This window comes from Amblyomma mixtum, chromosome 8 (genome assembly GCF_055824585.1).
Source record: "Amblyomma mixtum isolate Tamu chromosome 8, ASM5582458v1, whole genome shotgun sequence".
Classification (NCBI taxonomy): Eukaryota; Metazoa; Arthropoda; class Arachnida; order Ixodida; family Ixodidae; genus Amblyomma; species Amblyomma mixtum.
Genome location: NC_143019.1, coordinates 8,785,747 through 8,929,925, shown reverse-complemented (window position 1 = coordinate 8,929,925; position 144,179 = coordinate 8,785,747). Strand labels below are relative to the sequence as shown.

General features: G+C 45.9%; 5 protein-coding genes across 5 annotated transcripts; 4 read left to right on the top strand and 1 right to left on the bottom strand.

Annotated features, from left to right (window-relative positions):
- Positions 1 to 5,555: 5,555 nt before the first annotated feature.
- On the bottom strand, positions 5,556 to 11,208 carry LOC149331284 (uncharacterized). Its single transcript, XM_089555446.1, has 3 exons — positions 11,200 to 11,208; positions 9,071 to 9,127; positions 5,556 to 5,861 (listed from the first exon to the last, which is right to left on the bottom strand). The coding sequence occupies exons 1-3, from the start codon at positions 11,206 to 11,208 to the stop codon at positions 5,556 to 5,558; spliced, it is 372 nt and encodes a 123-aa protein (XP_089411572.1).
- A 4,979-nt stretch (positions 11,209 to 16,187) lies between these two features.
- LOC149331283 (uncharacterized) lies at positions 16,188 to 24,300 on the top strand. The gene is made up of 3 exons (XM_089555940.1): positions 16,188 to 16,269; positions 19,815 to 19,915; positions 24,064 to 24,300. The coding sequence occupies exons 1-3, from the start codon at positions 16,188 to 16,190 to the stop codon at positions 24,298 to 24,300; spliced, it is 420 nt and encodes a 139-aa protein (XP_089412066.1).
- Positions 24,301 to 43,468: 19,168 nt separating this feature from the next.
- On the top strand, positions 43,469 to 48,877 carry LOC149331282 (uncharacterized). The gene is made up of 4 exons (XM_089556188.1): positions 43,469 to 43,505; positions 44,005 to 44,087; positions 46,171 to 46,224; positions 48,554 to 48,877. The coding sequence occupies exons 1-4, from the start codon at positions 43,469 to 43,471 to the stop codon at positions 48,875 to 48,877; spliced, it is 498 nt and encodes a 165-aa protein (XP_089412314.1).
- A 16,160-nt stretch (positions 48,878 to 65,037) lies between these two features.
- On the top strand, positions 65,038 to 71,076 carry LOC149331281 (uncharacterized). Its single transcript, XM_089555939.1, has 4 exons — positions 65,038 to 65,071; positions 67,172 to 67,254; positions 69,101 to 69,151; positions 70,756 to 71,076. Exons 1-4 carry the CDS (start codon positions 65,038 to 65,040, stop codon positions 71,074 to 71,076), a joined length of 489 nt encoding a protein of 162 aa, XP_089412065.1.
- Positions 71,077 to 82,077: 11,001 nt separating this feature from the next.
- LOC149331280 (arylsulfatase B-like) lies at positions 82,078 to 138,010 on the top strand. The gene is made up of 10 exons (XM_089555445.1): positions 82,078 to 82,182; positions 100,206 to 100,365; positions 107,218 to 107,327; positions 115,964 to 116,074; positions 119,343 to 119,468; positions 122,336 to 122,462; positions 123,646 to 123,939; positions 127,877 to 128,067; positions 135,317 to 135,571; positions 137,058 to 138,010. Exons 1-10 carry the CDS (start codon positions 82,078 to 82,080, stop codon positions 137,184 to 137,186), a joined length of 1,608 nt encoding a protein of 535 aa, XP_089411571.1. The 3' UTR covers positions 137,187 to 138,010.
- Positions 138,011 to 144,179: the final 6,169 nt, after the last annotated feature.

The following is a 144,179-nucleotide window of genomic DNA, read 5'->3' as shown; positions in this document are numbered from 1 at the left end:
GTCGAGGCCGCGGGAGGCACTTTGGTGTCGCCGGATACCTGCCGGTAAAATAGGTCCGAGGGTGCTCCCGACCAGGTGCTCGGCTATCAGATACCTTAACCGTCGGAATGATGACCCAGCTGGTTCTGGGAAATTGCCCTGTTGGCGGGGGTGACATCTTTAACCGATGCGGTATCCTTGTGGTAGATCATTCGCCTCGCAACACGAAGGTGTCGGCTTTGATATGCAGTGCAGCAGGGTACCGACCGGTTTCTGATGTGTACGAGATTTCCCCCCGCCTGGTGCTCGGCTTGTCTATGGTGAACTGCTTGGCAAAGGTCTTATCCAAATCGTTCCGTTGACGGGCCAGTCATTCGTTTGACCATCAAACAACCCCAAATCACCTTCATGCTGTGAAAGACCACTTGTGCTCGTCTTTTATATGACATCTGCTGATGCCGCTGTGTGCCCCTGGATAAGGGCTCGAGTTGTGCCTTCTGTCGAAAGAACTGCAGGCGACGGTGTGTGCGTCTCGCGAGAGGGGAGACGTCTTTGTCATTTTCTCCACGTAGGGCAGCGAAAGAATTCAACAGCAGTAATAGCCATTTTATATAAGATGAAGGTTATAAGTTTATGTTGTAGGCTATAAGGTAGATAGGAGTATTTCCAGAGCGCAATCCGCAGGCGCTTTTGTGCAATGGTCTTCATTAAGTGTCCGGCGCTTTCATGGCACGCAAAATTTCTTTGCCGCAGTTGCCAAATACAAAGGTTTGTTTCAATAAATCTCAGTTAGATGCACTAAATTGTCAACTGTATCTTCGATATCTTAACTTATTATTGTACGTACACGTATTCAATATAGGCTCATGTTCAGCAGTTGAAACATTTATTGATTCAAAAATATTGTAAGAGGTTCCAGGATTTTGAAGGCTGTCGAAAGTTTGTTCCTTGCAAAAATTTCCAAGAAATTACCCAACGAGTGCCGTTTTACGAAGTTCTCCCTGCATGGCAACATGAAGGCGCCCGAATAGAAACACGGGTGTCACAAATCTTACATTCCGCGCTTAGAAGTGCAAAAGATCAAATTTAATGATACAGACTTCCTTCTGCATTTTCGCATCAGATCGAAGGACGAAGCTGAAAGCTCACCTTGCAGTCCGCCATATGGAAGAAGTCTATATGGCACATGCTGTTCGGCACTATAACCTAGAGAGATAGGCAAGGTTCATTTTGATGAAGATCATTTAAACAAGCTGGCGCCCTTTTCGCAGCACTTTATTCTATGAATCACTAACAGCTCTGAAACTGTGTCCTTTAATCTTTCTTGCGCCCCTCATAGAACAAAAACTTCCAAGGCTTGCTTTACACCCTGACGTCAAGGCTTTTCTTCAAAGGCACTTATGACATGCAAAGTTAAGAGCACCATGAGATAAGTGCGAGCTGATCAGAACGTGCATATTAGACGCAATGAATTTCGGCCATAAATATACATTTATTGTGAAGTGGAACCCGCACTCTTGCCCGGTACGTAAATGCAACTTTTTGGATCAACGCAGGTTTGCTATTGCTTATATCTGTCTTTTTAAACACAATTTCAAAAAATGCTCTCAGCCATAAACATTTTGTTGTTAAAAGCTTTTAACTCGCAGAAACTTCGAATGAAATGGTACAAACATAACATTACTTCATTTATTGGGTTGAAAGAAAAGCGATGAACAAACTTAAAATTACTTGCAAAGACGAGTCAGATGCAGAATCATATTATAGATGCTGTAAAGTAGCCTCGGGAGAATATGGTTTAAAACAACTTAAACATGCTGATTTCATGTATTGAGAGCACAAATCCTATGATCACAAAAAAAAAAGTGCGCCGTTTAGTCGAGTGTAACGGTACATCACATCCTGCAATGCATTATGATCGTGACTGTCGTCCAGCTACGATTTCGAAACGGAGATGGTATTGTCTCTGTGTGTTCCACAGGAGGGCGCCGAGAACAAAATAACGCTTTTTTCCAATAGGTTTACGAAAAAAAATGCACGTCTTCATGCCCTCACGGCAGTTGTACGCAAATTTTTAATACTCCTTTAAATCTAGGGAAATACGGCGCTGTCATATAAGTGTGCAAAGGAAAGAACCACACCTGTGCGTTTTAAGTGGTACGTTTTCTTTCAGTGTTTGTGAGTTATCTCTGTTCCATGGAAGCTGGTACTCGTGTAATTAGAATATGTGGCCCAAGTCGTAGTTAACAGAAGAGCACTTCGCTTTGATGTGAAAGGCTGTCGAACAAATATCTATTCCTGGCACTACTCCGTTTTTGAGGCCTTTTATTTATGCTCCACTTGTAACAAGGCAATAGTGGGGCCTGGATGGTGCCACATATTGGACACTCTTCGTCTTTCTGCCGCTCTGGGCACGTTTGGAATTTTCTGTATAAACTAAGCGCAACATGCAGAATTCTTTACTTTGTCAAGGAAACAATAAAACGAAGACCTAACGAGGCGCAGAGAGGACAAAATAAGACCCCCAAAATTATGCCTTTTGACCAGCAACAATTGCGAAGAAGCTTCTTACCCCGAGCGACGTGGCTTCACCTCTGATTAAAAGAGCTGAAAAAGCAATCACAAAAATATCTCTGGATTCCTTTGACAGAAGAATAATTCATGAAAATACTGTAGCCGCATTTTTTTCATAAATGGTTGCTACAGTATTCATAGTTTGAGGCATCTAGCTCCTCAAACACACATTATGTTTATTCATACCCGGGAATAATTGACAAAAACATTTTTAACAGGAAAGAACTCAAGAACACAATTTTCTTATACACTGTAAGATATCACTACAGCAATCAATATATCCACAGATCTCCACTCTGCATGTTTGCATTTTTTTGTCATTAATGTTTCTGATATCGTCAAGAGCTTTCCATAATGGTTTTTTATGGCAGGCGTAACTGCTCGATGCCAGCGGTGGAAAAAATTTGAAATATTTTGCAACACACAGGAATGAACCATTGCCTTCAATACTTCCATAACAGTACCTTAAATTTACCACTATTCAGAATTCTTGCCCAAGAAATTTTAACATGTCGATTGTCGCATTCTGTGTTCGCACCATGAAGCAAACTAGTATTATTTCTTTTCGGCCTATCAAATGTTTCACCTTAAATTGTATATTACAATGAGGAATATCATGCTCAGCGCACGTTGTGCGCCTGAATATTTTAGTAATACATACACATTTTAATTTCTTTCCAATGCAGATTTTTGTTTATTGCTCAAGAGAGAATTATTCCATCAGAATTCAATTTGTGGCCCACAAGTCGATGAAATATTCACGCACAAAATTAGCAAGCGTTCTGTATCCCAATGATATGGAAGGCAGATGTGCGCTGCAAAATGGTGTGGTGGTTGCTGCAAGCTTTATTCTAAAACCTATAGGACACATACCGTGCGGGGATAAAAATACTGTATTGCCAGATTTGTCACGCATGCTGCAGAGTGCCTTTACAATTTTTCAAGAGTTTTACCCTCTCCGAATCCGAGCCATAATTTGTAGTAGTAGGTTCTGTATACATTTATTTTGATGTGATATAGAATTATATGCTGTTAACATGACGCTGGTTATGGCTTCAGGAATTCCAGTTCACTGTTGTCTTTCGCTTAGTCTCTCTCTCTCTCTCTCTCTCTCTCACACACACACACACACACACACACAGCTTACTTACAGTACTAGTCAAGAAATTACACTGAAAACAGTTGTATACATAATTGTATAGTGAAAAAAATGAGCTTCAAAATGAACACGGAAACTGTCCGGCAATACAATATGCATAGTCTGCTATTACTGCCAGTTGACAGACCTCCAAACAAAACCTTCTCACCGCTAAACAAAACGTGCTTGCAGTATAAGTACTTATCCGTCAATTGCTGTTCAAAACTTGCAAGTTGCGGTTATTGTGACTTCGTGCACCAGCACTATACCTCAATAGTCGGCGATACTGGAAAATATATAGCCACTGCATAGTATCGAGAAATATATTGGATAGAGCATCTTATTTGCTAGGTGCCATATTGGCCATCGCGAAAATTAGATTAAATGTATGCGCTAACTCACGCTTAAGAACTCAATAAAAGAAATCAAACAATGCAGTGATCGAAATAAAACCTCGCCTTTCTTGTTGAAACATTTTTTTTTTCGAAAACATGCAGAAAAGAGAAGCTATGGCAGCGCTCACCTCCGAAAAGTGGAAACAAAATTCTTGGGATCGGCATTGCTTCTCGTTGCAGTAGCTGTCTCCTGTGTCTCCGTCTCGAATCGTTAAGGCCGAATACTTCATGAACAACGGAATTTTACAGTCATGTGCGCAAGATCACCTTCGTCGCAATATGAACGAACCTCTGAAACACGCTTTTACCAGTAAGCTATGAAGTTGTTTAGCATTGTGCCGTCGGAAATGTGCCTCGATAAATAAAACTTAGCTTTATGGTTCTATATGAGGGACGTAGTAATAAAGAACTAAAAGCAAGAAATAGGCGAAAGTTGGCGGAGGGTACTCAAGGCGTTTAGAAGCGATTTGAAGGCACCAAACATATGTCTGTTTTTGAAGAGGTGCCTTTCAGGCAAACGAATAGCCTTTTTGAGTTCTCTTTTTAAAAGAGCTGCAGAGAAAAAATACGGGAAATGCGGTTTTTATGGTACTGCATTTCAGCCGAGTAGCATCTGCGTTGCTTATCCGAATTCCAGTAAAATGATGGCTGATGTGAGGTAAAGGATGGCTGATGTGTCCGACGCTTCGAACAGGCGAATAGCCCAGGTGGTACCGCCTTTGCTACCGCCAATGAGGTGTTGTGCTGCTCGGATGACGTGGTCCAAGTGGGCCAGGAGGGCCTTTTCAGTAGGGATCCAGGTAAAGCTGTGGTAGATCGTGAAACGGGGGCACTTCACCTGGAGTTTCGATGGTACATGTGTGCCATCGAGTTTGAGAGTAGCGTTTTCGGCCATGGGTCTTCCCCTCAAATATACCAGTAGTGCTCCAACTTTGTGGCAGAGAGGGTCAGGCCAATGGGTGCCAGGAACTGCGTTACTGCATTTAGTCCGAGCCTCGAGGAGGCATATCACCTTTACCGGGCAGGTCTTCCAGCGTGCTTTAAATGCAGGACCTGCGTTACTGCATTTAAAGCACGCTGGAAGACCTGCCCGGTAAAGGTGATATGCCTCCTCGAGGCTCGGACCCACAGTGCCAGGTCCTCCGTGTACACGGAAGAGGAAACCTTGTGGCGACGGCCATGCTGAATGGAGCCGGGGATGCACCACATGACAAAGTTGAACATGCAAGGTCTGAGGACCCAGCCGTGAGGTACACCAGTGGGGATTGAGCGAGGGGAGCTCAGTATGCCGCCTACCCGAACCTGCATTTAGCGGTTAGAAAGGAAGGAAGTGACGAAACGTCCCAGGCTTAAGGTTGTTCGGCAATGTTGAACGGTTTTAGAAGAGAGTATTTGCTTTGGTCTTCGTCTGTCCTCATTTTATTGTTGACATGACTGCCTGAAAATCATGTTTTTGCCAAAGTGGGACATCAGTGGTGATAACGTACGCGACAGTGGGCTTTGCATCTATGCCAGCACTTGCTCTTGCATGTTTTATGATCTTGATCCTTGTGGCAAGGAGGCGCTTTGCAGGCATTCTTGCACTTGTGCAAGCAGTGGTTCAAGTCCATTGTTTTGGCGTGGTGAGTATCCCTCTTGGCCCTTAACCCAAGGTAGGCAGGTTCCACTGCTGCTCTGCTGCCCATGATGCACGGGTTTGGATAGCTTGTGCAGACGCAAGACCCTCTGCAGCAGAGGCCTCTCTGTTCAGGGCACATTGGGGCGTAGGGCGATACCTGCGCGGAAAACAGAATTTACTTTAAGCGTACTCTTCAGTGAAGGACGACCGTAGCGACAGCGAGGAAGGTGTGAAATAAGTATGCCACTTGGAGAGTTTCCTAACTCTTGCCAGAGGTGCATGCGGCTGCAAACGCTATGGTAGCAGCTTGCAGCCACTAAAGGGACAGGTGGTGAGGGTGCAAGAGCGGCGGGGTTGTAGGTTAGGCATGCATCGCTCACAACTGTGCCTCACGCTGAAACCGTGAGTCGCACGTGTTTGCTTTGCCAGGCACTCATCCATATCTATCCATTTAAGGCGAAAACGCGTCATTATAAACGAAGCGAGGGAGAGTGATGCAAACAACTGAGGCATTAACTCGTAACCTTATGATTGCAGACGTTCAACTCGAATTTGCACTTCTGCCTATCAACTGACAGGGCCGCACTGATGACACATTGCCTGAGACGCTCGGCTGCAGACCCGAAAGACACGGTCCATGTACTGTGCGATGTCAGCGCACGTTAAAGAACCCAAGATAGTCGAAATTTTCTGAGCCCTCCACTGTAGCAGTCCTCATAGCCTGGGTCGTTTTGGGCATTAAGCTCACATAAAGCGAACCATCAGCTGACATGTTACCGACACAACTTCACTGCCATCACTTTCTTTTGAGCTGTCACCGTGACCCGTTTTTGAGTTCAGGGGTGACGCCATCTTGTGTTTTAGTACCATGACGCAGAGCTAAATATTTTAAGTCATTCTGATTGCAGGCCTTATTCTGCTTGATAACTGTTTTTTGGTCTGGTATTTGCTTTTTTCGCCAGGTTCTGATTGACCAGTAATTGTAAAATTCAGGTAATATGGGAAATAACACTGCATGATTTTGCCGATACCTTAGCGACGTTTAATCGTTTTCTATGATCGGTGAGGGAAAAGACGTACAAGTTAAAGTTCGTGGAAGCGAAAATAGAGAAAAAAACGCGTCGTATATTCCTACTACCGGACTACAGTGCTGCTTCAAACGTCGCGCTTAATGCCCGATGAATGCTGAAGGCGACTGGCAGCAGCTGTTTTTTTTTTTGTTTTTTTTAGCGCGAAGAGATGCCCGGGACGTAGTCCGGGTGATTGTCACCCGAAAACGGTCCCCTGCGTTCAATTTGCGGTCACACTGTCGAGTCCAGAGTTCTCAAAATGAGAGCCCGCCAGAACGCGAACAAGCTGCAGACGTTGATTCTTGCACTGTTCACCGCGCGGCTGATGAGGAAACATGCGGATTAAGAGACGCAAACTATCATATTTCGAAGCAGAAATGCAATACTAGCCGCGCAGCAGATCCGCCGCCGAACTTTTCCCGTTCCACGGCCGCTGCGCATCGCTTTGGCCCATATCTAAATGCGATAAACTTGTGGAAACTTGTGCCGCTGCCTTTCTTGAACATTGCGGTTCAACCACCCGCACCACAGCTCGCCGGAATATTGCAAAATGCGTTCAGAAATGCTCAAGCATATGGCATACCCAAGGCACACGGTACCGACTTTTGCCTACACAGCGAAAGTCACAGCTGACTCCAGCGCCGCCGCATCTCTGTGACATCACGGCCTGACGCTTGTCTATAGGATGAATCTTTTGCAGATTTCAGCGCACATACTTCACCACGAGCGCTCAAATGAATTTACTGAAAATCTTGCTCGCCTGGTTACATATAAAATCTTTCGGAATAAATAAAATCTTTCTGAATAAGGCAGAGAAACCATTCAATACCGGTAATCATTTATTGTCAGGTGAAGGTTCAATTTTGGTTACTTGCTCGTGCTCTGCGGCTCTTTCGAAGCCCGCAGATGTGAGCATTTTCAGAGCGCAATGAACAGAACTCTTTTTGTAGAATGGTCTTCAATAAACGTTAAGCGCCTTTATGGCACGCACAATTTCTTTGTTGCATTTAGGAAAACAAATCTTTAAGTCAATAAATCTGAGATGCAGTAAATTGTCAAGTGTCTCTTCGATACCTTCAAAAAATTGTCATTGTTCCCACACGTACGCAACAGAAGCTCATAAGGAGGAGCTCAAATTTGTTTTATTCAAAAACAATGCGCGAGGTGCGAGGATTTTCATGGTTGACGAAATTCCCTGTCGTGTAAAAATCTTCCAATAAATTGCCGAACGAGTGACGTCTTACTCGCTTACCGTGCATAGCAGCGTGGTCACACACCAATGAAATGGACACAATAAAAGGAGCACATCAGTAACGTCTGCAGGAAACTAAGCCATGCATGTTTGGTACTTTTTCAAGCCCGACAATACTTTCCCCTAAAAACGCTCAGAGCAATATAGTTCGCAATTTTTCACTCTCATCTCACATGCTGCGTTGAATCATGGGGCTGTACCTATCCTTCATATCTAGAGCCACTCATCATTCTGCAGAAACGTGCTCTGCGCATTCTAACCTTTTCATGTTACAGAGAACACACTGCAGCACTATTTCCCGAACTGCAGCCATTCACAGTCGCACGGGATTACAAAACACCTTGTGCTGTGCATAAAATTCTGTCAAGCAATAACCCGTTTCCCTCCCCCATCTTTATAACCCCAAAAAGGCAGACACGAAGTGTGGATAATTATAATTTTAACTTACCCGCCGTTTACAACACATACAGCAGGCGATTATTAACATATACTGGTACAAAAATCTGGAACGCTCTTCCAGTAATGGTTAAAAGAAGTCCAAATTTCTCTCGCTTGGTAAAGGACATTATCTATAAAAATAACTTTCAATCTCTAGCAGAAATGTAGTCTATTAAAAAGTGTATTACTTGGTTTGTATAGAATGAGCTAATACTCTTTAATCTGCATTTATGTATCATTCAATACTTGTAACGATCGTCCTCTGTTGTCTTTTCTTTCATTCATTGGTTGCATATGCTTGCTTCAGTTGATTGTATTTTTGTGTAACATCTTCTATTCTTATAAAATGTACATTTTTTTCTTATGTTGACGCCTGGGTACGCTATTTTGTGCACTTATTGCATGGGCCCGAACTAGCAGCTTGCTAAGGGCCTAGATGCTTTTATTACCCTGTTTGTATAACCTTCATTCAAAGTGAATAAACTGAAACTGAAACTGAGACTGTTAGTTATCCTATCTACCAAGCTGAGAAATGAAAAAAAAACACTAATATAAGAGAATTCATTCTGTATTTGTCCAGCGGATACAAAGAAGCTGAAAGCTCACCGTGCAGGGAACCATATCGTTGACGTTGACTTGGCACATGGTGTACGGTACTGGCATCTAGAGAGATAAAAGGGATTTTTTTTATGGGGAACTTTTAAACAGTCGGTTATCTAATACGTAGCGCTAAAGTTTGTGAATAGTTCCGAAGCTGGAAACTATGTCCTTCCATCTCTCTTGCCCACCTCATAGAACAAATCGCGTCATAGTGTTTCTACCTTGGCGACTAGTTTTTTATGAAAAGCCAGTAATGAGGTGCAGCATTTAGCGTGCCCGGGAGATACGTGCACACTTTCTAGATATGTGCATATTAGATGGAGTGCGTTGGGGACGTAAAAATAAGTTTAATGGAAAGGGCAGTATGTACCTACTTGTGTTCACTGCTCAAATGCGACGTTTCGGTACATTGGACCTTTGTTGTTGATTATTTATTTCCCTTTATCCTTCACACACAATTTCAAAACTGGTTTGACTCACACCCACTGTGTTGTAAATTGTTTTAACTCTGAAATTTCGAACCCAAAAGGTAGGAACAGAAGATTTCTTAGGCGGGTAAGACGCCGTCCCCGAAGAGTGGAGAAAGCGATAGTGAGGCACCAATTAAAAGTAAACAGCGACTGCACGTCAGATGTGGCGTAAGATATTACAGCGTAGTTAAGCAGGTTCCTCGAAATATGGGGAGAAAAATCAACCAGAAAATGCAGATTTCTTGTACCGACCACACCGAACTAACGACAAAGAAAAAAAAATAGCACCTTTAGTCTAGCGAAAACGTACCACCAGATGCAGTGATTTCACAGGGTAAGAAGCTTACAGGTAGCGGTGATAATTTCACAACATAGAAGATATTACGCTTTTTTGCAGCAACTTGCAAAAAAACATGGGGTGCAATAATTGGCTCCACCTTAAGGGTATGACGCGATAGGGTTAATGGATTAATGGGCGAATATGCGGAATTGGTCATTCTCGACTCTACATTCATCGATCCACGGGAGTCCTCGTAACACTCCTGGTGCTGAGGGCAGCACTTCAGCAAATCGCCTCTTACCTACGATGGCAGGTGCTGCATAGTTGCTCTTCCCGAGCAAACTCTTGTAACCAATCACAATGTGTGGAGTTTGCTCAAAATCAAGTAGGCAGGTTGTGACGAAACCGCAAGGTTATGTGACATAGGACCTGAGTCCTAGGTTGCTTGTCTGGGTATTTTAACGCGCTAGTATTATTGGAGTCTCCTTCTCAAGAAAATCGGGCGCCGGTGTTGTGAGCGAAGAATCACACGCATGGCTCTGGCAGGTGGTCCCCGGAGAGCCACCTAGGAGGTAGGTGGGTCACATAAGTCATGTGACCTTGCGATGTCATGACAACCTGCCCACTGTAGCAGGTGGCAGTTAAAATAACTATTGGTAGCTTGGGAAAAAGCAACCTCGGCCACACAAGGTGCCCCGCTGGGAGCACCTGCCATCACAGGACGGTGGTGCATCGCTTAACCGCTGCACCACTGCTGCAGGAGGGGCACGAGGATTCACAGGAATCTGTGAATGTAATGTAAAGAATAACCTTCCGCACATATGAGAATTAACCCATGACGCCACCGCGTCATACCCTTGAGGAGAAGCCTAAGTGTCCCATGGAATATTTCCTACATTTTTCGCTCAAATCACCAACGCTGACGACGGCGCCGATTTTTGGGCGACCCGAGTTCCTTAACGCTCTCGCGTTAAAAACTGTGCGTTTTCACGACTGTATGTTAACTACACGAAACATTTTACTAGTATTTTAGTTGAAAGGAATACGGGGCTGTCATGTGGCCTCCCAAAGAAAAGAACCACAGACGTGCTTTTGGAGTGGTACTTTTTTGTATATATGTGTTATCTGTGTTCGAGGCTAACTGTTGCTTGTGTAATAACGAGTTGGAATCTTTGGCGAAGACGCTAGCTGTGAAGTTAGAGAGCGCGAAAGAAACCTCTATTCCTGCGATCTATTCGGTTTGGCTGTCTTTTCATCTGTTTTGTCCACTTCGGCGAGGCAACTTCTTCAGGCACCGAGAAATCCTGAACCAAGGTCTACTGAGGTACTCAGAGAACAAAATACGACCCCACAGCTAGCAACGATTGTGCGAAGCGGCTTCTTACCACCTGCATTGGAATTACTTCAGGCCCAACCACTTGGGACGCGGCCTCGTCCCTTAGAAACAGACCTGAAAAAGCAAACGCAATGATATTTATAAGGATTCTTGCGTCAGAAAAACAATTGATGTAGAAACCGCAACTGCATTTCTGCAAGACGCCAAATTCTATGCGCCCCTTCCCCCAATGGCTGCTGTCTTTAAAGTCGGAGATATTTAGCTGCTTCAGCTAAACACGGTTAATGCGTCAACAACATTCACTCAACCGCAAGTAACTTCTACTGCCGCATTTGGTGTAGGAACCGCACAGCAAACTCCTATTACCTAAATGCCTGTACCAATTTGGCCTGCGGAATATTTCATGTGAAATTCCACGCGAAACACAAAAATAGCATGCGCCGCGCCTAACTATTGTAACTGATGGACGGACATTTTAATTTCTTTGTCTAGTGATTATTTTCGCATTGTACCAAAGAGAAAGATGGCATCCGAGTCGACTTTGTGGCCAAGAAATTGTCCAAATCTTCACTCATAAAATAAGCGTGCATTGTTTATTACAACAGTATTTACGGTAGGTGTGTGCTGCCAAATGACGAGGGATTTCAACCAAAGTTTTTTATTATAGCTATTAGGCAGAGACCACGCAGAGATCAATGTATTTAAATTTTACTGCCAAACTCTTTACGGGTACCACCGAGTACCTGCAGAATATTTTCTCTTTTTTATTATTTCCTAATTTCAGCCATAATTACAGAACAAGCATTAGTAGGAATAAGTGTGCAACTGTATAGATGCTTGACAAAATTCCATACTGCTCCTATGAGACTGAATATAGTTCAGAAATCCCATTTCATCAAAATATTTCTTCATCAAGGATTTCTTAAGTACCTCTAAATGTCTTTTACCCACTGGTCTGTTTTAATTCTAATGCACCTCAGCCACTTTCTCACTCCTGAGAAGACGGCTGAGGTCCCTATTCCATCGGTTGGGGACCTCGAGATCCTTGCACAGCCAAGGATGGCTGCTGAGGTTACCGACCCTCTTTAAAGCTTTTACCATAAGTCACTTCTAAAATTTTGTCTTATACTTTTCTAGGTTCCATGAATTAACTTTTTAGGCCCTTTACACCACCGTTCATTTAGTATTTTGCATAACATCCTATATAAAACAATTTTCTAGACCCTGAGCTTGGTGCATGATAGCCTTAGTCGCTTATGCGCCATTAAACACAACACACAACCATTTCATCAAAATATTTACCGTAATTAACCGTACAATCTTAATCAGAGACCTCAACAATTTAGCCGGAAAACCCATGTATATACTTAATTCTCTGGCGAAAAAAATGCGAGAAAAAATGCTCAGTTGACGCGCCTGTCGATGCAACATCCTTGGTCTGTTGACGCTTCTTGTTGGCAGCACCCTGAAGAAAACATGCTGTTCGCTAAAGCAAGCGTGCTCACATTATAGTCATAGCAATTCGCGTACATATCACTCATTAACTGTTTGCAACTTGCAAGATGATGTTATTGTCCCTCCTTGGCGCTATACCCCATTCGTCACAAATACTGGAAATTCATACCCATTAGATAGTATTGAGGAATAAATTTCAGAGCGCATTTCAGTTTGTTTGCTTTACTGCAGCCATCCTGAAAACTGGATTAAATGTTCGCGCTAACTAAAGGGTGAGAATCGTAATTGAAGCAAGAAGTGATAGCAGCATTCGAAACAATTGCGCTTCCTTGGCATTACACTTTTTTCAGACAACGTGCGGAAGAGATAATTTTTGGCTGCCCTTACCAAAGAGAAGTGGGAACAAAATTGCTGGGGTCGCCATTTCTTCTCGTTGTAGTAGCAGTGGCTACGACGTCTCCTTCAGAATCCTCCAATCCCAAGATTTCACCAAGGGCGCATTTTTACAAGTACGTGGGCTCAATCAGTTTCCTCGCCACACGGACGAGCGTAAGAACACGCTTTCCGCAGTGTGCTGTGAAGTCGCTTAGCCTCGTGCTGTCGGAAACGTATCTCGATGAATAAACCTTGGCTTTATCTCTCGTGAGGCGGGCCAGAATAATAATAAAGAAAACAAACTGAATAAATGAAGGAAAGTGAGAGAAGGTTACTCAGGATGTTTAGAAGCGATTTCAAAGCACTGAACATGTGTTAAGCTTTTTAAGAGGTGCCTTTCAAGCGTTTGGACAGCCCTTTCGAGGTCTCTTTAAAAGGGGTGTACGGACAGAGATACGCGAAAAGCGCAGTTTTTCACGTAGTGCATGTCAGCCGAGTAACATCTGCGTTTCTCGTGTCCTTTCCAGTGAAATACGCTTGCGGTCAGCCCTCGGAGTAGAAAAAACAAAAACAAAACAAAAATACACAATTTTCCTAGCACCATGCCAACGTTGGTAAAAGGGAAGGTGAGAATCGGCAATTACTGCGCGCAATGAAAATAGCTGCAGGACGGTACATTTACGCATTTATGGCGTTGCGACTTGAGAGGAAAAGAAATTACCGCCTGATATTATCGTGGATGCGCTTTGAACGTTCAGCACTTGCTGTTTGTGCAATGCGTTATTATGAGACGCATTCAACACGAATTTTCGTGCCCTCTAGAATACAAGGTCAGGACCTCCGCCCATGTATTCGTCTACTTCAGAGCGCACCAAGAGTTCCAAGCATTGCTATCACCAAGGGCTACCTGCTTTCGACGTGTACAGCCCTCGGCACACTGCGGATTCACCTATGTCATCTAACAAGGATTGCTTTGCAACACTTGGCGTCAGTGCCGATACAGAGACCGCACGCTGCGTTCCCATAGGCTGTAGCCGCACACCAGTCATCCATCCCATCACAGTTAACCTTGGCAGCACGACCTTCCTCTGCGCTGTGGTGCCGGCGGGAGCCATGTGCATGCCTAAAATTCCTGAGATAGCGAAAAAAATCGGGCTGATATCGACGCCGATCCTACCACAGTGGACACTGTCCTTTCTCCATGACGAATATAGTGGCCGCTCTCTTGACTGCACGGATGGATGGCTCGGACTCGTCTACTAGGTCAGCTTGTGCCTTGGTCATTCTTGCGACGCAGGCCGGTATTAACCAACTAATCTCCAGCCCGAATGCCCCAATCAGTACAGAATTGGCCGCTCTTCGTCTAACTTCAACGCCACAAGCATGATATACGGCATCACAGACATAGGTAGACCGTGCCAAATGTTTCTATTATACCTGTGAAAAATCAACAGCAAATATTGGAAAATGTTTGTCACGTTTTGCCCCTTTTTTCAACTTTTCCCACTTTTATACCTACTGTTTACGGTAGCCCGGCGGCTGAATATATGAGGGCTTAAAAAATTATAAGGATAATTACGATGCAAAAATTCAGCTCTGCTCTGTAACGGGAAACCAACTGCCTCACATAAAGGCGCTCTAGGTCCCGTCCTCGTGCACAAAAGGCCTGAAAAGGTTATCGCGCCGCATGGGCTCAAATTTGGAAGACCAAATAAACGTCGCAAATATACGAGTGAAGGATCTGGATTACGTAATAAATTCTTGCTGCCAGAAAGGTGTTGCAAGCTTGGGTTCGACCAAAAATTGAAAGCCGATGCGGTACAAACGTCTGAGCATAACGCTCAACGGCCGGAACTCGCTCTTTCTAGTAATGCGCACTTGATTTGTAGGCATCAAGTTGAACACCAAGATATTTAGGAGGCATGCAAGACCATTCTATTCCAGCGTACTGAAGCGGAGTTGTGCCCCATGAACCAAACCATAGGCCAGAACATTTGCAGCGATTCATTTGAGCACCAGAAACGATGCCAAATCGATCTATCGTGGAAAACACATCATAAATGCTGGGCTTGTCAATGCAGAAAAATGCAAGATCGCTAGCATATGCTAGCAATTTTACGTCATTACCCAAAACAGGGAACACATGGATGCTACTGTTGCGCAAAACACTCAAACAAAGCGATTCGGGGTAAAGAGCAAATGCAGAGGAGACATCGGACAACCTTGCTTCACGGAAGAGCGGATTGGCACAGGGTTCGAGAGCTGGCCATTAATGATTAACCGTGTTGAACTGTTGCTGTAGGAAGGTTGCACCCCCTTGAGTACAGTAGATTTCAGGTTTGCTCGCTCTAGAAGTGAAAACAGGAATGAATGGCGAACGCGGTCAAATGTTTTCGCAAGGTCGATCTGAAGCAGAACAAGCTGCTTATGACAGCTGGAGGAATATTCAAGAATTGCACGCGCAGTGTAAACATTACTTTGCATGGAGCGGCCTCTAAAACCGCATGTCTGGTGAGATCCAATGAGTAGCGACTTTGCGAATTGCCGGCAATTTGCATGACTTTAGCAAACATTTTGTAATCCCCATTTGCCAAAGTAGTGGGCCTATAACCTTCTACGGAGCCCAGTTTTCCTTCATCAGTAGTTTTTGGAATTAGCACTGTGTGGCGTTTTGTAAAAGACTGAGGAAGGGCTCCTATATCGAGCCCCACCGTGAAGACCCGCAGCAGGACAGGAGTGAGAATAGGAATAGAGAATAGATGCCAGCTCGATGGTTTGAAATGAACAAAGGCGTGTCTAGTTAATACGGTGTCTTCGTTCCGTCCCATCTTCTTCCCTTCCCTGATGGAAAAATTTAAAAATCAAGAAAAAATGGAAAATAAAAACAAGAAAACAATACAAGAAATTAAAAACTAAGAAATTAAGACAAATAAAAACAAATAAATCACAAACAAATCAATGCAAACTAGTGTGCAAGGAAAGGCATCCGCCTCGCAGCACTTTAGGGAGCCAAAGTGCGCCCTGAATTTTTGCGCCACTTCTAGCACCACGTTGCCCACGTGGACGGAGCGCACGCTGTTGAAAAAAAAATACTGTAACACAAAATAGCCCGGCAGATTGCCTTGTTAAATTTTTACGATGGAACCTGCTTTAGCGCAGATGTTAGACAGAGCTCGGTCCTCGTGGCTAACAGTTGTTCGTGGCGTAATGAACATTGCGAAAGTGATTGGAGGACGTTACTGGAAAATAGCAATGGAGTCGTTTACGGTCATTTTCATCCTGTTCTTCGGTAAGAAGTTCTAAGATATTCAATCTCTACAGTGCGCTTTGGGTATACAAGGAATGTCATTGATAGAAAGACTATAAGGATCGTCGTTAGTGCAACTCACTGGCGTCAAATACGAGGCAATTTTTTTAAATTCTACTGACGCTCACTTCAAGACATAAACAGTATGCTTACGTGTCTCGCAAACGTTCTACGCTAGCTTTACAATATGGGCCGCATTCTTTACTTTATGGAAAATCAATAATTGTGTACAGAATGGAAGGCGCCATGAAGAAAGCGACAGTAAAAGTAAATCGATTTTGATTGCTCTATCTAAAAGAGCACATAAATAACTGTTTAAATGGTTCTATCCACGAAGACGACTAGCATTTATGGCATAAAGGCAGAGCTTGCGTCTCGTGCAGCCTCTGCCAATGCTACAAAGCTACAATGCTACAAACGCAGCCCGACAACAAATGGAATGTTATTAAACTGAGGAAATTTAAAGGACAGGCCGGGATAGTTCATAGGTTACAGCAGATATGCATGCTCTTAAAAGTGATTTGAAGAGAACGCAAGCCCTGGTTAAGAATTCTTGTGATTAAGGCATCAACTTGGATCAAAGATGAATCTGTTCAGTTTAAACGAGAGTGTTGCAGATGTAACTAACCTGAAGAAAGCATTTTGTATATATTCACTTATCTTTACTCATCTGTCCTATTACCTGCATGGCACATTGAAGGTTTTTACACAAGTGATTTGTCACATATAAACACAAAAAAAAAATTAGCTGTGGCTTAGCTCTCGTTAAGCCTGAGTGATTGCGAAAGCAATAGCTCCCTGGCTGCGCTTGGCTCTGCTGGTGGTTTGGCATGGCTTCGCCTTTTGTGCAACTAAAAGATTTACTCTGGACACAACATGGTTTCTACGGTTTGTTTATTCCAATGAACACGCTTTGGTGGTCCGTAAAGTCGTGACTCTTGGTCTGAACACTGGTAATTACATAGTCGTCATTATTTCGCTCTGCACTACTCATACACGATTCTTCAGCATTCAGACAGTCCATGAAACTACTCTCGCTCACTGAACTTGTAGAACGCCGCCGGGCTCGCTATTCTGCGGCATAGGCGCGTTGCTTAGCCAACCGCTCTTGCCTTTCTTCATCTGTCTCCTCGGCACGGCGCCGGCGTTTGCGCGCAGCACGTCGCTCCAGCGACGCCTTGTACACCTCCTCAGACATGACTAAGCGGAGCGCGCCTGCGGCGCCCCGTTTATCCTCTCTTAGCGAGCGCCCTCACGCGGCGGGCCGAGCAGGCCGTCACGTGGTAGCCGCCGCGCCGAGCGAAGGAACGACTACGGCCGAACAGACGAGTTGGGGCCCCTGCTCTCCTCTGGTCGTGACGTCACGCTGTCACGTGGTCGTGCGCCGAGCGAAGGAACCACTACGGCCGAACAGACGAGTTGGGGCCCCTGCTCTCCTCTGGTCGTGACGTCACGCTGTCACGTGGTCGTGCGCCGAGCGAAGGAACCACTACGGCCGAACAGACGAGTTGGGGCCCCTGCTCTCCTCTGGTCGTGACGTCACGCTGTCACGTGATCGTGCGCCGCAGCTGCGCCGGAGCGAAGGAACCACCTCCACCGACGGCAGAAAAGTGCTAGCAGTATTGCTTTCGCAATAAAAACAAATCAACAGAGCATGCAAAGCTAAAATTACCGAAACAACATCGAATAACACTGAGATAACAAACGACAGACGATAATATGGAAAAAGGAATGATGTTTATGCTTTTATCGAAAAAATTCCACTCACTGACTGTGAATGAAAAGAAGGAATCAGCAAAAGACGCCGTATAACAGGCAATCTCGACGACTTTTCTTGCGTGATGCGTTGTGGGGAAATAATTCGTGTGGCGTTCTGATGAACAATTTTATCAGTGCCGTACACAATGAAAATTTTCAGTAAGCGATATTTTCTTCTTTGGTAAATAAGGAAGGAGGTGGTACTCTTATTAACTGAAAAAAAAAACCACATGGCTAGGTTGAGAAATATAACCGCTATATGTAGCCGCTTGTGTTATCTTTCTGTGGGTAGTAAAATGTTTAATCCCCTGTACTCCTTAATACCATCTTTTAACGATTAATAAAGAAGTCCTCGATATATATTAATTCCTTCGTTTATTCCAAGTACCGCTGAGCCATAGGCATCTGAGGAGTAGTTGGAGGCATAAAACGAAAAAGGAGAGAGCGAAAGCAAATGCGAAGCATACGAGAGAGAGATTAAACTTTATTAATTTAAAGAAGCAATTACGCGGGTGATTCATCCAGGTTCGAAAAACCACTGGCGAATACGGCCCTCTAGACATGACTAATCAGCTAGCGATGGAGGGGGAGCTCTGTGTGAGCCATCTTCGCCTCCCATTGTTCATGGCTGAGTGCCTGTAAACTGTACAAAAACCTTCAGAGGGTTGTGCGCTACACGACCGGCCATTCTCTACCACTTGAGCGATATTTTTTACTGCGAAAGCAATACTAGTTTCACTTTCAGCTCCTCGCGTGGCGAGGCCGCGGTAGCTACCATTGACCTTTAGCTTGACCTCTGCTATGACGCCATACCATCTGCCGCAAAAACCAGGGGCCCAACTTGTGCCGTCGCGAGGCGAGGACGCGCTTGGTAGCTGCTGAACTCCTGCGCCCGCCAAGCGCGGCGCGCCTAGCGGTGTGACGTCACAGCTGCAAGAGCAGGGCTCCAACTTGTGCCGTTGCGAGGCGAGGCCGCGCGTGGGGGCTGCTGCCTAACTCCTGCGCCCACCGCGCGCGGCGAGCCTAGCGGTGTGACGTCACAGCTAGGATTGGATTGGATTGGATTGGATTTGATTTGATTTGATTGGATTGGATTTGATTGGATTGGATTGGATTGGATTGAATTGGATTGGATTGTATAACCGATGCATCACCACAAGTCTAACCACAAGCACCAACACCAGCTACACTACCAGCTGAACCATGGCGTAGCTACGGATATTGCTTTCGCAATTACCGGGCTTAACCAAGCTAAGCCACAGCCAATTTTTTTTTTAAGACAGTAGCATTTCTTCTCCATTGAAATGCGGCCGCCTAAGCCGAGATCGCACCCGCGTCGTTTGGTTCACCTACCGAGCACTGCAACCACTGAGCCACCACGGCGGCTGCGTGTTCAGAGTCGTAGATGAGCTTTTACCTATAAGCTAAGGAAAGGTTAACGTTATTTACACACTCGAAGTCGTTCACGTGCGTGCTCGGTACGCGATGTGTATGCGACGCGGACGTTTGTTATGCCTAAACCATTCGCTAGTCAAAGGCGGGCAATTACTGTCGGGAGCAAGCACTGAGTATGCCACGCCCGTTTCTTATGAAGTGGATCGTAAGGGCAGGCAACAGATGCGCCAGGAGTTCAGTCAGCTGGAGAGGGCAACAGAGCGATGCAGTCTAGCGAAGATCGCGTACTGCACACGGCTTTCGCTCCCGACAGCAGATAAGAAACCCCTTCGACTGTGCACTAACGGTTACTCGAAAACATGTCTCTCCGCTAGCCACCTTTACAGCATCCCAAGCAGCGCCGCGGGCGGACGATAGCGTCTTAGAGCCCGATGAAGATACGGAGTTGGGCAACATCGAAGGGGTCACGGAAGAGGTAATCACGCTAAACTTCTTGCTGATTCCTTGAAAATAATAAAGGTGCCTAAACTTAATTGTCGCTTCGGTGCATTCGACGATGATCTTTTTATTTGTCCCACAGTAGAAGGCAATACCCAAGTGCTAAGTTTCTCAATAAATAGGAGAAAATGACAACAGAGCCTTCAGTGCTGTTGAAGAATGTCCAGTAAGCAGCGTTTGCAAATATACGTAAATGCTTGTTCCGTTCTAAAATTCTTAAATTCGCCTTCCATCGTGCTCGAACTGAGAGGTCCTTAATGGAATTAGGCTATTCCCTTTAGCTGAAAATAGAAAGAAGTTCCGCTTAGGCACTTTTTAAAACTTATTTCTCATTGCTTTCTAAACTCAGAACTACAATTCATTTTTGAGCTATAATTGAGCTATAGTTGGCTTTTTTGAGCTCTTGTGGCTTCAAGCGCAATATATAGAAGTGTCAGCTTTTTTTCGCGCAATACTTTTTGAAGAGGAGCGTCGGTGTACAATCTAAGACACAACGTAATCTATCTGGCACTACGCACTACGTACTCAGACTCTTCAGCTCCTGAATAGCTCGTTTTCCGGTCAGTAAAAAACATAACGCAAACTCTCTAAACGTAGCAGCAGGAGGAAAGCCACATAAGACAATATTACCGTACACTGTGTCGCACTGTTATAGTTTCGTTTTAAAAAAGCAACCAAATATCAGCTTTTATTTTCATTATATTTAACGCTTAAAGATTTTACTTCGCGGAAGTTTTACGACTACTGGCTTGCCCGGGAACTGCATTTCGTGAGGCTTCGTTTCATTTAAATTTTATTCCTGTATGCTGTGACCCTCGACGTGACTGACATACTGACACCACTGATGACTATGCTGCCACTGGCATAAAAAGGCAGCAAGCCCGTGTCACACCGGTGAACTGGTGCCTCCATCGGGCCTCGCAATACGTAGAATTGCGTCATTCTTTCTTGATATTTATAAGTTTCTTATGGCAAGCGTTATTATTGTCAAAACATTAGAAGCTTATATCGACGCCAGAAGTGTCCGCAGAATGCGTCGCCGGGACTTGGTTCTCCGTAAAGTCACTGCCTTTGTGACGTAAACAAAATAAAATTGCGGTCAATGAGGGATTCGAACCCGAGCGGCCGGCGTGCGCGATGGGCACGCAGTCACTCAACCGAGACACATCTTTTTTTTTTTCTTAATTTCATGAAATTACACCCACCCTAATAGGCTTCAAGACCGACACCTCTACTTTTGAAGCTGAATAAAGGCTCGTCAGGAGAAAGAACAGTTCAAAAAAACATATATTCGAAATATGTACTGTGGCTTGTATTGGCATTTATGAACAATAATTACGTATTTTGCAATCAAGGAAGTACCAAATTTCATCCGTTTCCGGTAAATTTCCTCCGTGCTTGGCGTGTAGTCGCAGCCCCATCATACGGCACGCGCTGAAAACCTCCCTTCCACTGTACGCCGCTGGCCTAGCAGATGGCGCTGGAGACGGAGCGCTCGGTGCTTTCGCATTTCCGCACGTAAGAAGAGTTAAGTGCACCTCATAAATTTTTAATTGTATTAATAATTTTTGCAGAAACCGTCCAATGTGTGTAGACCGGACATCGATAATCTCATGCCATGCGATACAAAAGTAAGTAAGCAATTCATCAAGGCAGAAGCTTGGGCAAGTGGGTACAACATTCTAAAAGAAGGTAAAGAAGCGCAAAGCACGGAACGAAGGAAGAAAACAATACGCAACACGCTGACTAGAAACTCAAATTTAATCCGTCCGGTGCGAAATACATAAACAGAAAAAATAAAGATAACAAGCAAACCAAAACACACAAAAAGACAGACAGCTCGATGCAAGAGCTGCATCATTATCGAATCAACAGGAGAGATAGTTGATTTCTTTCTCGATCAGGTGAACCATTCTCGATCAGGTGGCCTCTCTGCTGAATGACTAGTGACTCGAAACCTTCCCTCTCTTTTTTTGTGTTCTATTTCTTGATCACGCTCGTGCTGTGTAGCAACGTGTGTTGCTGGGCGAGTTGGTTGGGGTACATCTTGAGAAAAACAGCGGTTGCAGACAAAGGACCAGAACGAGAAGGACACACCTGCGCTGACTAACAACTTTTATTTCGGAAGGGCGCCGATCCGCACCTTTTATACAGAACTGGAAGGAATGATGCGCACGCGCAAAGATCAGCAAAGTGGGAGCACGGAAGGAGCCAACACATAGACCAACTATTCTATCGTCACTGATAACCAATAACACAGCCAAAACAAGCGAGAAAAAAAGGAGGGCAAGATTGGAATGAAAAAAAAAAACGAGGGAACAAAGGCAGGGAGCGTAAAGAAACAATTTCAAAAAATTCTAAAAAGATCCCGAAGAAGCCACCAACCAACACGGCTAAACGAATGACGATGAAAGGTTACAAAAATAAAGGCACTAAAAGCTGAACAGACTGAAGCATAAAAGATGCAGGAAAAGCCAGCGGAAGATGTCAAAAATCGGCACGGCTGAAAGATGACGGAATTAAAAGCGTTAAAACAGATAAAAGCAAAAACCTGAAAAGTCGATGAGAATAAAAACAAGCCTTTCATCGTCATTCGTTTAGCCGTGTTGGTTGTTGGCTTCTTCGGGATTTTTTTAGAATTTTTTTGGAATTGTTTCGTTACGCTCCCTGCCTTTGTTCCCCCGTTTTTTTTTTTCATTCCAGCCTTCCCCCTCCTTTTTTTCTCGCTTGTTTTGGCTGCGTTATTGGTTATCAGTGACGATAGAATAGTTGGTCTATGTGTTGGCTCTTTCCGTGCTCCCACTTTGCGCGTGCGCATCATTCCTTCCAGATCTGTATAAAAGGTGCGGATCGGCTCCCTTCCGAGATAAAAGTTGTTAGTCACAGCAGATTTGTGTCCTTCTCGTTCTGGTCCTTTGTCTGCAAGCGCCGTTTTTCTCAAGGTGCAGCAACGGCCTGCAAGTTTTTTAGAGACAGTCCTTACAGTGCACATCTAGATTGCTGCCTGCGCACGTTTTGTGTGATCTGGCATGCGTACTTAATCTGGGGTTAAGACAACGAGCCGATTGCCCTATGTATGTTTTATCACAAGATAGTGGCACATCATTCACGACACCACACTGACAACCGTTATATCGTTCCCGGTAGTTCGTGTGAAATGAGGGACGTAATTGTCCGTGATTGATCACACGCCGTCACAAGGCACTCAGCTTCTTCGGGCAGAACAAAACTGCTCGGATGCCAAAGCGTCCCGCACACATCTTGATGCGACGTGAAAGCTTGTGAAGATATGATATGATGCTGTTTTAGATGTTGGAGGAACAAGCCTCTCGGCTTTCCTCCCGTGCTCTTCCTTCTGAAGGGTCTTCGCCACACTCATGGCCACGAAGCTGGGGAAACCCCCGTCTAATAGTCTCTGACTGCTGTTGGGCTGCATAGCTTCCCTTTGTAGCCGTATGGCTGCGCTCGGGTGAATGTCAATGAGTAATTGCACCCGAATTGTGTGAGAGTTTGCACGACTCGCTTCTCCCTGCATTGAGGTCTTTGTTTTTCGCCGCCATTCCTCTACAAGAAGTATGAGCCAACAAGCCCACTTACAAGTGCAGGTCACATACAAGTCAGGTATAATGTGAAAGGCTTCATTCCTTTCTTTTTTATCATAAATACATTCCACCAAAATGCTCGCGTGCTTGGTAGCAGTAGCCTAAGTATCTGGAAAAGCTTCCGTGAAGTGTACGCTCTCGCCCTTGGTTTAAAGTACTACATAGGGGACCTTGCGACGCTCTTCAATTATCTATGCCACTGCTGTTTCCCGCTGTCTAACGGTACAATATCTGCACTCAGAGCGATCACAAATTTTACTAGCATTCTTGGCTGGCAACTTTACAGTCCGAAGACAAGGATGATAGCATCTGTAAGGGCGGCTTGTTTGGTACCTATGCATTGTCTTGACTCATCGACCATAGTGACTTTGACCCTAGATGAACTTTATATTCGAAGTCTTTATAAAACTTTCGTAAAATATTACTTGCTTTGTCCGCAAAAAAATTTTTTGCAGTCTTCAATGCGTGCATGTCGAGTACTAAGTATGCTGACTTGCTTTATTTTCCTCCGCATGGACTCCAGGACTATTTGTGCAAGGATTGGGGTGGCACTTGCTGCGATGGGAAATGCATTTGCAACGATGAGCCCAATTCGTGCAAAGGCGGAAAACAGGAAAGTAGGCTGTTGGTTTTCGGCGGCAGCTGCATTTCCCAATGTAGAAAGGAGTGCGAGAGCTCCTGGTATTGCGAAGGCGCTGCAGACAAAGGAGAATGCAAGCGCCACTGCTTGACCGGATGTCCCGATGCTTGTTCATACTAAGGTTGAAACATGGCCGTGTGGTGCAGATTGCCATAATAAATTGTGCAGAGATCCGCACTGACCAGTGTATCTTTCTTTCTCTGCTTCTTTGCATTCTTGAGTGCAGGTGGCTGCTTATTATAACTGAAAACTATGATATCATCCATTTGGTACAACTTTCCGAAGCACCAAGGCTAAAGCAGCAAACCACAACCGCCTCCCGGTTAACTTGCCAATGGAGCGCACCACCTGTGCTGCCTCTGCGATGTACCTTCAGACAAAAGCTTTGCATCCATGAAATAAAGGCGCCTATTTTGCGCATCGCAACTAGCCCAAATCTCTTTTTCAAACGTTGTGATGCTTCCGCGTTGTACCATTTATAGAGCGCTGATACGAAAAAGTTTTACACCTGGAGATCTCACTGAGGCCCCAAGAAAGCGAGTCTCAAGGCACTTTGCCACCATAAATCACCTGTCTGCACAGGAAGCAAGCGAACCCAAGAATTCTACTTCCAATGCACAAAACCTCCTCCAACCATTGGCTGCGGGTATGGACGCTGGTAAATGACTTGAAAGTGCCCTGATGCATTCGATCAGTGGATAGTTTTTAACTTCGGGAAGTTGTTTTTTTATTAGATCACAAAATCATATTTGGGAACCTCAAGTAGTAGCCTTCCTCTTTTTGAGTCATTCGACAACTCATATTTGCCGGTTGCCATCTGCGTTTGAAAACTAGCCGTCCAACTTGAACACTGCATTGATAGATTTAGATGCTTTGTATTTTGCTGGAAGACAAGCCTGTCTTCGCGCAATGATTTATTGAAACACCTTTTTCTGGCCTACGTTTCCTTTTTGTTTTGAAATCCGTATTCTCCGTTGGTCATTGTTCGTAAAACACGCATTTTGTAATTCGCAGATTCAAACACTAATGTAAGCGCACAAAGAAAAAACAAAACGTCCAAGCGCTACGACAAAACGTCAATATTGGTCTTGTTATTCAGGAAAAAGAAGCTTACCTTAATACAGCTCACTTTATCAAATTTTTTACAAAACAATCAACTTTCGGCTACTTTCTAGCCTGCCTCTACTCACTTTATTTACAAATGATTTTTATAGACAGCTTAGTAAAGTTCTGTTAATTGACGCGGCAAATCTTTGCTTTGTCCGTTTTTCTTTTATGTGTGTAGCTGACACAGGCAAATGAACGGATTACGAATTCCAAGTACAACAACTCCTAGCTCTTTTAATCTCGATTTCTGACTATTTTGTTGCGTTGACCTCCAGGCATCCCTTCATGGTAAAGATAAATTTCTTAATCATTTGCTGTTTTTTATTTGTTATTTATTCTGATTGCGTGTTATGCCAGCATTTGAAAATTCAGCCAAAGTCAACACAGGCTCTGTACTTCAAAGGGCACCTTATTTATTTTTGCATGGTCATGGAGGGTGTCTGGCATAGCTGGTGAGCTTAATTATTGTGACAGCAACAGCGCCGAAAACTGGACGTGGTTTAAAATACTCGTGTTTGGTTTCGTCACACCCTGCCTCTTCCGTCTCTTTTCAATCCATTATTTTTTTTTTCACCTACACGCAGATTTTTAACCATCCGGGTGCGCTTTTTTTGCTGAGTTTGCAATATATATGGCATTTTGCGACTAATAATGGTATTAACATCTGTGCTAGCATGCGTTTAAAATGTTGGAAATACCAAAAAATAATTCCACCAAGGATCTGTACAACATTCCAACATTGCCTTAGAAGACAAGAAAGTTTCGTTTCTACAAATGGTGAATAAAGAGTAGCCAGGCTCTCTGTTTTTACAAAGTAACACTGAAATGCCGTCAGCTACAATACGTGGTGCGCCAAAGCTCATCAATACATAATAATCCTTTGTGCTCTAAAGAATATGCGATGTTACATTGCGTTGACTCTAAGGTCCGCATTAGTAAACTGCTCATATTTCTTTTGTTTACGTCATCCTTCCTTGCGTTCGTTCAGCTCGAGCCAGCCCCACTTCGTTCCCTAGAGTAGTTGGCTTGCCGGCTACGCTGCTCCATGACAGCACGGCAGGAATGGTGTGCCTAGTACACAACCGCGCTAGTTTATTTCCAGCATGATATCCTGTCAGCAACGGCGTTCTAATATGCGCTATATTCCGTTACTTTATCAAATTCCTACATAGCTCTGCACTCAAGTTCACTGAAAACACCTACTTTCCACGCGAAATCTACAAATTGCACACTAGTACAAATAGCACGTGGTGCTCGTTGGCCCCACATGTCTGCGCCATAAAAATCTATCGACATCATCTAAGAATCGGGCTGAAAAATCTGGATTAATGTGGCTCTGTTCCACTGACTTACCAGGTGACAGCGGAAGGCTCTAGAAACAATAAATAGGAACTCAATCCGCATTACCACCACCCTGCCAACATTTTTTCTCTCATCCAGATTCTCCAGGAATATGCACAGCTCAGCCCTTTGACTGAACGCATTAAAAATAGAGACACTACGAAACAGCTAAAAGGAAAGTACGATACGCCCGTTGCAGCCTAATACAGTAAGATGACAACACCGACATCGGAAATGATAAACACTGCTCCGCTGGCGTACACGGCAGTAACTGCAAACAAAACGAAAAACCTTGCCGTAAAGACAAGCTGACAACTCGAGCGGTGTTTAAAATAATAAGTCCAGGAACGTGGTTTGAACAAACTCATTCGACACAGAGAAGGGCTGAAGAACGGCGAATACTATCCCGAAACATTGAGTTAATCACACTGCAGTTGTACGTCGCTAACCTCACGTACATTTTTTCAGATCGAGCTGTACGCTGTATGTGCTGCAATAAAGTTTATAAATACCATAGCCTCGATCATCATTATCACCATTCCGACAACGCCCTCTGCAGGATGCAGGCCTTCCAGTCTCCCCAATTTATCTGGTCCTTGGTCTGTTATGTCAAAATTATCACCACAAACTTCCTTTTCTCATCAGTTCACCTACCTTTCTTCCACTTCCTACTGAGATTGCCATGGCTTGGAATTTGGTCCGTTAACCTTTATGACCTCTCGATTATCTTGGCTTCCCATTACATGCCCTGCACATGCCAACTTTTTCTTGATTTCTAATTGGGCGTCCTTATGTATGGCTTGTTCCCTGACCCATTCTGCTCTCTTCCTGTGCTTAACGTTACCCGTCTCATTTGCTTTTCTATAGCTCGCTGCGTTGCCCTCAGTTCAAATAGAACCAGTTCTGTTGTCTCTCCCCTTCTGTCCCTAGTTAGAGTTGTTATAAACTCGTCTCTTCATCTTGAAGGGTAATGGTTACATTTCATTTATAATCTGAGAGTACTTCCCAAATTCACTGGACAGTATTCTTATTCCGCAAATTATTTTACCCTGGTGGTCCGGACCTGGCGTCTCTACCTTCCCTGAGTAGAGTCCATGGTAGACAGAGTGTGTGGTAGATGGTCCTTGGCGATCACAAAATGAACAAGGGAGGGGAAAACTTCAGGTTGCTTGAGCCAACGTTTCGACAAGGGGACTTGTCTTCGTCTGGACAAAGCGTTCATCATTGGCAGGGATTACATAGGGCCTTCGCTCCGAGGAGGAAGGCCACGCTAATCCTCTCATCTGAGTCTTACAGGTCCACCCAGCGCCTCCCCCCCCCCCCCCCCGGCGCTGCCCCTTCAAAGCCTTTGTTCATTACACTCCCCCCGGATATAAGTTTTTCCACTATTGCAGCTTAACGAATCAAGATTCACCTCCCTCCCCTTCCTGACACGCATCCCCTCTAACACCACTTTCCTTCCCCCACCCGGGGCCTTCCTCCTCGGAGCGAAGGCCATATTTAATCCCTGCCAATGATGAACGCTTTGCCCAGACGAAGACAAGTCCCCTTGTCGAAACGTTGGCTCAAGCAACCTGAGGTTTTCCCCTCCCTTGTTCATTTTGTGATCCCTGAGTAGAGTTGTTTATTAACCCCTTTCAGCACTTCGATATATAAAGCAATCACCGCTGTTCCTCCGACAATTTTTAGCGTTACTTTAGTTGTCTGCATATTATTTTCAAACTAATCGTCCTGCCTTTTCTGCCCAGGCCATTGATCATGGATTGCAGTTTGTCCCCTGAGCCACTTAGAGAGGCAATGTAACCAGCGAATCACACATTATTAATGTATTTTCTTTAGGTCTTATCTCTGACCATTCAAAATCCAGGTGTCTCATTACCTCCTTTGAAAAAGCGATGAATAGTCTTGAAAGATGGTACATGTCTACCTGCCTAATATCCTTCCTTATTGGGATTACTTTGTTTATAGAGGACACTTACGGCTATCCACCTCCTCTAGATATATTCAAGTCCTATCACACATGGCTCTTTTACACCCTTATTACACAACGCCGGTACCGGTGCTTATGTTTTGACTGTTTCGTATGGTTTCTCGTAATTTTTGAAGGGCTGGCTATATAACGACTGGTTATGGTCATCACCTGACTGAAAGCGTGAATATGGTTTATTGCAGACCCTTATAAAAATGGTCTATAGACTTTCTATAGACTTTTTATAGACTCTATAGACATCCTATAGACTTTTACTTTTGTCTATAGACAGTCTATAGAAAATCTATAGACTAAAGTCTATAGCTGTCTCAATTTCCTTTTGTCCATAGACTATCTATAGACTCTCTATAGACTAAAGTCTATAGCAGCCTCAATTTCCTTTAGTCCATAGACGGTCTATAGATTCTCTATAGACTTAAGTCTATAACTACCTCAATTTCCTTTTGTCTATAGACGGTCTATAGACTATCTATAGACTAAGGTCTATAGCTGTCTCAATTTCCTTTCGTCTATAGACGGTCTATAGACTCCCTATAGACTAAGGTCTATAGCTGTCTCAATTTCCTTTCGTCTATAGACGGTCTATAGACTCCCTATAGACTTAGGTCTATAACTACGTCAATTTCCTTTCGTCTATAGACAGTCTATAGACTCGCTATAGCCTAAGGTCTATAGCTGCCTCAATTTCCTTTTGTCTATAGACTCTCTATAGACTAAAGTCTATAATTGCTTCAATTTCCTTTTGTCTATAGACGGTCTATAGACTCGATATAGACTAAGGTCTATAGCTGTCACAATCTCCTTTTGTCTATAGACGGTCTATAGACTCTCTATAGACCAAGGTCTGTAGTTGCCTCAATTTCTTTTTGTCTATAGACGTTCTATAGACTAAAGTCTATAGCTGGCTCAATTTTCTTTCGTCTATAGATGGTCTATAGACTGTCTATTGACTAATGTCTATAGCCTCAATTTGCTTTCGTCTGTAGACGGTCTATAGACTCTCTATAGACTACGGTCTATAGCTGCTTCAATTTCCTTTCGTCTATAGTCGGTCTATAGACTCTCTATAGACTACAGTCTACAAATACCTCAATTTCCTTTCGTCTATGCACTGTACACTAGAGATAGTCTGCTGTCTATAGACCAGTCTATAACAATCCTAATTTTATCTAACAATGTTCGATACACTGACTTTCGACTAAGTATAGAACAATGCCAATTTATTTTTGCACTGCATGCTGCGGGGACCTGCATCTGGTGACCGCAACTATGTCGGGAGTCCTCCACCTCCTTCGCTATTACGGAAATTAAAAAAGTATTGCGTGAGGACATTACAACACCCACCTGTATATTTTCAGGAGCCTTGACAAGCTCCTTTTCGTTATATCGTGACGTATATTGTCAATAAAGTTAAATATTTAATGCTAACAAGTAAGCCGCGGCAAGGCAGCCGTTCTTGAAGTAAAGGCGCCGCAAACTGTACTACATCGAATGAATACGCTGTCCCTAAAGGAATCGCTCGACACAGTTCCATTCCATCTTTCGATCGTTACTGTCCAAAGCGCTGAAATCCGACACATTTCATCAACGCTTCTACACTTCTCTTTAAAACGTCCTGAAAATAAAGGGGGAAAGACGGGTGTGAGAATTCAAGGAAGCGCCCATCGCTTAGAAACACCTCAGAATAGTCTCAAAGAGCCTGGTCCTCTGTGCGATTAACATCTCCCATTTATACCTTTGCAGTCTGTATTCACGTGAATAAGTTCACCGACGCAACAATCAGAAAGCCAGTATTTTTTCGTTCCTACCCTTGCACCTGTTGCTTCGGAGCCGATGACACGCTGATGTCGAGCATATCAGTTTTCTAAACACGAACACACGCAAAAAAGACGTTATGCTATGCAACATTATAATTATTATTTGAGAATTGTACCACATACTATTCGGTGGGAGATGCGGCGCGTATACAGTCAAGCAGTTAGATTTCGGTTCTCTTTTCACGAAAACAATAAGGTTTTTAGAGGGTATGCGAAGAATTCACGCTTATAAACCAGTTACCTTCTGTGGTCTTGGATATCAGATCAAGCTCCACACAGAAAGTGTGCGAGCGATAAAGATACGACCGTGAAATGGGTTTCTGTTTCACGTTTTACCGTTTTACCACGAGACGGCGGAAAATCATTCGGGCTGCAAACAACCCTGTGCGTGGCTGCATCGGTGGAGTCGGCGTTTTTTTCGCGGATTACGTTTTCTTCAAAATCCAGCTGCATCGTCCGCTTACGGTAAGTCTATACGTTTATATTTTATTAATTTGGTCTCCTAAACCACTCTAAGCAGTGCTGTGTGTGCAGAACAGATTATGTGCGCAGTGACAAACGTCCTATCTTCGTTTCTAAGGCGGAAGCCATCGGGTTCTCGACTAATGCCGCTTATCTCTGTGCCGCTGTCTTTACTAACGCGCGGAAAGGCAGTCTGTGCGATGCCCTTGATGATAAGCCGCTCCTCGCGAGCTGTCTACTAGAGTTTTCGTGTTTCAAGGTAGACGCGCGGCCAGAAATGTCGTTTAGCCTGTGAATGACGGCCGAAATGGAACTGTGCGGTAGTTAGCGCCGTGTGAGCTCAATTTACTTTGCACCTCCGAAAACGTACTTACATACACTCTCGTTCTGTGGTGGATTACATTTATTTTCTAATCTTTGTGTTATCGCTTGTCTGGACCTTAGAGTGCTGTTCTTTTTGAGGTGTGCATTTCCTTCCTACCTATATGGACGCTCGCTCGGTGCGCGTCGTGGGCGCCGACGTTTCAGCAAAGGTGTCTTGTAACGCTACAGACTGGAGCGCGAGACGTTTGTCAAAGTTGTAGTTAAGCAGCGCTGAAGGAATTCTTTTAGTGTGATGGTATAAAATTCATTGCCCCCGCGATTGGCCGGCGTGCTCAAACACCGCGAAGAACCCACGAGCTCCATCCCGTCTCCCCGTCGTTGCACACGTACGGATTCCTCCATGTCTGTCATCAGAGCCGTTGGCCGCCCCCGCTCACCTGCGGGCACTTCATTTTGAAAGCTGGGTAAAGGTCGGCTCGACAAGAGGGGGCTTACATTTATTTCCGAGTGGTTCGTTCATGAATCCCGCTCACGCGTGCACAGATTTCTAGAATACCATTTGCGCGAGAGGCAAAGTATGTGTTTCTGATTTCAGACTGCTAACTTACGAAAGCGCCGATGTAATTCGCCGCTTATTTGCGCCTAAAATTAAATTAAGCTCTCGTGTTACTATAGCTGCACCTCTTGAAAGCGTTAATTGCTTCATTTAAATACTTCGTACTTTGAGCACGTTCAATGCTTTCGTTGATTTTTTTCTAGCAGCGTTGGGTTAGGCTACCTCCATGCAAGAAACACACCTCTTTACGGCGCTGTTGGGGCTGCACTTGAAGGAAAGACTAAATGAATTTCAGACGGTATTTTATCGTGACAGTAATTTGTTGTCTTAAACTCGCGACTGCTTTTGAAACGGCGCAGCTGCAGCCTCTGTGTGCAGTATGGGTTTTCTGAATAATGAGCGCGGCATGGAAGCGCTGCAACCCGCTTGTTTCTAAGAGCACGCGCAGATGTACGAGTATGCTGTTGCATCTTTGTGCTTCAAGTTATAGGCGCAAATCTGTGGTGAACTGGTCGCTTCTGCCTGCCGGTTTTGTATAGCTTGTGCCCGTTTGAGTATCGACTTACGTACACCCGGCCAAATCTTTAACTGGCTCTGGTGTTGCATCGATAAATGAACCTTGTAAAAAAGGTGCCTTTTGGCTACACTGCTGGAATATTCATGTTGTAATTTGACACCTGAGATGGCATTTCATAGTTTCTTTTTGTTAATATAACGTTTGAGTGGAGTACTTGCGTGTTTCGATCAAAGTTTTCAGAAATATTCATCGTCTGCTGCTACGAACAGCCGAAACAAGCGGAATACGCACCAATGGTTCTGGTGGCGCATTTGCACTTACTCTAGGTAAACGACTTGTCCGCCATGAAAGGAGTGGTAGTTTACCCAGAGGATGAGGCCATATGGACCAGATTCATTGCTGCGTCTGCCGCTTGTTTCAGCTGTTGTAGTGGCAGACGAATATTTCTGATAACGTTGATCTAAACACGCAAGTGCTGCACTCAAACAATATATGAACAAAAAGGAACCACGAAATGACATTTCACTCGTCAAATTACAGCATGAATATGCCAGCAGTGTAGCTAAAAGGCACCTTTTTTACAAGGTGCATTTAGCGATGCAACACCAGAGCCAGTTAAAAATTTGGCCGGGTATACCAGGCTTCACGCAGGGTATTTTGAAGCGCTTCTTCTATAGCGGTTATAAGAATAAATGCTGCAATATTCTTCTTTTTGGATCCCTGTGTAAGGTGCGCTGAATCTGTATTTTATGGAGGTGGCATTCTTAACACCTCCTTGCGAGTCAATGCAGATATGTGGCACAATTGTTCAATGTCTTCTGTTACAAATAATGTAAAAGGATTGCCATACAGAAATCAGTATCAGTACTGGATTCAGAGTAGAGTGCTCCAGGGATTACGGGTCTTTGTTACAATGTTTTATGAAGACACTTATAATCTGTCGTGTATTTACTGAAATGATTGCGCCGGCGCGATGGCTCAGTGGCTATCATGTTCGTCTGGCGACCTGAAAGATGCAGGTTCGATTCCGGCCTATGCGGTCGCATTTTAATAGAGGCAAAATGCTAAAGGCTTGTGTACTCTGCAGAGTTGGCCGAAATTATTCCGCAGCCTTTCACTTCAGCGTCTTGTAGCCTGTGTCGCCTTGGGTCTTTGAACCCCATAAAACCAAAAGATCAAGATTGCCTTTCTAGAATGGCATAGCCAGGATATGCCTTTCATTGTAAAGCACATGTGTAGGGATGGTATGGGAATTTTTTTTTCAGTTCCTCTGTTATTTTTTTCCTTTGTGCTGTACAGGTGAACATGCCCGGATGATTGACTGCAGACAACAGGCCGCAAGAATGCTTCTGAGGAAACTAGCGGGGCTGTTACTTTCAACATTTATGTTATTGTGCATTCTTATGGTCCATGTATTGCATATTCCCGGCCTGGATAGCTTGGAAATAAAACTAAATTTGTAAGTATATTGATTGTGTCATTTGTGAACTCTGGTGACTTTTTTCAGTGGTTGTAGACTGTCTATAGGCAGTTTATAGATAATGGTCTACTAATAGTTTAGTAGACAGAGGTCTATAGACTGTCTATAGACAAAGGTCTATAGCACTGTCAGGCCACACACCTATGGAATGTCTATAGACAGTCTATAGACATATGTCTACTGGACCAGTAGACTTTTGTCTGTAGACTGTCTATAGACAGTAATCTACAGGAAGTCCATGGCCATAAGTCTATAGGTCGTCTATAGTCCGTCTATAGACAAGTGTCTATAGACGGTCTATAGACAACTCTATAGGAAATGTATGACCATAAGTCTATAGATCGTCTATAGACTGTCTATAGACACGTGTCTATAGACTTCCTATAGACCTATAAACTTTCAGTAGACATTTGTCTATAGACTGTCTATAGACAAAAGTCTACTAAAAGTGTATGGCCATAAATCTATAGACTGTCTATAGACCAGTCTAAAGGATTTGTCTATAGACAGTCTATAGACTTCATAGACTAAAGTCTATAGACAGTCTATGGACTTTCTATAGAAATTTTTATAAGGGAAGCTCCTTTTCGTTATATCGTGACGTATATTGTCAATAAAGTTAAATATTTAATGCTAACAAGTAAGCCGCGGCAAGGCAGCCGTTCTTGAAGTAAAGGCGCCGCAAACTGTACTACATCGAATGAATACGCTGTCCCTAAAGGAATCGCTCGACACAGTTCCATTCCATCTTTCGATCGTTACTGTCCAAAGCGCTGAAATCCGACACATTTCATCAACGCTTCTACACTTCTCTTTAAAACGTCCTGAAAATAAAGGGGGAAAGACGGGTGTGAGAATTCAAGGAAGCGCCCATCGCTTAGAAACACCTCAGAATAGTCTCAAAGAGCCTGGTCCTCTGTGCGATTAACATCTCCCATTTATACCTTTGCAGTCTGTATTCACGTGAATAAGTTCACCGACGCAACAATCAGAAAGCCAGTATTTTTTCGTTCCTACCCTTGCACCTGTTGCTTCGGAGCCGATGACACGCTGATGTCGAGCATATCAGTTTTCTAAACACGAACACACGCAAAAAAGACGTTATGCTATGCAACATTATAATTATTATTTGAGAATTGTACCACATACTATTCGGTGGGAGATGCGGCGCGTATACAGTCAAGCAGTTAGATTTCGGTTCTCTTTTCACGAAAACAATAAGGTTTTTAGAGGGTATGCGAAGAATTCACGCTTATAAACCAGTTACCTTCTGTGGTCTTGGATATCAGATCAAGCTCCACACAGAAAGTGTGCGAGCGATAAAGATACGACCGTGAAATGGGTTTCTGTTTCACGTTTTACCGTTTTACCACGAGACGGCGGAAAATCATTCGGGCTGCAAACAACCCTGTGCGTGGCTGCATCGGTGGAGTCGGCGTTTTTTTCGCGGATTACGTTTTCTTCAAAATCCAGCTGCATCGTCCGCTTACGGTAAGTCTATACGTTTATATTTTATTAATTTGGTCTCCTAAACCACTCTAAGCAGTGCTGTGTGTGCAGAACAGATTATGTGCGCAGTGACAAACGTCCTATCTTCGTTTCTAAGGCGGAAGCCATCGGGTTCTCGACTAATGCCGCTTATCTCTGTGCCGCTGTCTTTACTAACGCGCGGAAAGGCAGTCTGTGCGATGCCCTTGATGATAAGCCGCTCCTCGCGAGCTGTCTACTAGAGTTTTCGTGTTTCAAGGTAGACGCGCGGCCAGAAATGTCGTTTAGCCTGTGAATGACGGCCGAAATGGAACTGTGCGGTAGTTAGCGCCGTGTGAGCTCAATTTACTTTGCACCTCCGAAAACGTACTTACATACACTCTCGTTCTGTGGTGGATTACATTTATTTTCTAATCTTTGTGTTATCGCTTGTCTGGACCTTAGAGTGCTGTTCTTTTTGAGGTGTGCATTTCCTTCCTACCTATATGGACGCTCGCTCGGTGCGCGTCGTGGGCGCCGACGTTTCAGCAAAGGTGTCTTGTAACGCTACAGACTGGAGCGCGAGACGTTTGTCAAAGTTGTAGTTAAGCAGCGCTGAAGGAATTCTTTTAGTGTGATGGTATAAAATTCATTGCCCCCGCGATTGGCCGGCGTGCTCAAACACCGCGAAGAACCCACGAGCTCCATCCCGTCTCCCCGTCGTTGCACACGTACGGATTCCTCCATGTCTGTCATCAGAGCCGTTGGCCGCCCCCGCTCACCTGCGGGCACTTCATTTTGAAAGCTGGGTAAAGGTCGGCTCGACAAGAGGGGGCTTACATTTATTTCCGAGTGGTTCGTTCATGAATCCCGCTCACGCGTGCACAGATTTCTAGAATACCATTTGCGCGAGAGGCAAAGTATGTGTTTCTGATTTCAGACTGCTAACTTACGAAAGCGCCGATGTAATTCGCCGCTTATTTGCGCCTAAAATTAAATTAAGCTCTCGTGTTACTATAGCTGCACCTCTTGAAAGCGTTAATTGCTTCATTTAAATACTTCGTACTTTGAGCACGTTCAATGCTTTCGTTGATTTTTTTCTAGCAGCGTTGGGTTAGGCTACCTCCATGCAAGAAACACACCTCTTTACGGCGCTGTTGGGGCTGCACTTGAAGGAAAGACTAAATGAATTTCAGACGGTATTTTATCGTGACAGTAATTTGTTGTCTTAAACTCGCGACTGCTTTTGAAACGGCGCAGCTGCAGCCTCTGTGTGCAGTATGGGTTTTCTGAATAATGAGCGCGGCATGGAAGCGCTGCAACCCGCTTGTTTCTAAGAGCACGCGCAGATGTACGAGTATGCTGTTGCATCTTTGTGCTTCAAGTTATAGGCGCAAATCTGTGGTGAACTGGTCGCTTCTGCCTGCCGGTTTTGTATAGCTTGTGCCCGTTTGAGTATCGACTTACGTACACCCGGCCAAATCTTTAACTGGCTCTGGTGTTGCATCGATAAATGAACCTTGTAAAAAAGGTGCCTTTTGGCTACACTGCTGGAATATTCATGTTGTAATTTGACACCTGAGATGGCATTTCATAGTTTCTTTTTGTTAATATAACGTTTGAGTGGAGTACTTGCGTGTTTCGATCAAAGTTTTCAGAAATATTCATCGTCTGCTGCTACGAACAGCCGAAACAAGCGGAATACGCACCAATGGTTCTGGTGGCGCATTTGCACTTACTCTAGGTAAACGACTTGTCCGCCATGAAAGGAGTGGTAGTTTACCCAGAGGATGAGGCCATATGGACCAGATTCATTGCTGCGTCTGCCGCTTGTTTCAGCTGTTGTAGTGGCAGACGAATATTTCTGATAACGTTGATCTAAACACGCAAGTGCTGCACTCAAACAATATATGAACAAAAAGGAACCACGAAATGACATTTCACTCGTCAAATTACAGCATGAATATGCCAGCAGTGTAGCTAAAAGGCACCTTTTTTACAAGGTGCATTTAGCGATGCAACACCAGAGCCAGTTAAAAATTTGGCCGGGTATACCAGGCTTCACGCAGGGTATTTTGAAGCGCTTCTTCTATAGCGGTTATAAGAATAAATGCTGCAATATTCTTCTTTTTGGATCCCTGTGTAAGGTGCGCTGAATCTGTATTTTATGGAGGTGGCATTCTTAACACCTCCTTGCGAGTCAATGCAGATATGTGGCACAATTGTTCAATGTCTTCTGTTACAAATAATGTAAAAGGATTGCCATACAGAAATCAGTATCAGTACTGGATTCAGAGTAGAGTGCTCCAGGGATTACGGGTCTTTGTTACAATGTTTTATGAAGACACTTATAATCTGTCGTGTATTTACTGAAATGATTGCGCCGGCGCGATGGCTCAGTGGCTATCATGTTCGTCTGGCGACCTGAAAGATGCAGGTTCGATTCCGGCCTATGCGGTCGCATTTTAATAGAGGCAAAATGCTAAAGGCTTGTGTACTCTGCAGAGTTGGCCGAAATTATTCCGCAGCCTTTCACTTCAGCGTCTTGTAGCCTGTGTCGCCTTGGGTCTTTGAACCCCATAAAACCAAAAGATCAAGATTGCCTTTCTAGAATGGCATAGCCAGGATATGCCTTTCATTGTAAAGCACATGTGTAGGGATGGTATGGGAATTTTTTTTTCAGTTCCTCTGTTATTTTTTTCCTTTGTGCTGTACAGGTGAACATGCCCGGATGATTGACTGCAGACAACAGGCCGCAAGAATGCTTCTGAGGAAACTAGCGGGGCTGTTACTTTCAACATTTATGTTATTGTGCATTCTTATGGTCCATGTATTGCATATTCCCGGCCTGGATAGCTTGGAAATAAAACTAAATTTGTAAGTATATTGATTGTGTCATTTGTGAACTCTGGTGACTTTTTTCAGTGGTTGTAGACTGTCTATAGGCAGTTTATAGATAATGGTCTACTAATAGTTTAGTAGACAGAGGTCTATAGACTGTCTATAGACAAAGGTCTATAGCACTGTCAGGCCACACACCTATGGAATGTCTATAGACAGTCTATAGACATATGTCTACTGGACCAGTAGACTTTTGTCTGTAGACTGTCTATAGACAGTAATCTACAGGAAGTCCATGGCCATAAGTCTATAGGTCGTCTATAGTCCGTCTATAGACAAGTGTCTATAGACGGTCTATAGACAACTCTATAGGAAATGTATGACCATAAGTCTATAGATCGTCTATAGACTGTCTATAGACACGTGTCTATAGACTTCCTATAGACCTATAAACTTTCAGTAGACATTTGTCTATAGACTGTCTATAGACAAAAGTCTACTAAAAGTGTATGGCCATAAATCTATAGACTGTCTATAGACCAGTCTAAAGGATTTGTCTATAGACAGTCTATAGACTTCATAGACTAAAGTCTATAGACAGTCTATGGACTTTCTATAGAAATTTTTATAAGGGGAGCACACTTTTCGAAAGCCTTCTAGTTCCTTTCGTTCATTGATCTCTGAAGTTGTTGTGATTCTATTAATGATGACGTGTCTGAATAGCTGTTAAGAAACGGACATAGAGGTGTCTGGTCTGTATTATCTCAAGTCCGCGTCCTTGTGAATCGAGATAATGTTAGTGTCTTTTCAAGATTACGGTACGCTCGAGGTCATGAGGGATTGAGTATACACAGTGGCCAGATTTTTCAGACCACTTTCCTTGCTGTCTTTCCATCGATCTGTGGATATCTGATCATTACCAGCTGCTTTCTCCCTGTACAGTGCTTCTAACATTATTAGAGTGCCTATAACAAAAGCCATACACACACGCATTCCTTAGTAGAGCAGAATGTTGGGCCAGGTGGTGTAGCGACATATTCAAGAAAAATTTGCTCAGAATAACACAAGACGGAAGGGAGAAACACGTACACACACGAGCGCTCGTGTGTGTGTACGTGTTTCTCCCATCCGTCTTGCGTTATTCTGCGCAAATTTTTCATGAATATGACGCATTCTTTAACAGGTTTTATTACTTTGAAGGAGTAACAAAAAAAGTAGGAATCACTCAAGAAATGCGGGCTTCCAATAAAAACAAGTACTGACAGGCAGTAAGAAACAAGGAGACAAAAAGGTGCTCTCAAAATTCACTAGAGGAAAGCAGACTTTTTCCAAGCAACACCCAAAACACGAACGTGTCATAGGATTGCCTCTCTTTTCATCTCAGCACCACCCATCCGAGCATCACATCCTCTTTAAGACGAAGTGAACGCTCCCAGATACAGGTGTACTCTTACCCCTCCCTCATAAATAAGCATTAATGTAGAAGTGTCCCGTAGAAGGAGGAGGAGACGGCCCTTACTATGCCGGTAAAATGCCGATGGTGCTGGCATGAAGTAACACTACAGAGAACATGAGCTAAATGTTGCCCGTCGGCCCCGGAGGTCTGTCATCGCCACTTTTTTCTGGAAGTGTTCAGTAACGCAGGCCTCAAGAACAAGCTGGCAGTTTAGTGTGAGGCTCAAAAGGTGGAAGACCAGTCCTAGTCCCTAACAAGCAATTCTGAGAACCTGAGCCAGCTTAAGTTCCTGGAAAAGAATAGCCTCCACCACCTACGCTAGCTTATCGACAGCGTCATCCGATGCCGCATGGCAAGTCGTCATAACAAAAATAAAGAATCTGGATTTGTTATTCAGACTATATCAGCACGCCAGTCGCGCTGACAACGTGTTTTACCTCTAGAGAAGCAGGACGGTCGGCCAGCAAAAAATCGTCCCCGAATGCGTGACGAAAAATGCATTTGGTAGACACGCTGGACTCGTTCTACAGCATCCAGCTTCTTTCATGTTCAGGCAAGTATATTTTTGATTTCTTCAGTCACAGATTCAATACCAGCTCTAAATGATATTAAACAAAGAAATGTACATTGTTCGGAGGTTACCTTTCAACCAATATAAGTGTTTCCTGTTTAAATAACGATACGTGACCACAATCCTTGCCGTCCTAAGGTTTGGAAGGCTACTCGTTTCTTTCTAGTGCATGGTGAGTTCACCATAGATAACACCTGTTTGGTGTTATCTTTTTGCCCTTGTTTTGATAATACGTTTCTTCTTTCGTTCGAATCACGGATATCAAGACAGCAGTAACATATTTGCACTGTTTTCTGGATGATTATCTCATTGTGCCAGCCATGCTCAATTCGAGACATTTCAGCTCCGGACAACTTCTCACAAGATTTTCCAACGCGTCCCCTTTCGTCCAAGTTTTCGCTTTCTATTCTCCGCCTGTCTCCTCACCTGCCTGGTTAGGATATTCTTCACCGGAGGATCAACTTGCCATGATACGACTGGCCATTCACCCACTGAAGGCTTAGTCTTTGTCAGTACTGTTTTACACTACTGCTAATATTTCACCTTTGCTCTTCAATCTCTACCGTGCGCTGCTACGCTTTCCTTCCATTCGAATGCTACATGGAAACCTAACGAAATTTTGCTCATTTGTTTGGCACATCAGATGTCTCGCCCAAGCCCACTATTTTCTAATTTCCTATACATATATTCATACCAATGTTCATTCGCTTATCCAATTCTACAGGGCTGATTTCGTAACTTACTTATAGGCCAAATATTTTTACCCGATAGCGTTAAGGCTCCCATTCTACAGAAAATCCGGCGTCATCGTCGTCGGAGTTGCTGTTGTGAGCTATATATCCCCGGAGAAGCTAGCTACCTACACGGACCACCTAGGTCACGTGACCTTGTGCCACTATAACGACCTGCCTACCTGATTGCAAGCAAAATGACAACCGCGGAAACTGGCAGTTAAATTAGTGATTGGTCTCGAGACTTTGCTCGAAAGAGCAACCTGCGTCGCCCAAGGCCTACTTTTGGCAGCACATGCTATCTCGTAGGCCAGTGGGGCATCGCTTGCTCCCTGTACTACTGCATCAGGAGAGGTATGAGGACTCCCACGAATGTATGACTGTAAAGTCGATATTGACCAATTCCGCATATATGAGCATTAACCCATTAACGCTACCACGCCGTAAACTTAAGGTGGAGCTTAAGTGTCCGCTCGAATTTTTCATTCTGTGCGCGCGGCTCAATTCCCACTTAATGTAAGCGGTATTGGTTTCTGGTCAATTTTCAACCCTCATAAGGAGGTGCTGGCAGTCCATATTGTTGATAATTTAAACCCGTGGGAGTGTGGTAACAACTGGTTTCCGCACTCTCGTAATACGGAGTAATTAATCATTGGCACTAACCCAAGCGCAGGCACACGTCTACGAAAGAAGGCAGTACCACTTCTACATAAACTTCGCAGCTAAAAGAAAAATCGACCTAGTCCAGGGTTCAAACCAGTGATGACCGCTTCATCAAAGCAGTTTCCTGCGGAAGCTGTATAGGTTTCCTTTGTAGCCGTATGGCTGTGCTTGTTGTCCAACACTCTTAGCAAAAGCAATTGACTGCACCTTGCGCATGCGCTAATACGACTGCAGAGGCATAGATGCAACCATCATTCGCACCACTGTATTACTTCGACAGGCATCAAAATTTAGCACCAGCATTCTCTTCCTGAAAACAGCGTTACATAGAGGGTGGACGTCCACTAATTCACTTCATATATACGTCTGCAAGGGTACATTATCGCCACCTGTAAGTACACGACAATCAAATGGAAATTATCACCAAATTATCCTTATCACGGATAAACAATATAATTTTCTATTATCTTAATACAGTCGATCCCATCGTCCAGAGTGTGCGCTTACGCAGGGAAAAATTTAAATGTGGTGGTTTTCTTGGAAATAAATCAGTTGCAAGTCCAGCGGTGTTGTGTGTGTTCCTCCTTTTTCTTGCCCTGCGTCTGTGTTGCACTGGTTCCACCCTGACAAAACTAAAACAAAACTATCGCTTTTGCAGTCCGTCGTTGTGGTTGCAATAGACTCACTAGCGTTTATAGGGTGGAAAACATTTTGCGCCGAGAGCGGTAAATACCTTGTTTTCAGAGGTCGAGGTGTCGTGGCAGTATCTATATTCACATTGCAAAATTATGGGCAGCTACAAGCACTGCATTTTAGAGGGCATGCTTACACTGTTGAAATTAACAGGATAGGGTTTTTTAAGTCTACTGAGCTTAATGCTGGGCTTGCGGTTTAGGCAGCCGTTAGCTTTTTTGGAGTTGTAGAACGATCAATCCTACACCTACCGCTGTAGGTGTACCATCCTACACCGACACCTACAACGATCAATCCGACACCTACAGCTGTGCGCCCAGTGACTGATACACACACACAAAAAAAAATTACGGTCACTCTTAAAAGTGTTTGCTTCATAAAGGCCGCAAACATATTCCTTTTTAGCACGTGCTTTTTCATCGTGATAATGTTCGAGCAATTCCTCGCCATTTCGAAATAATTCATTAGGAAAATTTTTTTTCTTTCCAGTAATTCCCTAGGAGGCGACAAGTGCTCTAACTGTGTATGTAGCGGGAGTCCTTACATCAGCAGCATTTCATGAAACATTTCTGATTTACATACTTTGAGCTAGCCAAGGACACTATAGCTTTGGACGCGAATCTGTGCTGCCGTTTTGCTTTTGCTATGAGGAGTCCTTATCACGTCGGATACCACGATGTAGTATGGCTATCATTTAGCATGCCAGCAGTAATGCTGTTCGTTTGAGGAGATCTATGACGCATGACATTAGCAGAACCTAACAATCTGAAAGCTGAAAAATGGCTCAAACAAAATGGAGTTCAATGGAGTTCACAATCGCAATGCAATTCTCTGAAAAGGCAAATAATGGTCAGTATGAATAAGAAGATGATCTAATTTGCTGATAATTTACCCAACAGAAAGAAAATCCACTGCATACCCAGTTAGGTAAAGAAACTAGCAGGAATAGCAAAGCCAAGTTTTTGCACAAACACAATCAAGGAACTATATCCTCAGTTTTCAATTATTGTTTTGATTTCCAAACATTTTCTAATACCAGTTGGTTACCTAGTCCCTGCGTTTTGATTTCTATGTCTAGAAACTGCTAAGAGCCTCATTGCAGGACGAATACTCACAACACAATTTTTGTGAGTATTTTCAAAGGGCAGCTTCATGAGCAGCTGCGGCGAAAGCGCCGTGTTTTGTTAGTGTTTTGAAAATGAGCTCGTAAAAAATTTAAGCCTTACACCTTGTGTGCACTCTCCAATCAGCAAAGAGTGCGTGTTCTCAACAATGACGACCAGGATAAGGGTTTCCACTAGTTTGCTGGGTGAGATCAGAGCTCTTATGATTGAAGATCTGTTCTAGTATAGGTATTAGTTAAATATCCCCGGTAAATTGTTCTGTGCTCATTAGATGTACCTTATAATTCTTAAGCACTTAAATTGACAAGCCTATGACTGAAATTAAGCACTCAGCATTAAACTGGTGAAAGAAGACAATATTCTTAACAATAAATGCAGGCATCTTCAGAGAATGTCGAACGTTTACAGTGTTTTTTTCGGAATTTGCGGAATATCAGTACGCAGCCACTATCGGAATGGTTTTGTTGAAAAGAAAGAGGTATTGATGAAAAAACAATCAGACATCAGGGAGCGGGATCTGCGTTCCCAATCTGCATAAATACTTTGCTATTTTCTCTCAAAAAGCGTCACAATTCTTTGCAATAAGCAATGAGCGTTTTAACTGCATTCCTGCGTGGAAATACAGTCGTATTGTCGTCTCTGCAATCTGCGTCTTTTCAGAACTCTGTTCCGGCATTTCTATAGCCTTTCTAATGTTAACACCTGGAATTACCAAAACGACCGCTAAGACTGATCCTCAAGGACTCGAGACACTATTCGATATGAAGGTGAGAACAAAATGCTGACCGGCTTTCATAGTTCAAAGGCTTGAGTCTAAAGCTTACATCCCGTGAGCTAACCATTAACTTTCCAAAATGCGCTGGATTCCTTTTACGCTGCCGGCGTAATTGTGTGCTAATACCTAAAATTTACAATTGCGAATCGAATACTTTCATAATCAATTAGCTCAAGATATCGCATAGCGCATGCTCTAAAGTATTCCAAGCCAATGCACGGTGGTCGCAAGTTTTTTTTATTAGTTTTCGAATATTAAGCTTGGTGTTCGAATTGGGCAGGCCGTAATTTTTCGTTTCACGACGTTTCACGACTCTTTCAAAACCAAGACTCACTCCAGCGCCGCAAAGCCTGATGCCGCCATTGGCCTGTGAGGGCAGATGGGGTCAGCGCCGCGACTCGGTTCATTCCTAAAGCGGCGTTCAGAATACCGACATATATTTCTGTATTAGGCAGTGCCATTGAATAGAGCCAGGTTTAGCTAGCCCTGCGTGTATGCTCGACATTCAAGGCGTTAATTAGATCGCTCATTCCTTTCGTCGACTAAGATTACGCGTTTGTTTGTTCACGGTCATCACCAGTACCTGAAGATAATTGTGGGCGCACGAATGATGTACCCAGGCGAGGACAAGACCCAGTCAGGAGGTTTAGCACCTCCTTTTGTCTTGCCTCGTGGGCAATACCTGTATGTTGCCCGAAGGAGAAAAAAATAAAGAAAGAAATGATGTACTGACTTTGTGATGCGTGCTGCTTCTTCCGGCAGCTACATATTTGCATGACTTGAAGCGCCGCCGATATTGCGTCGGTGTTTCAGTTGAATATTATTTTTGGACGAATAATCGCATAAGTAGGGAATAATCACAAAAATATTCGAATCTTATTTTATCCCGTTCTTTCATTGTTCGATTCGTATTCGATTCGATTTTGAGCGCACTATTTGTGTGTGGGCAGCAAGTCTAGCCGATTTGTAATTGATTCGACATCTGTATGACTACTATTCTCACACCTCTACCATTGTGAACTGATCTACACCATCCGTCAATGAATAATTTCCCATCATACTGCAATTTTTTATCTTCATTAACATTTTGAGGAAAGCTCGTCCTCAATTAGTGCTGCATTATATACGTCATTGGGAAGCAGAATACGAAAGCTCACCGAGTGTATAAGCAAAGCTGCCTGATTACAGCCGTTGTGTTGCAACTTCCAGCCTTCTACAGCTCACCACTATCTCCTCAGGTGTGTAGAAAACTTTGGTGAGAACACAGTTTAATAAAAAGCTTATTATGATTTCAAAGGCTACCGTCACAATATTGACATTACCAAACATCCGTCAAAGGTTCTTCGCCATAGGTGAGCTTAAAGCCGGGGCGGGTTACATTACTCTTCGCGTTTGCTACAACGAACAAATGCAGCTAGGTCACGGTGTGCACATGTTATCACCCAAACTCCCAATTTATTGGGAATAGCTTGCTACTTTTACTGAACAATATATTTGTGCGCTATAAAACGGATTATAATAGAAATTAAATATTTGCCGAAGCTTTTCCTATGCTGATGAGTCGCACGCTCGTTTTATGTGCGTTAACAGTTTCATCAGCCATGTTTATAGCCTTCTAAAATTAGAGGTAGAACACCGGTAAACAACGAAGAAGAAAGTGTCCCGAACGACAAGGGAACACTTAGGTTAGTTTCTACCCCCAGTTGCTGCACCCATATCGCATGGTTCTAATGTGTCTAAGCTCTAATAGGAGTGGGATACACGGCTGACTATTTTCTGCGGCCGCTATCGTTTAAAATGAGAAATATAAGACTAAATAAAAGCTTAAATATAATATGAAAGAAAAACCATGTAGTGACCTCGACGGAACAACACGCAGAAAAACTATATGAATAACAGTTTTCCTATCATCGTTATTTCGGCAAATCGTTCGACTGGGAGCAATCAAAAGAAACAGGCCGGTAACAAAGGGTTCAAGGAATTGAGCGAACTAATAAGACACAGAGACTGTAAAGTGTGGCGAGAATCGCAAATTACGAATTGATAACTGTTTCGTAAAATTTTCTTACTTCCAGATGATTAGGTACACTCTCTGTTCAGGAAGTCGCACTGATGCTTTGCCGTGCAAGGTAACTTGTCCCTCCACATTTTACAAAGCGCGTATATTTCGTGAGCATTGCTTGTGAAGTTTCACAATACGCGCCGTGAGCATACCTCTTTGTTAAGGAACAATGGGCAATATACGTCCGGGACAGTCCACGTACCAAAAGTGCCTCATCCTTCTGGCACATTTCTTTTCTTTTTACTGCTAGTTCTCATATTAGGTCCTGAAAGAGTGCTTTCAGTTATTTGCCAGACTGCTGCTAGTTCTGGAGTGTTGGAGATCTCTAAATAAGGTAATCTTTACAGTTTATCCGCCGATATTTCACAGGTTCCTCTGTTGCGCATAACCGTCCCAGTTTAATTGGTTTCTCTGCGGCCTGTCTACCAACCTCATGTGTTCATCTGCGCAGCGTGCAGAGCTATAAACAATAAAGCTGTCTCCTTGGCATTGCCAAGAAAGAGGCATTTGCATCCGTTTTCGTGGTACAAACAGCAGCTGATCCTTACAGGTAGAAAGTGAAGCACAAATCACTACCCCCTTTTCTCGCACTTCTCTTGCCTTCTATCAGATAAAGTTTTTGTCATAAATCAGGTTGCATTTCGTATAATCCGACTTCATAGCGTAACTTCATGTTCTGAGCTAACCCGGGACTACAGCCGCACTTCTCGCATTGACGATATTTTGAACGCTTAGCGTACACACCTTGCCATTCTGTGAGGTTGAGACGCAGACCCGATGGTATTAGTATGAAAGCCCTTTTTCGATGGGTAAACCTCAAGCAAGACCTTGCGATGCTTGAGGGTTTTGTGCCAGATGAAATTAAAAAAATTAAATAACCGCGTCTGGGATTCGAACCAATGCATCAGTGCACTATGCTACCGCGGCAGCTAAACAAACCCCGAGAAAATTTGAATACCCGCATAAATGGCTCCCTGGGTCAGTGGACACCTGAATCGTGCTTTCACGTATAGGTGGTGGCGGTGTCCAGCTGCAAGAAACTGTGCTCTCATGCAATATGTTCTGCTAAGCAATGCTAAACCTCCAGCCATTTTTTTAAGGGTAACTTACGAAAGAGGTATCCGCAAGCAGTACGTGGTGGAAACCGGCGCCAATTGGCACGCCAGTTGAAACATGACTGGCACAGGGTGCCGGACTTTCAGTAAGACGCTGCGTTTCCTACACAAATGCGGTGCGCTATAAGCACTATGGTAGCAGTATAGTAGCCAAGAAACAGTCTGCACATCGAGAAAAGAATTGACATGCAGGAATGCTAATTTTTATGTGACAGTACAGAGAATAGAGAAGTCAACCGCACTGTTAACAATCACAAGTGCCGCAAAAGCAACTTAATTTTCGTGTGAAACTAATGAACCGCTTTCACTTCAGGATAAGATGCGGTTCTGCTTAGCTGACGGTTGTTTGAATACCGCTGAGGATATCAGAATATTTTTTGTGGATATCACTCTGGCGAAAAATTTTAAAAACTTTCCTAAAGCTTGGTTTCCACATTTCACCTCAACTCCGGAGGCAGTTTGCGCGTCATCTTCGCCGCAGTTTCCCGATAATCTTTGCCTTATGTTGCAGAGAATCAGAGCTAAATAGCATTCGACGACAGCACCCACCTTCTAAGGAATCTTGCCCAAAGAGAACACAATGAGATACGGCCTGTATTTCTACCAGCAAAAGAAAGAAATATCCTGAGTAACAGCAAACCTCTCCCTCGGGACCGTGTTTAAAATTAATCGTCCAAGAGGAGCTACTAAACAAAAAATTCAATATATGTGAGCTCTGCATTATTCTCCATGACCCATAATTCTCCTCAGTGATTTGGTTTTCTCGTCTATATGAAACTATCTTGCGAGTTCGGAGGAAAATATTTTCAGCCGAAAAAATTTTGGGGGAAAGCTTGGGTCATTTCCGGCAGCAGTTTTCGTTTCCGATTCCTTATCATGCTTGATGCTGCTAGTCATAAAAACTGAGCCCAAGCATGTAGACATCATCAGCATGTTGTTAAGTATTCACGATAATGGCTTCTCTTGCATGTGCTTTGAAATCTACGCGCGAAGAAATGTGTATATCTGTTAACACTGGGTATACGTCTGTAAAAATTATTCTTTATCCTTGCCTGTTACATCGTGTCTGAGTACAGAACTGCCGCAACTAAAGTTCTGCTTAATCAGAAGTTGTATACATAAAAGCAGATGTCGCAGTATCACGATGCACTGCGCACGATAAATGCCATGAGAAATGCACAACTCGAAACTTCCAACGCCATCTTTGAGACAAATAAGTACATGAGTCTCATTTACGCAACAGCGAAAATCCCCATAATTTACTCTCACCATTCTCCACAGGTGGACACTCAGAAGCGCCCATGTGACAACGTTTTGGGAAGGTGCTGCGATTTGGAGTGCTACTGTTATTCGTGGAAGAACCCGTGCAAGAGCCGGCATACGACAACGCCTCTTCCGGGAAACACACCCGTGGTGAACTCCAGCGTACTACCTGCCGCGAGGGCGTATTCAGAAAATATGAGCAGCTGCGTGTCTTCCTGCTGGCAGAAATGCATGAAAAGTCGTTGCGACTCTTCAGGTGACCGCCCCGCCTGCTCGCGTCAGTGCAACAACCATTGTGTCGACGAGTGCCACACATACCCAAACCCGATTGGTCCTAAATGAAATTGTGAAGGAGGTCATGCACATGTTCGTCATGACGAGAACAATGTTCTTCTTTCTCTGTCGTGCACAAAACTCTACATAGCGCAAGAAAAACATGGTTGTCTATCGTCTATCATAGTGACTTTTAAATGCTTACCGCTCGCTTCCGCTAAGCAGCAAAAAAAAACGAGAATGAAACAAGCCTTTCATGCGCTCCACAGTTCCTTTCCAAACAGCGCAAATTTTGCGCGCAGGCTGCAACGCAAAAGTGCATTTACTAATGATAAGGCTTCTAGTATTGATTTATTTAAAATTCTTTTAAAACATGTCTGAACTCAATCAACCATATGCAAGAGGGAAAACGTGAATACTGTTGTCAATTCTATTCTTTGGACAAAGGAACCCCAACCAAACCAACAAACATATACCAAGACATAATTTTTTTTTAACTATGCAAGGTTTGTTCACGTCATTACTTGCAGAATAAAGTATAAGATGGAGACGTAGTAACTACAACACACTATAAAAATTTTTTCGATATAATTAGGTGTGTACACATCTTTTTTAATGGTTACTTTTTCGTTACAAACTGCACGCGCCGCTTCAAGGACGCATTTGAAAACCTGAAGCATAATTCTGAAGCCAATTCCTAATGTTTTACGTGCGAGTTGAATACTTCAGCACCGCGAACTTGCAACACAGATGGCTGTTACAGCTAACAGGGCACGCGTCTTTGATTAACCAATAATCGTACAATTGATTAGAGGTTCCAAATTGCTATCAAATAGTCTGTTACGGGGGAGGCTCATCCATATACTTGGGGAATCTTTTCGCATGGTACTACCTAATCTCTAGCACCAGGTGTGCAATACATACCGAACAAAAGGTTAATATATTCATGAGCACATTTTAAAGCTACAGTATCCCATGGTCACACCTTCCTGCAGTCGTGCAATATATTTGGCGGTGTTCAGCTTCAGGACATCTTGGGAAACACAGCAAGTATGTGGAAAATGTAGAAGAATACCGTTCGCAGTGCTTTACGGGCAATAGAGAACGACTGTGTTAGTAGACAGAAGACACTTTGTTACAGGGGCAGATCAGTTGTTCGGCAAATATAATAGGATTCGTGGTTAAGGTATCGTAATACAAGGGGAAGGAGGTCAAAATTTGAAGGGTATAAATAGCAAGAAGGGCATAAATAGCGGATAGCAAGGTTCATTTTCACACGCAATGCTCTCCTCGAGCTCTTCCGGTACACCAAGTGCCACGTAGGAATTATATAACACCGCATATTTTCCGCTATGGTTGCTTCTAGTACAGCTTTCGAAGCACAGTTTCCTTCTTCTACGCACTGCTCTTCGCGAACTCCGGACGTCTCACCCTTGCCATGGTTTTCAGGCTGTAGGTCACGCCACCTGCCATCTCGGAATTATGTGACACATTCCTTTTTCTGATGAGGCTTCTAAAGCTCTCGCATTAAAAATTAAAAAGAGGCGAAGGCCTGGCAGGGCACGAGGGAAACTCGAGAAATATAACATACGAAAAGCAAACAGGAAAATAGAAAGATTCTCCGCCATCAGAGAGGAGCCGAACCGGCGTCATCGTGCAAATGACACTGACGGTGGTAAAATTCCAGAAGCGATAAGGTATTCACTTGAGGTGATGTTTGTAGCGCGACAAAGGTATGAGGTATTCATTCGCTTCCAGTCAGCAGATAGACTAAAAGGCCCACGAAGGGACTAAATAGGCTACGTCATCAAGATGATGTGGCGGCACTGTGTAGAACATTGAGGGTGATGAAATACCAGAAGCGCTTGGCGAGTCAGCTGTCCCACCTTCTGCATGGAGTGGGAACCGTGGGAAGGTTTGTGGAAGAAACGGCGATGGGGATGCAAATGAATCCGGTAGCTGTCTAAATGAACAGGCCTTCCGCATGTCTCTTGTTCCGCGTAATCCTCCAAGGCGACTATCCTTGACCAGGTTGTCGAACTGAGGCTGTGCGGAAGCAAAGCTTGTGTGGCATATTTTCACTGCTGTCGTGACCGTACTTCTAGCCACGTGGGCCCGACCAGCAGCAACCGTGAACAATCGACGAGGCCGACAACCTCGCGACGGCGGTGATGAAGTGGGGTGCTTGGAATGCCGCCCTCCGAGACTAAGTGGATTAGTGCTGCGGAGTGCAGGTGACCGCGGCAGCAGCGGTGAAGGCAGGAGCCAATGTCAGCAGCAACCCCAGCGGAAGCGGAGTGCAGGTGACCGCGGCAGCAGCGGCGAGGCCAGGGGCCATTGTCAGATCAACCACAGCGGATGCGGAGGCGACGTGGCGGCGCCAGTCACGCTGGCGGTTAATTGAAGACTTCTGTGTTCCCGACTCGTGTTCTGGACAACAGGCGGGGAGGCAAGTTCATTCACCAGCTGGAAGACTGCGGGAGATTCCTTTCCAGCCGGGCTGGATGAGTCAGCATCTCCCCCTTCCCATCGACCCAGCTGCGAGAGAGTGGAACAGCCCGCACCTGCCAGGCAGTGGGTGATAACATGAACGTCCCCTTCGGTCCATCCGATTGGACAGTGCTCTTCGAACATTATTCCCCAGCCAGGGATCTGGGGAATCCGAAATATATTTAACTCGGCTGTGAGTGTGGCCGAGAGAAGCCTGCTAACTCCAGTCGACTACGGTTGACGAAGACGTTCCCCTTCCACTGAGAGCCATTCTCAGTCCCGCTCTATGTAAATAATGTAAATAAGTTTATAAAGTTTTTCGTTACCTTCCTCCGAACCCAGTCTCCCATCCTCCTCGTCCCATCACCGGTCTCCGGCCATGCTACCCGGGTCGCAACAACTGGTTGGCAGCGGTGGAATCGTCTGCGTGGTGTCCGTGCTCCGGTTTTGGTGAGTGTACTGCCTTCTCTCCTTGAGTAATGCCAGGCTTAGCATTTGTGCTGCTCTTCCTGGTAGTGTAAGTTGGTTGTAGTAGCCTGTTCGGACTTGAACTTTGCTTTGCACCAACATCCTTGAGAGACTTGCGATCACATTGTTACCGAGCATTTAAGGGCGGTCATGGACTGGCGAAAGCTGCGTAAGATGGACCTGATCTCCTTATGTGGGGAATTAGGGATTGATTGTGGGAAGAATATGAAGAAATTGCATGTTGTCAGTGCGATAGAGGACCTCGGTTTTGAAAATGAGGAGATAGTGGAGCACTGGGAGGAACTGGAATTAGAGGAACGAAAACGAAAAGAAGAGTTGGAGGAACAAAAAGAGCAATTAGCGGAACGAAGAAGAAAAGAGGAAATGGAATTAGCGGAACGAAAGAGGAAAGATGAGGTGGAGCGAGAAATGAAGCAACTCGAGGTGAAGCTAGCTGAAGTTCAGGCAGAAGCAGCAAAAGCGGAGCGAGAAATGCGAAGGCTTCACAAATGGCGAAGGGCTCGAGATCGTTTGATGACTTTTCAAAGAGGCGAGAGCTTCAGAACTTTCCTCGAGAATTTTGAGCGAGTCTGTATGGAAGAGGAGCTAGATCAGGGCGAATGGTCAATTATGTTGCTGGCTATCCTGCCTTGTGAGGTCAGCGCCGTATTAGCTCGACTGTCCGATGAGGATGCCCACAACTATGACATAGAAAAGGTGCCCTGTTCTGTTTCTTAGGCATACGTATGGTGGTGGACTCTAAACGTCAAAGTGAAGAGGCAGCTAGGGACACAACAGTTGCGCAAGACAGGAAAGAGAAGGCAGGTATAAGCGTAGAGAGAACCGCCAGTTCAGCGGAAACGGCGGCAGGATCTGTCGATTTAAAGGCAGAGGAAAAGGGTTGTAGCACTACCAGCAATAACAAAGGCACAAGCGATGATTTGGTTAAACACGCTGGCAACAAAGAAAGGTGTCAAAGGGCAATATCGATCCCTCAGAGCCATGCCGATTTGAAAGGGAAGGACGAGGCAAAGGCAGCTCAGAGTCAGATAGACTGCGAAAAATCTGACCTGAATTCAGCTGGTGAGACACCCGAGAAAGGTCCTTTGAAAGTATATGACGACAGAGTCGCAGCTGCCCGCGACAGAACGCCAGACAGTGAAGCACCGAGCTCAGACAAAATCGCTGAGGCGTGCGAATTTTCAGGGAGGTCGTTACCTAGCACTGATTGTACGGCTCAGGTGGTTTCCCTACGCGAGGAAAGTTCCGCACGCGACGAGCCTCCGGGAATTACTGTGATGGCTTTTGACGCTGCGGCGAGGGCCGGCACCTTAACACGTGATGGCACCGCAATACCAGAAAGCAGTCATGCGGTGAAAGCGACGGCTGAGAGATCGATTGTAAGCCAGGAATGCGCATCAGCGCTGCATCAAAACAAAGGTCATTTTAAGGATGAGGGAACGACGGCCGCTCGCGACCGAACACCCGAAAACGAGTTGTGGTCGAATGAAATCGCAGCAGCGGTGGATTTTTCGGAGAGACCGTCGCCTAGCACTGCGAGGAAAGCGCAATTGGCTTCGCTGAACGGCGAGAAAAATCGTGAACATGAGGGGCCTTTGGAAATTGATGCTGCGGCGAGTGCCGGCAGCTTAACACGCGACGGCGCCGCGATAACCGGAAACGCACGATACAGATGCGCTAGGGCAGCCTCGAGAAAGCGTCGGCGCGCAAGGAAAACTAAGGTGAGCGGTTGCGCTGAAATGAAAAAGGTACGGGTCATAAAGCCCGCGAGTTTAATGACCGGCCAACCTTGTAACTTTGCAAAATTGCAACCGCGGCGCTCAAGAGTTCATAGGCGTCGCCTTAAAGCCAAGGCAACTAGGCGTGCGCAGTCTGGATGTAAACCACGTGCTCCATTGTGGGACCGCAGCATGGTTTGTCAGGAGATATGTGACACCTGCTGCCGGCTGAAGAAAGAAACGCGCGGCCGCCAGACAAAAGGGTGCCCTAGAGCGCGCGCGGGTCAGACAGAGACGAAACATGCAGGGAACCGGGAGAAGGGGAAGCGCCCCTCTCGTGTAGAGCTTTTTCAGCGCTGCCCGGGCTTTGCATGCCAGTCGCAAAGAGACGGAACTAATCAGCCCCGCAGCTTTTGGGAGACAGCTGGTAGACAAGCCGCCCGACCGGGCCGGGCACGGCTGAAGTAAGGACATTCCAGGAATACATGCGTCTTGTATTTGCTGTTTTTTTTATTCATGTACGGTAGAGAAACGTAAACGAAGTGTTCAGCTTTTATGCCAGTGCGGGATTTTGTACTTCGTGTTTTCTAGCCGTAATGATGTAAAAGAAGCTTGTTAATTCTCTGCGTAAAAGAGTTTTTTTTTTGTATGACAGCATTGGAGGTTTTGTAATGGAGAGTTGCAGTGTGTAGGTTATGTATGTTGTTTGTTAGGTATAGATTAGCGCTTGAGAATACGTGAGCAGTAGTGGAGCTCTACTCTCTCCTCGTCTGATCTATCGGGGACGTTGGTCTGTGAATCGCAACGGCAGCTGTCATTTCTCCAGAACAAAACCTGTTTCAAAATTGAAAAATGCGGTGCCAGTCAATCACCCGCATAGGTCACGTCCGCAGCTCACCCAACCAGACCGCCTGAGGGGGGGGAGCCAAAAAGGGGAGTTAATTGAGCAGCACAGCTTGAGGCCTTGTTCTTAGTTTTGCCTGGCACGACTCGGGAAAAGGGTGGTGCTCTTGCCTAGCCGGGGTGGGGGCATTGTGCAGATTTGACCACTAATGCTCTACCTGAGACCCTTGGCCTGCAGACACCGACCCTTGGATCACCCAGGAAACGGAGGACCTGCCTCGGTGATGCGGCCACTTCAGAGGACAGCGAGGAGCTGTAACCCCTTTCGAGGCCTCTACCTGGCGGCGGACGAGCTGTCGTGACCGTACTTCTAGCCACGTGAGCCCGACCAGCAGCAACCATGAACAATCGACGAGGCCGACAACCTCGCGACGGCGGTGGTGAAGTGGGGTGCTTGGAATGCCGCCCTCCGAGACTAAGTGGATTAGTGCTGCGGAGTGCAGGTGACCGCGGCAGCAGCGGTGAAGGCAGGAGCCAATGTCAGCAGCAACCCTAGCGGAAGCGGAGTGCAGGTGACCGCGGCAGCAGCGGCGAGGCCAGGGGCCATTGTCAGATCAACCACAGCGGATGCGGAGGAGACGTGGCGGCGCCAGTCACGCTGGCGGTTAATTGAAGACTTCTGTGTTCCCGACTCGTGTTCTAGACAACAGGCGGGGAGGCAAGTTCATTCACCTGCTGGAAGACTGCGGGAGATTCCTTTCCAGCCGGGCTGGATGAGTCAGCATCTCTCCCTTCCCATCGACCCAGCTGCGAGAGAGTGGAACAGCCCGCACCTGCCAGGCAGTGGGTGATAACATGCGTGAGCGTTCTCTTAACGCATGCTTTTTCTATATCCGAAAATTGTAGACAGTATTCCCGCACATATCTCGAAAGTGCTTCGATAACATTTCTATTCTCTGTTGCACTTTAACCGACTTATTTCCACCTAACTTGGTTCTGATTTATCCCGAATTCCTGGTGAATCAACCCCGAAAAAAACATTTTTAAGTAGTCTAAATGTTCTCTAAAGCATCCCGCTATTCTACACGCTCCCCTCCGAAAGGCCCCTTCCAATGGTATATACGTTTTTGTCACAATAAACCACTAGGCTCTTCCTTTAGCCAACGCAAAACACGAGCATCGACAAACACAATGTGCTAAAAGCTAGAATACCTTTTTGCTTTACTAAAAATTGTGTCTTCAAGTAAACTGATAAGACAGGATTGAACATCCTTTTCCGATCCCCCACTTATCACTACATACCTCATTCGCCTGCAAAGCGGATGGTGACGCGGAGCCCTTAGAAATGCCGTAAATACAATGGGCACCATCAGGCATAGTGTCTAAAACTGGATGATGCAGTTCCATAAATTCAAGAGTTTGCGCATTGTAGGTGGCTTGCTAACCTCATATGTTTATTCCTTTGACACCATTTCCTGTCGGCGAACGGCACTCAATCTTCAAACACAGCCAACGTCATGTGCAGGGAAAAATCTGCTTTGGACGCACGTTGAATTCTTCCGCTCAGCATCGCTATTTTTGTTTGTTTGACACCTCTGCTGTCTGAAAGTATATCTGCTTCTGTGCTTGCACCTGTGCCATCGGAGCATAGCGGATGGTTTGACACCTGCAAACTCGGCGAAAAAAAGGGAGGAAAAGAGAGCTAGCGGATTGTACTAGAGAGGTACGTTGAGAAGCCAATATCCCATTAGGTATCTATATCAGCACAATAAAGAGCAAAATGATCTAAACAATATGTATGATCTTTCTGTAACTTCCTTAGAGGTAGGAACAAGATGATAGTGACTCAGGAAAACAGGTGGACCTTGAGTACTATCTAAGAAAGCAATAAAACCTCCGCAATTGTCAGCGTGCATTCGGTAAACATTTTGTGACAATTTTCATACCGCTAAATATTCCTTTCTGAAGTGCACATTAAAGTGTAAGACATTTGCTCTAACTATTTTTTTTTGTAAATGCCATGACGTTTCGGACCCGGGCCGGCTTCTTCGTAAGGGTTACTGGGGACTGTTGGGTTGACAGCTTTACATACATGGCGGTGAAAAGGGGGATGCTTGGGGACATATTACGTCGTTTTGAAGGGTGCAGCATCGTGATTACCAGCAAGAATTCTCGAGTTTATGCCTTTCATCTGTCGTTTCGTACCCTTTTCTCCCCACCATATGCTTACAAGTGCAAGCCTAACAATCCCCTGTCACATCTGACTCGGCACGGAAACGTCGGGACTTTTTTATTTGAAAAGCTACCGTTTGTGGGGATCCATGTTGCCCCTCGCCCGCCGGATGCACCCTTCTCTCTCTCGTGGCCTACCGCGGCTCTTCCTCTGGCGGCCCCCGACTAGGCGCAGCGGCGGAGAGAGCGGAGGGGAGGCGCCCGCGACTACGCGTCGTCACGTGGGCAGCCCTCCTTGCCCACCGCTCTCGGTTTCGGCGGCCGCGCGGGCCGCGCCCACGGGACAGTCGGATAGAGAGTTGACAGCGAGCCTTGAGAGAGAGCGGACGCGACCCCAGCGGCGGCCCAGGTGACCTGAACTGCTCTGTGCCTGTCTCCTGTGCCTGTGTCCTGTGCCTGTTGCCTGCCGCTACTGCCTGCGCGCGATCGAGGAAAGACACTGGGAGATCCCAATTAAAGGTTTTGCCTGCGGGCTTATTCCTCGGAGGTGTTGTTCTTCGCGGCCACAGGTGTGGTCGAGCTAGCGGAGTGGCGTTGGCCCTGAGTTCAGGGTGCAAACCGTGCCAGTAACCCCACATTTTGGCGCCCAACGTGGGGCCCCTCTGGAGTTCCAGGTGGGGTGCTAGCTCACGAAGAACAGCATGACCAGCCCACGCTACGGGCTGCCGGACCTAATGATGTTGGCTGATGTATGCGGCGAAGCACGGGAGATCTCGAGCATCGTTTCCGTGGCCACATCTAAACCGACCGCGGATGCGGTAGCGCAAGGTCCGTCGGGCGCTATGCATGAAGCCGCAGGCGCGGCTGGCGTCCGAAATATTGCGCCAGGAGTTCCTGGTGAATACTCCGAGCTGGAGCAGCCAGATGGCTGTGGCTACAGGAGTTCCGTTCCGCTGAACGTGTCCCCAGGCGCTCCCGCAGATGCGGGTCGCGCAACTGGTTACGCGCCGGGAGATCCCGGCCAGCAAGGAAAGCCAAAGTCAGGTGTCAGTGGCTTCCAAACGCTCCGCTACGTCTCAGGCGCGTCCGCAGATGCGCTTCGCCAACCGAGTTTCCACCCAAGAGATCCTGGACTGCTCGTAGAGCCATTGCCAGTTGGCGCCGGCTACTCGCTCCTTTCAACTCCTGCGCACGCATTCAGACCAGGTGGTCTAACTGCGTCAACGCCCGCAGATGCGGGCTGCGCTCCCCGCCAGATGGCAGAGGGTGACGCAGCGCAACTTGGTCCGGGAGGTCCCGAGCACCACTACAAGCCACCGCCAGTTGGCGAAGGCAACCCTTTTCCCGCCTTAGAGAAAAGCTGGCCAGTTGGCCCCGCTCTAACTACGCCCGCAAATGTGGGACGCGCACCCAGCCAGGTGGCTGAAGAGCGCGCAGTGTGTCCGGCGGAAGGAGAGAACATCGCAAACGTCCTCGCAAACGCTTTGCAGCAGATGTTGCAATTAGCGCGCTCGCCCGGCCCTCGGATCGGAGTGCCGATACCGAATTACGGTGGCTACAGCGACAAGCAAAGTGCGAATGACTTTCTGCTGGCCCTGCGCCGGTACGAGCTAGCGAGTGACCTGAGCGAGAGCGAGATTCTGAGACGAGTTCTCCCCGTCGCACTCGTTGATCAAGCCGCCCGGTGGTACCAGATGGTTGGCCACACAGCAGGCAACATGGCTGATTTTCGACGCTTGTTCAGGGAGGAGTTCCTTCCATACGATTACAAGCTGCGTATGCAACGAGAGCTTGAACTGCGGACACAGGCCCCGGATGAATCGCTTGTCGAGTTCGTACGAGCGATGCAAGAGCTGTATGAATATGCAGACCCAGGAGCTCCGAGTTCGGAGCGAGTGGAACGTGTCATCCGGCAGAGCCATCCGACATTTTCCCTCTATTTGAGGGGCTGCAGATGCAGCGATTTGAACGAGCTTGCCGTTGAAGCGCGCCGAGTCCAGGCTCAAATTTCAGCGGCCCGTAAATACCGGCCCCCACCGCCGGCTGAGGAGTGCCTCGAGCCAAGGTGTGCCTGGAGCGGCGTTGCAGCGTTAAGGGGTGAGATCACTCCCATGGCAGGTGCGTTCACGAACGAGCGGATGCCGTTCGAAATATCGGATCGTGCTCTGGATCCTTACAGGTATGGGCTGCGGAGTGCTGATACACAACCCCCGGAGATCTGCGGGGTACCGCCACAAAAGCCCACGCCTGCTCAGAAAGCACCCACGGAGGTCCGTGTACGGCTGGATGGCCGAGGTGCCACTGAGACCCCCCGAGCGTCGCAGCGAGAAGCATGGAGATCTGTGCGCTGCTTTAATTGTGGCCAGAGTGGTCACATAGCCAGAAACTGCCCCTCGAGATCGGGAAACGAGGCAGGCCGCCGGTAGCAGCACCGGCGGAGGCTACCAACGCTCGGGAGCCCATCCCCGTCACGTCCGCGTTCAAAGTTGGAGAACCAACGAACACGCCTGCGCCTTTCCTGGACCTCGCAGTTGCGGGGAGAACCTTTAAGGCGTTGCTGGACACGGGGGCAAGCATCTCGTTAATAGGAGACGAGGTCGTTTCCCAGCTCCGGCGGAGATCCGTTCGGTTGCGACAGCGAAGGACGCCACTCCAGCTAGCTAGCGGAGAGGTGCGGTCCTGTGGTGACGTTCGCCTCGCAGTGCGCTGGGATCAGCGTGTGCGCAGAATGCGTTTCGTTCACCTGCCTGGTCTCACAGTGCCAGTTATTCTAGGCCGAGAGTTCTTGGCGAAAACTGGACTGGTTGTAGACATCGCCCGTGGCGGATATCGGGAGAACCCGTGCGCCCCACTGAGGCCCTTTGTCGACCCGCCGACTGCAACGAGATCGTTGTCAGAATGCACGGCCGACACGCCCGCGGAGGAGCGAAATACCTCCCACGAGCAAAGCCCGCACCGCCAAATGCCGGGATCGGCAGCAGCGGCCCGCTCCAATGCGCCCTCTCCGAGGTCGGAGAAGGGAAAGCAGGCTGTACCGACAGATGTCGGCGAGCTAAGAGACAGCGGGTTTCCCCGCCCAATGCCGAGATCGGCAGCGGCGGCCTGTCAGCACGGTTTTCCTCCGAGATCGGGGGCGAAAATGCACAACTTACTGGCAGATGCCGGTGCGCTGACACAGCTCGAACGTGACCGCCTCTTGTCGTTGTTGGATGACTTTGACGAGATATTCACGGACCAGCCGGGATGCACTAGTTTGGTGCAGCACCGCATAGACACGAGTGACGCGCTGCCCTGGAAATGTAACCCAAGGCCCGTCAGTGCTGCCAGACGGCAAGCTATCGACGAGGCGCTCCAGGAGTTGGAGAACTTCCTGCTGGACCGTGATGGAGCTTTGCTAAAATACGTGCCAGGCAAAGAGGCCTCGGATGAGAGTTTCAAAGCTGTTATTCCGCGCAAACTGCGGCGCGCCGCTATGCGGCACTATCACGACGCAGACGGTCACGGGAGCGCTCCAAAGACATGGCAGAAGCTTTGTCGGTTTGCTACCTGGCCGGGAATGAAGGCTGACGTATGTAGATATGTACGAACATGCCACGTCTGCCAAGAGAGAAAGCCTAGAGGTGGAAAGCCACCTGGCTTACTCCAACCCGTCATAAGCACCAAGCCCTGGGAGATCCTGGCGTGCGATTTGATGGGGCCGCTGCCGCGCAGCAAACGAGGGTACAAATACGTGCTGGTAGTCACGTGTCACTTCAGTGGGATCGCTGAATTGTACCCGCTGCGAAAAGCGACTGCCCGGGAGATCCTGGCAAAGCTGTGCGAAGTGTTTTGCCGCTACGGCTTCCCAAAGCGGCTGATCACTGATAATGCCACGTATTTCACATCGAAAGTTTTCCGTGATACGTGTGCAGCAATGGGTGTCCGGCAGCAGAAAACCACGTGCTACCATCCCCAGTCCAATGTGAGCGAGCGCCGAAATCGAAATATCAAGCCGCTCCTGGGCGCATATGCGAGTTCGCACAATGATTGGGACGAGCACTTGGACGCCATCTCCTTCGCTCTGCGCACGAGCACAAATCGCTCGACCGGCTTCACGCCGGCTTTTCTCATGTTTGGCAGAAAGCTGAACACGCCTATGGACACAATTCTCATGGAAGGGTCGGAGAGTGTCCGCGAAGTCACGGCAGATGTTGACGACTACGCAAGGCGATTGCGCGAGCGTTTGGCAAATGCCATTAAGGAGGCGAACCGCAGCCGCGCGAAGGCCAGGGCAAGTCAAAAGGCCACTTATGATCGCGCACACAGAGACGTGGACTTTCAGATGGGAGACCTCGTTCTCAAGCGCAATCACGCACTCAGCGATGCAACCGCAGGTTTCGCGGCCAGTCTAGCGCCCAAATGGGTGGGACCCTTCCTGATCGCTGAGAAGCTTTCGCGGCTCAACTACCGGCTGAAAGACCCGAGATCGGGCCGAATCAGCGGACCCATTCACGTGGGAGAGCTGAAACAGTACTTCCAGAGGGAGGTTGCTGTGGAAGCAGAAACGCCACCCGCGCAAGATTGCGCAGAGGCGAGCGAAGCCCAGAGAGATCTCTACAGGCATCGCTATAATACCCGAAGCCAGCGAGCTCGCTGGGGCAACGGGAGAAGGCCGAAAACGTGAGATCACGCACACGGCGGCGTCGGTTGGCCAAAACAGCTCGAGATCGAGCAAACGGCGAAGGAACGCCACACGCGCGAGATCGCGCACGGTGGGCCTAATGCAAGGAGGTCCTTGCCCCCGACGTCACAATATCCGAACTCGGCGAGATCGCCGAATGTGACTCATGCCGACCACGGCGAAGGAACGCCAGACGCGCGAGATCGCGCACGGTGGACCTAATGCAAGGAGATCCTTGCCCCCGATGTCACAATATCCGAACTGGGCGAGATCGCCGAATGTGACCCATGCCGACCACGGCAAAGCCTGGTGCGAGAGGTCTCGTGCCCACCCTGCCTGTGTGGATACACAAGCCGGGGTAGTTCCTGTACCCGGAGCACTGCAAGACGCCCGCTCGGAGGAACCGAGCCCCCACCGGCTGCCCTGATTTACGGCCCTGGCTTCAGCGACGGCCACGGAGAGCGGCGCGCGGCCGGGGAGCGAGACGCCGAACTTCGCCCCCACACCATCGCACGGGGCATCGGCGGCGGTTCCGGAACAGCGCGGGGCGCGCTGACAATGGGCGGCCTGAATGCGGAGCAGGCCGGCTTTCGCGGGCGCCATCCTGGTCTGGCGCGCGCCCCAGGCGCAGAGCTACCATCCCGGGGCCCAGTCTCCGGAAAGGCGGCATGGACCTGCTGATCCGCCGAGTACGCTTCAGAGGGTGGAGGTCCCTATTGAGAGAGGGAGGGTGTGGGGATCCATGTTGCCCCTCGCCCGCCGGATGCACCCTTCTCTCTCTCGTGGCATACCGCGGCTCTTCCTCTGGCGGCCCCCGACTAGGCGCAGCGGCGGAGGGAGCGGAGGGGAGGCGCCCGCGACTACGCGTCGTCACGTGGGCAGCCCTCCTTGCCCACCGCTCTCGGTTTCGGCGGCCGCGCGGGCCGCGCCCACGGGACAGTCGGATGGAGAGTTGACAGCGAGCCTTGAGAGAGAGCGGACGCGACACCAGCGGCGGCCCAGGTGACCTGAACTGCTCTGTGCCTGTCTCCTGTGCCTGTGTCCTGTGCCTGTTGCCTGCCGCTGCTGCCTGCGCGCGACCGAGGAAAGACATTGGGAGATCCCAATTAAAGGTTTTGCCTGCGGGCTTATTCCTCGGAGGTGTGTTCTTCGCGGCCGCAGGTGTGGTCGAGCTAGCGGAGTGGCGTTGGCCCTGAGTTCAGGGTCCGAACCGTGCCAGTAACCCCACACGTTGGAGACACAATCTCGCAATTTACTATAAGTAGCACCCATCCAAAAAGGCAATTCTCTCAAAATGCTTTGTTTTTATAGCTTCAGAAGCTGTAGCACCCCACAGCTAGCAACTTCTTCTAAATGAGCTGGACAAAATTGTACTGACAGGAAAACCTTGTTGAACTTGCATCCAGGAACAGTTTGGCAGGAAAATGTTAGGGCAGTTCACGTACTATCATGATCAAAGATTTAAGGGATGTGAATGTGGGAAAAAAATTGTTTTCATGGTGCCACCACCTAATCCAGTCGCGTGAAAAGGAGTGAGGGTATACGAAGGGACCGTCATGCTTTATCGTCTGGGCAGAATACCCGGCGACACCGTCGTGAGGAAGGGTTACAATAAATGTTTCGCGTTGATCTCGCACCTCGTGATGTTTTCGCCGCGATAGTATGTATGGTAGACTCATCCCTCCAGTTTTAAATAAATAAAACTTTCGAACCGTATGAATACTTCATTGGCAATGTATAATCACGATAAAAATAAATAAGAGCAGCACGGTGCTTCCATGCTCCGCTTCTCAATTTTTTGTCATCCCGCTTTAACCTTAATAGTAAGAAAACTACACCAGAAAAGTTTGTTTTTATCTTAGACCGCTCCATGGCCCGTTTTTATTATTTCGGTGCAAGCACAGTGAAATGAAATTCCAAAAATGAAGCAGGTAGGCGCCTCACTGTTCGCATTTCTTTTTATCTCTCCGGCACATTTGTGTCCCCTGACTGAAACTTTTCAGCCTGCGGTCGTAAGTTCTATTCATGACAAGAAGATTGCAGACCGAAGGCGTCCAGTATAAAAAGAACTGATTGTAGTAACTACTGAGCAAGCTTCATATGCGATTGCCGCGCTGAAGAGTCGGTTTCTTGACATTACCTGAAGCATGCAGCCTGCATTGCATATGCTGTGTATCCCGTGGTATAGACCTGCACTCGACACGGAACACACAACACGTTTGTGCTCGAAGATTTTGATGTCACAATCTATGCAACTGTTTTTCTTTTTCTTCTTCAACACAAAACTCACCTCTGGGTAAAGAATGGCCTGATGGGGCACATTCCTAAGGCAAGGTAGCAAACCTTCTAAAAAACACAAAGAAGAGATCAGCTTCCATGAAGGGGCCTCAGTAAACTAAAAGCTGCTAATTTTTATCGAATGAGCTGTGTAATAGCAATAAGTACGAATTAGTTCTATGAGGAATTGCTAAATTTAAAATCGGCGGACCTGAACTTCATACGCATTGCGAATATTTTAATTCTGTTTCGACGGCATTTCATCGCTCGGAGTGAGTGCGTTAACTGCGAAATCAAATTGTAGCCAATCACCTGGATGTAAAGCCAGCGCTTAAATTGCTACCTATCATCGCCATCTAAATAGAGTGGTTGTTCTCTGACTTGATGAATATATCAACGGAGGCACAAATTCAACTAAAGACAACACATAGATGTTCCTGGTAACTTTCTTTAACTCAAGAAACAAAGGAATGCTATTTGGTGTTTTAGCTTTACCAAAACACCATGCTGTTTCCTCTCTACCAAAACACCATGCTGTTTCATCCAAGAACACTTGAAGGTAACAAGGTGCATTATAGCCCGTGATCTGGGCTGACAGTATAAATAAATGAATAAATGAATGAATCATTAACGCATGAGAACGTTTTCCAGAAAAATAGTACCATTGGCGTTCTCTAGTTTAAAGAAAGGAAACTATAGCAACTTAGAGAACTTTAAACTACGGTAGTACACCTCCTGGCATACATAATACATGCCATAAACAAACAGACAGTCAGAAATGCTTTTCGTTTCAAACCTTTGGAAACAAAAAGCCTCTTTAAATGTTATATATTCGTCTAAATTTCGGCATTTAAGGCATACGCTATCGCTAGTGCTATTCTAATGTATATGACGTCCCTGTCCTGCTACGGCCTCAAATGTGAGGCTAGGAGTATGTTTAAATAAATACAAAATAAATAATGAGGTTATTTGCATGTGGCAGCTGTCACTGGTGAAAGCACGGGAGTGCCGCGTCCATTTTAAGCAGGCACATCTGGCACGTCTGCAGAACTCAAGTGCACAAGCATGCCTAAATGCAAGATTATTCCAGCCAGGATCGCACACGAGTTGCTTAGAGCAGACTTTCTTTCACGCCAAGAAAGCCGAATGACTTCGCGAAAACTAACTTTCGCGACTTTCTACAAAGTTCGTGACCAGCAACAGCTTAGCTTAGTCTACGTTCTTCTTGTTGGAAAGACGTCAATAATAAACATTTAGAAGACAGGCTCACGACAGTGCCTTACTTAAAGGGTCTTAAGAGGTCGTTTTAGGCAGAACATGTTTTTTTTTTCGAGAGTTTTCTCTGGCAGCCTGACGCTAAGCCGCTATGCCTCTGCCCGTCGACGCAAGCTCATGACCGTCTTTAAAAGGGTTACAAGGGACTGAGCAAGTCTCCGAAAGAGGCGTCTCGCTCGATGCGGTTGGCTGCATGGCAGCGGACGCTTTCCCAGGTGTTTTGGGCAGGAGCCGTCATAAAAGCTCGTATTTCAGCTTTTCAGGCTGCATGGAAAACCTAAGCATGTGATGCCTTCAACCCAGCGATGAGGTGGGCAACGGTGCTTCCCGTTCTGCACGGTAAGAGCTTATAACCTTTCTTGCTGACGCTTCACTCGTTATGCGCTGCTACGAAAAAAATTTAGTCGCACCTTCACTTACGGCGTGAACTGTCCGGCAAATCATACTTCACACATGAAAATCGGGCCGCTGCCTTTGGAACCATTTTCATAACTTTTAGCGAATTTCTGCTGACTGCTCCAATAAAGCATTGTGAAAATAGCAGCATATATTTTTCCTTAAGTATGGCAATCAAGTGCGATTGGGGAAGCTTCTTTACGCTCAGAATTCTTCAATGAAATCTCTGCGTCGAGGCTATCTTCGATTGCAAAAGGGAACGGCTACTGAAAAATGAAGTTCTCAAGGTCTTCAACGCTCAGTCAATGATGAAAAATACCTCTCATAAAAGCGCCCAGTTTTGGGAGGGTTCTAAGCTTGGAGATCAACTGCTCTTAGCGCGTCGAAGTTTCTGTCTTGCCTTCATGTGGGTGCGATAAAAGCTAAAACAGTTATTCCATTCATTTCGTCGAGTGCTAGACTGAGCAGCAATAATTTTCTACAAACAAGTCTCTTCAAATAGTTCCTCCGGCTCCTTGAAAATTAAAAAGTGCACAATTAAAAATGTTTGTCCTTCAGATATATCGTCAGACCAGAAACCTAATAACGTGTTGCCTGATGTTTTCGCCTAGAATGACTTTGGCTAATATTTTGGAAGCTGAGCGAACGCTACAATCATTTGCATGAAAGAGGAATTAAAATGGCTCGATTTCAAGGAAGGGAGACAGCGTGCAAGCAGCATCTAGGCTCTCATCTGCAGCCCCTGGAAGGATAAAAGGCAATTTAAGCGGATAAATAATAATTAAAGAAAGTGTAACTCTAACGGGGTACGCCATAACACTAAGGCAATACACGTTATCATATTTCAAGGACACAGAACCCACCCACTTTCTGCCGAGTCATCGTTCGCAGAAGAGAAGTCTACGCCACTCCAGTGAGCACCTCATCGAATGTTCACTGCCGAAAGCGAAGCGTAGTTTAATGACGCGATAGTATAGATTGTTTTGAGGGGATGGGGTAATAGAGGGATGCACACTCATGTAAAAACCATCGCCCTTCCTGCTCAGTCATTGTAAGTGGTAGTCGGAGCCCGGTTGCTACGGGCAACGCCCCGCAAATGCCTTGAAACAATATGGAAATATTATGACAATTCGGAATGCAGGAAACAGAAAAAGCTGAATAGTTCAACAATGCTAGGCCTAGGAAGCTACCCTGTAGGTTAGAAACTTTGCATCTAAATGTGTCAGCTGTGTAGCGCAGCGCGTGAACATAATTATATTTCGGCGCCACGATACCCAGCTTCCCTGGATATCACCAACAAAGATCTTGTGTTGGCCGCCTGTAGCAAGCATCCCCACGAAACTGAAAGGCGAATTTTGTAACTTAGAATTTTTGAAATACTTGACGGTCTCGACAGACTCTAGGCGAACACAGTTGGTATAATTGTCGATGCTTCATCCTCGCTCTACCGGGTTAAAAAAAAAAAATCCGCGTGTCGATGGAATTGCACAACCAGGCCTGGAGTGCGACCCGATCTCGGTGACCAGAACCGACAATGCACTTCCTCACCAGAACAGGATTTGGCTACCCTGGTGTAGTACTTGGCCGCAACCTTCTATAAGGGTAAGGGAGTGGATTCCAAGAGAACGCAAACGTAGCAGGGTGCGGCAGAAGGTTAGGTGGGCGGACGAGATTAAGAAGGTTGCGGGGATACGGTGGCTGCAACTGGCAAAGGACAGGGTTAATTGGAGTGGACTTTGCCCTGCAGTAGGAGTAGTCAGGTTGATGATGATGATGACGAACCTCGCTCTAAAGCCTTGCCTGTAAAGTGCTTCTATCGGCCATGGCAACTATTTCAGACGGACGTAGAAGATCGGTGAAACGTGCCAAACATTTAAGATTCACACGGTGATTTTGAGTGCTCAGCACCACGCGGCTCGTGCAGACAGTCATAAAAGCAAGAAGCGTTTTCCAAATTTAACAACTTTTTGCAGTTTTCGCGGCGCTTTACTGTCTCTTAGAAGCTTGTGCTGGTCCAATGTTTAGTTTTCATCACTCTTTCAGCCCTGTTTGTTTCGCTACTAGCAGTGCCACAACACAGATCAAAGCGGGACATATTCCCAATAGAAGGAATTTATGGACACAGGGTGAGTGCTTTCAAAACCATTGAATACACGCCACATCAATAGATTGTTTTTGGTTGCTCCAGAAATGAAGTCTTTTGAGAAATAGAAAAGAGTTTTGGGAGACCTACAACATTTACCAGCTGGTCGCAAATTCTGCATTCAGCGATTTAGCAACATTGCGCTTGCAGGCAGCCGCACAAAACTGGGTTAAAGGGCAGGGAAATGTGTTTAGTTGCCAAACCTAGAACTTCCAGCTTATACCGCAGAATTCGTCTCGTAGAAAATATTTCAGGAGTTTTAACGCGTACGGAAGACTGTATCGTCGTGTGGCGTAGAATTCGCTGGCGTTAAATAGTCTGTATTCTTTTCTGTAAGTTACCATATACCACAATAGCAACCCATGTCGGCTAGGGCTACTGATTCTGAAAAACATTTTGAATATATATATATATATATATATATATATATATATATATATATATATATATATATATATATATATATATATATATATATTTGGTATTATTGTTCAATTTGTGTTCTGTTCTGTATCCACTCCTGCGTGGGCCTCACGGCCTGCAGTGTGCCATAAATAAATAAAATAAATAAATAAATCTAAACTCTCCATAAATATGCACGATGCATGCGCCCGAATTTTTGCACAACTCGCTGGGCTATTTACTGCGGGCGGGTTTTCCTACCCGTCTTTTCCCGTTGTACAGCCTCCATTCGGTGTATAGAATATGTTCAAAAGAAAATAATTTTGGCTAATTATTTTATTACCTCATTATACGCACAATGCACTAGGTGCATTGTGCGCACCCGTAAACGAAACTGCGTGGAGCGTGTATGCTGTATTCCGCAATATTCGAAGAAAAAGTAATTAGAAGTCAATCTCTCCTTACAGATAGCCAGCAAACCCAGAATTTTATTTTTTTAAGATCTATGTCCCGTCCCTTGTATACCAATATGAACGGCATTCGGACTTACAAAGGCCCATATTGTGACCGCACGATTAGCATAAGGTTGATCTTGAGCTTTCGCAGAAGTTGTGTGTGCCAGCATAGAAGAGAGAAATAATCGAGTTTAGCAGAACAAATCTGCGCTGAGAAAGAAGAAAGAAACACGCAATCAAGCTTCTGCGCATATTAAAATCACGTAAAGCCAGCACAACTCAGTCATAGTGGAATTCGGTTTGCCAAAACAAGTACCAGCAATCTTCGTGCAGCAACTCCCCGCGGAGACATCGCCAGCCAGCCGCAAACAAACCCCTTCAACGCTTTTTAGAGCACTGAACACTAATACTGCTACAGTAGTAGTAGTGGTGGTAGTACGGGACTTCAGGCACAACACTTTGGCGCCTAAGACGGGGATGGCCTTCTGCATGAGCAGGCGCTGTTCGTCTTCACCTTCAGCTTCAAGCCAGTCCATCAAGGTCCCGACAGTGTGGGAGGGGATGGTAAAGAAACTCGATTACACAGCAACCGAGCAGGAGAATAAACAGTGGGAGAAGTTGGCATAAGGGACAGGGCAGTTGAGACATCAACAATCGCGACCGAATGTGTACAGATAAAGCCATGCAAGTGCAACAGCTGGTTAAGTTGTAGCTGTCGAAGGATGAGAGCCTCCCGCACAGAAAGTCTAAGATGAGGGTCGGGGTACACTTTATGTTTGAGGCGGAGAGCGTTGTGATTTTCTTTGATGGTGACGCGAAGGGACAGTCGCCGGCAAAAAATTTCTAGTGCCGGCGGTGCTGAGGGGATTAATATAGATATTGGTAGAGGCGTTCTGCAAGTTTGTTAGGCAAGTAACAGGAAAATGCTCGGACGCAACCTGTCATGTTGCTTTCACTGAATTTAAACTGCAGGTGCTAGTTGAAAAGTGCGTCGAATACGTCTATGAATATGATGCCTGCAAGGTAAGCCATTACGTTCCTTTTCTCAGACTCGAAATTCGTTTGGTTTAAATACTGATGTAGCACATTTTCGAAATGCCACACTGCCATTTGCAAACTCCGGCAATAATTTCACGAAATCTCGTCCAACGAGTTCACGATGTCACGAAATAAGAAACGGAGAGGCACACATTTTTCAGCAATAGGCGGTGGCAAGCAAACTGTTATCAGCATGATTATCACAAGTGTTATATTGATGTGTTATCAAAATTTGCCATTGATTTTTAAGGAATATGTCAAGAACAACAAATGCAAGCCTCCTATTGAACATATGACTTTACATGCTTAGTCTTCTTCATGGAAGCGTGAGTTAGGTAGTCGCCATCTTAATAGCCAATATACATAACATAGGTTCCACAGTACCGAGGCTAACGTTATCCATGTGTTGCATGCAAAATCCCATAATCATCTTGACTTAAAAAAGAGCGGCTGTCCAGTACCTGGGAAAAAAGCAGAATAGAAAACTTAATCATGAAAAATTTCCACTTACTCTTACAACAAGTAAATGAACGGTGTGAGAAAAGATAATCGAAATAGTGCTCATTCCTTTTGGAGCAACACCAGCACCTTCGAACATTAGAATCAAAGCTTCGTGATGTTTTTGGTAGCCCAAACCTTAGTGCTATGCAGACAGCGGTGGCCGACCACTGCGTCAATGTAGCGCCAGAGGGGTGTCCTTCCATCGCGCTCTGAGTGATTTGGTTTGTTTTTTTTTTTCGGTGGGCCGCTTTAGAAACCTTGCTTTAAGCAACCACTTGGCGGGCGAATTTCAAAGTACTGGAGTGGCGGTCAAAATGCCAATTGTAAAAGATACCTGAGCGCATGGGCGCTCTCAAAAATGCAACAATTCTTAGCTTTGATGGATGAAGACCCATATTTCATTTTTTTTTTGCTTATCTATGGGCACGTTGTCTAATCAACGCTTCGAAGCCGTAACTTTAGAATGAGAAGCATTTAGACTAAAATACCATTGTTAAATAGTTTAGGATCGAAAGCTACCACTTTTTTCAGTTTTAAAAACTTGCAGTAGTACCATTCATCTCTACTATGTGTGAACTATACTTGCTTCTCAATGCACAAGAATTCCTCCTTCTAATCCTCCACACTTTTTGTATTGTTGTCTTTGCTCAGCTGTTGCTTTTGTTTCATTCTGCATTGCGCTAAACTTTCTACAAACACTTCAAAATAAAATAATTTTTTGTTTCATTTAAATGAGGGTCGTTATATATCTCGCACTGAAGCGTGTTGCAAGGACTGAATTTTCGAAAATTCTACCTTCGATGCGCACGCAGCAGAAATTTTTGTGAATATATCTGTATATGATTCCATGCGGCTTCCTAAGGTAGGTAGAAGCGTAAAGAACGCATTTCGAGGCCCATTTGTAAGAAAGTTATGCACTGCTTTTTACGCCACTGAGGCCGCGAACTTTGCTGTGATGCAGAGATTCGGAAATCTTAAAAAAAAAAAATCACGGCATTAATGCGTTTCACAAATTTACCGTACATGCTCAGTTCCCAATAAAACCCGCTAAATACCGCTTCTTTTTGTTTTCTCCTTTGCTGTCTCAGCTGCCAAAGAAAGGGAACAAGTGCTCTTCTTCATCGGTGGGCGTGTGCTGCAGGGGAAAGTGCGTCTGCGACAACTGGTCAAACCCATGTATAGCAACCGCCAAGCTGAGCCGGCGTCGTCTGTACGAATATGACGTCACAAGGACCGCGAGTGACTTGTACCCGTACGAAAGAGACCGCTGCGCGGACACGTGTTGGAACGACTGTCTTCTAGTGCTGTGCATTGAAAGGGTTCTCCGTCATGGCTGCGATCGCAAGTGCGCCCGATATTGCAGGAAATGGTGCAGAGAACAGGCGCCTAAGATATTTGTCGGCTACTGATGCTAAGGCTCATCAGCGAGTCGCCATATCGGGCGTCGCTGCTGGGGACTTCGACCTTCCCAGACACAGCACAAAAAACCTCATCTAAAAAATTTTCCTACTCAATATTTTTTGGAAACTGCAAGGAAGCAAACTAATAAGGCCGGATACGCAAAATAAAAAGGATATATTTTCAGAGCCGTCAAACAATTTTCGCGCAGAATGTCAGAGCGGCAGGAAATCTCCACATCGCCGCACAAAGCTTTGTGAAATAGGAACTCAAAGTATAAGAGGTTGTCACGGTTACTTTTTTTTCAACGATAGACATGAAGCTATACGGGTAGTAAAAATAATTAAAAAATTGACTAAACCAGTTCGAGGAATGGCAAACTAAAGCTACAAATCACGAGATTTTAAGTAATATTATTTATGACCTGCGCTATCGAACGTGGAAGAGCAGCACAACTGAATTTTTCTTAAACTGTTCCTTGTTGAACATCTCCAGAAAAGGCCGCGATTTATAAGTGCAGAAAATAAACACAGAAAAGTGACCGATGACTTAATGACTCAAATGAAAAAAAAAATTATCAGTCCAGCACAGACGTGTGGCGAACACCTCTATACATATAGTTTGCTTACATGTCAGTAAGGCAAAAAAGAGCTGCTGTATTACTACACGATTTATTAAAGAAGAGCAAAAATGTTTTTGGGTATATTGGTCCCTTCTACTGGCAAAGTTTCATTATCAGGTGAGATGCAATGTACAAAGAGCTTTGAACATCTCTCATTAATACCTCGATGCGAATATACAACTGTTCAAGAAAAATTCCAGGATATGTTCTTGTCTAGAACGGACGCAATCATCAAGACATAACTAGGCTGTACCCTATCCATCTGTTCTCTTCAAATATGTTCACGAATACGTTACAGCATCTAGCGTCTAGCAGTAGAGCTACAGGAATTCATTGCCTCTCCATGTTCTGTACAGAATGTTTCCGCGCTCGACAGCGTAAAGGAGGAAGTGTCGCAGGAAAGTGGGCACCATTAAACACCAGCGAAAAAGCCAAGAAAAATTTTGCAAAGAAGCAACCCTCTGCAGCAGGTGGCAGTTAATGGTTGATTGAGGGAGGTCGCTCGGGAAGAGGAACGTGGGCGCGCAAGCGCCATCTGGTGGCAGCACCTGGCATCGCAGGGCAATGCCGCATCGCTTAAACTGCTGCACCTCTGCGCCAGGAGTGGTACGAGCACTCCCAGGGACCTTTGAATCTACTGTGGGGAATGACCGATTCCGGATATACGAGCAACGATGCGCAAATGGTATTGCGTCATACCCTTAATGCGCAGCTTAGGTGTAGCCTCCAATTTTTTACTTAATTTTATTTGCTCATATACTTCACAGGCTGCAACGAGAATATTGTATGAGAGAACTTACAAAAAAAAAATCCGGCAAGAGAAGCATACCGTACATTGTAATTTCAACATTGTTATACAATAGCAAACAAGTCAACCAACTGACAAACTGAACCGCCCCGCCGCGGTGGCTCAGTGGTTACGGCGCTCGGCTGCTGACCCGAAAGATGCGGGTTCGATCCCGGCCACGGCGGCTGAATTTCGATGAAGGCGAAATTCTAGAGGCCCGTGTGCTGTGCGATGTCAGTGCACGTTAAAGAACCCCTGATGGTCGAAATTTCCGGAGCCCTTCACTACGACATCTCTCATAGCCTCAGTCGCTTTGGGACGTTAAACCCCAATAAACCAATAAACCAACCAAACTGAACCAAAAGAAATTTCCTTGCGACTAAATGCCGCAGATCTTTTCTTTAAATATAGCGGTTAGAGAAGTGAACAGGTAGTCTGGAAGACCATTCCAATGAATTATTGCACCTGGCAAGACTGGCTGATCAGTTAATTGCGGTGGTTCTTGCCGAAAGGCGTTTGAAAGAGAGGTGACAAGACAATCGTCACGATATGCAAATCGGTTGCGTTGCAGGTAGGCTGTGGTAATGATCACTCTAAAAAATTGTGCAAGAGGCAGAGAAGTGTGATTTCTCTTGGAGATCTTAAAGACTGGAAAGACAGCGATCTCCTATTTTTAGTTCTCTTTGAATTTTGTCTTCAGTCTCGAGGGATGAAATGAACGTCTCCATTTTGCATGTGATCTGTAGATCTGAGTAGTCATACTGTCGGTAATTGACGCGAAAAGAAGGTCTAATATGTCAACATTGCGCATAAATTCTTGAAACAGTTGATTTGAAGAAATGAACATGGTTAATACAACGAAATTGTCCGAGTCATGAGCCGCGGAAGAAAAGGTACTCCAGTTTGTATTAGAGTAATCGAAATCGTTTAACAAAATTATGTCCGCTTTTGGGAAGTTAACCATGACATCTCTGAGGTCGACCTGCAAATTAGTTAAAAAATTCTTACCTGCTCCGGAGTGCTAGTAACATTATTCAAGAAAAAATTTGAATTATCAATACTTGACCCAAGCCCATTAAATTTCTATTGGCTACCAAGTTAGCACGAAAATAAGAAATAGAAATAGAAGAAGAAATAGAAGAAATAATCCGTCAATTTTTGAAATGCAAACGTGCGGTTATTATATATCCTGGCAACTAAATTAAAGCCATGTATTTAGTTCGACCTGGCCATAAGAATTCAGTTTAAATAAATGTTTTCATCATACATGAGCATCCCGCCCCTTTTAGCCGACTGTTTATAAATGTAAGGTTATTCCGTATTAGGAAAACAGGCGGGCGCTTTTCTCAACCCTTTATTCCGTTACCAAACTACAGATTCTAGAAAAGAAAACTGACAATGGCACATGCTTCATGTGAGACAGCTTTCTTGCTGTTCTGGTGCATTGCGGTAGGGGAGCAGTACGTGATGAGGGCTGTACACCAGGCTACCTGGACTAAATCGCAAGGATAGGTGTGTGAATAACATTATTGTTAATGTGGTATGTTACTAGAGTATGTGAAGGCCAATGCAATGTTCTAGCGGGTCAGTATACTATATATTAGGAAACTTTCATCCACTGCACTTAACAGAAAGATAATTTAGGCATAATAAACATTCCAGTGCCTGAGAAACAACGGATGAATTCCACACGGCAGCTTTATGTATCAAATAAAGTAGACCAACCTAATTTGGCGAAATTATTTGCTTAGCTGTCGTGCTTGCTTTACACTCCAAGCAGACCACAGCAGATGCGAGTAGCATGTCCACGACGAATTAATAATTATTGATTGATTGATTGATTGATTGATTGATTGATTGATTGATTGATTGATTGATTGATTGATTGATTGATTGATTGATTGATTGATTGATTGATTGGGATCTCCAGTGCCGAGCCAATACCACCTAACCTATCGGCTCCCTCCAAGTCTTATTACACGTGTGTTTCAGTTTCATTTGGGCGGACGCTGCTGCGCAGCCTAAAGCTATAGCAGTATAAAACAGTGGTATATATTTATAATAGTAAATTACCAGACGATGACTTCCATTCTGCAACGCCGCCAGCAAATTAACTGGTAGAAGCGTTAATCCTTAAGTTAGACAGGTTAATCACAACTTTTTCATGATCAAATAGTTTAAAATGGTGTTGCTTCACTTCATTCGTCACTGCGGAACGGCCTGGAAACCTTCCTAAATTTCGCTTCGCTAATATTCTACAATCACAGGCATCTCCCCACTCAAACCTGTCGTTCCGCTTCGAGACGCGCACAACAACTCTTTCGATGTGGCTTTTTTTTGCAACCGCCAATGAATTATATCATTCCCCTTCGTTTAATAATGGCCGTGGTATACCAGAACGTTCCTTTTCAATTTGCACCAATTGACAGTGCATCGGAAGGCATCGCGCTAAGATGTTTGAGCCACGTGCAGTGAAGTGCCGTCTATGCATTACATAAGATATTAATCACAGTTTTACACTGTGCCGCGATGATATGTTCTTTTAGGACAGAACGCAACAATTGCTTGGTAAATACATATAAATTGCACCGTACAGTCTAGACTTTTGCCTGCTAAGGAAAACTTTGCTGTGCCTTAAAACTAAATCATGATGATGGGGCTATTACATCTATGGAAAAGTCGTATGATCAATCGACATGCTGAATGACGAAAGCCTTCGGAGGATGCCTTCCAAGATCAGTGGGCTTTAATTCGGGCAGTTTATGCTAGGCTGGAAGAACCTCCTGGCTGGCTACCATATCTTAGTACATGGTTGTGGACATGTGTGTTTATGATGGTCCTGGTGTTCGGTGGGATGGCGGGCTCATATTATGCACCCGGTGATTTCACACAAGAGTGTCTTCAGGTTTTTACTTTTTCCAGAGTTGTTCTATGATATTAAGAAAGAAAAAAAAATGGTGGTCTAGCGTAGAGCGCAGGCGCCCAGAAGACGAGAAAGTGGTTTATTTCCGCAACGCAGGCAAATAATTTTTTCCCCCTCTTTCTCTTTTTCGATGAACGGTTGCATTCCTACGTTGTTTCAATTTGGTTCAGCAGTTGCGTCCTGAGAAATGATGTGTAGGAGGCCAAAGCTAGTCTTTGGATGGACTGATACTTGTCGCAGCTCAGTTATTCTCCAAAGCGACCAAGCTTTAGTAGGAGAGGACATAAACTTGCTTAGTGTATAGCGGGCACCTTCAAAATAAAACCGGGCTTTTTTTTTGTTTCACCAGCGTTGAAACGTGGCTTCCGGCGGCCTTGTTTGATACGGTCCTCTGGTTCAGCAACCGATTAAGCGAGAAGTGTGCGCGCGTGTTGGAATAGTGAGAAAACTAAAATAAACAGAAAGTGTGCGAGTCTGCAGACTGCTGCCAAAAGGGCAACTATTACTGCCTCGTGCTGATAGAACGTGAACAGAAGCAAAATGTGCGACAAAGCCAGAGCAAATACCAGCCGTAGCCACAGGCGTCAAATGAGCGAGATGGCCTGGGCATTGAAATAGTCCTCACCAAACAGTCGCCAAGCCATGTCTGCAACCCAGTTCACCGTAACCGCTAGGCCACCACACTTACGGACAAACGGTCACCTTAGAAACACTAAATTATATTTGCCAAAACAAGAGCTTCGCATTTTAGGGGCGTGAAACCGTTCAATGCAGCTTCAAGCCACTTTTGTAAAAGCGGCGGCTTTTTTTTACATGTGAATTTAGTGGACAGTATAAAGGAGTTGTAATTTGTTAGTTAACCAGTTCGAGAAGTTTGTGGGCTACTTTGTCTCCTTGCTTATTTGTCGAGATGATAAATACAGTTACAAAGGACATTAGGACGTTCGAATAACCAGGCATCAGTGAGGACTTTCAGAATTTGCGAAGCCTAGTCATTGTCTTGCCTAGTTCAGCATTATATTTTAAACGGCGTAAGGATGGGATGTGGTGTCTCCTTACCAACTCCTTACCACAAAGAAATGTACTTTTACCTAGTCGCATGTATTTTTCCCATCTCTATAAAGTCCCCTACGGATCAAAAGAGCTGATTTCCCCTTTGTGACGCCGGTGTTGACACCCAGAAGGCAACGTCGTTCTGATTTCGTGGGAGGGTTTAATGCTAGAGAAATAAGGACATCGGGAGGAGGCAGGAGAAGCGTTAACTTCATTATTAAATAACTGGAAGAAAAATGACGCGCTTGAGGGGTCGAACGTGCATGTAGAGCTATCTACTGGTTTAAATCGGCGCCTGTAGTACCAACGGTGGCGCTGACCAATGGAAAAAATTCAGAAGAGTTAGTCAAAGAACGAGGAATAAAATTCGGTTGCAGAATTGTGCGAGGAATATTCTGAGTTTAAAACCCAGTGATTTTTTCTGCTGTGATCCGCATACAGACCTCGAGGTTCAACAAACTGAACACTGCTGCCGCATGACAATTAAGGCTGCCGCATTGCGCACATCGAATTTCTTTTGTGAGTGTGAAATAACAATCACGAACGTCTGTGGCTTTGACGAACTAAACTGTAACTAAAATAAACAATAGTAACAGTAAATAAACAGTAAAACGACATTCGAACATTCAGCACTAAAAACGACCCAAAGGGAACGAAAGGTTCACTGGAGCTATCGTCTATCAGCCAAGGTTATGAGACATCGATAAAGATGCTATCTATCACCTCTTCTTTCTGCATATCATGTAAACTGTGATGTCTTTCTGTTGCACTCACATCTGTAACTGCTTCGTAGCTTGCTCTCTTGCTTGCGCTTTAGTGTAAGCCATTCAAAGAGAAACGAGAACGTTAACGCAAGACACATTTTTCTGGAGAGGCCTTCATTGTAGGATCATTTTAGCGGAAGACTTCCCAATCGCAGACAAACGCACGCTCCACCTATGGAACGCATGTAGAAGGCTGTAGAAAACGCAGAAACGAAACAGGAAACTTCAACATAGAATCCCGCAAATCAACGAAAACATCGGCGAATATGCCCTTCAACTCAGTTGCAATAACCTGACCCAGCTCTGTGAAACTTTAGATGGAAACTTTGGCAGCGCCAAAGCGTGGGTACTGCTAAGACAACTTAGTGACCCGACAGACTCAGACAAAACGCAGCAAGACACTTGAAAGGATAACTCGCAAGTTCCAACGGACAAAGCAGCACGTCGTCGACGAGCTTTTGTCCGATGTCGGAGACACAAATATACCGGCATGCACGCCGCACTCCAAGGCAGAGGGCAATATGACCCTGTACGCACAGATAAGGAGGCACGAGGTACACGCAGCGGCCACATTATTTGTCAGATACACAGATCACGAAAGCTATAATTAGAAACCTAAACTAACAACACATACAGACTAATGGACCTCATCAACAAACACTGGGACCATGGTATAGCCGCAGAAGAATGGAGACACGCGAAGATCCTTACGAATCCCAAACCGGCAAAACACTTAACGGGGATAATTTCCGACTCATCTCGCGAACCTCTTGCCTAGGGAAGGTTTGCATAAAAACTCGTCAAGGCAAGACTGTGTTACTACATCGAACTCAAAGAAATGTTTCCGGAAAAAAATTTCACCTTCAGGCACTCGCTATCCACACGAGACGTGCTATTGCAGCACAAAGAGATTCTCATAAAAAGAATATTGGCAAAGAACGAAAGCATCATACTGGCCATAGATAGGAAAGGAGCGCTTGACAACATTACTCACGAAGCGACACTCAATAAACTCTGCGCAACAAACTGTGGAACAGAGACCTTCGAGTTCATGAAGGCGTTCTTATTGGACAGAACAGCCACGGTTAACAACATCCGATTAGAAAGGAGGAGTCCTATTACAAAGGCACACCGAAAGGTCGATTGTCTTCCACTGCTCTTTAAAACAATACAGACACCTAATTTTAGTGGCATGTTTCCTTCTCTATAATTATGCGGAAGACACTACTATGCATGAATCCCCATATTATAATCGCCTACTACTGCTAAGTGATTTCTAAGCGACTTTTTCTGTCATGCTGTACGGTTTAGGTCTCAACAGCCGAATGATGGCTGTGATGTCAAAGAAAGGCTATAGGTCACGTGAGGCACGGAAAAACTGCTGTATAATCGTTGCTTCAACGTTCTAACTCACTGCATTTCTGAAGCCAGCCTTACTCAAGAGCCGGTATGACAACGTATATAGAAGCACCGGTTTATATTGCAGTTTTTCATGCCTCACGTGCCCTATAACCTCTCTTTGACCTCACAGCCATCGTTCGGCTGTTGAAATTGCAACAGCACGAGAAATAAATCTGATTACTAACTATTTAGCCGTCATAAGAGGGTATCACGTGGTAATTCGTCTACAATAATGCCTTACGCCTCATTACAAAGTAGAAAACACGCACCCAAAAGTGATGCGTCTGTGCTGCTTTAACATCGTCATGATGGAGCTAGCGAGAAGACCCAGGAATATACAAGGCACTGAACCTGCTATCGCCGCAGACGATATAATTGTATGGACCCAGTATGGTTCTACCAGGGAAATAGACGAACGGCTACAGGTAGCTGCAAAATAAATAGAAAATTTGCCCACTCTAGCGGTGTGCAATGCTTATCGTAGTAGTCTGAATACATGCGACAACACTATTCCTGATAAATACCAGCGGACATTGACATACTCATGGATGGCCACACAATACGGCGGACACACAGAATTAGAGTACTAGGCCTGTGGCTGAAAAAAGGAGAAGAGTACGACCATGCATTCAAAACTCTCAGTAATGTAACCAAACAAGTCTGCAGTGTGGTAAACAGGATAACGAACAAAAAAGGGGGAACAAGGAACAGGACGATATGTGGATAGTGACAGCGCTCATCATCCCGCGCCTTGCCTATGGCTTCCAATAGCAGAAACGAACCAAGATGGAAAAGAACCATATAACCGCGCTATTTTGAAAGTCATATAAACTGGCGCGAGGATTACCCGTCCCCCCCCCCCCCCCCCCCCCCCCCCTCCTCCGTGCCTCAAAAATGAAGTTTTATATAAGAATACACTGCCCTTTCGAAGAAAATAGCAAAGCTATGTTCTACTGCCAGATCAGAAGAATTAAACAAACCAGGACGGGTCGCACTGTCCTCACAAAACTCAGACATCTCATCAGAGAAGACAATAGCGATCAAACCAAAAACATCGCACCAGAGATCAGATACACCTTCGTTGTTAGACCGCTGCCCAGGCAGCGGTCCATCGGACAGCGGACCCGGCCCGGACCCGGACCATGCAGCGGACCCGGCCATCCAGTAGGACAGAAAGAATGCAAGGGCCATAACTCTGGACCTGAGAAGAAAAGAATAGATTTTGTTATGAACGTCGAGAAATCGAGGTACAAGGGCAGAGAGGCGACCGCAGCAGCGACCACAGTTTCACAGGGCAAGCGGATATACGGAAGAACTATGGCTACCAAATACATCCACAGGGCAGATTAGGTGGCGATAGCCCTAGCCATCTCGGAAGCGAACAGAAGACAAAACAGTTGCTGGTTAGTATTAGACGAACACGCCGCGCAGCCTTGCAAAACGATGCGGCTAGCCTCATCGCAAACAAGTTCCTAGGCATCCGGCCGCAAGGACTAAATCCCGGCAAAAAACACACGATAGTTTGGTCAACTACGCTGGCTACAGCGCAACACTAGGGTAGACGTCTTCGTCCGAGGTTTCACTAGCAGGGTGGGGACAGCAGTAGAGCCCTTCACAGCCCAAGAAACATACGGGAAAACGATCCGGGCATGCAGGGAGAGGCGTAGGAAGTACGCCATCACACATGACAGCCTCAATCAAGAGCAAGCCACAACACTTAGGCGCGTACAAACCAACACGCATCGAAACTGCACTATAACATAAAAAACCCCTACCACCCCCCACCCATTACAAAAGCGAATGTGTCTCGTGCGGCGACACCGCTACCACACAACACGGGTATGCCCCATAACCCATAATGCCCCATAATTCATAATGTCTGTAACCCGTAGTCCCATAATGCCTAAAATACACAGCCCTGATCTGAGCAGAGGGACGACGTTGTAGCCGACTCGGACAGGCAGTATCAGCTCACGCTGGTACACAAAGCGAGGGCCGCAGTTCAGGCCAACGTGCTCCTGGACCAAGATATGCCGGCTACTACTTCCTCAGTCCAGCGTCTTCCTAACCCACTATCCCTAACCCCATTTCAGTAAATAAAGTTTTTCATTCAATCAATCAAAGAGTACTCTTTTCCTGGGTCTCCAAGAAGTTTCCTTGGTCTTTATGTTAGAAAGAACAAAATATTATTTAGTTTCTCTTTGGCTTCGTTGACATCAAGAAGCAGTAGGCGCCGGGTACTTTAGTTTTAAGTCACCGTTTCGGGCACCCTTCGCAGGTGCCTTCTATAAATTCTCATAGAGGCATTTCAATCTACATCCGCCGGAAGCTCGTGTAAATCTGTAGAATGTTTTTCGGCCCAATGGTTCCAGCAGCTGGAAACCTAGTGACACGTGGGCTGCATCCCTCGACAATTTCCGCCATGACATGCGCGCAACAGACGCGCGGCTGGAAGTTTTACTCTTTTGTCGTTCCACAGTTGTAGTCGACGCACAGAGGAAAAAAAGAACGTTCAATGCAGTCGGCTTTAAAAGGGGACCAACTATTCGCCGGGAGCTCTGAAACTATATAGGCGCATACTCACCATGGATATCGCTGGGTTCTGCGCGAAAGGTAAGTTACCTGCAGTTAAAGAAAAAACGCCTTCTTGAGTGTAATTATTGCTTGTTTTTTTTTTTTTGATAAATCAAGAACTACACATTAAAAGCTGGTCTCCTTCTCTAACTGAAATTGTTTAGGTCGTGTCCGATTGATGCCAATTTCTTCGTTCTCGCAGTAATGCCTTCAATGTATTTGGAAAAAGGCACTTTTAATACTCTAAGTTACTGCGAATTCTTAGTAATGCTTTTTGCATTATTTTTACGTGGCATAAATACCATATCAATAGCTTCACGATGGAGACTGTTATGAATTAGATATTTATTTATGTCTAAATGTCCAATGTTCTTTGCGCATGTCATAGGTCCCGCCTCTAGACCGCTTACTACTCATGCAATACTATTTATTCATAGTATTAGCCTGCTGCTACTAAAGACAAGGAAGACCTTACTTGATTCACTAAGGTTGCATTTTGGGCTAGCTGGCGCAACATAAAGAAGAGATAGAGCGCGAGAGAAACACACCATTGCGCGAGACATCCCTTACTCTTGCTCTATCTGTATGTGGTCGCAATAACTTAGTAGAGTTTCTCAACACTACGATGTTTGGGAAAGCTGCCACAGTGTATTCCAATCAAGTATCTTCTCAGAACACAGCTTAAGGCATGCAGCAATCTCCCATGCATTTCCTTCACTGCAAAAAGCTTGTTAAGCTTTGATGTCCGCCGGAAGAGCAGAGAAGTTCGTAACACTTTTTTGTGGATGACTTTATTTGAAACTCACTCAGGAACTTGTACGGACATCGCTCAGCGGCTTATCATTATTGACTGCAGGTACCCCACAGTTTACAATCAGAGGAACGGCTATGCTGTCATGGCTTTTCCTGGCTGGCCTGAGCGTTACATCGATGACCCTTTGTGATGGAAAAAAAAGTGCGCCCCACATCATATTCATCCTGGCTGACGACATGGTAAGGCAGAACATTTTCCTTCGAACTTTTTAGTTTACGCAGACTTAATAAAAAGTTCGAAAACAAGTAACGGGTGATTCGTGTTTGCGTAAAATTTTAATTAGGCATGCAAGCACTTCGTCGCCATTGTTTTGCATTGTTTATTGCGGTTATCCTTTTTGTTCACGGTATTTCCATAAAATTAAGGTGGTAGTGTGATCAAAGTTTTTTCATGAATTATCAGATCTCGATAAAAACACACATTCCTACACCACCCGTTACACAGAACCGTGGAAGGTGGTCACTGCGCGGGTAAATTATTCCAGGCAAAAAGTGTCATACACACTGCCAACCCTTTTAAATTCATTCCATAAATCAGGCATAGATTTGCATACAATTTCTGTACGAACCCTACGCAAACATTTCATTAACAATCCTTGCTTACAATAACAACTAAAAATGGTATCTTGCTTTTTGTTATTCACCTCTTCTGACTATCAAGTGTGCGTGCATTAATTTTGAATATTGTGCTTTCTGTGAGTTTTTTTTTTGTTGTTCTTGTTCTATCGCTGCCTGCTTTGTAGGGGGGCTGCGGGCTTCAGTCAAGTCGCTTGTTGTCAAGCGGCTTTTATCCGCAGTCTCCCCCATCACTGATGGAAATAAACAAATTATTATTATTGTTATAAAGTGGTGGGTGGATTAAAGGGCTGTTCGAGGAACTAACTGGTAATAAATGGAATGCCGTACAGCTTAGTGAGATTGGTCGGAAAAATGACTTGTATACAGTGCTAACGGACGGTCGTGTGCTATCCTATCGAGGATTATCGGATCGACGAGAAATAGTTGTGGCATTCCTCATCAATCAGGATATAGCTGCAACATAGAGCGATTCTGTCAACTATTAACGAGAGGCTGGCAGTTATCGTAATCAACTGAATATGGGGTGCAATCTGAAGGTTGTGCAGGCCTACGCAGCTATATTTAGCCATGATGAACAGACCGCCTTAAGCTTTTATGAAGACGTGAATTCGACAGAGAGTTAACTAAATACACAGAACACAATGCTGATGGGCAAAGCCCATGCGAATATATGCAAGATGCAGGCTGGAGACCAGAGTGGGGAAAGCAATAACACAGGCTCTAGTTAATAGTAGAGTTCGCCGAGAGAAAGAATTGATGGGTCATGAATACCTTCTTTCGCAAACGACTGAACACGTAGTGCACCTGGAAGAGCAACAATGATAAGACTAAAAATGAAATAGACATACTATGCGCTCACCCAGACGTCGTTCAGGATGTGGAGTTCCTCGGAAAGGTGCGTTGTAGCGTCCACAGAATAGTAAGGTCCTGAATTTGGGCAAATTTGAGAGGCGAATGGAAGAAACTAGTGACAGAGAAGCCCATTAATGAGTTATCGGTAAGAAGGAATGTAGAGAAGTTCAGGATTTTGCTATGGAACAGATATTCAGCTCTAATTGAGGACGACGACCTTACGGTTTAAACTATGAACTATAATCTGACGCTATCATTCCGAAATGCCTAACGAGGTAGGCGGTAGGATGGTTGGAGAGGATACCGGGATGCTCACTTAGGAGACTACAGGTATGAATAATCAGGGCGAAAGCATGAAAGGCTCTAACCCTGCAGACAAAATAAAACTGCCCCAGCTATCAAAGCTAATCAACAAGCGCAAAGTAACCGACATAAGGAAGTTTAATGTGAAGAGCATCGGATATGCTCTATACAAAAGACGTGGTCATTCAACTAAATGATCAAGTAGGCTTTCGTCAAGGCAAGTCGAGAACAGAGCGTAATCACGCTATCAGTCAGCTCATGAAGAAATCTGTAGTATAATACTAGTCCCTAAATATATCCTTCATAGATAATGAGACAGCTTTTCACTAAGTCGAAATTTTGCCAGCCACGCAGGCATTACGGAATCTGGGCTTATATGACGCTTATGTGAGGCTTATGTAAACATATTGCAAGATATATACAACGGAAGGACAGCCGCCATTGTCCTTCCTAAAGTAAGCAATAAAACTCCGATAACACACGGTGTTCGGCAGTGAAACACAATCTTGACAGCGCTATTCACCTCTTTTTACTGGAGCTATTCAGAGCGTGGAATGTGAACGTCTGGTGACAAGAGTTAGTGAAGAATACTTTAGTAATCTGCGATTGTCTTCTGAGGTTGCCTTGCTAAGTCACACAGGGGATAAACTGAAATGCATGATTAATGACCAAGGCAGGCAAAGCAGAAGAGTAGGCCCAAATTCAATATTGCGAAAGCCAAAGTAATGTTTATCAGTCTCGGAAGGAAACAGCAGTTTAAAATTGATAACGAGGCGCTAGTTGTGCTAAGCGAATACGAATATTTAGGGCATGCGCCCATGTGGTGGATCACGATAGAGAAATAACTAGAAAAAAACAATGAGGTGAGGCGCATTTGGCAGGTTCTCTCTCAGCACGAATGGCACTTTAGTAATATTGGTCAAGAGAAAAATGCATAACAGGTGTATTTTCCCGCTACTGGACATTAACATAAAAATTTTACTTAAATTGAGGACAACGGAGCAAGCTATGGAAAGGAATGTGATACGTCTATCAATAAGGGAGTTGAAGAGGAGAGTTTATCATGGAAGAAACGGGAATTGATGATATCAGAGTTGCAATCATTAAGGAAAAAGGGGCTTGGGCAGGGCATGTAATGCGAAGTCAAGACAATCGATGTTCGTTCAGGGTAGTGGAATGGATTCCAAGAGAACGCAAGCGTAGCAAGAAGTGGGTGGCAGAAATTAGGTAAGCTGATGAATTTAAGAAGTTTGCTGGGATAGGGTGCCCGAAGCCGGCACAGGACAGGATTAATTGCTAAGATATGGAAGAGGCATTTGTCCTTCAGTGAGCGTAGCGAAGTTTATGATCATAATGAAAGCAGCTTATCGAGTGCACTTTGTGTGTTGTGCGCTTGCATTCGACCGAAGAAGATGCACATTCATCACAAAGACGAAGAGGAACACGGTTGTTGCTAACACAGCGTGTGTCTATGCATGCTCGAGACGGCTGACCTCGGACTGTTTTTGCCGGTGCTGCCGTCGTGCGAGCTCCTTTCAATAAACTTCCGTTAACATTTGGTGTAAGGGCCGGGTAACATCCCTGGAACTACGCAGTCGTATTCTCCCAAGATCTGCAATACCTTACGATGTTCAACATCAACCCGTGCAAACGGGCCGTGCTGTTATCTATGCCGGTTTCTTTCGTCAACGGGACCCGTCCAGCGTCAGCAGGACTGATGAGCAGTATGTCGAGGATTGGCTCATTTCCTACGCTCATTTTTTACGAACAGTTGAGCCTCTACAACAAATGGTACGAGGTTACAAAAGAATTTCATTTTTATCTCTCCGGCGTGGCTAACTTTTGGTATCGGAATCGCCAGGTGGACACCCGAACTTAGTTTGCCTTCAAGACGAAATTCTCTGAAGTGTTTGGTGGCCTGGCTGGCAAGAAATTCCGCGCCGAACAAAGCTGCCATGAACGATCGCAGATGGTCGGCGAAAGCTTGGAAAGCTACATCGAAGATGTCCTTGGCTTATTCAAGCGCGTAAACATCGACATACAGGAAGCTGACAAGATTGAACGAATCTTAAACGGTATTGACGCCCGACTTGCGCACAGTTGCTTAAGTCGTCACCTTCTGCAAAAGCTTAGAGGAGCTGCGCCAGCAGAGGATCCTAAATAGGCCAGCAGCCCAGGCAGGTTGTCGCTTGCTGGCTGACGCCTGCAGGCGACTTTCACTGCTACAACAGATCAAGGACTTTGTTCGTTAAGTAACGCGTCTACCTCCATTTTTCCAAACCCTCCAGAGCTACCATCATATTTGGTTCCGGTACTCCTACGTGCCATCCCAAACCAGAATGCTGAGGCTCTTCCGCCCGCCCATCCACACCACCTGACACCGCTCTGCTGACATACGCCGACGTCGTCGCGCAGCCGCAAACACTCATCACATCTCCGCTGCCATACGCCAACGTCGTCAGATCTCGGCCGCCTAGCTATCCTTTGCCTCCAGCACCTGTGCGAACGGAGGCACCTTATCTTCAACCAGGTCAGCGAGCGGGCAATCCTTGGCGCACCATCAATAACTGGCCTATGTGTTGCACTGGCGGATTGCATAAGTGGCACGGCTTTACCGTCGTATTCTCCCTGTCACAACATACTCTTCAGCTTCCCAGGCCCTGGCTTTACACGAATGAGTACCCCGGGCCTACTGAGCTTCCATCAAGTCGTCCTTTCTCCCTTGACCGTTTGGCCTTGTCTAGACACTCTTCACGTTTAGTGAGACGTCGCTCTATCCCTCTTATGCGACATCGCCCAAACGCTATGCAGGAAGAAAACAAGGTTCTGTAGTTCCTGAAGCATGAACTGCATCTTGTCGAGCTTTCTGATGTCATTTTCTATCACCTGCTAATCTTAATAAAGTTTCTGTCAAGGGCGTTTCTGTAGCGGCGCTGTTATACAGTGGTGCTTCGATTTCGTTAATGGGCGAAAAGATTTGGGACTCGCTATGGAAGGTAAATACTGTTCTATGTCACCCACCGCATCAACACTGATGCCCATGGGTCCCTTCGGTAGCACTCGTGTGTTTGCTACCGGCTGCCAGACTATTAAAGAGCAAGTCGACCAAATGCTTCAAAACGGTGTCATTGGGCATTCAAGCAACCCTTGGGTAAAAGACTCTTAACTGCTTTGAAGAGGCAGAACTCTTTTTTTTTCCCCGCATAATGTTCCGGTTATTGGTAGCTCCCTATGGAAACGGCCGATAGGCCCACAACAACTTTTTCGACCCCCGATGGCTGGCATGAATTTACTGTGATGCCTTCCCGTCTTTTTAAATGCCCTTGCGACCTTCGAAGGAATGATGGATATCATTTGGCGTGGCTTAAGTGTGAGATGTGTCTATGCTACCGCGACGACAATGCCGTCTTTTCTACCGACTTTTACACCAGCCTATCTCGCCTGAAGCACGTCTTATCCTGCCTCTCTCATGCAGGCCTGTAGCTAAACTTGAAAAACTGCCGTTTTGCTGCACGTTAACTAACCACTTTTGGTGACGTTTTCTCCAAGAAAGGCGTTTGTCCAGACTCGGCTAAAGTTAGTGCTGTGGATGCCTGTCCCAAACCTACCTCCTTCAAACAGCTGCTCGTATTCCTAGGTCTGAGCTCTTTCTTTCGCCGGTTTATTCACAACTTTGCTTTCGTTGTTGCGCCTGCAACACGACTTCTGTTCAGCAGTTCCACCTCCTCACGGCGCAATACATAAAGAACCATTTCTACTCGACAGACGGCAGTGGTGTGGGCCTCGGCGCACACACCACTGTTGTATAAAAAATGAGTAGAGCTAATTTTACTGGCTCAGCGCATTATCAGCGAAAGCTGGCTATAAAAAGCGGTGTTTCCGGTAGGTAAGGTCGATCTGGCGCATGCACGCTACGAACGCAGTAGCGCTCGTGGCAGATATACGGACATTTTATACACTCGACGAACCATCCTGAAACACAAACACCAGTTTGGGTCTGCTTTTTCTGTTAGGCGCACGTCAGGCTATTTGGCTTCGTCTCTCTTTTTCACCATGTTCAACTGCGTGTCTTTGGCCTCTTTGTTTTGAGCACGTTTAGGTTATTGGCTTAGCCTCTCTGTTTCGAATTTCTCTGGCCAGTGGGGTTCGCCACTTTATTAGCCAGCACCATATCTAGTGGAGTGGTCCAGCACAGTAAGCTCGCATATGAACATTCTTTCGAGATTTCCGTGGGAAAGCGGGAAGCCTTTTCGCCGGCATGGCTAATCTACTAAAATTTCATTGTACACTTTTCACGAACATCCGTCCGGGACTCTTCTTTGCACATCGTGAACGCCGTAGTGGCTCCGCACTGCGGCTTTTGAGGAAAGCTAATGACGGAGCAACACTCGCACACCTCGATGGACACCTTAACCACAGCCGCTGCTAGCCTGCTAAGAGGACAAGGAGGGAAGGAATGACACTCAACGACATCCGAGCGAGGGAGGGGTGCAGGAAGCTGGGAGTGAAAGAAGAAAGAAAGAGGTGTCGCGGCTTGCCGATGCTCTGGCGGAGTCCTTCACTACGGCACCTCTTTCTCCTTTCGTTCTTTCACTCTCACCTGCCGCGGTGGCTCAGTAGTTAAGGCGCTTGTCTTCTGAGCCGGAGTACCCGGGTTCAAACCCGGCCGCGGTGGCCGCGTTTCGATGGAGGCGAAACGTAAAAGACGCCCGTGTGCTGTGTGATGTCAGTGCATCTTAAAGATCTCACGTGGTCGAAATTATTCCGGAGACCTCCTCTACGGCACCTCATTCTCTCTTTCTTCTTTCACTCCCAACATCCTCTCTTCCTTTACGGCGCGGTTCAGGTGTCCGTCGAGATATGTGAGAGAGATACTGCGCCGTTTCCTTTCCCCATAAGCCAATTTACCAATTTTCTTTCACTATGCTCTTTATCGTTTTCCTCACGGCGCTGTTCGCCTTTTGAAAGCTTCATACCTGACTCCGGCAGACGTTATCAGCACTGCGATTGAGCAAGGTTTAAAGTGGAAGCTTCATTACAAGAGGTCTCCGGCTGAAAACGCCGTGCACTGCCGATGACCATCAAAGCTCACCCAATGTCAAACCTTCAGGACAGTGGACACCTTAGACGCGCATTAAGCTACGAAACCGATGAAGAGCGGCAGCTTGCAAAGCCAAGAAAAAGCGCATAACTGGCATCCTGGAACAGTGGACACCTTAGTCGCGCTTTAAGATAAGAAACCGGTGAAGAGCGGGAACTTCGAAAGCAATGGAAAGGCGCATAACTGGCCCCCTGGGAGAGTGGACACCTCAGTCCTGCTTTGAGCTACGTGGCGGTAGTGACTGGTGTTTGCTGCATGCGTTTGCATTGACAACATTGTGGCAGAAACGCGGCACTGAAGCCATAGGCCGACGGAGTTCATTGTGTTCATTGGCGCTGGCGTTGACAACGTTTTATTTAGGCTGCGATGATTTTAAAAAAGTAAAGTGCGCATAACTGGCTCCCTCGGTCCGTGGATGCCTGAATCGCGCTTTCAGGTAAGGGGGGTGGTGAGAGAGATGTGGATGCATGCGTTAGTGCTGACGGCGACCAAGGAAGTAGACAATTTGGAGAACCGGTGGATGGTCAATGGTGAGACGAATGGTGAAGCAGTTGGATAGCCCAGGGGTCAAGGTCATTTCAGGATGAAGCCAAGGTCTAGTCGGGAACGGCAAAGTCACGTAAAGGTCAACCAAGATGTGGTAAAGTGATCTACTTTCGGTTCCCCGACGGGCCTAAACGTGTAGTCTCCGTGATAGGGCACGACGCCCCGCCATCTTTAATCGAGTACATGACGAAAGGAGTGCCGGCGTGCATAGAAAAAAATAACGCTTCTTTATCTTTGGTTAAACGAAGTGGAAAGGGATAGCTTCACGATGGTTTAGCCTGGAAAATATGAAAGAAACGCTCAACGAACAGCATAACAAGACTTTGCCAGGGCTCGCTTTCAACAAAGCTGAAGCACCATTAATTTTTTCGCTGTGAATCCGCTTTCACAATGTTGTTATTATAAAGGACATGGAACTCATATGCTGTTGGAAAAAGTTAACTGTGGAGATAACGCAAACAGCACTAAGAAAATGGCCAACATCGTTTTTTTTTAAACTTGTCTAATAGAGATCTTGAGCATAGAGAGATCCTAGAAGAAAGCCCCGAGGCTTTGAAAGCTTGCCGCTCAATGGGGGCCTTCTTGGTCCTACGGCATTAACCTAGTCCATACTAACGACTAACCTGGGAGGGTGCTTCTGTCGCATTTATTCGGGACTTCGAGGCATCCCATTTCCACACACTCCGGTTCTTCGCCACAACCTTGCTTGATGTAGGTGTTTTCAACACACCGGCCTCCCGTGTGGGCCAGCTACTCGATGTAGAGGATGCCACAGCGACCAGCTCCAACGAAGCAGACAGACGCGGTGGCTAGACCTGACATCCTCGGCCCTAACAGCCGACGTGAGCGATTTCGGCTGGCTGCGAGGGGGGGGGGGGGGGGGGGGGATTTTGCCCACGAGAAACCGCCATACGGCGTGGGGTGTAGTGCCCTCCGCCCGCTGTCCGCAGTGTGCCCTCGTGGAGTCTTTAAAGCATGCGCTATTTGGCTGTCGTAGCGGCATGGTCGGCTGCACAGGGCCATATTCCGCCTTCTGCAACATGTACGTACGTTGCTGTACAAGTATCGTGCATGGATCTGGTAACGCTGGAGGAGCATCAGTTTCTCACGCACTGCTCCACCATCTTCCCTGTGCTGTGCCGTGGCTGCGTGTCTGTACAGCCTCTACATTACTAGGCCATACTGCAGGTGCTCCTTGTGTGTCTCTGTATGCCACGTGTACTATACGACACCAGTGCGCGCTGTGCTCAACGTCGCGACATCACTGACGGTTTATCTTTGGCGGTCTCCCCGCGCGTTTCTGTTGTCAGTGATTTAAGCAACGAGAGCCCATAAGTGTTTAATGCATAGTCTCCTTCTTTCAGGGGCAGAGGTCTCTGTGTTATATCAGATTAATAAACTACTGTTTAAATCTCGCCAATATGGCCAGAGCTCCTTGCCACCGGGGGTATCTGTAGCTAATGCCGTCATCGCCGCTTGGCCGCATGCGGTTGTTGCCACGTAGGTCTCCTCTCAAGTCTCGTTTTACTCTCGTACTGTATGCACGCGACGGCGTATATCTTTGAGCTCGAGGTAGTGGACCGCCTCATGCCCTTCCATTTTCATTGCTCCTTCAATCGCCACACACACAAAACCGAGTTCGAACATGACTGCTCTGGCCGCGTTCCGATAGAGGACCACGAATCGCGTTACAGCTGCTATTGCACCTAAAAAAGCTTATAACAATGTTATTACGGCTTCCGCTGTAAATGAATCATTCGTGCACATACCACGCACATCCATGCAACCCGAAAGGCTGTGGCGGTGCCTCACTTGGTTCAGTAACCGCGAAATGAAGCTTCTACCAGGAAATGCTGTTTCCAGGAACAACATTTATTCTAGTATTTATATTTTCTTTTTCGTTTAAACATGAAATGTGATGTCGAAATACAACGACCAGACCGGAAACAAAGAGGCATTGTGCCGATAATTGGTGAATTTATTGCAATCCGATGACACAAGAGAGGCAAGTCAGCTATATCATAAAACAAAATAAGCAATGAGACGAGGAATACGACAATATGACCAACAATCTATGAGGCCATGGGCTGGACACGAAATATCAAAAAAGAGAGCAGTTTTCAGCGCGTACAAAAATATAGCCGCTGTGAAATGCGTCTTCTGGGTCCCAAACCCATCATAGAAATTTAATATCGGGTTGAATGGCCACCCGCGGAAATGACATCAAACCTTTTCCTGCCATAAAGTCTTAAATCAAGACGACATATTCGCGGTTGTCTTGATGGACTTCCCTTTTGTTTTCGAAGCACGTTCAAGCGGTTATCAACTGCTGGCCTGGACAAGTTCGGTCTTCTCAAGAAGGACTTCATGCGCGGCCACACATTTTCGATGAGATTTGCTTACGCGCAATTCTGAGGAGGCAGTAGCAAGTGCATGCCAAGATTTTCAAGCAGGATGGTCACCTTACGTGTCATGTGCACGGACCTTTAGCCCTGCTGACAAAGAAAGCAACTGTTAGGGAAGTCCCTATCCAGCACATATGGAAGCATGGTATGTCTTGTGGCGCCTTGCAGCAGATAACTGCAACAGGTTGCCTTCAACTTCCCGTCAATGCGGACAAGAGGCCCTACGCCATCTTTACTCAAGGGCATCCCACACGCAAGCTGCGCTTCGGCCACTTGAAAAGACGAAGGGAGTTTAGAACTTCTTGCTGAGCGAGTTGTTGCTTGCCCGTGTATAATGCCGAAAAAAATAGTATGGGCACCTAAGCTCCGCCTTAAGGGTATGACGGTTAATTTGCATTATGTAGAAGCTCATTCTTTACTTTAAATTCATCGATTCCTTGGAGTCATCAACCACCGCTTAACGGCTGCACCACTGCGCCAGCAGGAGCATGACGTGCGATGGCAGGTGGGTGCTCCTAGCAGCGGACATACGCCTATCGGGTGGCGCATAACGACGGTGAATTCGATACAGTAACTAGACCATGTGAAGCCGGCTTAAAACACCAAAGAGCGCTCAGGAGTACCTACACCCCTTCTGTAAAGAGACCTTAATAGAGAGCAGTCGGTTGCCTGGACACAACTGCAAACTAAAACATCACCTATTTTGAGTCTACTCCGCAAAATCTACCTGGCGACATATTAGATGAAATGCCCGCTATGCCGGGAACTCCAAACATTTCACCATTTTACATGGGCGCGTCAAAAAACACGGGCAGCGCCAATAAATAACACACCAACACCGGAGCAGTGGGAGGCTGCGCTGCCCTGCTCGAAGGCTGAAGAATAGCTCAAGCTGATCGACATAGCTGGCAAGACTGCAAATGCCACTGCAGCTCTGGACTGAGGGCCCCACCTTCGCCGGGAGAATCCCTTCGCGACAAGAACGTTTTTCATTCATTGTATCAATATACACACCTGACAGGAGCGTATATTTATACACGTGGATGCGGCAGAATACCATAAGGAAGCATTTGCACACACGGTCATAGGCAACAACGGCCGACCCCTGGTGACGACCACCTCCTTCAATGCCGGACTACCGAAAGAGGCTGAGAAGCCGGCTATAGCGCTCGCCCTAGCCGGCACGAGGGCACACACATCCTCAGTGATTCAAACGTAACAATCAGGAATTTTGCTAAGAGAAGGCTTCATGCCCCAGCTCCGCCCATAATGGGAAAAGGTGTATTATCCACTGAACGATTCCGGCTCATGTTGGTGCCAGCCCATACCTCCCACAAAGAGAACACGGCAGCTCATGAATGTGCCCGAGGATTTGTCAGCCGGGCACAGAGCGACTGGTGCCCGAGGTTTGGCAGGCATAGGCAGGTAACCTTCCACGTAATCGCCCTGCAGTATCGAAACCATCGGTTCAAATACCTACCCCCACAAAACTTTCGCGTAAAGGCAGAGATGGTTGCCAGGCGGCAACTTCAAACGGGTACATTCTCAAATCCTTATATGTACAAGGTAAATCACACTTCGAGGGAACACGGCTCCGCATGGCTGCGCACACGCGGAGCACTATTGCGACCAAGCCGGTAGAAAAGCCGTGCAAACGGGCAGATGACATGAAGCATCACGTCCATGACCCTCTTCTCGTGTGCCACTCCGCATTGATTCATGAACGTGTTAGATGCAATGGCACTCCGCAGGCACGTGGCCGCGTAGAGCCGTGTTTCCTCTAAGTGTGATTGACCCTGTACGCCTGCGATAGTGATAGCATGTACTGGTACCAGAGCCAAAACTATTCTCTCAGACAGTAAGGCGCCAGTCAGAAACTTCGGCAAAGGCCTAATTTCCAAGCTGGCAGCCAGTCTACTGAGGAAGCACCGACTAAACCGGAAAGTTTGTCATCAGGGTTCCAGCTTATGAGGGTCTACCATGCAATGAGGCTGCCCATCGCCTCGCTCGAGATGTATACACCCCAGCGGCCGTATAGATCCCGCTACCCGGAGAAAAAGACCCCCTCATCACCTACAAGAAGCTCTCTGAGACTCCGAGACTAGGCCGAAGGGCCTAACACCCTCAGAATGTAGGGCCTGGCGAAAAATTCAGGCCAATCGCTTCTTCCCTAATTTTACTCTGCATAATGAGCTTACAGGCGACCCGGAGGCTGGCAGTCTCTGCAACGTACCTCTGAGTCAAAATCATATAATCTAGCAATTCCCAGAATCTCCGGGAGCTAAACAGACTGATCCCCGTGTTCAAGTTGCCTGGGATCCTAAATCCGCAGCTCAAATGCGGATGTACAAAAGATCGTCCTACGCCTGGCGGAGCAAGCTTACTCCAGGACCTTCTCAGCGTTCGCGGCGCAGGAGGGCCGGCAAGGAGGAGACCCTCTCTCTGGCTGTGCCCCTGCCCCGAGGTCCATGTCGGTGTGAATAAACTCGTATCTCTCTCTCTTTATATGTACGCCCTGATGTGTCCGCCAGAGTACAATGACCGTTCTAATCTCTGCAGTCATTCTAAATCAAACCTCTACCTCGTCCTCTTCGAGTGCCCAGAAGACCAACTGCCTCTGATCTCCCAAATCTCAAATCAAAGACAGTGGGTGACAGCGTTGCGTTGCTTAGCCCTGGCCGGGAGGCGCGACTCCGGATAGTGGGCTGGGCCTTGGAGGCCGCCAAGAAGTACGGACTTCAAGCCACCTAGCGCCGTCGAGAAGGCCCATACACCTGTCTAAACCTCATCCCTAAACCATACCCTTACACACTTTGTCATATGCTAAATCAAAGTATGTTTCCCCTACTGCATACGAGGTCAAATTATACCCAACACAAATTCTCCCGTAAAGCAGAATGGTGCCCTGCCACCGCCGTACCTAAGTTAGTAGAGCACCGGACGTCAAAATCGGAGGTCGTCGGCTCGAATTCCACCAGTGTTGTGTGGCTGTTTTTCTTCTACTTTGTAATCAATTAGCTTTTAGCGATACAGAAATTATACTGTTAATTTTGTAATCATCAGCACGACAAATAAAAAATGGCAGCAACATTCCAATATGCTCCATGCTTTCTGTAGCTGTTGGATTATATATATCGCGAAGTATACGCTTCGTTAAAGGAAACATATTTATTCGACTCGACGTTTCGATCGGAAGACCGATATTCTTCAGGAGTGATTTTGCTTTGTTAATGCATCCACTACGAAAGTTGCTGCACGGCCACGCACCCTGTCGAGCGAAAAAATACTGCAGACTAGGTCACGTCACTCTAAACAACCCTTATTTGGTTTCAGATCGCTAGGACACCCCGAGTTTTTCAAAAGCTTGGTTACATTTAGCTGGGACACCTTGTATATATATATATATATATATATATATATATATATATTTAATTAAGCAAACAAGGAAGGGGATTGAGGGGCTCGTTGTAAATATGACAGAAGCCAACAGCCACAGAAACCAAGGGGCACAGGGGATTTTTTTTTAATTATTTATTTATTTTGTGGTGTTGATCAATTTAGAATATTACTGAATATGTCATCGCTTAAACATAATTGATTAGAAAAGCAGAAGAAAAAAAAAAGAAGAAGAAAAAACAACCACATGCCACCGGTGGGATCCGAACCCACGACCTCCGAATTACGCGTCCGGTGCTCTACCTCTGAGCTACGCCGACGGCTGTCAAACCTACAGCTTTCGGGGGTATTTATGTTTACAAGTAACCTAACATTGAGAGTGTTCATGAGCGCCACCCACGTTCATAAGCGGCAGACGTAGAACGTCCTGATTTACCGCAGGTGTGACGTAGAACGTCATCGAACGGAGAGGGTGGAAGCTGTGTGAGAACCCTCTTATGCTTCCTATGGCATCAAGGCTGCCAGAATCGAGGCCCTCGCTAAGCAATTAAGCAAACAAGGAAGGGGATTGAGGGGCTCGTTGTAAATATGACAGAAGCCAACAGCCACAGAAACCAAGAGGCAGAGGAGATTTTTTTTTATTATTTATTTATTTTGTGGTGTTGATCAATTTAGAATATTACTGAATATGTCATCGCTTAAAGATAATTGATTAGAAAAGCAGAAGAAAAAACAACCACATGCCGCCGGTGGGATCCGAACCCACGACCTCCGAATTACGCGTCCGGTGCTCTACCTCTCAGCTACGGCGACGGCTGTCAAACCTTCTGCTTTCGGGGGTATTTATGTTTACAATTAACCTAACATTGAGAGTGTTCATCAGCGCCACCCACGTTCATAAGCGGCGGACGTAGAACGTCCTGATTTACCGCAGGTGTGACGTAGAACGTCATCGAACGGAGAGGGTGGAAGCTGTGTGAGAACCCTCTTATGCTTCCTATGGCATCAAGGCTGCCAGAATCGAGGCCCTCGCTAAGCAATTAAGCAAACAAGGAAGGGGATTGAGGGGCTCGTTGTAAATATGACAGAAGCCAACAGCCACAGAAGCTAAGGGGCACAGGGGATTTTTTTTAATTATTTATTTATTTTGTGGTGTTGATCAATTTAGAATATTACTGAATATGTCATCGCTTAAAGATGATTGACTAGAAAAGCAGAAGAAAAAACAACCACATGCCGCCGGTGGGATCCGAACCCACGACCTCCGAATTATGCGTCCCGTGCTCTACCTCTGAGCTACGGCGACGGCTGTCAAACCTTCTGCTTTCGGGGGTATTTATGTTTACAAGTAACCTAACATTGAGAGTGTTCATCAGCGCCCACCACGTTCATAAGCAGCGGACGTAGAACGTCCTGATTTACCGCAGGTGTGACGTTAGAACGTCATCGAACGGAGAGGGTGGAAGCTGTGTGAGAACCCTCTTATGCTTCCTATGGCATCAAGGCTGCCAGAATCGAGGCCCTCGCTACATCCTAGAAAGTAACAAGCGTCGCCGTGCAGCGGCAGGGTAGATCGTATAAAGTTTCACAAATAAAACACTCGTCGTGAAGCTGTCGGTTCAACTACTAAAGAAACCTCTTCATGTGGCCTTTATGTGCCTCAACAGACCATGCCCTTTCTTACCGGCTGCAGCGGAGGACATCCTCTACGACAGCTGAGCTTCACGGCATTAAGGAAGCTGTTTCTTACATCCTGCGCCGAACTGCCGACCGCTGGGTTATCTTCACAGATTCGAAAGCATCTCTCCAGATCCTGGCCAACCTGCTGAAGAAAACGAATCACCGGCCAGTTTCCCTGGACATCGGATATCTACATCATTTAGCTATTGCCGCAGGCCACTGCATAACATTTCAGTGGGTACCTGCTCACTGTGGCATTCAGGCTAATGAAAAAGCAGATGAAGCGGCCCGTAAGGGCCATCAACATCGGAGATACGTTAGAACTTTTTTTACGAAATCTGATGCGTCCGAGGTGGCCAAAAGTTTTGCTTCCGAAGAAATGTATCGGCTTTGGAGTTTGCCGACGTATCAGTACCAATTTCTTCAATCAAATGACCCACATCTTAGATCAAGAGTATCACCCAGAATTCCTCGACATCTGGAAACACTTTATCATCGACTTCGTCTTAATGCTGCATATACAAACGGCTTACGATACCGTTTTAGACAAATGGACAGTCCGCACTGTTACAACTGTGCCGCGATAGAAACTCTGGAGCATATCTTGCTTGAGTGCCCTGCATATGCTAACGATCGTGCGTACTATGAACATTGCATGCAGAAGCTCTGCTCAGTGCCCCTTACAATGGACAAAGTTTTAGGCCCCTTAGCCTGCCTTAGGCAACAGAGACTTGCAATGACTTTTCTATTCACATATTTAAAAGACATAGGACATCTCGATAAGCTTTAAATTCACTTGCACGTCACCTTCATGCGTTCTTCATGCAGTGAACCTCGTCAGCCCATTTGACGGACTATGCACTCCATCACTCCATAGGTTACATCAATACTCGTCATTGCATCCTTAGTACCCATTTCATGGCCGCATTTTATCTTCGTTTTTTTTTTACCTCTTCCACTCTGCTCTCCTTCTGTCTTTATCTCCCAAATTCCCCTCCCTACGCAGAGTAGCATGCCAGCGATTTTTAAACGCCGGCTAAATTCTCTGCTCCTCATTAAAGAGTCTCTCTCTCTTCTTGGGAAATAGCAGTTTGCTTAAATATAGCGCTTTTTGTCATTTTGGATTAAAACAAGCTTTTTCAGCTTAATTGCTTAGCGAGGGCCTCGATTCTGGCAGCCTTGATGCCATAGGAAGCATAAGAGGGTTCTCACACAGCTTCCACCCTCTCCGTTCGATGACGTTCTACGTCACACCTGCGGTAAATCAGGACGTTCTACGTCCGCCGCTTATGAACGTGGGTGGCGCTGATGAACACTCTCAATGTTAGGTTACTTGTAAACATAAATACCCCCGAAAGCAGAAGGTTTGACAGCCGTCGCCGTAGCTGAGAGGTAGAGCACCGGACGCGTAATTCGGAGGTCGTGGGTTCGGATCCCACCGGCGGCATGTGGTTGTTTTTTCTTCTGCTTTTCTAATCAATTATCTTTAAGCGATGACATATTCAGTAATATTCTAAATTGATCAACACCACAAAATAAATAAATAATTAAAAAAAATCCCCTGTGGCCCTTGGTTTCTGTGGCTGTTGGCTTCTGTCATATATATATATATATATATATATATATATATATATATATATATATATATATATATATATATATGCCATAATGAGCCCCTCATTTTCATCTGCTTGCTCAATTTTTAGACATGAAGGGCTGTCTGCTGTAGACATGGTAAACCGCTATTAATGGAGTGAAAGGCTGCTATTGTAATTTTGGTCAGATTAAATGTTTGTTTTCTACACCTCCATAGAAAGTATGAACACAAATGGGAACAAGTAATTAATAATAAAATATGAAGTTGCAGAAGTTGGTTATTTCCTTCAAAAAGAGGTAAAAAATAGGAATAGTTCTCTTCGTAAGGAAATTTAGCGAGTGTGACGCCAAAGCGAATACCTAGACCGAAAATCTAAATCTAACAGCACCAAGTTTGTCTACCTAATTGCAGTTTTCGCTGGCAACGATGCTCGAAAATAATGCGGGTTTAGCTTTCTCTATCTTTGGGGCAGCAAATGACGCCACCAATCCTCCAATATTAGTAGGCACATGTCGGTTGTGGAGAGGAAAGTAACAAGCGTCGCCGTGCAGCGGCAGGGTAGATCGTATAAAGTTTCACAAATAAAACACTCGTCGTGAAGCTGTTGGGAAATAGCAGTTTGCTTAAATATAGCGCTTTTTATCATTTTGGATTAAAACAAGCTTTTTCAGCTTAATGCAATAGGAATCGAAAGGTGTCGCAAAACTGCAGACATTGCAATAATTATGAACAGCGCCATTCTACACATAAGGCTCAAGCAACACAGGACCGGGCAGGACCGGAGTGAAACCACACATTTACAGTATTGGACCGATTAAATGTGATGATTGGGAGTATGGGCATACATCTGAGTGCATCTGCTCATAGCCAGGTACCCTTAGTTTTGTCTGACCGCTGACGCCGATAGAGGTAACAAGCCAGTTTAATAGCCGTGCCTGCTATGACGCGGAGACTGAAAAATGACAACTTGGCAAGCTCGGAAAAATTAAGACGGAACTTCAACATACCCATGCATTCGGAAGAATGGGAAGCGTGAAAAATTTAGCACGACATGTCAGCATGGTCACAAAGCCTTTAATACCGTTAGGGTAAAATCTATGAGCTTATGCGCAACGGTTAAACGGTTTACTCTAAGCCGTAGGACATACCTTATACGCCCGTCGCGTATACCTTATATATCCCTCTGTTTTCATGACTGTTTTCATGACTTTGTTGAAATGAATTTAAGCGCACAAGAACACGCACACAAGAAGAGGAAAGACGCAGGACAGGCGCTAACTTCATCTGATTTATTCGCAGTCGAGAGAGGAAATATATGACATGCGCAGTAAAGACCCATAACGTCAGTTTCAGAATACGTGCTCAAGATACCTGTACTCTGCCTGCAGAAGATTAACAGACGTACCACTTAAACAGTCATGAGTCACACGTCGTTAATCTTTGACAAGCAGAGTATAGGTATCTTAAGCACGAATTGCGAAAATAAAGTTATGGGTCTTTACTGCACATGTCATATATTTGCTCTCTTGCCAGCGAATAAATCAGATGAAGTTAGAGCCAGTCCTATGTGTTTCCTCTTCTTCTGTGCGTGTTCTTGTGCGCTTAAATCCATTTCAAAAAAGCTATGCACCATGTAGCCCAAACAAAAGTTTTGTTAAGGTTTTCATTACGCAGCTTTCTTTAGATGCCATCTCCCAGTCCAAACACATTGTAGTTGACGTTAAAACTCATACTCCTTGCGCAGGGCTGGGCAGACACAAGTCTCTATGGGTCGACGCAGATCCCGACGCCTAACCTGGACGCTCTGGCCAGCACGGGTGTGCTCCTGAACAATTACTACGTACAACCGGTCTGCTCTCCCACTAGAGCGGCGCTGATGACCGGTCTCTTCCCGATCCACAATGGTCAGATGATGCTCACTTGTGTCCAAAGATAGCTAAACAGCGGATATTTTACTGTGTGCTGCAGTTAGAGCTAGAACATCGCATGTACGTCGAAACAAAATCTGAAATTTGTTTTCACTAAAGGAAAAGAGCAGAAGCTGTGTCGCTCTAGGCGCACACATCGACTGCCACGTGGAGCAACTAATGAGGAGGGCTTCAAAGGAGAAAGAAAGAGGTATCGTAGTTAGGACTCCGGTGTATTTTCGATCCACCAGGCTTCTCTCAAACGGCTAAAAACTGCTATAGACACAAGGCTGAGGCAGCCGACAACACAGCGCTGCGCTAACAACTCAGCGTTTTTCGAATAGCAGCATGACTTTTATCCACAGATCGCCCATGCTACTCGGCCACCAATCGTTAGATAATTGTTCACGGCTTAAAATACGGCAAATCGAAGGCGGAAAAGGTGAAATGAGAAAAAAATATTGCGTTGACGCTTCAGCTCTGCATTAGGCATATGACGAGAAGCTTTCGTGGCTATTTGCTATTTTTTATTATTATAACTATAAATAATTTATTATTATAAATAATAATAAATACCACACACTCATTAGCATACATAAATACGCATGCAGAGATGCCTTGAGCCGCCGCGGTGGCTCAGTGGTTATGGTGCTCGGCTGCTGACCGGAAAGACGTGGGTTCGATCCCGGCCGCGGTGGTTGAATTTCTTTGGAGGAGAAATTCTAGAGGCCTGTGTACTGTGCGATGTCAGTGCACGTTAAAGAACCCCAGGTGGTCGAAATTTCCGGAGCCCTCCACTACGGCGCCTCTCATAGCCTTAGTCGCTTTGGGACGTTAAACCCCATAAACCAAACCAAACCAGATGCCGTGATACAACGAAAGACACGCAGCGCATTCCTTTATCCACGCTGAACATACTTGCCTCAATGGCCTCGGCAGGAAACAAAAAAAGCATCAATGTGTTAGTGTTAACTTGTCTTACTAGCAACCTAAGGGTTAAAGGGTCGACTGCCAACCAATTTCACCAATTTTCTATTTCTATTTCTTTTTCACAAAACCTGGGACGGTTAACAGGTGATTGTGCTGATTATTTACACCTATTCGAACACACCACAATTCCTCGGGCAAACTAGTATCTACCGCATTTGTGCTTTATTATAGCACTTTGCAATTGTCACCCCAAGATGTGCGCGTTTGTCAGTGCAGAAGCAACTACGACTCTTTATTCTGGCTTGTCGCGAGCACTGTTCCACACACAGCTAACTGTTTTTCAAGCGAAAAGCTTCACTAGGCTCGTCAACACCGCGCTTCGCGTGAGCTACACTACAGATTTGCCACAGCTGCGCATGCGCGAAACCGAGTGATGTCACGCGGAGCGCAGGTGCCCGCTGCGGTCGCAGCCGTCGTCGCCGTCGCGCGCTGACTCCGTCGCCCCACCTTTCGCCGCCGCCGCGTGCTACTGCGCATGTGCGTCGCCGCTTCTCCTCCTCGCCACCGTTTGACCTTTCGCCGCAGCCGTGCGCAGTGCGCATTTGAGAGGAGAGGTATATAAGGCGCGCTTGCCATTAGAACAGGCACAGACACTAGCCATGGAAGGAGAAGAAGCAACAGTCGGACGGCGCAGAAACACCGATCCAGAAGTTGTAGCTTGGGAGTTGGCTGAAAAGCAGCGAGAGCTTTTCGCTTCGAGATATCCAGGCTTAACCTTAGCTAAGCCAGAGCCAATTTTTTCTCAGTTTCCTCCTACCCATACCTATTTCCACATTCCATAGCATTTGGCTCAGTGCGGACCACTCTTACACATTCACCATGTCGTGGGTCACCGGTGGGTCTCTCCTGCGATAAGGCTTGATTACTGATTCGCACGATGAGGCAGTGGGCAGCTAAGATCCTTCAAGGACCTTGCGAAAAGCACGCATGCTAGGTCGATATTGCAATCTCCGCTTCGAAGAATTTTAGCCTTGGCCGGTCGCCACCAGGTCGGTAACGTTGTACCCAAGGATATTTAGGGGTGGCCAACCAGTGGGCCCCTACGCACAGGAATTAAAGCGACGAAATTCATTGCCGCAGTGAACCCGTTAATCACTGGTCTGAATACGCGAGCATACACAGTATGTTCTGAGCGCCAGTGGCCTCGTATGAAAAAGTCCTGCCTCTCTCCATGCGCGCCTTTAGTTTATGTTTGAAAAATAAAAATTAAGCAAATGGTGTCAGTACAATGAACCGGAAGATAGGAAGCCGGCCTCTCTTTTTCGTCTTCATGGCGTGAAAAAGTTGTCCTAAAACAGAGTTCGAATTAAAACGCAGAAACAGATTTTGCCTCAACGACAGTACTGTTGACGCTCGTGAAATTCATTTGGTGTCACTCACCCCTTGTGTCGTTCTATTGACTTCATGAATCACCCCTTGTTTACACTGCAGTTGCGCTTCCCAGCTCAGAGGTTCGACGCACTCGCAATGTGCGGTTGTATTTCAGGTGTTTGACACATGCTTCCCGGATGTTAGAGAGCCTACAACAGTGAAAGATGGTTCGAATAACTAAAAAAATTCTTTTTTTTCTACAATCCAAGAACGGTGAGGTAACAGGAAAGTTCTGCTTAGTGGAGGCTCCTTGTTCAACAGGCTGGACTAATATTTTGGGCACAAATTTCTAGGTACCGAAATATTCCTTATAGACCACTCACAAGGAAATATTTGCTTAGCATCAGGTGGCTTCACTAGGACGGCTGTCGTGTCTACCCTCTAGAGTCTCAAACCGGTGCTGCGCATCTTGTGCCGGATGTCATACACCTCTCACGAACCTAGTTCTTCGTACTTGGTGCCTATAATCTCTCTATGCGTTGCCCCGGCTCGGATTGCGGCGCAGTCTCGAATTAAAAAAAAACAGGCCTGTCGGGCGTGCATGCTTAGAAGTTGCTAGCCACGGTATCAAAAAAAAAAGCAGTTCTGCTTTGCTGGGTACTCGGCGGTGCGTGAGATAGAAAGACAGAAATAAACAACCATAAAAGAACTTCGCCGGGCGTGGAGGGTGTTCGTGATATTGTCTCATATTAAACAAAAGGCTGGTAATGGGCTCGAGACAACTCCGGTAAATGGTAAGTGGCCTGGTAGACGATCAACGAGACCAAGCGAAGTTCAACCGCCTCATCATGAACGCGATCCAAAACGTAAACATCGGCAACGTCAAAGTCCTGTAGTGCGCGCAAGTGAATTCCTACGAAACACATTTAACAAGACCGTCGTTAACATGCCACCAACTTCGGCGGCTGTCTCGTCTGTCGGGCAGGTAGAGTCACTTGCGAAGCCGACAGTTGCCCAGGGAGCCGAGGCAAGCGATGCAAGTTGCGCATTATGAGCGGGAATGGGCAAGAGGTGGCGGCCGACCTAGTGGTGTCAGGCATCTTTGAAGACGCTAACACCGGCAGGGCGCAAGAAGGGTCCACAGCAGTTGCCTGGTTCGGCTGGGTGACAGACGCTGGCACCGGTTCAGGGTCATGTGCAGGCAGTGAAGGGCGGGTGGCAATCGCCATTATAGGTATTGCTTGCACCGGTTTGGCCTTCGTATCCTGCTCCGTGCGACTTGCATTACGGGGCGGACCTTTGGAGGGACTGGGTTTGGAGCTAAAAGGCTTGGACTTGGCCGAGAGCTTGAGATTATCATCTGGCCGCGGCTTCGACGATGCTGCAGAGGCCTGTTCATCTGTTGGCTGCCAATACGAGGTAGGTGGAGATGCCAGAAGCCGCGACAAGGCAGCTGCCCCAGAGTCATCCGTGTCTGCAGGAGGCTCTGGCGAAAAAGTTTGTGAAGCGCAAGGGGGCAGGGCCAAAGACGCGGGTGGGACTTTAGTGGGAGCAGGAAATCTAACCTAGTGTAGCGTAGAGAGGGACGGTCGGGCAGCAGACGCTGGGCAGGAGTGGCGGAGAGGCGGCGAGGGGCAGCTGAGGCGGGCCGGGTTCTGATGAAGACTGCGTGGGCGCGAGCGAGGCCGGTGCAGGGCCAGAGGCTGGCGGCGCCGAAAGCGGGTCAGCTGCGTCGTAGAGTGGCAGCTGGCTGGCTGGCTGGCAAGCAGGCTGACTGAAAGGCTGTGTGGGTGCCAGGCTGGCCGGCTGGCTGGCAGACTGGCTTGCTAGATGACTTGCTGGCAGGCTGGTTGGCAGGGAGGCAGGCAGGCAGGCAGGCTGGCAGGCGGGCTGCTTAGTTGCCTGTGCGGCTCCTTGCCTAGTAGCCAGCTTCTCTGCTTGTCTGACTGGCTGGCTGGGTGCCTGTCTGGTTCACTAACTGGATGGCTGGACAGCTGGCTTTTGATCTAGCTGGTCTGCTCATCATATGCTTGGTCGGTCGTTTGGGCGGTTTTGTATCGGTGGATTGTTCGGACTGTTTGTTGGCTAGTCAGAGAGTTAGTAAATTAGTTGCGTGATAGAATCTTGAGACGTTTGTTCGTTGGTTTCGTTTGGGTTGGTGTTGGTTTTCTGGTTTAATTGTGCCCCACAACTGCACTCAAAACCTAGAGTGATGAGAGGAGGAGGGCGCTAGGTAGGTTTTGTAGTAATCTTCAATGAACAAGGCAAGCATGCGCTGTGATTGTGTACGCTATCTTAAGGGCGCACAGGATCAAGGTAAGTTTATTTACCCGCTACCAGCACTGCTCAGGCGTAACACATGCTAGTGGTTTGTGTACCGAACGGCGCAAGAATTTTTGAATTACTTTTAGAAAAGGGCTCACATCGATGCTTCAAGCTCTTCGATGATGACAATGCACGCGAACTGGTGGTTCTACTCTGGGCTCATCTTTGAAAAAGAATGAAAATTGTGGTTAGTCCTCCACTCAATTGTTACTTTAACCCTATAGACCTTTGCATCGGGCGAGGGAGTTGTCGAAACGCCTCCTCTCTGGACTGTCGGAAACTGGTTCCGCCGCCGCTTCCACCGTGCTAGCGCGAGGTGCTCACGACAGTCCAGTGAACAATATGGCAGTGCCCAGGGAACTCTTATTGCAAAGGTCTATAGCGGGTGAAAGCTGAATTGCAGCACAGAATAGGCTTTGGTTCAGCGGTTCATTAGATCAGTGCATATTGCCGAAAGTTTCAAGGCTAGAAATAAAACTTTGGATGAAAGGTATAGAAGGTTCCGAGTGTTTGTGAGTGTGACGTTAGACCCACTACAGGAGGTAGCTATAGCAAGCCGAGCATAGCCATTCTAAACAGACTGAACAGCATTTATGAAAGTATAACTATCAGGGTGTTAAAAGCGGGTTCTTATTGCCTTGTGGATCGAAGGAGTGCATTATAGAGAGCTTTTGAAACTAACGGCAGCAAGCGAAATGTTTCGGAAAGGAACTCCAAGAGTCCCATTTCCACTGCTAACTATAGGTTCTAACCGCGGTTTCTACAAGAACTTTTTGGTAATCTGTGTACCCCAAGATATGTATGCATTTAGACGTACGCCGCCGCGGTGGCTCAGTGGCTATGGTGCTCGGCTGCTGGCCCGAAAGACGCGGGTTCGATCCCGGCCGCGGCGGTTGAATTTCTTTGGAGGAGAAATTCGAGGCCCGTGTACTGTGCGATGTCAGTGCACGTTAAAGAACCCCAGGTGGTCGAAATTTCCGGAGCCCTCCACTACGGCGTCTCTCATAGCCTCAGTCGCTTTGGGACGTTAAACCCCATAAACCAACCAACCAACCAGCATTTAGACGTACAGTCTTTGTCAAAAGTTTAGAGCCCAGGGGGTTTGCTTCTAAGCCTCGCAGAGGGACTCCTGTAACAATCGTGGTAGTCCTACCTATTGGAGGAGGCAGGACCAGAAATCTTCTTACCTTCAGCAAATTGGGAGCGCTGGTGATGCATTACGAACAAGACAGTGTGCTTCAGAAGCAAACCCCCTGGGCTCCAAACTTTTGACAAAGGCTGTACGTTAGGAGAAACATTAAGACCATATGGATGTAAGTTAACAATATTGCTTATTCGTGTTACTTTCATTGCTTTCCGTTTAGCTACATCATTCTTAAATGAACCCAGATTTTACTAGGCTTAAATGTTTAACAGCGAATAGAAAAATAGAAGTATCAAAGGAGTCCGAAGTATCCCCACATAGCTATCAGTGGATGATGTCCTGGGTTAAAAAGTACGCAAGATATGCGTCACATCAAGGCATAATGCTCTCGATCATATCAGCAGCGCATTCTCGCGGGGTCCACATATAGACACTCTTTAAAACAACCCTTTACAGGCAGGGCATGCAATGTTTTGGGGAACCAAAACTTTCTATACCTGGTGAGCTTGCACAATTGACTTGCAAGCAAATATTCAGTATCCAACCACCCATTGAGATGTAGTCCTATGCAAAGGCATTTTATTCAGCAACAGTCTTCGACCAGCGCAAGGCGTAAGTACAACTTCGATGATCAACATATATATATATATATATATATGTCTTATGCGAAAGAAGCATCACCCGTCATGACATAATTCTGTGAATGGCTCCTAACAAATCTTAAAACCTCTTCCTGCCAAACACTCTCGTGGTGGATATTGTTGCTGATTAGCCCGTTTAACAGCTAAAAAAGTGGTGAGGCGCACAATTAGTGTTACTGTGACAGTGACGTCTTTTCCACAAAACTATGTGGTCGGTAACGTAGGTACAGATTCCAGCACACACTTGAGAATGTGCAATGGTTTAGAGCGTAAAGATAAACGAAACTACAATTTTTGTTTTCTTGCTTCAACTGTTGCTCTTGTGAAGTAACGCTCCAGACGGAGTAAACTAGCAGGTATTGGCAGCAATACCAGAGTCAGCAGAAATTGGCCGATCATAAGAGTGTTCATGAATTCCTTTCTTCACACTAATTACAGAGGTGCCTAGTCCATTAGCACCAGCGATGCCTGGAGGTTTGCCCCTCCGCTTCAAGTTACTTCCTCAATACCTCAAGGATCTCGGCTACGAAACTCATATGGTTGGAAAGGTAAACTGCTTTTCAGATTTCCTCTGAAAGTATCACTTCTTGAACTCCATACGCCTAAGCAGCGACATTTTTGTTGCGAAAGCAACACTGCGCTAGTCGCCGAGCCATTTCGCGGAGCTCTGGAAAGGCCAAGCTGGGCATGCGAGAGGAGCAGGTGACATCACACGGCGCACAGCTGGCGCGCCGGGGCCGCCGCCGGGGCCGCCGCCGCCTGCTCTCCACGGCCTCGACGACCGTCTCCCTCTCTCTCTTCCTTTCCGATGCGCAGTAGCGATTGCGCATCGCCAACTGCGTGGTTTGTGGTGTATATAAAATTGGCAATGGCTTAGCTCTGCTACGCCAGGATATACGTAGCCTGAGGTGAAGGCGAGGTCTCCGTAAACTAGAGGGGAGACGCATAACTTCCCTCTTGAAACAGTTGACACCTCCACCATGCTTTAGTCTAAGTGGCAGTAGTGACTCGTTGGTGTGCGCTGCATGCGTTGGTATCAACAACGTTGTGCCAAAAACGCGGCGCTGAAGCCATACGCCGTCGGCGTTCGTGGTGTTCACTGGAGTTGAAGTTTACACTTCGATCATTTCAACAAAACGAAGTGCGCAATGGCTCCCTGGGTCAGTGGTGACCTGAATGGAGCTTATAGGTACGTGAGGTGATGAGAAAGAGATGTGAGCTGCAGGCATTGACAAGGTTGTGCCAGAAACGCGGCGCTGAAGCCATAGGCAATCGGCGTTCATTGTGTTCATTAGCGTTGGCGTTGTCAACGTTTTACGCTCCGATCATTTTAAGGAAAGGAAGCCGAGCGCGCACGGCAAGGCACGAGAGCTGTGCATAGTGACGTCACTTACTCCTCGCGCATGCGCAGCATGGTCGTGCAAGAGCACGCGAAACGGCGATACTGTGGGCAATGTTGCTCACGCAACATTTTATGGCTACGCGCAGATATTGCTTTCGCAATCCTCCAAGATTAACCAGAGCTAAACCGCAGCCAAATTGTTTTAGTCTTCAGTTGTGGGTGCACAAGCAATTTTGTCCCAGCTTGTTGTCCTCGAATGTGGAGTGAAAGCAGCGCTAGTAAATGATTAACAAAGACAGGAGGGCTAGTTCATGGCTGGTCCTGGAATACATATAGTAACTGCGCAAACAGATAATGTAGTGAAGAAAAGGTGCAGAAGTCTATGTCTTGTCCTGTGTCGTCTTTCATTCGTCCTTGTTTGCATATTTGCATGTTGTTTATATGTCCATGTTACGCCAAATGACCAAGAATATCAATCGTTGGCTGCCTGTTACATACCTTGTCGAAAATATCTTCAGAGCTAAAAAAAAGGCGATACTACTCAGACACACAAACTGCAGAACAGAGAGGAGTCACGTTTGCCTAATGAAGCATAAGAAGTCTTGCACGCAACTGAAACCAGGACTGTCAACCAAGCCATAGGTACATCTGCTTTCTACTGGTAGAAAAAAAGCAATGCTTATGCAGAGTTCGACGGCTTTGTCCATGTGAGAATCATTTAATGTATCCACGTTTTTCAACCATCATTTCAGAAAGAGTTCTTGCTTCCAGTTGCGAAGAGTGTCTGTAACATTTAGTATGGTCCGCTAGTATGCAGCCAAACCACTTTTTTTCCTCTGGGTTCCTCCAGCCATCCCCTCTAAAAAAATCTACCTCCTATTTCACCACTACATGCAGGTCCAGAGGTAAGCATTATTTTGCAAACTACGTAAAATAAACATTAAGCATGTTTGTGTAAGCGTTTTTAAGTATGTGAGTGCTCGCTGCTCATCGCTTTGTTTTCAGCGCATTTCCGCAAGCTTACGACAAATACAAGAGCTGGCCCTTGCTGCATATGCCCTGATGTGCTAGTGTTAACATTTTGCGACATCATTTGGATACATGGGATTACGTGAGGCTACATGTTGTCTCTGTTCTCGGTACCATATTAATTTCGAAATTTTGCAGCACAGACTCGAGTCCTCAGACCTGGGTACTGTTAACACGAATGATTTTTCACCAGTGATACCCCTACGTATTATTAATAGGGACATTTTAGCTGACAGTCAGTACAGTGGTTTATCGTAAGACAGGAGGCCCTCTTTCTCCAGAAGGTTTTCATCTAAAAAGCATTGTATTCACCTGAGAAATGCTTTAAACCAGATCAGGAAATGTCTAGGTCATTCCCTCTCTTTCACACGTGGAAGCTAATCCAGCTGATTCTGGGGTAAATTCTTCAGTGGCCGTCTAGGTTACGTCTTCAGGATTAAAAGTGCCTGCAGGGGTAGTACTACGAAGAATTAATAAACGCGTCTAAATATTCCAAAGACTTAATACTCGATTAGGTTCGCTTGGATAAGCGTGTCGTTTCATAAATAGCAGACCCAAATATTTCCTCAAGCAAACCTAATTTTTGCTCCCACAATTATTCGACCTAGGGCTGCTGTTTAAAAACCTCGCATAAAAAAACGCGAACATCTCAAAGCTATTGTTACTGTCGTAGACGTGGACCACATCCTCCTCCAGTGCGTTTAACGCGACAACACGAAGTGAAGTGAAGAAAACGACGAGCATTGGTGGTGGTGGGGGCCCCGCTTGCCCCACTTCTTTGGCGGCGCCATGCTGATTTCTTTCCCTCTCTAAATATATTCACTGTTTGTACTACACGTCTTCACATCCCTCTCTAAATATATTCACTGTTTGTACTACACGTCTTCACGTTACACTATTAATGGTACGCGTGCAAGCAGTCTCTTATCTCTCATATAAGTCCCGTATTCTCGCCCGTTCAGAACATTCCGGTTCAAACTACGACCACAGCTCCCGCAAATTGCTTACTTTCCAGCACTATTAGAAGAAGAGTGTAGAAGAGCGCAGCAAGAGTGTTATTTTTGAGTGTGTCTGAATTCATTCGTGTTTATTCCGCTTTTGCACTTTTTTCTTTCATGCTCTAACCCCTGAGCTCAAAAAACAATCCTCACTTCATCAAGAAAACAGGCATGAACACAAAGGATGCTCCTTATCCAGCTTAGCCGCAATATAATTGGGGATGCGGTGTTTTCTACATGTTGTGCTGCGCTTATCAGTGAAGACGAAAACTTTGAAAAAGCGTCTGTCATTGTCTTCCCAAAGGATTACTTTATGTCGTGGGTTACTCCCAAGCAACAGGGAGAGTAGCGCGTTCTTCCTATTTGGTTAAATGGGAGACCCGGCTTTGAAATCCTTTTATCAGCTTGTGTGCCTCGGTTTTTATGCTGTCCCAAAGTTTTACAAATAGAATCGACAAGTTAGTACTCGTAAAAAATTTGTTCCTCAACCGTGGCGGCCGTGCATTACAGGGACACACCACAACAATTGGCGCTTTACTCTGTTACTCTTTTCTGCCTAGATAATCACCTTGCGGAGCAGATTTCTTCGGGACTGTTTTTTCTGTACTGACCCTGTCTGTTTTCTTAGACTCCCTAAGACCATAGTTCGAATCAAGCCTACTTTGTTTTTCAAATTTTAAAATTTTCTATTTTGCATGCAATTTTCTCACTCTACATATGTCAGTGTACATGCCATTGCAAAAATTCAAAACCTAACTTTGTGCTTTGCGAAAAAAAGAATTGTGAGAACGGCTTTACTTGTAGCGCGCCAGGAGGAAAGCAATGAAAATTTAACCAGCATTCTGTCCCTTTTAGAGCGCAGCTCTTTGGCGCCCGTTCCTGCGTTTTGCGGCGTCGCCGTTGCTGTCGCCGTCGCCGTTTTCCATCGTAACCAGCAGTAGACAACTTACTCACGTTTTAAGCTGCGAAACGAAAGGAGCGGGAGCTTCATAGGCAGAGGGAAGGCACATAACTGCCCTCTTGAAGGAATGAAGGGAAAACTTTATTTTCACTAATGCTTTTTCCTGCGGTTTGGGGGCATCTTCAGAGACGTCTTGGTTCTACCCCCAGGAGCCTTCTCTGTCGAAGTCGTCCGCCTCTAATCAATGGTCGGTTGCCCTCAGTCCAGGGCTCCGCTGGCCACTGCCGCCCGTTGAGCTCGCTGTACCAGACCTTGTTGGTCTTCACAGCGGTCGTTGGTCAGCAGAGTCTCCCACTACTCCGCACTCGAGTTTTGTATTTTGGGGACCATGTCTATGTTTTGGCAGGCCCATGTGATGTGATATAGAGTGGGTTTTTCGTCGCACCAGGGACATCTGTACGCGTATATCGTAGGGTGCATTTTGTTTAGTGTATGCAGGTTTGGGAAAAAGCCTGCTTGTAATTGTCTCCAAGTGACAGCTTCCTCTCTGCTGAGAGATTTGTGCGGTGGGGGATATCGCATTATTCTACCTGTATAGTTTTGTAGTATGGCCGAGTATTCCCTGGGTGCTGGCGCGAGTTCCGCGGTCTCGTCGGATGCTCGGAAAGTAATGTATCCTGGAGCTATCCTGTCGGCCTCTTCGTCCCCCCCCCCCCTCCCCCCCCCACCCGTGTGCCCCGGTACCCACACAATTTTGTGTCTGATCTTGTCAGTTTGTTCTTCCTGGTTTTTAATTCTGTCGCTCGCTGCGAGGAGTATACGGAGCGCGTGACGACCTATTCTGCCATTCATGTAATTTCGGCAGGCTGTTTGAGAGTCCGTGAGTATTGTTAGCGACCGCCCAGTTCTATAGCCATCCGCCACCGCTAGAGCAACGGGTACTTCCTCGGACTCTGCAGCTGTGCAGCCTCGGAGAGACGCGCTGGTCATTTTGCGTAAAGACGAATCGACGACCGCCGCCACAGCGATTTTGGTGTCTCCTCCTCTATAAGACGCGTCTCCGTACACGGTCGTGGCTTGAGGAGCGTATGTTTTCTAGATGAATTCGGCCCTCGCTTCTCTTCTGCCTCGATGGAGGTTGGGATCCATGTTTTTTGGTATTGGCGCTACATTGAGGGTCTTGCGAAGCTCGTCGGGGATCGTTGCCGTCCTCAACATTTCTCGCATCTGCTCGCGGTATCCGAGGCTCTGCAGGAGCGTTCTTCCAGTCGTTGTTTGCAACAGCCTGAGTTTTTGCGACTCAAGCTGCGCCTCTCGTAGCTCCTCAAAGGTGTTATGTAATCCCAGGGCCATGAGTTTTTCTGTAGATGTGTTGCGTGGTAGTCGGAGCGCTGTCTTATACGCTTTGCGTAGCAGGGCATCCACTTGTTCTATTTAGTTTTTGTTGAGGCACTGGTAGGGTAGGCTGTACGTGATTCGACTAACTACTAGGCTTCTGACTAGATTTAGTGTGTCCTTTTCACGCATGCCATGTCGCCTGTTGGTGATGCGGGTGATCATGCGTGCGGCTTGTAGCGTTGTTGCTTTGTGCAGGGTAAAAGTGTGAGTACTGCGCTGGTTGCATTGAACCCACATGCCCAAAATCCTTATTGTTATTTTTTCGGGTATGGGCGTCCCTTCTAGGTAGACCTTGAGTTTTAGGTCCTCGTTGGTTGGGACGGTCCGGTTTTGCTTGGTTCTCCGGACTCTCAGCAGTTCCGATTTCTCGGTCGAGCATGCGAATCCTCTTTCTGCGAGGTATTGCTGCTCCACACAAGAGGCCGCTTGCTGTAGCCTTTATTCCTTCTCTACGAGACAGCCCGTATTTGTCCAGACTGTTATATCGTCAGCATATATTGCATGCCTGATGCCTTCGATGTTCTCTCGTTTTCGAGCAAGGCCTATGATAGCTATGTTGAAGAGTAGGGGTGAAATAACTGACCCTTGGGGTGTTTCCTTGTTTGGAGTGCGAATTTTGTCCGATCGAAGGTCTCCTATGCCGATGGTGGCAGTGCGATCGGACAGGAAGGCTTTGACGAAGCCCTCTTGAAACAGTGGACACCTCATTCGTGCTTTAAGCTAAGTGGAGGTAAAATTGGTAAATTGGTTTTTGAGGGGAGGAGCGGTATCCCACATATATCGATGGACACCTGAACTGCGCAGTAAGGAAGGAAGGTGGGAGTGAACGAAGAAAGAGAGAAAGAGGTGCCGTAGGGGAGGTCTCCGGAATAATTTCGAACAGCGGGGATCTTTAAAATGCGCTGACATCACACCGCACACAGACGCCTTTTGCGTTCCGCCTCTATCGAAACGCAGCCGCCGCGGTCGGGTTCGAACCCGGGTACTCGAGCTCAGTAGACGAGCTCCTTAACCACTAAGCCACCGTGGCGGGTGGTGGCAGTGACAGATGTTCGCTACATGCGTTGCCATTGACAACGTTGTGCCAGAAATGCAGCGCTGAAGCCATAGCCGCGTTTCGATGGAGGCGAAACGCAAGAGGCGCCCGTGTGCTGTGCGATGCCAGTGCATGTTAAAGATCCCCAGGTGGTCGAAATTATTACGGAGACCTCCACTACGGCACCTCTTTCTCTTTTTCTTCTTTCACTCCCACCTCCATCCCTCCGCTTACGGCGTGGTTCAGGTGTCCGCCTAGATATGTGAGACAGATACTGCGCCATTTCTTTTCCTCAAAAAAAAAAACAAAAGCCATAGGCGCCGGAGCCATATTGCGCATAACTGGCGGCCTGGGTCAGTGGACACCTGAATCGCACTCATAGGTACATGGTGTGCTCAGAGAGAGATGTGGGCCGCAGGCGTTGACAACGTTGTGCCAGAAACGCGGGGCTGAGGCCGCAGGCCGTCGGCATTCATTCTGTTCTTTGTCGTCGGCGTTGACAGCGTTTTAGGTTCCGATCATTTTAAGGAAAAGAAGTGCGCATAACTTGCTCCCTGGGTCAGTGGACACCAGAATCGCGCATATATAGTTATGCGGGGTGATGAGAGATGTGGGCTGAATGCCATAGTGCTGACAAAGGTGAACGGACTCTCGCGATGAACCATTAACTGCCACCTTCTAGGGTGGCAGGGTGTGTGGTGATTTTAATGTAAATATAAAGACAAACAGGAATTTCTTACCACTTATGCATGAGAACATCCCGTTCCTCTCGCTCGCAATGCTTTCCGCGGCTGTTACAACCTCGAGAAATACTTGAACAGACCTCGTCCCTGAGAAGCAGGCATTGGTGCAGCAAATCGAGCATATATACATCTATTTCTCCCACCACAAAGCTTCGTTCATGACAATCAATGTTAGTGGAGCGTTTCTTGAAGGAGCAATAGGTGTTAAAAATATAAAGTTGTCGGTAATTGTCCATATATGTCTTAGACTACACAGTCTACTCAGCCTCACAAGCCGCTATACACCACATACAGAAACGCACCCTAACCCTTTCTCTCCAACAGGAGGTCGAACAAGCGGTCTCCGCATTGCAGCCTTCCATCGTTTTCCTCCGCTGGGTCTCTGGGCATTCAGGGATTGACGGCAATGAGCTGGCCCATCAGCTCGCCCGTGACACACTTTTCCAGGCACCGTTGATCCCTGGCCCAAGCCCTCGGAGGACGGTGGGAGACTCACCCTTCGCCGCACCATAAAAGAGGTCTACTCGAGCTCCGCCTCGACAAACGCCTTTACCCTCCCCCTCATCCATCACTCACGGTGCCAGAGTCTCGCCTTCTTCGGCACATCCAAATGAATACAGTCATCACCCGTCTCGCCTCTTTCCCTACCGCTTTCGATCGGACCCATCCTGTCCAAACTGCCCCTGTATCTATGAGGACCTGGCCCATTGCCTCTTCTATTGCCCGGCTGCTCAGAAGTCAGGTTCCTTCCCCCCACCTTCCTTATCCATCACCACCTGGCTCGACTGGCTTGGCGCTGAAGGGGAGGAACAACAGCGACTGCTGGTCGCCCGGGCGGTAGACATGCTCTGCCTGTAAATTATGGCCGAATAAAGGTCTTGTGCTACTACTACTACTATTACTATTACTACTACTACTACTACTACTACTACTACTACTACTACTACTACTACTACTACTACTACTACTACTACTACTACTACTACTACTACTACTACTATTATGTATAAATGTCTGTTTTGTTAATAAATGTTTAGTTGAAAGTCAGCGCTCGTGTTGTTGTGTGTGTAAACGTCGCCGTCCTTTCGCGCTGATAAAAAATTGACTACTACTATGTCTCGCTCGAATTCATTGCCTCAATCTATCGAAAATCTGAAACAGCTGATACGCTGAATTCAAATTTCGCTTTAGGAAGTAACATAATCGACGGCAATGTTTTTATTAACTCTGCACCTTTTCTACAAACGTCACAAGAAAATAATGGATGGATGGATGGATGGAAAACTTTATTAAGCAAGCGAGTTTGGACCGTGCAAGGTCTCAGGGCCACCGCACAGCCCTCACATTACGCGCATGTGTCCAGCCAACGTAGGGCCATGGCACTGGCACCCCGGTTCACACAGCGAAGTTGCGTGTCCGGGTCCTGCGACGCAAGGAGGGCCTCCCATTCCTCTGTATTGAAAAACATTTTTACAAAGATGTAACGGAGAAATTTTTCGGAAGTAGTCATAAAATTACCTCTGCCATGCTCAAAACACTTCCTGTAGATATATCAAGAAATTATTTTTCCTTTTTTTATGCTGAAAGGCGCGAGCCTCCTTATTTTGTTGCTCCTGGTGATGCATTGAAAAAGACCTCGGCGAAAAGGTTTGAATGCGCAGTTATATCTGGCGTGGCTGCGCCATAAATCGCGCTGAGCCTAAATCAAATGATGTTTCTTTACTCTTCTTTTGGCAGTGGCACTTGGGATACTCGAGCCTGAACTTCACACCTACGTACCGGGGATTCGAGAGCTTCTTTGGCTTTTACACCGGACCTACGGACTATTACTACGAGATTTTGAAATTCGTACGTACTCAACAACGTTCGTCGCTCTTCACAGTGTTAGCAGACGCAAATGGGTGAGGTGCCCAATTCTTATCGAAAAAAAAATTGCCGCGGTTTAACTGCGCTTAAACTGATGTGCAACGTGTGAAAGTGCAGTGAAATAAAGAGTGGCGCCACAAGCGACACCCTAGTAGCGAGATAACGCAAATCTCAAAGCTGTGAACTACTGTGTGTGTAGACGAAGCCAAACTTTTGGAAATCACTCGCGTAAAATATGGAGGTCGCCAGCGTATCGGACACAGTGAATTACGGTTGGGCATCGATATTCGTCCAAATCAGCCAAGGTTAAATTTCGGTGGTGACTCGGGCAAAATTTTGACAATAACCCGGGAAAAATTTGGAAGTCGCGTTTGTGTCGGGCCCGCTCAAATATGGTTAGACAGCGATTTTTCTCCAAATCGGCCAAGGTTTTATTTCAGGGGTTGCCGGGGCCACCTTTTCGAGATCACACGAGCCAGATTTGGAGGCCGTTAGTCTGCCCGGTACGCTCGGTTAGGATTGGACATTGATTCGGGTCCAAATCGACCATGGACAAACTTCGGAGGTCGGTTGAAACAAATTTTGGCAACGGCTCGGGCAAAATTTGGAGGACGCCACCGTGTCGGGCACACCCATTTATGGTTGGGCATTGATTTTGGCACAAATCTGCCAAGGTCTAATTTCGGGGTCACCTGGGCCAAATTTTTAGCGTTTCGTCGTTTAGGGCACTGTTAATTATGGTTGGACATTGATTTTAGTTCTAAGTCTACGAGGTGAAATTTCTGAGGTGGCCCGAGCCAAAATTTGGCAATGGCTGGGGCAAAATTTGGAGGTTTCCATCGTGTTGGGCACGCCAATAATTAATCGACATTGATTTTGGTCCAAATTTGCCAAGGATAGTTTTCGGCGTTGGCCCGGGGCAAATTCCTGCCTCTTGGCGTCACAGTTGCTATGGCCACGAGCCATGCACAAGCAAGATTCAAGAGGCGTAAGCAATAATTTTTGCGCCGCTCTGACAATCTGCCTCGAGCTAAAAAGAAGAGGGATGACTAAAACACTGGACCAAAGGAAAGGCACGTTAATTAGCACGCGGCACATGAGAGAAAGAGACGAGGGAAGAAAAGAAAGTGCTGTGGTATTTTTGGAAGAGATGGAGAAGAGGACGACGAAACCGAAAACGAGGCCGAAGAAGAAAATGAAGTGCATTAACAAAAAAAAACAGGTGGCGACGAGGACAGGATGCACTCCTCTTCATGGCCGATCCCCCTGTGTGGGTATGCACCATTCTAGAGGGTGAACAACAACAACCACAAGAGCCCATTCCCCGCCGTGGGTATGTGAATTGTATGTGTTATTAAGCCTGAGGACATCATCATCAGAAGGAACGTTCTAGGTGTGGAGGTTGGCGCATGGCCGGCAGCTGCTGCAAGAGGCTTTCGATCAGGCCTACTGACCAGGAGTGGTCCCCACCGGCTGATGCTCCGGTCCCGTGGTTCATGACGGCGACTGCCTTTTTGAACGCGAGCCCTGTGTCAACGCCTCCGGAATGCCGACTCAGCCATTCCCTGCGTTTCCTCCCAGACCTCGTCACCGGTACGAGGATGCTCCAACGCCGACATTCAGCTAACGCGAGGTGGTCGCACTGACTCCCTTCACCTGATCTTCCTCAACACTGATCTCGTGGAATAGCGGCGTCTCTTGAAACAAGGTACTACCTGGGATTTTGTCCGTACTCAGCGTCCGAGATAGCTTGCGAACCACCCGCGTCTGGTAGCAAGCTTGTTTGAGTGTTTGGTTTGGTTTGGTTTATGGGGTTTATTGTCCCAAAGCGACTGAGGCTATGAGAGACGCCGTAGTGGAGGGCTCCGGAAATTTCGACCACCTGGGGTTCTTTAACGTGCACTGACATCGCACAGTACACGGGCCTCTAGAATTTCTCCTCCAAAGAAATTCAACCGTGACTTCGTGGTTTACGCGTGAGGACCATTAGCGGAGTAGGACAGCGGTGTTTTATGTAGCGTTATCGTGGTGCGTGTGTAGTGCTCTGTTTTGTTTGTTGTTCAGTTATATACAAAGTGTGGCGTCTTGAGTTTCTCCTTCGAAGCCTTTTCTCTGCTTGATGGGCTTGCACGCAGACAGAGGGTCTATCGTTTGTCATCATGGGCACATTTTTGTAAGATATGATCATATGAGTGCTTTAGCACTGAAATCATGATCAACAAAATTATCTACCTTGCGGCAACTGTGGCCAGTGGAGAATGCGTGAAGCTGGAAAAATAAAAGGATACACGTACCGTAAGCACTGCCCTACAGCAGCGAACATCTTGACGTCAATGAAGGGAGCAGGACTTTATCAAAGGCAGCGAAGCGCTGGAAGCGCTAAGAGAATCCACCTGCTTTGAGCAGGTAGTGAGCTGAGGTCCGGACAACAAAAATTGAATAAATGGGACAATAATAATGGGTTCGAGTGTATATAAAAGGTCCACTGAGGTCAGGAATGTCGCCGCGGTGGCTCAGTGGTTGTGTCCATCAGCTGCTGAACAGTAAGATGTGGGTTCAGTTCCGGCCACCGCGGCCGCAGTTCGATGTAGGCAAAATGCTAGAGGACCGTGTACTGTGTGATGTCAGGCACGTTAACAAATCCCAGGCGGTTAAAATTTACCGGAGCCCTCTAATACAGCATCCCTCATAGTCTGAGTCCCCTTGGGCCGTTAAACTGTATATGCCAGACCAATGGGATAATGAATGGCAGTTTAACAAGTATACGACGGCGAGCAGATTTCTTTTAAAGGAGATATGTCTAAGAGAAAAAATGAATATCTACAGACCAAAGCAGAAAATGCCTTAACCACTTGTTTTATTTTGCAGTGACATCTGTTTTTGTGTGTACTTCGGCAGGCTGCTAGCAGTCAAGCCACTCTCTAACGCGCTCTCCTTGGGAAGCCTATTTTTTTTTACACTCCAACTAGATGCCCTCGAATCTACGTCAAGTGTCCTAGGTGGTCCGCAATGGTTGCTTTTCCGATGATTTTTCACTTACGCTGCCCACGCAGACGACGATGACGTCGGGTTTTCCGCTGAACGGTACCAATAACGCCACCGCGTAATAGTTTTCAGCGAAGATAAGAAGTAAAAGAGAAGCAATTAAAAGTGATGAGATCCTGTGCTCATGCCCGGTCATCGTATAATGGTAATTTGCCACACCCGTAATTTAGCGGTTCTAATTTTAATGGTGCTTTTCCCGCCCTAGGGAGGAAGAGCAGGCCTTGACTTCTGGAACAACACGGATGCATTTTGGCCCGATGGCAGCACGTACGCAACTACTATGCTGACCGAGAAGGCCAAGTTCATCATTGGTAACAGAGATAAAACAAAAGTGAGTACAATCTTTAAATGTCTTTCGCGTCCGGAATGCCCTAGCTGGTAACGATTCATGCATTTTCCACCACCCATTAAACTTCACCATGATCACGCATATTTTGAGAAAATTTGCTGCTCGACAGGGTACACTATAAGTACTTTCTTGCTTCTGTAAAGCCAAGCTTTTTAAAGAATAGTGATTGACAACGCTGATGACTGCTTTATGCAGCGATTGCAATCGTCTGCCTTAATTCCCTGTACCGCGAGGGAACACAGTCGCGTCATTTAGCTTTACGGTACAATTTTGAGATTTTAGGCTCTCGAAGAACGCCCCGTGCTCTCTCAGAAAAGCGCACGTTTCAATAGTGTAAGGGAAGAACATTTTGTCGCAATGCAACAGGTTCTATGGGGAAGATACCTTATGCGATGCGACGACAAAAATCATTGCGTTTTTAAAAGCACGTGCTGAAAACACCTACGGTTGTAACCATAAACTTGCTTTGTTATTCAAGTGCGTTATGCTTCCTCGATGCCTGTTCGTGAAGACATCGTGTTTTATGCAAAGCCTAACTTCCCCTTCCACACAGTATAGTGCAAATGTACGGGAAATATTAGCAAACGAAGAAGACTGTGTGCAATGGAGAGCGCTAGAGTGGATTGCAGTTTAACACGGGGCGTGTTCAACAGCGGTGACAGCCCAGTGCTCTCACGCGGTGGCCTCCGAAGCAGATCTGTTCGCGTCGCAACGGGTGCGACTCCCAGTCGTGGATATTGATTTCATTTTTTTCTTTAACGTAATGAGGCAACGTTGTTGCTAGCCAACGAAACAAGATTAAAAGATTATGAGGTTCTTCGCCGGTTATAAGATTTTCGGAGAGCTTTGGCATTAATACAGCCACAAACCTCAAAGCACAAGCTTCTCCCACTTTCTATCTTCAACACTTCGTGCTTGCCTTCCTTCCACATCCCTGCAATATATAACTGCACCAAACAGGATCTGTTTCAGTTCTTGTTCATTATAAACTGTCCCCCTTTCACCGTCACATGGTCACGGTGAAAATGTAAACGACAAAGGTGTAGACATAGACGACAAAGAATATACGTATATATCTTGATGAAGTGCTATATACAGGTTTATCAGACAATTGAGGGTCACTCATAACTGACGTCTTCAGCATGCAGATCCTCAGTGGAAGTAAAGGGTGTGTGTAGGCTTGGCAGTACGTTTTCAGGCATTTCATGCATTTCATGCATACACCTTTACGAAGCAGTTCATAAACCCATCCATTGCGAAAAAGTAACCATTTCTGCGACAAATTAGGAGGTGTTTAATCCTCTTTAACGCGCTTATTACTGAAAGATTAAGAAGATCGCTCATTTGTTTTGGCTAACTTTTCAGCAATATTTCGCAACCGTCTTGCTTATTTGTCGCTGGAATTAAAGCTCCGTCAGAGCCTACATGAACAAAAATGACTGCGTCGCTTCACACGCCTTCAAGATTGTGCTGTATTTCTATCTGGTCATGTTTTTGTTACTTACCCTAAGTGTATAACTGCAGCCTCTTTGAACACTTAATTTTTATTGAAACGTCTTGTGCATGCTAGAGGACCACTGAGAACAATTTTATTTTCCGTGAAACGAAAAGTTACCGGTGCTCGAATGGCAGAAGTTATTTCAGAATATGCAGCATGTATGATCTGAAAAAAAAAAACATATTCGAAAACAGGTATGGTCCTCAGCGGCCATATTGAAAACTTTGATGGCGTCAAGACAGTTTATGTGGAGACCTCTGAATGCAGACTACATCGTATTTACATTCAGACGATGATCATGGCGTCTTCTTGTTATTTACGGCGCAAATTTGAGTTCTCGCTTTTTAATGCACCATCAAAAGTAGGTGCTCCTCCCACTGTATATGCAATAGTTTCAAGAAAAAATGCGACATGTGCAGCCGAGCCAATATTATAGGAGTATAGACACCTAACTTTTGTGGGCGTGTTTTGTTAATTGTAATGAGACGTCAGGTATTATTATACACGGATTAACATGTGGTGTCCTCCTAGGACCACTAAATAGTTGATATCAAATTTGTTTCCCCTGCTGTTTCGGTTTCAGTTTCAACAGCCGAACAATGTCTGTGATGTAGATTACAGGTGACGTAATCCATGAAAAACTGCAATATAACCGGCGTCTCTACATATGCTGTCATTCCGGCTCTTGACGGAGGCTGGCTTCAGCACTGTAGTGAATTATAACGATCAAGCAGCGATTATGGACCAGTTTTTCCATTCCTCACGTGCCCTATAACCTCTCTTTGACGTCACAGCCATCATTCGGCAGTTGAAACCGAAACATTGTGACAGAAAAATTTGATTATAAATTATTTAGTGGTCATAGGTGAATACCACATGGTGATATATGCATAGCATACTCTCCGGCATCATTATAGAGAACAAAACACGCCACTAAAATTCGGTGTCTGTACTGCTTTGTCTATAAACCTTTGATTCTCAGCCGCCGCGGTGGCGCAGTGCTTATGGCGCTCGGCTGCTGACCCGAAAGGCGGGGGTTCGATCCCGGCCACGTCGGTCGAATTTCGATTCAGGCGAAATTCTAGAGGCCCGTGTACTGTGCGATGTCAGTGCACGTTAAAGAACCACAGGTGGTCGAAATTTACGGAGCCCTTCACTACGGCGCCTCTCATAGCCTGAGTCGTTTTGGGAGATAAACCCCATAAACCATAAACATTGGTTTCTAAACGAGCAACACAATCGATTTTTCTGAGCACAACAACCGCAGGAACTTGCCCTAAGATCTCTTTTCATGAAAACCCTCTGTGCCAGTTGAAGGGAGTCAATCAGTGCTTCTGAATTGTGCCTGCAGCCTCTCTTTCTTTACCTGCCGCACCAAGCAACCCACGGCGTCTACGAGCCAGAGCTAGTCCAGGCCCCCGATGAAAACGTCAAAAAGTTTTCCTACATCAGCGACAAGAACAGAACCATTTACGCAGGTACGAGGAGTTCATTGTGACAATGGTGCAACTTTAGCAAATACGGAAATCAGCGAAAAAGGCAGCTCATTATGCTTGGGAAGGCATGTCTTATATTAACGTATTAAGGAATTAGGTGAAAAAAAATCGTGCTTACTTATGCAAACGGAATAAAAGGCGTGTAAAATAAAACAAACAAAAATACAAGCTTGCAATCTTGCTTCGCAAAAGTCACCTGCGATTGAAAGAAAATTCTTATAACATTATCTAAACCAAATAAAACAATCTACAATAAAGCTCTTCCATCAAAATTTTTATCCTAACAGCAAGCCCTGGATACCAGGGATGCTAAACGAAAAATGCTTTTTCTGCTGAATTTTCCAACTTCGCGCTTTTTCATCAAACCTTTATCTTGAGAAATGACGGTTACTCTTGCGAATACCAAATCAGATTTTCCTGCCATCATCTTTTTCAAAGATATGTATATATAAATGCCTGAATGAAAACCGATCCGTTTGGCTTGATTTCTAACAAAGTTAACTATCACCATAATTGCGAGAATGGGCCTTGATAATCTTTATTGTAATGTAGAAGGGTTAAAATATGCTTATAGAATGAAAACATTAGCATAGAGGAAACGATTCAACCGTACCAAGTCGAACTGAAGAGCCTATGACCAATATGCGCTCCTTTACTCAAAATACGGTACTTGCAATATGGCGCAAAAATTAACATGCTCTTTTTCAAGACTATTAAAACTCCGCCCTCTCTGCTGCTTCGCACACGTTCCAGAATGGATGCAGAAAAAAATGTTCCGACAGTTTTCGGTTTTTTCGCAAGTCCTCCATGCTTCGGGAAAAATGATTGCGCTATCGTGTTTCGAGTAACATTTGCAGCTTACATTGAAAATGTTTCAGGGCTCACTCTAAGGTGTGGAAAGAAATGCTGCCTGTAGTTGCGTTTATTAAGGAATGAAAGGAACTCTACTCTAAAAACTAAGCACTCCTACCAGACATCTGTTTTCTGGTCAATAACACGGAACCAGTTTAACGGGCTACTTGCAAGCCCTAGTTCTTTCACGCACTTACAATAAGCTCGCGTAGACGACATGAACTACAGCTAAAGTTTCAGAGACTGCACACGAGCGTACTGAGCACACTTCAAATTATTGCCTTGAACAGGCGACTGGTTTTTGTTCTGGCAGGAATGGTCGATGCTTTGGACCAATCCGTTGGAACGCTGGTCGAGGCGCTCGAAGAGGCAGACATGCTTGAAGACACTGTCCTGGTGTTTAGCTCGGACAATGGCGGCGACCCTTATAGCGATGGCCGTAACTTTGGCTTGAACTGGCCCCTTCGCGGCGGCAAAGGTACCGCCTGGGAGGGCGGCATTCGCGGCGCCTGCTTCGTCTGGAGCTCCCGCCTAAAAAGAAGGGGAGAGGTTGCCCCGCAACTCATGCATATTGCGGACTGGTTTCCTACAATCTATTCTCTTGCCGGTAAGTGCAGGCCTGGTTGTTTATTCTAAAGCTTTAATTGAATTGTGATTTTGAGCCACTCAATATACTAGGCTACAAAAGGTAAGGAGGTGTGAGCTGATTGAGAAGAAAACTGCTGCGAATTACCTTGCATTGTAAGAAACTGTCTTTGTGCAGAGAATCACAGCAAACAGACTCTCTGCCACGTACCGGAGGTGTGCGCCCTTTGATTACTGCACAGGGTACCGTTTCAACGTCTCGGGCCTAACCCGATGCTAGTGCTTCGAGTGGTTTCTGCGTTTTCTAATGATAACTCTCAAGAAAAAGGCGCTCTCTGCTTGAGGCGAAACTAATAACAGCTCATAATTAAGTGTCCGATCCCTTTTTTTATTAAGATCATTGTCTCCGACTCGCGAATCTGAAGCTCATACATAGTGTAAAATCCTCATCTACTCGGTGGTCGAAATACTATCACAACTCGTCAAAAGGCTGCCCCTGTCTCACGCTGTCGGTTAGATTCCAACGCAGCACTCTTTTTCGCTCCTCTCGCGGGGTGGGCTGCACTGAAAACTCTTGTGGCGTAACACAACACACTTTCAAAGCCTTAGGTAAATTTCTATGTTGAAACGCATGTTTTGTGCCACTTGAATTCTTGGCTGACTTGCTTGCAACGTCTTTGGAGGTGCGAAACTGTTTAACACCGACAGAGTTCATTGCTTGCGTGTTTTTTTCGTTTTGGTACTATTCCCGACAGTTTAAGACAGTACCGTAGGGGCCGTGTATCGCAGTAAATCTAGCGACGTCATCCTGGCCGACACCGAAAAATCTACGAAAATTTCCCACCGAAGCAACCTACGAGGCAGGTGGGCCACCTACTCCACGTAACCTTGTGGCGTCATCACAACCTGCCGACTGAATTGTGGGCAAATTGGGCTCCGTGGCAGGAGGCAGTTAAATGAATGACTGGTCTTGAGAGGTCGCTTGGGAAGAGCAACCTGGACCGCACAAGCGCCGCCGGTGGCAGAATCTGCCATCGCAACGCAGTGGCGCATCACTTGATCGCTGCACGCCTGCGCAATGAGTGGTATGAGTACTCTCAGGGATCTGTGAATGTTAGGTAGAAAATAATCAATTCAGCATATGTGGGCACTTCCCATCAAAGCTATCCCATCATACTCTTAAGGCGGAGCTCAATTGTCTGCTCGAATTTTTTAGCGTGCCGCTATGGACGTCGATCGCGTAGCATCCTGAAGTTGCACGCTTCGGTGCTGCACATTTTTCTTATGGCAATCTTAGAGCAGGTGGCTTCACTCGCACCACGTCTCTTTTGCGTAGTGTCAGAATAAACTGTGCCGTTATTTTGGCATGCATTTTCACCCGCCTTGTATACTCAGTTCATTATGCACCTGGTTTAGAGAAGGTGGCTCCAATAGTTGATTGGTCATAGATAGTGTCGTCCCAGTATCACTATCCATTATTATTTTATCAAGATCGCTTTCTGGACTGCCATGAATTGTGATGAACTAGAAAACAGCAGTGTTGATCGTGGTCTGTTTCCAGTGCGTTCTTCAGGAAATAATTTGCAGTCTTCACGACCGCAGAGAACTGTCCTACAGCAACACAGTACCTTGGCTTTTCTCACCGGCGTCACACGCCACTGCAAGCCCCTCATTTCCGCCGTATAAATTCAAAACATGCGGTGATTCTAGAAAGTTCTTTACGGTTGGATGCGCAGTCTTGTTAAGCAGTCCAGGCCCATTCCATGTTGCTGGCTGTGAGCCTTTTGATTAGTTCCATATTTTCAGATCTATCGGGTAGAAATTTCACCATGGAATCCATGCGACATTATCTAATGCCCCGTGAATGCAATCCGGTCTGCATAATATCAAGTTTTTCTTTCCTGATTCGTATGCCCTGAGCGCTACATCTCTCCATGAGTGCGTACAGATTTCTGTCGGGACCCTCCTTTGCGGCCTCTTGTAGGCTGCCCTTTGCGAACGCTATAATATCACCTGCAACACACGTCATTCGTTTAAGGCCATCCAGTGCAGTCTTCAATCGCTGTTGGAGGATTTCAGCTTTGCCTGATAAGTCAGACGGTAGGTGAAGCCGCCTGTGCCATCTGAATGGTGTTTGGAAGGTTGAGAGCATGTTAGATTCAGGTTCAAGTGTGTGGCATGCCAGCATTCATTGCTGAAATCGAGCTTGCAGAAGGCTTGTTTCCGCTGAGTCAAGACATCTATAAGTACGGGCGAAAGCTGCCGTTCCAATGGAGGGCTTCGTTGACTGCTAAGCGATAAATTAAAATGTGCAACTCACTGCCTTTCTCAGTGCCCACGACCATGCGACTGACCTATTGCTTCGGCTTGTCTCTTAGTTACATGAAAACATTTTGCAAGATAATTTTGATGCTCACAGGCAGTCGCCATGTCGCCTGAGGCACTCTGCAGGTACTCAAGTTGGATCTACCTTCAACTGCAATTGCCCTGAGATGCGACTTTACTCAGTGCTGAAGACGTCTCGGTACTTACCTGTCAATACATCATTTTAGCATGACAATGTTAAGCTCTCCGTTTCGCAGGAAAGCCGGTGCCGGCGTCGGCATCGTTCTCCGTGAGCGAAGAATCCAAAAACAATCTCGAGAGAAGCAACCAATGAGACAGGTGGCTCACTTAGATCGCGTGACCTTGTGACGTTATCCCGACCTGTTCACCAGATTGTGAGCAAACCGCCAACTGAGGCAGCTGGCGGTTCAATGAATTATTTGCCACGAGATGTTGCTCGTGAAAAGCAACCTAGTTATCACAAGCCCCAGTGGTAGCAGCACCTACCTTCGCAGGGCAGTGCCCTACTACTCCAGAAGTGGTATGGGGGCTCCCAACGATCTATGAATGTAGAGAAAGACCAGTTCCGTATATTTGGGCATTACCCGCTATAGCAATCACGTCATACCCTTAAGGCGTAGCTAAACTCTCGCCTCTAATTTTAGTGCGCTCAAACTAAGGCCTCCACTCACTGATTTTCCCAACAAGTTAAACTAAGCCAAGTTTAAGTTAAACTGAGTGCAAGTAGTGCTAGCGCTTCTATGCCACATTTCGCTTAACGAAGCTAAATCACTTTAATTTTTTCTGAAACTTAGTCTGTTCAATTTAATTCCAATTTGTTTATAATGTAGTGAAAACTCCAAGTTACAATGATCAAGACAGAAGTCTACATATTTCAAAGAAATGGCAATATTGGTGCGTTTGGCGCTAACATGAAGGACGAAGTATAGATAAAGATTTAGTACTGCTGGTCTATCGTTTTATGGCTCAGCTATGTTTGTAATGCCGTTTATGCCTCAGACAGCCCGCGCAAAGAAAAATTTATATTGACCACCAAAGGTTACGACATCTTTCAAGAAAATAGCGAACATGATTCAATTCAAAAGCACCGAAGTTTGGGCAAGTTGGTATTGATCCATCTTGAAAACGTAGCAGCCCGAAAAAACGAGTACAAAATAGACACAGGTACAGCATATGTCTTGTCGTACCTGTGTCTATTTTGTCCCCGTTTTTTCGTGCTACTACGTTTTCAAGATGATTCTATTCGCGCTAAAATGAAGAACTAAATATAAATAAAAATTTGAAACTGGTGGATTCTTTTTACCCGATACGGAAGATGCATTTGAATAAAAAACTGTTTTCAAAAGTTTTTAATGAGGCCTACTTTTGACCGGAGAGGAAAATTCAAAGGACTGTCACAATAGGCAGAAAATGTTTTTCCAAAAATAAGTCATATATGTTGTTAATAAAAAAGGGTACGCTCAAACTCTAACACTGATGTGTTTGACGAGCAATGACCCTTATGCAAAGCACTACTGCAGGCAACTAAAGGAGGCATTGCAAACGTAAAAGTTCAATATCAATACTCTGACTTTATTGGACATGGTGTGTTATTGTTTTCCACCTTCTTGCAGGAGGCAGCGTCGCTTCTCTAGGGCACTTGGATGGCAAGAACATATGGAAAACAGTGTCCACGGGAGAACCGTCTGTGCGATTTGAACTGCTCAACGAGATTCTCTTGACGTCAGGAAATTATGCGCTTCGGTATGGGAACTTCAAGTTGTTGGTGAGGAGCTACCCCGAAGACCACAGTCAGCGCTACAAGGTCATTTTCGCCTATGTATTTATGATATATCTTTATTTGCCAAAGCATCTCATAGGATTGATCATTTCCTATCAGGCTTACAGCACGTGCCCATTGGCGATTTTAACGAAATCGACGCCACGCTGTCGAGGAATCCAAGGAAGATCAGGATGTGAACCGCGCTGTTGGCTGCGTTATCCGAGAGGTTCACTGGCACATTCAGACGTTGCTCAGAGGGTTTTGTTCTCAAATTATTAATTAGGTGTGTTGTTGCACGTATGTATTCAAGCTAGTGAGATCGAAGACGGGCTGGTTGTCATTCTGTGACTTTTCAGCAGTTAACAAAATCAAGAGTTAATATGAACAGGTTTCCCCACAGCAGTGAAACACTCGCATGACAGCACAACGCTCTTCAGGCACACAGTGAAGAGATCTAAAAAAGACTCTCTGCCCCGACTAGAAGGGCCTATGTAAATACGATGCACCATGAAACATGTAGAACACACATGACTAGCGGGCCCATTTCAAGTACGAAGAGACTTGTGTGAGACTGTCACTGCCCTGCAGGCCTCATTATGGTACATTCTTGTCCACCGAATGGAAGCACATAGCTATAGTTTCCTCATCCGTATTATTATGTTTGTTCTTGCACTCAGATTTCCCGATGCACTCCCTGTCCACGGCTTGACTTAGACTATGAGGGACGCCGTAGTGCAGGGCTCCGAACATTTCGACCACATGGGGTTCTGGGAACAGTCAAGATACACACGTTGATAACAGGAATCGACTTTAACGAAAATATTAGATCATAGCGGCCTCACACTTATTACATTTCTTCCATCCAGTGCATAGGGAAAAACTGAGGGCTGAAAGCTTGGTAAATGCTGCGAAAAGGCCTCACGCAGAAAAATCCGACCTCATCGGTCTCGCATTTCACATCTTCATACAATTAGAAATCATTACTCATTTGTTGCAGCACTTCAATAATAAAATATACAAGCATAGAAATGTGAAAGGGCGCACCTGTGTCAGTTGCAGCATAAGCAACATTTACTGCCAGGCTTTTCTAGCTCCTTTCCTGCGGAGCGCCAAGGTAAATTAGCAGTCGCTACTGTCTTGTTTACCAGATCTCCTCGCTTTGACAGTCAGCCGTTGTACAAAAATGGGTAATCGCCATCTCATTGCTTTTAAATTTCATTCCCTCTTAACTGCGGGTCGAGAGTGTAATTCACCACTTGCACGTCTGCAGTTTTCCAACACCGGGCACGACTTCTTTGTCGTTGCCCATTTATTATTTTACACCCACGATGACAATGATTCCGAAAACTAAAAGAACCCCAGGTGGTCGAGATTTCCGGAGCCCTCCACTACGGCGTCTCTCATAGCCTTAGTCGCTTTGGGACGTTAAACCCAATAAACTAAACTAACTAAACTAACTTTTTCATTGGAACTAATATTGGTGGATGGTCCTTCTATTCCGGGAGTCCGACTGGCCTTGCAGCCGCTTTTGCATTTCGGTCTGCTTTTGCTAAAGTTTTGAGTCGGAGCTGGACAGTATTTCCTGCCAGTTCTCAATCATCAGTTCTTCATCCTCTTTATTACTCTGCCGTTTCAGCAGGCCCTACCATGTGGTACAGCCAAAATGTGCGCATGCCACAATTCCCTATGCCACAATGTGCCCATTGTCGCTCATTGTCGGCTGGGTAGATTGCGTGAAGTCTTTTGGAATATAATTTAAGAGTACGCTGTACTGGGGTAGTTGGAAGTAGTTCATCTTGAAGACCAGCACAGAACAGACAAAGGACCAACCGATGCCTTCGTGTTGTCCTCTCTTTTAAGGCGGAAGCCTTTAATGTCTCATCGTTGTAAGCAGCAGTTGTCGACAGAAAATGTCACGCTTTTCAATTGGTGGAAACGGTCGTGACGTCACAGTGCGCGAATTTCAAACGGGGCCAATTGTAATTCGGCTAGTAACCATGCAACCAATTGAAGGGATCCTATAGTGATGCTCCAAGTGGGACTGAGATTAGTTAAATGCTTAATTACCCAATTAGCCTAATTAGCTTTACTAGTCAGGCCATATAAATAAATAAAACCGATTAAGAAATTGGTCGAGCTCAGGAATCGAACCCCGGTCTTCGGCGTGAGAGACGAGCATGCTATCCACTCCGCCATGCCAGCTCGATGGTTTGGAATGAACAAAGGCGCGTCTAGTGAATACGGTGCCTTCACTCACTCTCATCCTCCTCCATTCCCTTCCCGCGAGGTTTAGGTGTCCACCGACAAATGAGAGACAGATACATTTCCTTTCCTCAAAAACCAATTTACTGACGAGCGAGGCGTAGAACCGAATGGGCGATGGCGTTCTATGGACTCCTTGGCAGCGTTGCAAGACGCTGTCGCGTTCCACTCTTAGGGGCATCAGTGACCACACTTTAGGTCAAAAAAGTGCCCCCCTGAATTTTGTGAGACAGTTACTGCGTAATTTCCTTTCCTCAAATACAATTTTCATTTTCTTCATTACGGCTCCTCTTTATCTATCTTCTTTCACTCCCACTTCCTCCCTTCCTCTACGGTGCGGTTCAGGTGTCCACCGAGATGACAGAGAATTACTGCGCCATTTCCTTTCCTCAAAAAGCGTTGCGTTCAAAGGGCAAGGCATCGCGCTGAACGGGTGGTGTTCCGTGGACTCCCTGGCAGCGCTACAACGCGCTGTCGCTTTCCACTCCTAAAGGCGAAGCTTAAGCGCCATTATTTAGCAGTTAATTAGTATTTAGACATTAATCAGTAATTAACCAGTAATTAGTGATTTGTCATCACTTAGTAATTAGTATTCAATTATATGTGACGCCACCGGTGCCACAGAAACAGCGAAGGTGGTGCGGAAAACGCTTCCGCCTCTACCCACTTTAGACAGTCAAAGTTCCCCCTGAATTTTGTTGGTCCTTTATATATTTTGCTTTGTTCTTGTTAGACATGAGTATATGTTTGTATTCTCAGTGTTATTTCCTGTTCCTTTTATAGTCCTTCATCTGGTGGTACGTATTACCTTCAAGGAAAAAAATTTGGCTTTCTCACTCACACAGGGTTGCCTGCATCACAAATTAAGCGCAAATTTCTGCTGGCTTTTTTCAAACAAGCATGATTCCAGATCGGCCGCCCTGTTAGGTACAGCTTCTGCTTCGCGGGCTGCCTTTTTAGCCTGTTTAATGCCGCAATAATAGATTCATTCAGGCGTCTCCTTAGGTAATGGAAATCAGCAATAAGAAATGACCACTTGTTGACCGGTTTGGTAAATGACCTTAATCGAAGCATGAAAAGTGACAGCATCAATAGACGTTTGTTCAGCTAATGTCCGCTTGATATTTGAGGCTTACACAACATGAGATTTGGCAAACGCATCGCTGGTCTTTGCAAACGTCTCACGACCACACACAATCCGGAAAAAAGGGTGGTTCAGACTGTATCATGCGTGGAGAACGTTTGACAAGTAAACATTTCACTCAGGCAGGATACAACCCCTCGACTTCATTCGAGTCACCAAAGCTTGACAACTGGGGTGGTATTCTCCCGGTGTCGCCTTTTGCGACATGTCGCATTCGCTCTTCGCTGATTGGCTCGAGCCGCGGTGACGGCGGCGTGACGACACGGACCCGCCTTCCTGCTACGTCATCGTGACGTCGCCCCAATTTACTACGCTTAGTCGAACAACGGAATGCGCTGAAGCGATTCGCGCGGGCGACGGGCTACCGCGTACGAACGCAATCGGCAGTTGCGGCTTTTGCGCCCTTGGCGTGAAAACATGGCGACGTCCTTTCAAGCGAGAGCCGCCCGCTTCAGCCAATTCAGCAGTCCTTGCGATTCCGGCGGTCGGCATGTTTACCGGCAACTACTGGTGTTGTTACTTTTCGCTATGACTTACCTTGCTTCGACGATAAAGTTTAAGCTGCAATTCAGCCTAGTTTTTTAGATACGCTCTCGAATCTGGAGCGCGCAAGCCTAATGGGACCTCCAGCTACACTGCTACCGTCTGCAACTGCCCGAAACGCAGCCGAAACCTAGCACAACCGTCCGGAACGAAAGAAAAATAGATTTGGAGCTTTTTCGCGGTGTTTTATAGACTTAAATGAAGTAAAGCGAGTTTATATTAAATTTGCAAATGTTTTTTTGAACATTAGACGTCATGTGATGACAAATATTCTTGCTATAAAAGATACGAAACTACTCCTGCTAGTGAATCAGCAGTGGTAAATTGTCGCTTCTAGGAGTGAATGAATGCACCGCAGACGAAAGTGCCGGCGGCTTTTTCCGTTTCTTCGAGCATCTGCAAGCACTTTTTTAGGCCCCGCCCATATGCGACATGTCGCAAAAGGCGACACCGGCAGAATACCACCCCTGCTCCTCGCGGGCCGTAACGGACGGCACTAATAAGAGGTATAGGCCGCCGTGGTGGCTCAGAGGTCACGGTGCTAGGCTGCTGACCTCAAAGACGGAGGTTGTCCCGGCCGCGGCGTTCGCATTTCGATGGGGCTGAAGTGCTAGAGGCCCGTGTATTGCGAGATGTCAGTACACGTTAAAGAAGCCCTGATGGTAGAAGTTATCCGGAGCCCTCCACAACGGCGTCCCTCACAGCATGAGTCACTTTAATCCTCATGAACCAAACCAATAAGTGGTAGGCTTATAGAGGACCCTGAATGGAAGAAAGATGCTGATTACTGGAACAAAAAAGATCGCCTTTGTTTTCGATATTATTTTGTAACGCCTGAGGATGAGCGCTTATGTAGCCTTCCGTTGAAAGCTGGTGTAAAACCTCTAGATTTCTAGATTGCCAACGTAAGGCTGGAAATCCGTAGTGGATTTTGAGAAACAGGCGCCTTCTCGCGGACGATGATTGCAGCTTCTCCTTACCTTTTTTTTCTGCAATGGACTGTACGAAAAACCAAGTAGCTTGACATCAGGTCTTCAGCGCATGCAGTCACCGTCCACAACATTCTGAAAGACAATGGGATGAACCCACCTTTTTGTGCGCCAACTCCCTTCAGGGTTAAAGTGATTCAAAGAGTGACAAACATAGGCTAGTTATTCTGATACTTTCAAAGAAGGCGCAAAACTTCATGTTGGTCGTTCAGCTCGGCAGACCGAAATTTGGATGTCCAGGCTTGTACCGGGTAAGGATGGTTTCCGTTATGCGGCGTGTTCCACTCTCTCATTCGAGCACTACGACTTTCGTTCCCAAACTGCCAAGCAGTGGAACAGCCGCTTGGCCGTCACCGTCTGTTGTGAAAAGACACTAGAGTGTTTTAGCAGAGCGTACACCTCAAACGCCAGCACTTACCACACACCAGGAACCAGCAATGCACGTGCTCTTGATACCTCGGAGGCACCTTTCGCGGGATTGCTGAGCACAACCTACCGCATCAGGTCCTCCTATGCATGCGCAGTGCTGCTCAGTACTGCTTACTGTCTTCTGTAAGCGGTTGCGCCACGTTGTAGTCCCTGTGCTAAAGGTCTCTATTGTGACCTGGACGGTCTGAGTAAGAATACATAAACGGTGAGTTTCCAGAGAACGGGCGCGCAGGATACAAAATATAGCGGTTGCTCCTTACGGGTAGCTTGCAGGTTGCGTTACGAACATGGTGGAGCGCTGTTCGCCAACTATGAAACCAAATGCACTGTGCCCGTTACATTCTTTGACTTGTACCTTGAAATGATACCGCTCTTTTTTGATTTGCACAGAAGTTATAACTGACAACTACATCTTTTTTAAGGCGGAAGCCTTTAATGTCTCATCGTTGTAAGCAGCAGTTGTCGACAGAAAATGTCACGCTTTTCAATTGGTGGAAACGGTCGTGACGTCACAGTGCGCGAATTTCAAACGGGGCCAATTGTAATTCGGCTAGTAACCATGCAACCAATTGAAGGGATCCTATAGTGATGCTCCAAGTGGGACTGAGATTAGTTAAATGCTTAATTACCCAATTAGCCTAATTAGCTTTACTAGTCAGGCCATATAAATAAATAAAACCGATTAAGAAATTGGTCGAGCTCAGGAATCGAACCCCGGTCTTCGGCGTGAGAGACGAGCATGCTATCCACTCCGCCATGCCAGCTCGATGGTTTGGAATGAACAAAGGCGCGTCTAGTGAATACGGTGCCTTCACTCACTCTCATCCTCCTCCATTCCCTTCCGGCGAAGTTTAGGTGTCCACCGACAAATGGGAGACAGATACATTTCCGTTCCTGAAAAACCAATTTACCGACGAGCGAGGCGTAGAACCGAATGGGCGATGGCGTTCTATGGACTCCTTGGCAGCGTTGCAAGACGCTGACGGGTTCCACTCTTAGGGGCGAAGCTTAACAACTTAACCACACATGAGTGACCACACTTGAGGTCAAAAAAGTGCCCCCCTGCATTTTGTGAGACAGTTACTGCGTAATTTCCTTTCCTCAAATACAATTTTCATTTTCTTCATTACAGCTCCTCTTTATCTATCTTCTTTCACTCCCACTTCCTCCCTTCCTCTAAGGTGTGGTTCAGGTGTCCATCGAGATGACAGAGAATTACTGCTTCATTTCCTTTCCTCAAAAAGCGTTGCGTTCAAAGGGCAAGGCATCGCGCCGAATGGGTAGTGGCGTTCCGTGGACTCCCTGGCAGCGCTACAACGCGCTGTCGCGTTCCACTCCTAAAGGCGAAGCTTAAGCGTCATTAATTAGCAGTTAATTAGTATTCAGGCATTTATCAGTGATTAACTATTAATTAGTGATTTGTCATCACTTAGTAATTAGTGCTCAAATATATGTGACGCCACCAGTTCCACAGAAACAGCGATGGTGGTGCGGAAAACGCTTCCGCCTCTACCCACTTTAGACAGTCAAAGTGCCCCCTGAATTTTTTTTTTAGAAAATATGGCAATAGCCAAGCAGTTAGCCATACTTTATGTCGTGTATGTTGTCGTCATAGCAGCGACGCCCAATGAAGCAAATACTAAGCCTTTTGCCAGTTTACCATTTTCATCTGTTATGTATAGTTATTTATTGAAGAAACAAAGGCTTATTAAGCACGCTTTGAAAATTTATCAATGCGGAAAAAATTTTCCTGAGCTCAGCACTTTAGAATTTCACATTTTTAACTAGACGGAGACAGTGAGTAGAATTCCTGGAGAAACGATGTCAAACTAAAAAGTAACCGCGTATGCAAAGTACAAATCACTGCACAATCAAGCTCACTACTCATGCGCAACTCGAAGAGTGTAATGAAATGTGCACGCAGCTGCCCACGGGGAGTGTGTCGTGTCAAGACGTGGACGTGCTGCTGCAAAAATCGAGGACTGCAGCGGTGCTTCGCCGATATTACGGCGACCCTCATCTCTTCGACTCCAGTGGCTGGTGCAAGAAGAGGCAAAAAGCAAACATAGTTTGTAATCGCGAACGCAACTCCAGTTTCGACTATAACCAGCAATACTACCTGTTCGACTTGGCTCAAGATCCCTGCGAGCTGCACAACCTGGCCAAGGTGAAGCCCGAGGTGAGTGCGAAATTTTGTGATACGAGATCGCTTGACTGAGAACTTTCAGAACTCGGTGTCAAGATGATTTGGTCAACAGCCAGAACAGATGCAATTGATACAGAAGGAAAACGCGTGTTTCGAGGTTGACTGCTTGCCTTTCTTGTGCGTCTGTTTCATCTCTCTCTTCTGAAATCACTCACATGCACGATGGGTGATTGGCGAAGGTTTGCTGCTGGAGTGCCAAAGAAAATGTTATTGGAGATTCAAAGTCGAAGATGGTTGGGGAGCTGTGTAAAGAATTCAACAAGACTTGAAATGACTATTGACTTCTTAACTATATCCGCACAAGGCAAACACCTCTCCATTATACCTGCAAATGACCTCTCCTGAAAAAGGTGCGGTCACATTCTCTGCACAAGTTTTCCGATCTCATCCTTCCGTCTGTCTGTCTGCCGTAGCCTGCTACGCTTACCTTCTCTTGCAATCCTCTCCATTAACGTAAGTGTCCACCAGTAAATTCAACTTGAGCTTAAATGCAGCGTCTATGTCCATTATCTTGACTTCAGCTGAGGCGCAAAGCGCTTTTGATCTCTCATCCACTCTTCTCTGCTCGCGTCTCATAATGTTAGCACTATAACCTTTCTTGCCATAGCGCACTGCACTGTCCTCAGTTTATTTATTCGGAGACGTTTCGTTACACTCAAAGTATCTCACCTACAATTTAATCGAAAATTTCACTTTATGCACCTTCCTCGTGGAAGATACTTACGAGCTGCTTACGTTCCACATGCACTCCAACCTGTTCTATGCTTTTGGTTCTCACTTTCGTGCCTAAATATACAGGCCCTATCTCCTCTAAATAACTCTATTTTTCGTGAACATCGTGAACATTTGGTCTCTTCCCACACTGATGCAGATTGCTTTTCGTCATGCCAAATTTTAGGTGCCCCATCGCTTTACCTCCTAGGGTTTTGAAATAGGCTGCGCTTTCCATCTCCCGAGTTTACTGGGAATGTTTCTCAGATAGAGAACGTACTAGGAATGTTACTGGAACGTTTTATTAACTTTTTTTTTCAGACCACTTCTAATACAGCAAACAAAGTATCAATGTTGTGTTTGAATGAATGGAGAGTGAATTTCTCTGTGCTCTTTTTTTATTCTTGTCTGTTCATCAAGAGCTATCCTGTTTCTTGCATATCGCATCTGAAGTGAGGTGAATACGCTTATAGCAGTTATTGTAAGGTCAGAGGTTATGTCGTAAAAATGCTGCAAAAAATGTGCCATATGTAAAAACTTGTCCGTGAGCTATAGAGATAACCTTTCATTTATTCAATACTTCCTCCGTGTGGGTACTACAAACGGCTCAGCCATTCACAAAATTTCAGTGGCAGCCTTCCTGTCTCATTCAGTGTTTAAGCAAATATTACTGAATAATTTCTTATTGCTACAGGTCCTGAGAACACAAGCTCGAACACTTACTTAACTCCTGATTCGTTTTTCTCAGCTTCTGTCTTTCATGCTGCAAAGGCTCAAGATTTACAACAAGACTGTTGTACCTCAACCTACGCCTGGTATGGACCCAAGGGGCTTTCCTGAGAACAACAATGGAATTTGGGCGCCATGGATTTTCTGACATGTCTTCAACACCAAAAGGCAATTCCAGCAAAAACGAACCTGTTCTTTGCGACTGCCTCCCCACTCCTGATAAAATGCTGCACTGAGTATGCCTGTCTTCGACAATACTCCCGACTTGTTTTAAAGTCAGGTTTTGAGGGAACTTGTGAGTGGCGTGTGGCAAAAATAAACTTGAGAAATCCATGTGCTTATGTTTAATGAGTGAGCGGAAATCTGGGTCTAATTGCAAGATTTCTGTGTTTGTGGGTTTGTCTACTTTCTGCTGAAGCAAAGTTTTCATATGAAATTGGGTGCGTACAGATATGACAAGGCGTGGATTAATCTTACCAGTGCATGAAGACGCAATTATAACAAAATATATGTATCCTGACAAAACTTCAAAAGACATGCGATAACAACTTGAAAATGAACTGAATTGGAATGAAAAAAAGTAGCACGTGTGGGCTCCCAGCTGGACTTCAATAATTCTTAATTTTCCAGCGTATTCGTTGCACGCTGTTCATTCATTCATCCATGTATTTTGCGCGCAATTTCTATGCTCATCATGTTCCCAGAAGCCACTGCATTCTGGTAAAGAATTTTGCGGTCGTTGTGTATGATATTTTTTGACGTCAAAGAGGCCGTGAATGTGTGATTCGCAGGAAACGGTCAACGACCCCTCGTAGTAAGGGTAAATGTGTAAAATATTTAAAATAAAACGTTATGAAACCTTATTTTAGTTTGTCTTTTTGTGAATAATTGTCCGGCGCCTTATTTGTGAGAAGCTTCAGTGATGCAATGAAACTGCAACACTTGCACACGCGGACACAGGAGGACACACATAAAACTATCCAGAAATATACCCCGCCGCCATTATGTATTTTTTATTATACGATTGCGACAAAGATTTATTATTACTCCAAAAGTATCACAACGCATTATAAAGGACAAATTTGCTCAATATGGGCAACCCCATACAGTGGCTCATTGCCTTTGGCGTTAGGCTGCTGATACCAAAGCTACCGGTTCGATCCCAGCCGCGTTCCGCAATTTCGATGGCGGTTCAATTGAAGAGCGCCCATTTTCTGTACGATGTTAGTGCGCGTTGACCTTGGTTGGTGTAAAGTGTTTATGAGGAGACCTGCACTACGGTGTTCTGCATTGTTCATGTGTGCTTCTGACTCTTCTCTTCTTACTCTGTGGTTAGTGCCTCTGCTCTTAACTAATAAAAAATTATTTCTTTATAATACGCTTCGCATTTCATACCATATGTTGCACACCTTCAAGCATACCACAGGTGCCACAGTTCCAGCAGGCTGATCGGGCCGAACGAAATATGCAACTTTTTAATGAAGAACTGAGATGAAACTGGCAACAGACAATTTTGCAGTAAGCTAAAAAGGAAATGCGAAATTTTCGATTTTGAGACTGAAGACTAACACAATTAAAGATAGAAAACCGTTGAGAACCAAAATTAAATATTTTATTGGTGCAACACGCGCAGATATCTAAGATTGAAGAGTAGGAGATCCCCTACACCGAAAACTGTACTCGGATCTCATTCCTTCCTTCATTCATCAATTCATTCATTCATTCATTCATTCATTCATTCATTCATTCATTCATATTTATTAGACATATTAAAAGGTGTCAAGAGGACAGACAAAAAGCTGAAGAAGACAGCTTGAAGGGGTCTCTGAGCCTTACAAATTCGGTGTGCGTAAGGACATGTCGTATAAATGATAGTTGCCATCGTCAGTTGATAATTTTTAATTCAGAACATAGTCACGACTGGAAACTAAATGAACAATTCTGCTTTTATTAACTGTGGACAAATAATTCACAATATACTAGTAAACACATTCATGGTAATGATACGAGATAGGTACATGAACAATAGCTGAGTAAAACAGAAGACAAAAGCGAGGAAGCGCTAGTGAATACAGGATAACAAAGCCAACAATAGGAACGTTAGGAAAAACAAGAGAAATTGACCCGTTGGTGAAAGTTGTAAAATCTGTAAAAAAAGACGCAGTCTTTCCTCTACATTTTCTATTAGCTTACTGAATTTTTTTCATAAATTACAAATATTTAGTAGGGACAGTAATTTCACGCGTAATGACTGAGTACCGTAGTTGGTGCGCACTGTTGGAATGTGCCATATTTCATGGTGACGTGTTTCATAAACATTCTTATTTCCCATCAGGTTCGATAATGTTGCAAGGAAATTATTTCCTTAGTTTCTTGTTTTAAAGTATCGGTTGAGTAATGTGTCATTATACAGAAAGTGGCCATAAAGTTTTACCAGGTGATAAAAATTATTTTCAAGAAGCAACCACAAAGAATGGCCGGGGTTCAACGCGGCTTGAACATATTTATTTGAGCGAAAGCTTTCGTTAAGCATGATCTTCACTGTTTCAAATCAAATGTCAAGGTCAAGGTCAGATACTCAGTGGTCATAGTCACTTCATGATGTGGACATACTACCATAGATTGGGCCATACCACCAAGCAGTTAGTTCGGTTCGGCCTTGTGAGACATTGAAGGCCATTGTCTCGCCCACATCCAAATCGGAAGGTGCCCCCCGAGGAATAGAGTTCTCGCTCTGAAAAAATGATTTGCGCCGCTGCAATATACGAGTAGGTAAACCACCAAACCGATATAAAAGATTTCGCGCATTCTCACAAAACGCAAAATAAAAAACAACGTGTTCGAAAAATTAAATTCAAGCTTCTCACCCCACTTATACGCTTCAACATGCCGCCAAAGGAGTGTCAATAAAAATCTTCGTACAGTATTGATATTATTCAAAAATAGCTTCATAAACTTTTTATTTCCATTAGGGGACATTCTCAGCTATATATTTGAGCGGCAAGAATCAACTTTGCCCAAAGGTTTCGTGAAATGTGAGTTTTCCTTTCAACTAAACATTTATGTTTTTTTTTTCATTTTTGCCTCAAAATATGTTTTCGTACTAATGATTCCATTCTTGCAGTTCCTGCCGAGGCAAAATTCTTCATGCATAAAAACCTTTGCAATCCAATATAGTTGCAGTAATTTCAGGTAGGTAGGGAGAGAAATGCAATTGTTTATTTAAAGTAGAAAATTTGGACTCCTCGTCAGTTCCTCGCTTGCAAACTTGTCAACAAAAATTTTCTGCACAACCTTCTGCGGACTGCCGATGGGTGAGCAGTATACGTAATTTCCTTTCCAATATGGCCGAATATGGCATGACATTAACAATGTTTGTACTCTGAAAAGGTTATGCTACACCATGTCCAACATTTTGAAGCAAATATTTGAAAATTGGAATTAGTACGACACTCTTATGGAAATATTGAAGGCAATGGTCCATCATTTCCTTACGGAGAAAAACTTTTCTTTTACATTGGTTCCATCGATGTCACTAAATCGTACCACACTAAACAGTTTAGACCGCCATAGAAAACCAATGGGAAACGCTTTTGAAAACAGCAAAAACGTTAACAGAAAAAGAAATACAAGACTGCCGTTGGATCATATACGTGTATATTGAGTGTTATAGCGATATCTTACTTCAAATGAAAAACACTGCGTTCATAAATGGTTTCCCGCGCAAATATGTTTTTGTCCATAATTGTTGGTTGTAAGTTGCGCGGTGCGTAAATATACATTTTTATGCCCTGGTTCCACTCCCATCGGTTGAACCCCACAGCTTCCGGTTAAGCAGTGCTACCTGGCGGCAAATAGGAGACATTCTTCAAGAGCGGTTCAGAGCACAAAAAACTTATTATGATCTGTTTTGTGACGGAACGGATCAGCACTGTGTTCCTGGACTCTTAAGACGCAATTCATATCACTGAGAGGAATTTTTAATATGTTTTTAACAACAAATATTTAGCAATACGCCAATCAGCTACCGTCTCCTCTAAGTGTGCGTTGCCCTTTAGGCCGCATTCTGATCTCCTTTTTAATCGAACTCGCAGGTTAAACAGCTTTGGGATCAGCTGGGAGCTAAACACTGAAAATGATTCTACCCCACCGTTGAGGGAACGGAAATACGGTGGATCCTCAACTCGGTGTGTCCGCGATTTTTTCATGTGTGCGTACACAGCATTTGAAAACTCCTGAAAATGAAATGAACCTAAAAAAGGTTTACGTCCCGCCACAACTCCCACCTACGCCCTTTTCGTGCGCATCAGAAAGCTGGTTTGGCGCCATAAGCGCCTGCCAGTATTTTCACGTTTTCATTAAATATTGGTATTGATTAAATTGTAAAAATTGTAAGTATGCATAGGGATCGGCTGTTTATGATGACAACGCAGAGCCTGAACGATGTTGTAATGGTATAAAATACTCAAGTACGAACAAAAAAACGAAGCCATGAGACACAAACGCATGGTGGAAGCTGCTTGAACTACGTCAAAAGAAAGACAAGTTCGCAGTATGGGTGAAAAAACACAGAGGAAGAGACTGCAGGGTTCATACAAGCCATGAATTAAATGTAGGCCCAACGAATAAGAATTGACGTTGTACCAAGGCACAAAAAAGGCTAATAGGGCTACGTGGGGTAAATTCGTGGGTTAACGAGAAACATAATTCATACCGAGGCTTTTAAAACTGAACAGAAAGTAGTGTTTTTGCTCGCAGCACTTAGTATAACGGGATTACAGCCGCTCTTATTTATAAATGAAGAATTGGAAAACGTTTTCAGCACCGGGGACGTTGAAAATAAATAGTTACGAGCTATAGTGCATCCCCCATTAGTCGGTCCAATGTTTAGGGGAACCCCCAAGGTGGAGGAGATTTGTAATAAGGGAGTAATTATTAACTTCCACCAGAGCTTGCTGTATAGCTTTTCTTTGCAGCCGTATGGCGGCGCTCGAACGATGTCAATAATTGCTCCCTTATTACTTCCCCCCTTATTTAGTTTTCCATTTTCTGGGTCGGAAAAAGTTGTTTGCTCGCTCAATACATTTTGATGTATCATTAAAATTGTCAACTACAACGACCCAGAGGATCGGTACTGAATAAACTCGTGTTGTCTGCCCTATAATGCAGCCGGAAAACACTGTTTGTAAGAAAAGCGGATATGGCAGTAGGAGTGAGTTGTAGAAACTGGAAATGGATAACGGACAGCAAAGAATTTCCCAAATGAGCTTCGTTTCAGGACTCTGTAAAACGCGAGCACTTGCTTTTCGCCTAATAGATCGGCCCTCGGGCTCCATGTTCACTTTCATGTCATGGAACGTTCGCTTAAGTCTCCAATTCTTCCTGAGAGAAGTCTTCTCAATACACCCCCCCCCCCTCTCTCCCTTAAGCCAGGTTCCCCCGCTATGACGGTTCTCTGCCACCAAAGACCTGTTTTTTCGCTCACTCTGACGGTGCTTCTGCGCTTACGCCAATGTTTGCTGGCAAGCGGGATCCCTTTCATGTTGTGCAGACCTGGCAGAGGCCGTGTAACTACTAAATTTTCTACAATATAGGTAACCTAATTCTCTGCTAACTGTCCTTTATATGTCCTCATTTATCTGTCGCACCTACTGAGGTGCAGACGCCCTTCCGGAATTCCGTCACTAAACAAAATTACAAAAGACTGGCGGCGCCTTATTGGTGCGTCTTTAAAGGGTTGAAGACACCTTTCCCTACCTAGGGCATGGTTCATGTGTGGATTTTGCGGTGCTTACAAGCCGTTAACCGGTATTTACTGCTTTCCCAACATTCGCAAGTTTCAGGGCTGACGAGCCATCCGGTCTCATTTCTAGAAGTCTTTTCACCAATTCTGGCCAAAGGTGTTCTCCAGCACCAAGCCTTGTAATGGCCGGCCGAAAGCTCCCATGAGGCAATGAGCTCTTCAAAAACACAAGCCAAATTGACGCCGCTTGACGGTACGCCCCTCATACTGATAGTGAGATGATGGGGCCCGACAGAACTTGTTTTTATGCGAAGCATATTGCTAGAGCTACCACTCACGCCGTCGCCGTGGGACCCCCACGTGACACCGTGACGTCACACCACATGACACCGTGACGTCACACCACGTGACATCGGATGAGAGAGCCGGCCTCCACCTCGCGCCGTCGCCGTGGGACCCCTAGCCGTAACGCCACGTGACACCGTGACGTCACACCACGTGACATCGGATGAGAGAGCCGGCCTCCACCTCGCGCCGTCGCCGTGCGACCCCTAGCCGTCACACCCGCGCATTCCCGCGCATTTCGAACGCGCGTTCACACTCGGTGTAGGTGAAACGCTCGCTCCACCGGGCATGCAGACGCGGCTTCCGTGGCAATCCAGGCGCTCACCCAACGTGCGTCTCGGGGTTAGTCGGCGTTCCGCTGAAGCCATGCCGTTGTCTTCCCCCACAACGAAGGCTTCTAGTGGTTGTATTAAAATGACCATGTATTCAACCAAGGAAAGCCATGTATCACCAAGCCTAGCCACTAATATGCTTCGCATTCCCCAGGCTTAACCAAGCTGAGCCTCAGCAATTTTTTTTTATTTTAACCAGTTTTTTACTGCCTAGATTTGCATGTACCATGTTCAGACACCTGCAGGACTGCTACCGCCCTTTGGCAGCGGGCATCATGGGCAGTGGCCCGTTCACAACGCTGTGAAGAGTCGGTCTTGTGCCCCGGCTGATCCCATCACAACCAAAAGCGTAGCCACTGGACAGGGTAGAGAACCTGAAACAGCTTCAACCCCTCCCGCAGACATTAGAAACCACAAGCAAGTGCCAGATTGACTTCCTTCCTCAGAAAGAACTATGATTGAGGCTTGCTTTTGAGGATGGCTTTGAGCTAAGTTAAATGCTTGAGTACCTGCGCAATTTATTAAGTACCACGGCCGGTCTACTAGATTTCTGTAGTCTTCGAAAACAGCTGGCGAGATCTCGATCACGCAAGTGGAATGCGTTTTTAATTGTCAAAAAATAGATAGTTGGACGAGTCGGAGGTGTTTGAGATATCACAGGAACAAACCGCCGCGCTGCTGAAGCTGCCGTTCTTATGTTTCTATTGTGGGGATGGGCGAC

Excerpts from the sequence above, each read along its gene's own strand:
- LOC149331284 (XM_089555446.1), bottom strand. Across the intron at positions 5,862-9,070 it reads ACGATATGGTTCCCTGCACG|GTATCGCCCTACGCCCCAAT; the intron begins GTGAGCTTTCAG and ends TTTTCCGCGCAG.
- LOC149331283 (XM_089555940.1), top strand. The coding sequence starts at position 16,188 with ATGAACATTGCGAAAGTGATTGGAGGACGTTACTGGAAAATAGCAATG. Across the intron at positions 16,270-19,814 it reads CATTTTCATCCTGTTCTTCG|CCACCTTTACAGCATCCCAA; the intron begins GTAAGAAGTTCT and ends TCTCTCCGCTAG. Across the intron at positions 19,916-24,063 it reads TCGAAGGGGTCACGGAAGAG|GACTATTTGTGCAAGGATTG; the intron begins GTAATCACGCTA and ends CATGGACTCCAG.
- LOC149331280 (XM_089555445.1), top strand. The coding sequence starts at position 82,078 with ATGCTGTCATGGCTTTTCCTGGCTGGCCTGAGCGTTACATCGATGACC. Across the intron at positions 128,068-135,316 it reads ACCACAGTCAGCGCTACAAG|CTGCCCACGGGGAGTGTGTC; the intron begins GTCATTTTCGCC and ends ATGTGCACGCAG. Across the intron at positions 135,572-137,057 it reads TGGCCAAGGTGAAGCCCGAG|CTTCTGTCTTTCATGCTGCA; the intron begins GTGAGTGCGAAA and ends CGTTTTTCTCAG.
- LOC149331282 (XM_089556188.1), top strand. The coding sequence starts at position 43,469 with ATGACGACCAGGATAAGGGTTTCCACTAGTTTGCTGG. Across the intron at positions 43,506-44,004 it reads GGTTTCCACTAGTTTGCTGG|CCTTTCTAATGTTAACACCT; the intron begins GTGAGATCAGAG and ends GCATTTCTATAG. Across the intron at positions 44,088-46,170 it reads AGACACTATTCGATATGAAG|ATGATTAGGTACACTCTCTG; the intron begins GTGAGAACAAAA and ends TCTTACTTCCAG.
- LOC149331281 (XM_089555939.1), top strand. The coding sequence starts at position 65,038 with ATGAGGTGGGCAACGGTGCTTCCCGTTCTGCACG. Across the intron at positions 65,072-67,171 it reads GGTGCTTCCCGTTCTGCACG|CCCTGTTTGTTTCGCTACTA; the intron begins GTAAGAGCTTAT and ends TCACTCTTTCAG. Across the intron at positions 67,255-69,100 it reads AAGGAATTTATGGACACAGG|GTGCTAGTTGAAAAGTGCGT; the intron begins GTGAGTGCTTTC and ends TTTAAACTGCAG.